The sequence below is a fragment of the Lissotriton vulgaris genome, unplaced genomic scaffold, assembly GCF_964263255.1.
Source record: "Lissotriton vulgaris unplaced genomic scaffold, aLisVul1.2 SCAFFOLD_467, whole genome shotgun sequence".
Lineage (NCBI taxonomy): Eukaryota > Metazoa > Chordata > Amphibia > Caudata > Salamandridae > Lissotriton > Lissotriton vulgaris.
This window is the reverse complement of record NW_028253837.1, coordinates 1,166,418-1,296,142: the sequence shown is the minus strand read 5'-3', so window position 1 is coordinate 1,296,142 and position 129,725 is coordinate 1,166,418. Positions and strand designations below refer to the sequence as shown.

The window sequence follows — 129,725 nt, the reverse complement described above, 5'->3', positions numbered from 1 at the left end:
AGGAAGTGTGTTTCAGTTGTTAGAACGGAGATGTATAACATTCTTCCTTTATATTTTGAGTTCTCTGAAATATTTATCACAGTTTAAGAGAACAGTCGTCATTTTCAATGGCATTTAAAGAGTCGTTTTATTTGGATGATGGATAGTTTTAGCACAGTTAATAGAAAAATAATTAATGATTTGTTGGATTAAGTCTTTGAGATTTACACATTGTATTGTCGGTAAAGGATTAATCTTTATGATGTTCTATTTAAAGGTAAGTTATTCATTTTTATTATTTTGTTTGGATGGAAACAGTATTTAAAAAAAAAAAAATTGATATAATGATATATTTATTTAGTCTTTATATAATAGTGTAAAAAAATAAATTAGACTAAATTAATATAGAGTTATTATATTAGAATATGTGTGTTATCAGATTAAGGATATTGTTTGATATTTATCCATTGATTTACTTATTGCAATTACTTCAATGTTTTGGCTATCATTTTTAGATATTCCAGTCCTCTTGTTGTAGGATATAGTTGGACTTGCTGTTGAAGATATAGATACATTTGAGCAGTTTGTCTAGAGATTTTTGGTTTTAGTTGTATGACAGATTGCTCCATACGTAGTTCCTGAAAGCTTTGCTCTTTTTGTATAGCTGTGACCAGCTTGTGTAATGTGGGTGTTGTACGTCCAGTAGAAGAGAGGAAGGCATTGTGCCAACCTTCAACAGCATTGTTCGTTTTTGCCTCTTGGTTCAGCGTTGGTAGATATACATTCCACCAGGGAATTAAAAATTTAGGCTGGCGTCTGTGGCCTGACCTATGTAGTCTTCCTACCCAGTTGTCCTCAAAGTAATCTAAAAGTGGGGCGAGTCTTTGCTCATTTTGGGTGTAGAAAGGACTTTCAATTAATAGATTGTAATGTTCTGCCACATCAGTTACTGGTACATATGCCAGAGCAATGAGATGTTTGATTTGGTATGCAAAAGTTATATTTGTTGCATACTCAACACTAAGGGCAGATTTTTGTAAATGTCTCCAGAGACATTGATTGAAATGAAAATAACATCCTTGAATGGATGTGTGTGGGTAACTTTTCAAAATAGAATTAATCATAGCTTGTTCGAAGTCTATGATGATTTTCATTGGGAAGTAGTCAGAAGTTTGTTCTTTTATTTTTTGCAAAATTTCTGAGTAAGTTGTGGCTTGTTTGTTCGGTAATAATCAGTATATGAAGGGGATACAGGTATTATGATATTGCCCATGAATTGTGTATAATTGGTAGAAAGGTTTTGGGCATATAGAAAAAGTTCCATCCATCATCCAAGTAGCACTTTCTGTTAATTTTTTCATATTGTTATTAGTTGCAAACATGATTATTCTTTTGTCCTTGCTATGATTATCATAAAAAATAAATGGCTCGTCATTATGAGTGATTACAAGCTCAGGCGGAATTATGACTTCCTCAAAAGTTCTAGGAGTTGGTATATTGGGTCTACTTGCTTTCTTTGTCCTTGCTATTGTTCTTTTAATGGAAGCAATAGATGGTAGCTGACCTCTTGCTTCTCTGGGAACTTTAGGTAGTAATTCTTTCAGAATTACGTTGGTAGGTAGTTCTGATCTGGTACTTAATTCTTTGATATTCTCGAGAGTGGATCTCACTTCGATTTCCGAGATGTTTGGTGGGTGATTATGTTCAGTGGTATTAATAACACTAGTTTCCCTTGTTGTAGCACGGCCATAGCATTTATTGGAGTAATATTTCGTACACTTCCAATTTACTTTAAGGTCTTTTTGTTTCTCCTGAGTATAAATGTAGCCCATATAGCATAACAAAAATTTGCCTTTCTGAGATGTAATAAATCTTGCATCATCAGTCATTCTTGAGTTCTGGTATCTAGAAAAGTTAATATACAAATATTAAGAAATTGTGACATGTATATAAGATTTTAAATAAAGCAAGTACTCTTCTAGTAATTTACTTACCAGCAGTAAAGTTCTATGAATCGAAAGTAGGTGCTTGTTCAGTCCGATGTTGTGGTCCTATTGCCACGGTCTGTTGAAAAAAAATTAAGTATGTTATAGGAAAAGTTACAATTTTTATTTTGGTTACATTTTTGGTAGTTTATAACGTCTCTAAAAATACTTTAGTTTATTTGGATTTTAAAAGAGACATTTCCAAGATAATACTAACAGAAGCATAAAAAGAGTCATTTTTTGTTGGAGTATATTCTATAGAGTTTATAAAGACTTGTTATGTTTTATTTCTGAACTTACCAAGAGAATTAGAGTAGTAGCAGAATGTTTGTTCTTTGATGTGAATTATCTGTTTTCTGTTGCTTTGAGGTCTGTTTAGAGAGAAAGTTTATGAAAATTACCAATGCGTTTATATGTTCCATAAACAATACACACTTGTTATAAAGCATTGTTACTTATTTGCTGAAAAGAACCTGGGATGACACATGTATTATGAGTTAAAGCAAAAGAAACATATTTAAGAACAGGAATAAATAATTTTTTATACAGCATTGTAACGTTTTTTCCCCAAAACATTCTGGCTTCACAATATGTATTAAGAGTTACAGCCTAAGAAACAAAGTAGAGAGTTTGAAATTAGGACACTAATTGTCAAATAACGTTAAGTAAATACTAAAAATATGTAGATACCTTTTTTAAATTTAAAGTGTCCAGTATCTTGAAGTTGAAGTATAACTTGATTTGTTTGTAGAGTCTGTTTAAAGGCAAAGTACATAAAGAAACAACAATTTAGGTTACAAATCTTGGTCTATAAGTAATAGTAAAAAAACATTAGAATTTATTAACAGAGCTATATGATTACTTACTTGTAGTTTCAGGACGATTTTTCTTGCACAGAAGAATATAGATGGTGCTCCCAAAATTGGCAGTATGTGGTCACGAAGAATATTTCCTGCAAGTTGTATGGCTGTTTGGGACTGGTTTATATAGTCTATGTGTAATGAAGTTTGCTATCTGATTGGTCAGATATGTAAAGACGAGTTACTATTGGTTAGTTTGAATTTTTTTTAACTTAAACATTTAAGATATATCTTCTTATATTGTTTATCTAGAGGAACTGAAATGATATATTTATGTAATAAAAAACTCTTGTAATAAATATAGAATATGTACAATGAGTACTAAGTATAAAAAAGTATGTTTACAAAGAGTTTATATCCAAATATCGTTAGTGCGCGAAAACACAATTTTTTACAGTAAATGTTACTTAATAATTTGAAAATAAATTAGTGAAGTCTTTTAAAATGTGTGTATTACTAAGAGAATAGATTTATTGGTGTTATATATTAAAAATTGAGTATTATTTAGCAATCAATATTTTGATATAGACGAAAATAGTGCTATCGAAATTTTAGTATTCGATATTATTGTAGTGTGCTATTTGTAGTATTGAGTGTCGATATTATGGTAGTCGAAAATAATGTTAACGATATTTGTGTAGACGATATTTTTGTGCATCAATATAGTTTGATCGATATTTTAGTCGTTTTCATGTTAAGTATAGGGTGTCGATATTAGTGATATCGATGTTTGAGACTCGATGTTATAGTAGGTCGATTTTTGTGAAATCGAAATTCTGTCAGTGATTCGTAAAAACCGTGCCTGCATTTAGGCTCAAAAGCAGGTCATCCTTGCCACGGATCCAGGGCCAGCCAGAGAGCATAAACCCAATCCGACAGGGGCCCCCATATTCTTTTTCTCTTCTGCCAGGACCTTCTTCCTTTGTGCTCATACAATGCAATTTCTAAATTGAGGATAGACAAAACCAGCCCCCTGCCACTGTTGAAACGTGTGAGGCAGTGGCTCGCTGAAGCGATGCACATTCGAAAACAGCCATGGCCACATATATTAAGGAATCACCCCCTCTAGCTCTTCCTTCCTCCCGTATCCCAAGACACATGGTTTGAGAGGTCAGAACAATATTGGTGTCGAGAATTCTCCCCCCCCCCCCCCCCCCCCATGTATTTAAGCGACTTCCGATCTCAGTACATCCAACTGAGGGCATGAGCAAACTATATGGATCAAATTTGGAGGAACTTTATCATCAACACTGGTGTTTTTTTAATGGGGACCAGTTAAGGATACATTCATTTAGCAGGAGATTACCTGCTTTGTCCAAAATCACAGGATGTTGGCCTGACCCAGAGACTTGAACCGGGTTCCCCAGCGCCCAAGTCGGCAGCTCTGGTCATTACGCCTCATCCTCTCTCCACTTTTCATGGTAGCAGTTTGTTCCGTTTTTGGCGGTGCTAACAGGCGAAATGGGCAGGTGCAAGCTGCCTCTTGGTGAAGGCCCCAGCACTTATTTTTGACCAAATTAACCAATGGTGTGTCCTGCACCTGCACACCCTCTTCCTGGCTGCACCGGAAGTAGTAGGCTGCTCAGACGTCACAAGGTGCATGCGCTGGAGCGTTTTGCAAGCAGGTTTTTATTTTTTTACTTTTATTTATAAAGTTTTATATAGCGCAACAAGTTCCCAAAGGATATCAGAGCGCTTTACAAAAACGGTGGAAGGAAGGACGTAAGAGGAATGACGACATTGAGTAAGAATGTAAAAAACAAACAACAAAAAACAATGAATAATCACATAATTACAAGGCAAATAAGACAGGATGAGTAATACAATAAACAGGTATATAGCAGGCTACGCAGGAAGGCACACTATGCGGTAAGGAAGAACACCATCAAATGTTTTTACAGTGAATGTCGTATCACTGGCTTCGAGCAGGAGAAACCTGGCCCAATTATGGTAAAAATGTATACATTAGGACTCTTTTGGCTTCCAGCTCCGTACAGCCCCCTCGCTGGCAGACTTTCAGAAAGAAACTCAAGACCTGGCTCTTTGACGGAAACCTCGCACCCTAGCGCCCAGATACCCCCAGGGGAGCTGCGCTCTACAAATACTGTTTGATTGATTGATTAATGCAGTGGTCCCTTGAAGGTACTATCCTGTCACTAAAGCAAGAACATTGGTATCTGTCAAGCGGATGCCTCCTGGAGCAGACGCAAGCACAAACTAACGAGGTACCAGGAGTACCCTTCAAACTACATGATGCCACGCTTCAGGAACATGCCAACCTCAAGATATATGTACAAGAAATGAATGCATCCCTTGTTAAATTAAAGAACACAAATGTTATACAGGATATACAACAATTAGGCAATGCCTATAAAACGTTATATTCATCCTGAGACCCCGGATGAAGACATGACATTATACTAAGGGTAGCAAGGAGCCTCTCTCGATCTGTGTGACCTTGGGCTCTGCTCTTGCCCACCAACATGCTTTCCTCTGGTGAGACCTGCTATGTGTTTTTAAAACGTGACAATCTTGTTTATTCTAGTTAACTATTATGGAGCCCATTACCCATTGAATTGCATCATCTGGCAGAGAAACTCAATTATATTAATAAAAGCACAAAAGTCCACAAGGTAAACTGTGAAAAGCTCTGATCAGCTGAACAAGTTACTCCGTAGTTTCTGTTGGAAGTGAACTCAAGGCGAGAATCTCTTGCTGTCCGGGGGAAAGAGGGGTCTAAAGCTGAGGGCCCCAAACCAAGAACACCTCTCTTCTCTTCTTTGCATGAACTTAAGAACATGCAACGCAAACCCCGGACCTGGTGGTGTGCGTGAGCAGAGAGATGCTTTCTCCTTAAGGCTGCATCTGCACGAGGACAGTGCATCTTCCAGTCCGTCTGCTCCCTGGAGCCAGTATGACTTTACTCTAGCTAGGCCAGGACGCCTCTTCACCCTTTACAAAAAAATACGATGATCTTCCGCATTCAGCACTGCCCTCTGTCTCTCCAGGTCTGTCATCACATGCCAGCGCTTGCACTTCAAACGGCGGGCGCGTGCACTGGCCCGTTGCAGCCGCCTTTATTAATTTATTTGGGTACACACTGACTGACAGTAGTGTGAGTGTCCCCAAATAAACTATAAAGGCGGCCGCAACGGGCCACTGCCGCGCGGCCGCCGCCCTCAAAGTAGTGTTGTCTGGGGCGGACCGCCCCCTCCGCCCCCCCCTAGCTACGCTGCTGGTACTACCAGCTATAACTCCACCATGGCTGGCGCCTGCAACATTACCACTTTCTTTGCATCCACACTCCTCCAACTCCGCTTTGGCTCATGAATGCTGAAGGTGTTACAGAAGGCTGTTCATAGGTATCGGGTTAAACGCCCACTATGTCCTCCATGAGAAAGATATTATTCTGATTTATGCGATGATGAAACAAGAGTATAACAATAAAATTAGTTCAGCTAGTCTGAGACTTTAGCTGCATGACCTCACCCAACCCTCTACACTCTCAGTTAAAATGTCAATTCTTAAACTTCACCTTTGCCTTTACCAAGTTCTTGATGGGGAGGTCCTCTGAGAATGGTGAACTACTGTATGTGTTTTATTGCAAACCTGACATCCCCATCCCCACAGAGCCCCTGACCGAGATCATCAAAAATAGAATGGAGATGAAATGGGTACTTTTGCTGATGAAGGGGGCTCATTTTGTAGGGGGAGGAGCTTCATTGGTTGATGTCCTTCCATATGGACTGGGAACACTAGTAGCATAAATGTGCCAGGACTGTTCCCAGTTCATATGGAATGACATCGACCAACAACTCAGTACTCACTTATTGAGAAACAAAACAGCACCCACAGATTAAAAATGAAGCATTCGCCTTCCACTAGAGCTGCAGTCTCTTCCATCTACATCTCTGGACACCCTTTTCAGTTGGGACTGACCTGAGATATAGTAGTCATGTTTTTGAGGATCGTTCCCTTCTCTGAGTATTTTTTGTTGTCCTCATTGTGCAATAAAATTAGGAGTACGAGCTGAAGGGGGGGGGGGGGTCCCGATATCTATCTGAACCATCCCGGATCGGTACATTATTTTCATGGGAATATGTAGTGATCCAACTCCTCTGGAGGGACCCCTTTTTACTACCATTCCTTTTAGTTCAGAGAGATCGCCATCTATGGCCAACAAAGCAAGTCCCTTGCTTGCTGTCTTATTGCTGTATTGCTTCATCATAGGACAAACGGGAGCACCAACGATGTTTCATACCTGTGTAGACTGTTTATGCTCCCAGATATCCTGAAAATGTGTTTGTTCTTTTACTTTGCCTCCCGTCCAATCGAGTTTATTTACCCCTTGAATAAAGGTTCGCCACTTGTACTGAGTTGGTGGATCTGGAAAAGTCAATTTAATACATATCTCACATCTAGCTAATAGAATTAGTACAAACACAAGGGGCCATATTATCAAGAAAGGGCGAAACAGTATTGCCGCTCTAATCTGCAGGAAACTGCCGCTAAAGCGGCGATAATGAGCTTGATAATATGCCCTTGTGAATTCCCATAGAAGCCCAGGTTAACACCAGAACCTGGGCTTCTATGGGAGTTCACAAGGGCATATTATCAAGCCCATTATCGCCGCTTTAGTGGCAGTTTCCTGCCGATAAAAGCAGCGATAATGTATCTTCCTTTCTTGATAATATGGCCCAAGGTTTTTATGCTTGTTACTTAGAATGGGTAAGCCATCATTATGCAATTTAACCCCGAATATGACTAAATCTGTGCTTACCTCTATTACTTAGCCCAGTACCTCAGTGAGGCTCTTACCCACTTTGTTACAAAAACCGTGGAGTTGGGGACTCTGCCGAAATATGTGTATATTGTCCACAAACTCTTCTCCGCACTTAGCGCAGCTTTTAGTTTTTTGTTTATTTAATTTGGAGAGTCTTTTCAGCATCCAGTATGATCCATGTATGGTGAACAAATTATTTTTCTGAGATAGGTGGATTTAATAGTATACCAACACATAAACATAGATTCTGTGCATCCAGTGATGGCAGCTTCTACCCCCAAATCTCCGTTGGCAGAGTAAAAGAGTCTTCCCACACTGCTATTAATGACCAATACCAAATTGAAACTTATTTTTTTAATATCTCATTTCCTTGTATTTTCCATTCCAGTTCTTTGTTTCTTGTTTCTTTCCCATCAAGAGATTTTGTTCAGCTTGTTAATTGGTAATGTTTGAATTTTTGCCAATGAACCTTTAGTAATATTTAAAAGTTGATTCCATTCCAATAACACATTTCCTTCCAATATTAGTCCCCATTTCTTTATGCCTTCTTTTTCCAGTGGGATAGCCAGAATTTCTTTCAGACACTCTGGAGTTCCTGGGGAAGCCCATATTGGCGCAAAGACGCTCTAATATGGAATTTTTAATATTCTTTCTTGATTCCATATTTTAGCTGCTGACCATATACCTTTAGGTTTATCTTTTTGAAGTACTTTGGGTGCCCACATTTGTATGGATAGTGACTACCTTCTACGTATGTCATTGCTTGTGAAAATATTTGGTAGGTATGGTATTCTTTTAAGAATTCTCTCATGTTTTTCAGTTGGAAAGCTCTATAATATTCAAGTAGATAAGAACTCGCTATCCCTCCTTGTTCTTTTTTTCATCAAAGCTTTTTCCCTGCTATTCTCACTCCATTTGAAGCCCATATAAAGCTGCTCAACTCCCCTTGTAATTTAGTGAACCATTCTTTTCTAAACTCTAAGGGGACCGTGTTAAAGATATACATAAACTTTGGGAGAATTTTCATTTTTAATATATTGGAGGGCCCTAGAAACGACAATGGGAGGCCCCTCATACTTTCAGCAAGCCCCTGACTTCTGAAAATACCTTTGCAAAGTTGATCTGGCCTATTTTATTAATACCCTTCACTATGTCCACCCCTAAATAGCATATCCTTTCTTTCACTAAGGGGTTGTGGCTTTTATAGTTCCATTCCATTATTTCTGTTTTGGATTGGTTAACTGATAATTTCCTGAAATGACCTAGGATATTCTCTATTACTGGCATTGATTTTAAAACATTATTTGTGAAGTTCATAAGATCATCGGCATATAGTGCCATCTTTTTTCTCACTCGTTTCTTACGGGGAGTTATCTCTTGATTTGCCTTAAGGATATTGGCTAACGCTTTAATGTAGAAATTGAACAGCAGGGGGGATAGGGGACATCCCTATCTAGTGCCTCTATTAATATTTTTTTTCTGTTAAATTACCATTCACTAGAACCCTAGCTGCTGGATTTTTATACAGCGTTTTTACGGCCCCTAAGAATACTCTTCCCAAATTATATGTTCCATTATAGTATGGAGGAAGGGCCAACTGACCCTATCGAAGGCCTTGGCTGCATTGAAAGTGATTATTAAGAGGGGGGTCTTCTCTGGAGTTGCAACATCGATTGCACTGATTAATTGGATCTGTCGCCCTTTAATAGATCCTTTTTGATCTTGGTGTATCAGCTAGTCAGATACTTGTCCCAACCTCCTAGCTAAAATTTTAGTATAGATTTTGTAATATCTGTTCAACAGCGATATCGGTCTGTAGGACTCACATCTCTTGGGTCTTTCCCTGGTTTCAAAACTATATTAATAGTGGCCTTATCCCAAGAATTCGGCAGTTCTTGTCTTTCTCCAAAAATGCCATTTAATAGTACGTTTAAGGGCAGCACAAAGGTCTCTTTTAATATAATGTATATTTTGTTGGAAATTGCATCAGGGCCCGCAGCTTTGCCTTTCCTTAGATTATCTATTGCATTTGCCACCACCCCCAACGTAATTTAAGCAATAGGCCCCTTTTGTACTTGCCTCAGGGTTGGGAGTGTGATATCTTTTAGGTAGCTATTTAGCTGGTCCGCCGATGGTCTTATCTCTTCTGAGTACAGGGTCTCAAAGAATTTTCTAAATGCCTGCTCAATTTCTGCATCTTCTGAAGTGGGATCTATCTGATCTTCTGCCTGAATACTTGAGATCTTATTTCGAGTCCGTTCTGTTTTGGTTTTCCAGGCAAGCATTTTACCACATCCCTCTCCATACACGAAGTAGGCCATTTTACTAACTTCCCATTTATTCCTGTCTATTCCGATAAGGCCCCCTTCTTTTCTTCCACTTTCTTTGCTATATCGTTAGCATCTTGGGGGGTCATTTCCTCTGCCATTATCCTACCTAGGTTTTGTACTTCATCTTCCAGTTGATCAATTCCTTTCCTCGTATCCTTATGCTTGAAAGCCGCTAGAATTAAAATTTTCCCCTTGATAACAGCTTTATAAGTATCCCATGTCACCTGAGAGGTTTCCTTTCCGTTCAGTGTATAGAATTCTTCTAAATCCATTCTCAATTTTCCCTGATATTTGAGTCTGAATAGTACCATCCAGTGTCCATCTTGTGTTAGAAGGAGATTTATCCATCAAAATCTCTATTTGGACCGCGGAGTGGTCGGACAAGTGGGCTGGGAGATGCTTACTTTCTTGGTGTTTTTTATCAGGCCCTTATCTACCAGAAAAAAGTCTATTTGGAAGGCATGTCCATGTTTCTTATTATGAAAGGTGAATTTGTCTTTCTTATCTCCTTTCAATTTCCAGAATCTACCACCCTAAATCCTTAAAGTAATACTTTAGCCATTCCCTCATTCTGTGTATATTTAACGCCTTTCTTGTTTGTCTTCTATCCTCTCCCTGATTGATAATGTCACAATGTACCCACTCGGGAACCAATAGGAGAAGAAGAGGGTAACCAGCTACCTCCTTAAGTCTCTCCTGTGCTTTTCTTTCAGTCGCCATGGGATACGTTTGGTCCGGATTGTAGTGGTCCCTTTAATCCAAAACCTTCCCACTTCCTGGAGGAGCAGGCGCCCCACGTGACAGGGTCACATGCACCTATGGACTCACAGGGAAACGAGGATGCAGCCTTTTTTAACCAATGCGGAGACTGAGGAAATCATCACGTATTGGGGCCACGGACACTATGAGTCAAAGAGGAGCGGGAGTGGAACTGACGAAAAGAGGGAAGACGCTGATCAAGCCCTGCTTCAATACGGAGAACAGAGAACACCTACGCCTCAACGCAGCCATCAAGGGGGGAACCGTGAACGGGAGCCGGACCCGATCGGGGACCATGAGAACTCCAGCCACGCTCACAGGGGAGTTTGGCTCCGAGAGGTACGTGCTCAAGTGCGTTGTTGGTTCCACAAGGGGTCCCCCGTAACTGTCCATAGCCCAGGAGTGGGAGGAGTACACTGAAACCTTAACTCCCAGGACGAACGTTTGTTTTTTTCTTCTTTTTTTGTGTCACACACAAACTTCTTGTGCTGCATTGGTGACGGTTCGGGTGTTCTTCCCTCACTCCTCCCCCTGATCACAGGAGTGTTACAGAATCCTAGTGTGACAGCTGTTTCTCTCTTCTTTGCTTTCCTTTGGTAACCTGAACTCAACCTGCCGGAAGCAGAGGACGAACCATTGGCAGTATAACCAAATCCTGACGATAAGGAGCCACAAAACAAGACAAACTGTCCTTAACTTTTCTTTTGTTTTGACCCGAGAAGAGATTGAATAAAAGTCTTCCTAGCCCACTTATTGTGTATGTCTCCGGCTGAATAACCAGCGATAATTAAATTAAATCTCCGCCCAGTATAACTAGTGTTGGAAATTCCAACAAATGTGTATACAGGCCTTGTAGGGGGGAGGTATTGTCCACATTAGGGCAATATTATCCTGTCACTGTGTATACTTTATTATGTATTCTAACCTTTGCAGCGGCCCATCTCCCTTTTTTGTCTGTTTTTACTGTCTCTATCCTTACTTTGACTGATTTTTTAAATAACATTGCGACTCCCTTAATACAACATTCTTGTTGAGTACAAATGTATCCATCCACCCATTTTTGTTTCTTTAGTATATCTGCCCATTCTCCTTTCAATAAATGAGTTTCCTGCAATATTATGATGTCACTATTTACCGTTTTCAAATACTCCATAATTTTCTGCCATCTATTTCTAACTCTGAGGCCACAGACATTACATGAGAGCATCTTAATTGACATTGACCTGTTTTAGGTCAAAGCAGAGATTGCTCCGCCAATCTATTGGTCTAATTCTCCACAAAAATGCACAAATCAGACTTTTTTTTCTTTTCTCCCCTTATGCTCCCTCACCCCATGCATGCTTTTTTAAAACTGGTTTTGTGTCTTATCCCCATTTCTTACCCCTCCCAGCCTCCCTGGGAAAAACCTCCCCTTCTTCTCCTCTGGGTGACAGATTTCGCTATTTTGAGCTCACTGCTCTCCAGACTTATAAGTTTTTTACTGTTGATGTTTTTCATCTGTTCTATGAGTGATGCCACTTCCTTAGGGTCTCTTACATTGCGCATCTCATTTCTCCACATGATTCTTCAGTTGGCCGGGAAGCGCATTTGGAATGTTGCCCCCTAGGATCTTAACTCCTGCATATGCTGCCCTAGCTCCTATTGCCTATCCTGAGTAGCCTTGGAAATGTCGGATTGGATTTTGAAAACCCAGTCTTTATTGTAAGAACCAGCTTTTAAAGCCTCATTTAATATTTTTTTCTTTTAATGAATATGTCTTACATTTAACTGAATTCTCCTGGGATTTGTTTCTCTGTTTTCCTTTTCTAAAGAGGTCTCGGTGGACCCTCTGTATATCCTCAGCTAGGTCTGTTGTTTTAATCCCTGGGAGGTGTTCCTGGAGTAGCTGTATCAAGTAAGCCCTTGACATCCTCCCCTTCCAATCCCTCCGGTATATTCAGGATCCTCATGTTATTTCTTCTCGCATGGTTTTCCACAGATTTAATCTTTTCCCTGAGGTCCTTATCATTTGTGGTCAAAGTTTGAATTTCTAATTGATTTGCCCCCACTTCCATTTCTAGAGCTGTTAGGGATGTTTCCACTGTGGCCACCCGCTTCATTAAGATATTCATTTTGGACTCTAGAGAACCACAAGTCTTCTGTATCTTTGTTTGGTTCCTTTGAGATGTGGCAACTTTCGCCCTCATCGCTATCATTAGTTACTCAATCCATTTCTCCATCGGTATTTGCACTCCTTCGGTATCTGGAACTCCCATACTGTCACCCGGATGTACCACTATAGCTTGTGAGCTTTGTGCTTGGGTTATGTGGGGTGATCCATCTGAAACGGTTTCTTCTCCTGGAACTTTTGTTGCTAAGACTTGATATCTATTTATGGTCATTTTTCTTTTGCCCTTTAATTTCTCTTCTCTCAGGATTAAAATATAGAGCTTCCTTTTTGTTCAGTTAACAGTTGATTAGATGTATCCTGCCGGGTCTGTATCTTAAAAAAGGACCTTAGGGAGGGTGTGACTTTTACCCTGGGGCCTGTCATTTGGTTTTGCGGTGTTTGACGGGGCAGCTTGGTGTTTGGTTTGAGTTTGTGGGTTTCCCTTTTTTGTTTTACCATTATGGGATTCAGTGCTGCACTTCTTTTTACTAGCTCCGGCTGGTTGTTGACCGTTAGTTTCCTATTCTTAAAACAATAGCTTATCCCCCATGGTCAAAACAGTCTTTATCTTGTTTATTTACGTTTTTAGGGGGGAACCTATCTCCTCTTGCCTTGCCACTGCTTAGGGGTTGAGCCTCAGTGTCCTGCCTTTCACTTTGGATCCCCACATTGTGCACCCCCGCATTCATGCATGCCGTTAGACCCCAGCTAAATTTTTGTAGCCTCAGCCGCTATCAGCACCTTTTGGGGCTCCAAATCGCTGTGTGCACTTGTTGTTCTCCTATAGAGAACCGCCATGTTCCTGCCGGGAAAGAACACTCGAGCTGCAATTTTCTGGCAGCTCAGACTTGCCACAACTGCCTCTGCCCACACTCCGGCTGGTCAGGTCAACCTGCTATGTTCTCCACGGTCCCGACGTCCTAAGGCTGCCTCCACCCACACCCCAGCGGGATGCTAGATCCACCACAGTCACACCGCTTTGCTCCCTCCACGCCAGGACCCGGGGCGGCTTCCAAGGAAATCTGCATCAGGCAAAGCGGCACATGGTTTGAAATGATAACCTGTTGGTTTCTGGTGACGTATATTTTTTTCTGTGTCTAAATTGAACTATTTTATAAATATTTGCCCCTGGAGAGCACAGAGCTCCCGACCGGGCTTTTCAACCAGCCGCCATTTTTTTCCCCTTCCACCTTCACTTGGTATCTTGTTGAGAAGTGGAAACTCCAGGTTGTATTATGGATTAGTGTTACCTGTGGAGACCACCTCCACCTGCCCATCTTTGAATAAGCTCAAAGACAAGTGAGTGAGTGTTCTGGAATTATAGTGAGTGAGGATGATCTAGCTGGGCGATGGGTGTGGATTATGTGTTGAGGAGGGATGGGACCCTTTAACAGAACGGTGGGTCTCACCTTCCTTGTTTTGAGGAGTGCCCAAAGAAACCTTTGTATTCCTCTGTATTTGCATCCATGTAGCATACTTTTTGCATTGTCCAACGTTTATTGGGTTCATAAGGGATGTTGCTTGTCTTAATTCTTACCACAAGGGACCATCTACCTGTGCTTTCCTGTAACGCACATTTGTTTAGCCTGCCCCCTGTCTAAATAAATTTAAGTGCGCTAATTAACCTGCCCATCTGTGGCCCTCCGGTGCTTGAACTGACCAGGTGCACACTCATCAAAAACATAAATAGTAAATACATATATATTTCTATCATACTTTACAGCAGGGGTCTCCAAACCGGTCCTGGAGGGCCGGATCCATTCCAGATTTTTTGGATATCCCCATTGAGATACATGTAGTAGTTTTAAAAATCTGGCTTGGATCCGGCCCTCCAGGACCAGTTTGGAGACCCCTGCTTTACAGCATGGTAAGGGTTTTCTATAGCATTATATAGTTTTTCCTAAATGAAACATTTAAAATGCAAAAAATGAATCTAGACCACAAGTTCCTAAAGGTTCCTTCATTTCTTCCACAGCTCATCCGTTTTAGCAGATGGTACAAAAGTGCAAACCCTGATCCTCGACATCGCAGCTGTAGAAAGAGAACATTATGGAATTAAGTTTGTCTGTAAACTTCAAAGTCATACTGTTGGGTCTAAGGCATACATTATGTTAAAACCACCAGGTAAGTTTTGCCTTCCCTTTAACATTTTCTCTTTGGAAGGGGCGGAGCTACCAGTGGTGCAACTGTTACAATGCAGCGGGGACCAGCGCTGGGAGGGGGCCCAACTACAGCAGCCGCTTGTGCACTGAGGGCTCCTAAATAACCATGATGGAGTTGCGAAGGAGCATTAAAGAGGACTTTATGTTTTTTTGTTTTGTGTAACATTTGCTGTTTCTTTGAAGACAGATGTCCAATGTGAGTCTAGTCTTCTTACAAAATGCTGCTTATTCTTTTGAAATGAAGACTGGTGTTTACTTTTCTTTCACTTACTGCAGATTGTGAAGATTTTGTAAAGTGAACTATGTGAAAACTTTGCTGGTGTTAAAGGCGAGGCTGTAGGATGCTGTTTGCTTCGACTCACATCAGCATTTAAATACCTATAAATGAACTGTACCTATTTCAAAATAAATAAATAGAAAAGCACACATTAAGATTTATTTTTTCTTAATCAATAGTGTGATGGAAACAAAGACTTTAATGGGATCAAAACATATCAAGACACTTTACTTGTTGATGCACCAATCACAAATATTTTCTGAAATCCAATTCCCACACATCGTTTGTGCGCTATATATCTTTAACAGTAAGATTGTATGTCTGCAAATTTGTGGTAATTTCAATGAAAAATGTGCTGTATCTAAATGATGCAAATCCAAAGAGTATGATGGATGGAGTGTTGAACAATGCAAGCACTCACCCCCAGTCAACTGATCTGGGTTTAATCCATCATCATTCTTTAGCTCACTCCGCCACCCCAGTTCAGAGATGGCCATATGCAAATCAGTCTGAGCCTGTGCCTCATGAGAACAGTCCAGCCCGAACTGCCAAGCCATATCTTCTCTGGACCGGAAACAAGCATCCTGGGACCTGTTTCTGGATAATCAGCAATCATCAGCCAGGCTATCTTGAATCACATGGCAAAGTGAGCAAGGTACCCACGACTGGGCATACCCTGCCAACTTAGGGTGAACAAAGCAAAACCAAAGGGGGTGGCGGAGTGAGCTAAAGAATTATGATGGATTAAATCCAGATCAGTTGACTGGGGTGAGTGCTTGCAATGTTCAACACTCTGTCCATCATCACCTTTGGTTTTGTATGTAAATGATAGCGGCTACCACACCATGTTTTAGTAATATAATTGTGACTGTGTGTTCCAAACTTCAACACCTGCTATATATTACCCCTTGCCAATCTCCTGCTGAATGGGCGTGGCTCATTTGCGGCACTTGTTCTGTGTGTGATGCTTGAATTTTTTAGAATCCCTATGAGTTCAGTGATGTTACGTTGATGGCAACACCACCTGTCTCTAAATGTTTCCAACACTGCTACCTAGTAGGGCCATGGGAGCTTGTTGTTAGCTCCGCCGGAGTCCCTCACCGAATGGCTGTACAGTGCCTATGCTCACTTTTGTAAATGCACTCTGTGCCATTCATCCCTGGCTGCCTGATGCCACCAGAGGTCAAAGAAGAAGTTATGCTTATGATCCTGGGTAGCTTCTGAAGATAAGACAGTCACAGTAATCGCTGTGGTCAGCCTTATGGGTGGAGGGCAGTCAATGGCAGACCATTGCTTACTTAAGACTGAGTGGTGGAACTGGGTAAGTGAATTATTTGATCAGTGTTCGTTTCATTTTATGCTATCAAAAATGCACTGGTAACAGTACACAACTTCTTGGAGTTTCTAATGCACAAGTTTACCTTATTAAAACCAGAAGTAGGAATAGTGATCCTTTTTTTTTTTTTAACATTTTATTTTTGTTGTTGCTATCACATGGTATGCATTGACAATCAATCATTCTGTAGAGCAGCGTCAACATTCAGCTGCCTACGATTAAAAGAGCAACTTTTTATTTTTTCCCCCCCAACATAAAACTTGCTACTTCACGGGTTGCATTAAGTGATCCTGAACTGTAGGCTATTGCAGCATTGGTGTGTGTATATTCGTTCAGCAGCCCTAAAGCCAGTCTCTGATAACACCATTCACTCTTCTATGCCTGTCCCCCAGGTCTCGGGGTCATGCTGTGTATCTGGGTCCTCCTCCTCCCCCTTCATTACTCCAGATCCTCCTCGTCCCCTGAGCTATCCCCATCCTCGTCTTCAGGCAAAGGTTCACAAATGTCCCCCCTGTATGTGTTCCATGGTGTCCAAATTCTGTTCCATTTACGTGGATTATGTCTCTGCTGATATACTGCCCTCTCTGTCACCATGAGCACGTCCATATTCCTGCACCACTGCGCTAGTGTCGGTGCCTCTAGTGCCCCCCAATTTTTCGCGATATCTCGCTTCGCCATCATTACGCCAATGACCACCCACCCCTTTGCATTCATTGTTAAATCTGTTGGGCCCCACACATTCAGGAGACAAATTCTGGGGTCAGGCGTGAACGGGTTCTGGAGGGCTTGACCGATCGTGCGTGTGACACGCCTCCAGTAGTCCTGTATGATTGGGCAAGTCCATATAGTGTGGAACAGTGTACCCTCCTCTCCACATTCCCTCAGGCAATACGGGTGTTGTGCTCTGTGTATTTTGTGTAGTGTAGTGCGGGTGTAGTAGACCCTATGCAGTACTTTGAGTTGGACCAGCCTGAAGCGGGTGGAGATGCCCGCCTCCCTGGGCGACGCCAGGGCTGCGTTCCATTCTGCCTCATCCAGGTCTCCTACCTCATCCTCCCAGTATTCCTTCAGCCTTTCAAGGGGATCCGGTAGGTGGTTCATCAGTTTGCGGTAAGTGAGGGAGGTTGCACTGGACTCCATGTAGTCCGTAAGCAATCGGTCCTCTAACGGGGCTGAATCCGGAAGCGTCACCCCTGGCTCTAATACCGACAAGAGCGCGTGTCTAATCTGTATGTACCTATATGTTTCGGTCACTTCTAGGTTATATTGCTCCCTCAGGGTTGCAAAGGAGAGCACTCCATCCCTAGTCCATAGGTCGCCCACCGTAGAGATCCCAATGGTATCCCATTGATCAAACCCTTTTGAACTGCGCAGGTTGCCGAGGGCTTTGGCGTCCCACAGTGGCGTGAGGTTAGTGATCACTCCCTCCCATGCCAGCCGTCTTTGCGCCTTGTGCCAGATGGCTACTGTGTGTTTGGTAGGTCCCACTAACTTTCTCACTAGTCCTTTGTTGTAGAGTGGTGCCAGAAGGGTTGATGTGCCCAGCTGGTGCCTATCCGGGAATAGTGATCCTTTTGAGACCAGTGGAAACTGGCCAGAATCTCAGAAAACAAACTTTTGCTCCCAGGAGCAATATTGAGAGAGAGGGAATTGAATAACTGTTGTGCACAGTACTGAGTAGAGGTGGGCAAGCCTGCAAAGTAACAGGGAGAGCAGAGTTAACAGTCTGTCTTTGCAGTAAGAGCCCGTCTTGGCTCTAAGAGCCCAGGCACAAGCTGTGCCATAGGAATATTTGGCATGGAAATCGTTCAACACATATGTGAAAATATGATAGAGTCTTCAAAATTTACAAAGGTATATTTCTTTGACATGAACCTAGAAACAATCATGGCCTCACCCCGACACTTTGACCAGAATACCCTTAGTGGCAAGTCTGGTTTTATCTGCACCCTATATCTGGACTATATTCCTATTGTGCAGGGAGCAACATTATAGTCCATTAAGCCAAACACAAGAGATTTCTGTATAGCACACACTCTCACATATTTCAAGGTTTATTAAAAATATTAACAAGCCAGATAAATTAAAATAATTGCCTAGAACTACACAATTTGGTCATATGGCCAAGCCAGGATTGGTCACTGGTTTTCTGGTTTCACCCTGTGTAATTCGGGTTCTAGTTGGTATCCCTTTCTCACTCCTCTTTGACATCAAAGCTCAATGCTTAGCCTTTTGTTCATGGTGCATGAGGTTTGAGTGAGGGTAGCAGGCAAACGCCACAAGAAAGCTCACCTCATTTTGGGCTCAAGGGATCATGTGGACCTAGAGCTGAATCAGAGTTTCACATCTGACTTGAGCCTTCAGTGGCTCACCCACCTCTGTACTTTACGCTGGGTATTCAATGTCTGAAATAAGCTTAGATGTTGCCGCCTTTGTGATACCTGTTTTTTGTGTGAGGATATCCTAGCTGATGTCTATCTTGTGTCTGTGATGCATGTGAGGGTAACTTACACTGCTGCCAAATAATGCACACTGTGTGTATGTGTGTTTACACTCTGGCTTGAACTGCTGTTGCAGATGGTGTCCATGTTCTGGGCATGCGAGGGAAGCTTGCATTGTTTCTAATCAACTCAGTATGTGTTCTGTGGGTGTAAAGGAAGCGTGGACTCCTGCCTGGTGCTTTACCTGTTTTGCGTGTGGAAATCTTGCTACCCATGTGAGTCAATCTTTCACTTATTCACCCCAGTGTTGTTCCCTACACTCCTACAAAATCTAAAATACTGCTTGTTTGTGTGTCTAACTGAGATGTTAAATAGTGCTGCCAAGTGCCACTCTTGCGTCATGTCTTTGAAGAAAGCTTGCATGGGCCCTGCAGTAACACATTTTGACCATGTCTTTCAAAGAAGATTGTGAAGCTCTTAGCCAGTGCTGTACGTCTTATGCATGTGACCCACGGACCCCCTGTGTTGCTGCTCCTTGTGCTCCCTTTCTGTGTGCTTTAGGCCTAACCAAAAAAACAGTTTCAGCTGTCTCAACAGCCTTCGGTTTTCTAAAAAAAAATTATATATGGTCTTGTTTGATAAAATTGAATTTGGGTAAACTCACTTCAGTATTCCATCAGACAGCGTGTTTGTCACATATTCGCTCAGCCTTTCAGGCCAGCATATACGCAACTGGTCAGTGGATTAGTCCTCATCAGACAGGGACTTTTGTGGCAATGTTTGGCTTTGCCTAGTAGACAATCTCTGGTCTTCAGGATGTCAGGTAGTTTGAGAAACAATATTTTGCCTGCTTACTCTGTATTACTCTGCATCCAGAGAAGTCCAACTTCAGGAGATATTTCCTTTAGTTCGACCCCCCTGCAGCTCACCTGCAAATTCTGACTATGCTAATTGAGTAGTGAGAGTACCAGCAGTTGTGCTGCCATTGGTACTGGACTGCAAGTTTCTTATGCAGAGTGCCGTGTATCACTGCTAGAAGCTGCAAAACCATGCCACCAACGTGAAACGGTATTCCTCATACTATGTCATTTCTTTTACTGTTCCAAGACGACAGGCGGGTGATATGCAGTATTTTTACATTTTTTTAATTGATGTACATACGTTCCACAATTAGTTGGCATATTTTCATTTACTTTTTCTTGATTTCTTACTTTATTTATTATAGCATATTTGTGCACTACAAAAAACCTCCTTTTAAGAATGCAAGTGGGAGTTGTTTTTATGCCAGGACAATTCACTGCAAAAGTCCACAAAGATCAGACACACATAGTCTGCAATGCTGATCCAAGTGTAAATTGTGGGAGATTAGATAACCTCAGTGGGCATTCAGGCTTTAGTGTAACTTACTTTTGGAGCATCGAATAACACTAATGGACCAATGCATCAGATACTCAACCTGTGTCTGCTATGCCAACATTTGTCCAAACACTGCTCCTTCCTATTGAGCAGTGTGCCTGTGTGTGAGAAGTGTGCTTGAATGAGTGCAGGATAATTACCATGTTTTGTGAGTGCATTTTGAGGGATGTGCTTGTGTCAATGCAGGATGTATATGGTATTTTGGGAGTGCAGGGTAATTGGTCTACAGGTTGAAGGTTTTGCCTCTGTGAGGTCAGAGTGAAGCATATGCCTGTTTGAGTGCAGTGTGAGGGGATATGCTTATAGAAGGGCAGCAGTGTAAGTGTGAGGTCCCTGCATGTTATGTCTTAGTGTGCATGCACTTTACAAAGGCAAAATCTAATGGTTTTGGTAATGCTTTTTAGGGTTATGGCTTTGACTTGCAGAAATGCAGTGAGTGTGTGTGACAGAATGGTAGTGAATTTTGATATGGCAGATACAGATTCTGTCAAAGGAGGTTGAGGAGTGTCAGATGCATCTGCCAGACTGAATTGTCTCCCTCGTGAGGGAGTCCAGGTAATTTGCTTGCAATAGGGCCCATTGCAACCTAGCTGTGCCATTGCTTGGGCATCTGGTGTGCCAGTTGAACTTCTTTAAAACAAATCCAGAAGTCCATCCCCACAAGTGTGAGATATATATATTACAAAATACACCTTAGAAGTCACCACTGTCTATAGTTAGGTAAGACTTTCCATTTAAAGAGAGGTTTTTTATTTTGCTACAAAATTTGGTGCTGCTTAACAAATCTGCACAAAACGTTAAAGATTCTTCCACCACCCCTCCTTCCTAGAAAGTTTTACACGGACCCATCAAGCGGGGGTCAAGAAACGTGGTTGGGGGGGCTGTCGTGTTACCAAAATATGTGTTTCTAATGTTAAATCCCATTGGAAACTTTGCTTTCCGATACCAAAAACAGAATTGCATCAAATTTGGAAGAAGTTAGAAATTAAAACAGAAAGCGTGCGTTTTAGGTCTCGCCTAGCAGCGCGCATGCACTGCTTGGAAATAGACCTTTAGCCATCAATGCAGCTTTTGCCCTAAAAGTGTGCACGCATTGCATTGCCTTCAATGGCAACACGTGCACGTCTGGAGATTCCTTTGCAGCAGCGAGCTTGACACCATATGTTTGTAATTAACTTACAAACACATAGTGTCCCTGGCCTGCTCCCGCAAGGGAAGGCTGTGTGTGCTCTGGCACTCCTCCACCCCTCCCACTTGTTGTTCTTTGTGTGTATCTAGCCGGCTTGCCCCACAGCTAGTCGTGCCCAGGTACAGAAAGCAGAGTAACGCCAAGCAGCGCTAATTACAGTCACTGCAGCTGGTATCAAAGCCCAGAGTCTCATAATGCAGCTGACATCAGCTGCAGCCGGCGCCAGGAATCGAGCTCCGCAGTCAGGCGCTCTGGCAGCTGCGCCACACCTCTCCCCTAAAAGATATAGGTGCTTTTACGAAACAAGGCACGTGAGATATACAACCAAAGCATAAAACAATGCACTCTCTTGGTTGGTAAATCTTTGTTTTGCTAACCAAAAAAAAAAAATACGACCTGCAAAGTTGCAGACAGTGATATACATAACAAGATACTCCGAAACCGCTGTAACAAAATCCAACTTTTTACATAGGGCCAGTTATCAAGGCCTGGTCTGTTTTGTTACGAAAAGGGAGTGAACATGTTCCCAGATATTCAGTCATGTTGAGGCACCTCCCTCCGAAGTGTTGCCAAGAGGGTCCCCACAGTTTACTATGTTATTTTTTTAGGGCACCCTAAAGACTTATTTTTTTTAAATGTACTCTGGGCAGTGCTTCCTCATCTCCTCTTGGGGGCAGCAGAGGCGCATGCATCTCCCCATCAAAGGCGGACAATTACAGTTCGGATTCGCCCAGGCAACTACAGAAACCCCCTCTGCGTCGCTTCCCTTTCACATAAACCATCTGAAAGTGGACATATTTCATTCTGCCCATTTAAAACTGCTTTCGTTGTTTGAGTAAGGCAATTTTGAAAATCGTTAAGACAACATTTTAAAATTTCTTTACTGTCTTTAACTCCTGATGTTCTCCATTGCAGACATTTTACTGAAATAAATTGCACTTCGTTATTTTTCTTTAGAGAATATTGTGCTGAAAAAAGTGTGTGCACTGTTAATGCCCGGACTCGCCTTCTTGTGGTTAAACTGTGTTTGTGGGCTTTTTGAATGGCCCTTTGTCCCTAGTTCATTGAGGAAATAGTCTACATTTTAAATCTATGCAAATGGGAGGTCTGCCAGGGCAGATGTATACAGTGGAAACATCGCCGTCCGGCCTGCAGCGATTGTGTAGTGTGTGGAAGTCAGGGCTAGTTTGTTTAAATGTGTCATTTCATAATGCAACACAGCAGCCTCTTGGCTACACAATGTATAATTCTCTCCTCCTGTTCTGTGTGCTAATGGTTTTTCACAGTTTAAGCCACAGTTGCAAAGTCTGTGGTATCTTTATTCCATCAAGTAAGTAGAAGAGACTAAACATTTAAAATGCAAATTTCACATTTAAAGTGGGGAGTAAGTGGGCAGGCTGTGGGATTATAGCAAGAGTGGTAGTCATAGCTTAAGATAACTCCTGTAGCACTGATCCCAACATAAAGGGCCGATGCCTGGCACATGGCCATGGCTGCCTGCATCACAAGGTGCTGTGAATTAGCTTGGCCAACATTGGGGCACCTTATTAATATCATACACTCAAGTGGCTCCCAGCCCCTGCATGGCATGGTTAGGGCCATGACAACCTCCTCTTGGCCACTCAGCTGAGGTCCATGCTTTCCCGCTCCAAGAAACGGAAAAAGCTTGAAGTAATTAGGGATTTGGAACTCTCATTAGGCCCATGTTAAACAATTATAGATTAGGAGCTCTTATTAGACGCAGGTTAAACAATCATTGGCATAGCCAATAGGTCTCGCCTCTGGGACCTTATAAGTGTTTAGTTATCCAGCACAATATCCTTGGTCAACAACATTAAGTGTTCCATGGCTAAACACTTATAAGGCCCCAAAGGCGAGATCTATTGGCTATGTCAATGCTTGTTTTATGTGATGTCAATCCGTTCAGCAATTTTTTAGAAATTCCCACTAAAAGAGGTGATCTGTGTGGCTTTGAAGGGATTAGAAATGTAGATATATCTAAACGTTTGGTCCCTCGGACTGGCCCCAACCCTGATAAAAATACTACTACCATTACCAAACTCAGGGACTCTGTCTCCTTGTCCTGAAAATGTTTAGAAAATAAGGTATAAGGGGGAAAGGTAATGGCACCTTAACCCCCAGGCACTTGTGAGCTGAGACCGCAAGAACCAAAATGTAAAAACACAAAAATTAAATGGGATTATTTATGACATCACTGATGACACCTCAATTGCACATTGTTGCATAAAACACACATTTTAAACATGATCATATTGTCACCAGGGAAAACGTACATTTCTTGTGGTTTATAAATCTCTCCAGAACCTTTTGATAGTAATATAGGCCCCTATTGGAAAGTTTTGCCATTAAGTATTCTTTCTCTCTCTATGTATATATTTTTATACATCTGTTTAGGTAAAAGAAGAAGAATTTATCACTCAAAAGGTGTTAAACAAGCAATGCATGCACCTAGAAAATGAATCCACCTTATTTGGAAACCTACTTGTAAGTGTAGTAGAGAGGAATTTATAGGATCTATGCATTTTGCCAAAAACCTGAACCTTTCCTAGTAAAAGATAGCACTGGAAGGGCACCTTCTCATTTGGAGGTGTTATATGAAACAGTTATCACACTATTTGGTGTTATGGAGTGTCAGATGCTAGGTGCACTCCCAGAGTAGCATAGATATACTCGCTTAACCTTCTTGAAGGTTGAGATTTCAAGAAATAGTTTGGTTGTGTTTCAAAGATGGTGCTTCCCCCCCCTGAAATGGCCACTTTTTGAGAAAATATACCATGGGGTCCCAGAGAGTACCTGGGGCCCCAAAGTATCTTTCTGGGCCCTGAACATCTGATGGGTATTGAATTACAGTCTATGTATCTGTCTTGCCTTAGTGGGAGTAATTTGAATGTGATAGGATTGGGGAAGTTTAATTGAACTTTCTTTAGTGAGTGGTCAGTCTAACAGCTGTGCATAGTGTTGCTTTCAGAAGGACTAAGTGTAGTCCTAAGGGCTTCTAGAAAATGTGAGGATGGTTTGGTCTTGTCAGTGAATTGAGCATTTCTGTGTGTGGTATATATGAAGGATGACCAAGTAAGTTTAAAGTTCTGAACTCTGCCACACCATTCATGGACTATTGAAGGACTTCAGTCTTATTCGTCTTTTTCGCAAAATTATTGTGTACTATTACAATATGCAGTAGCCTTGTACAATTCTACCTAGTGTTGTATTATCTCACCAGTCAGTCAGAATTAACATTTGCAGCTTTCTGCATAGCAGTGTTCTAACATAATGAACACTATGGGGCCCATTAGGATGGCGGGTGGATTTTCCCCGCCAGGCTGGCGGTAGCCACCGCCGGCCTGGCGGGGGCAATCCGCCCGCCATCCTCAGCTAAATGCCCCCGCCATATTAGTATGGCGGGGGTGAAAGCGGCGGACGGAAAGACCGTCCGCTGCTTTTCTGCCCCGGTCGCCTTGCGACCGGGGCGGAAAAGGTCTAACATGGTGGCAGTGTCTATTTGACACCGCCAGCCCTATTGGGATGGCCCAGGATAGATGTCGCTGCCACGGAAAGGCATGCGGTCTTCACTTCGGGGGCCCCCTGCGGGTCCCTGGAGTGAAGGAGAGGTGGGGGGTGCACAGGGGGGTACCTGTGGTACCCCCCTGCATTTGCACTAACAAAGTGGGAGGCACCATGCGGTGCCTGCCGCTTTGTTAATGCAAATGCATTTGTTCATTTTTTAGCATTGTGGCGGGCGCATCCTGATGCCCCCCACCGGACCACCCCCTCATAGCGGGCTGTCCCAAAGACCGATAGGATGGTGGGTGGACTAAGTCCGCCCGGCATCCTAATGACCCCCTATATGTTATGCCCCATCTGTCGTACTTCAAAAGAGTGCAATACCATAGTAACCAATATTCCGCTAGACTTATTGTCAATCAATAATGGTATAATAATCAAAGAAGCGATACTTCTGCATCCAGAACGTATCCATAAATAATAGTGTACAGATTGCAAAGCAACGTCGTCCCATCTTTGTAGTATTGCTGAATTATAGTGTACCATCATTTCAATCAGTACTACTCCAACCTCATTGTATGTTTGTATAGAATTGCACTATGACATCAGGAATGCACCTCCACCCTCACAGTGTTCCTGCAGAGTAGCTTGGCATCAAAGGAGCACTGTCCTTTCACCATCACAGTATTGCTGCCTAAATTCATACCATTGCTCAGAGCAGTGTCTTGCCACAGCACAGTGATGCTGCAACATAGTGCACCATTAGATAAAGGAGTATTCTTCCATCCTCAAAGTATTACTGTTTAATGTTGTACCATCACAAGAAGCAATTAACCTACATCCTCACAGATTAACAATAGCATTCTACCCTCACCAAGCAATATGTTTTCATTATTACAAAATGACAAACTATTAGTGTACAATCACACCCCATAACATCACTGGACTTAGGTACTACTCCACAGTATGATACCTTCACAGAACAGGATGCCTGTCCTCTTACAGAATTATTCCACACTAGTTTATAATCAAAATGTAACATCCTCACCCAATGCATTTTTACTTCATAATATTAAATCATCCCCGCAAGCCACTATCCCTCTACCCCTGCAGAATGGCAGTCTAATATTATGGCTTCAATCAATATACCTGCATTCTGGCAATAATAGAGTTCTGGTACACATGAACACCAGGTGTTGTCCCTCAAATCATATTACATTAGAGCAATGCTGCCCCCTCACTGAAGTACTGTGTAATACACCGTAACGCTACCATATCCATTGACTCACTACTAGAGAGTTAAGTGTTTGACCCTTCTGGTTAGGGGCCACACCACTTCTTAGTAAGACACATAAATAAAACACAGCCCTCGCGCTGCTATATCATCACCCACTATAAATCCCACTCGCACATCCGCTTGTCATTGAGCTTATTCAAAGATGAGCAAATCAAGGTGGTCTCCATAGGTAATACTACTCCATACTCCAACCTGGAGTTTCCACTTCTCAATGCAAGGCACCAGATGAAAGTAAAATGCTGCTGACAAGTTGACAGTTTCTTTATACCCTCAGTGTTACCACATCATAGTGTACCATCGCATCAAGCTTTGTGCTAGCATCATCATAGTTTCCCTCAATAATGGTAAATCATTAGATAGTGCATTATCTATTCAATTTAACATATTTGCGGCATGTTTAAATAATAGCGTCACTGAAAACTACATTGTCTGCACCTTACATTATTAACACATATTATTACACCACAACACTAGGCCATATGTATCTTTCCTAACAGTGTTTCTGCATCATAGTGTACTATCGGAAGCAAAGCCTTGCACCCTTAAACTATTAATCCATTGTTGGAGAATCTGCCATTGCGACTCTTTTGGTTAAGTTTCACTAAGCTTTGAAAGTCTGTTTAAGTCTAACCTTAAAGACCGCTTAAGCAGACTCACCAGTCTGTTGTTTTTTAAACAAATTCTTGCATAATATCCATACATAGAGGATCTTTTGGTCAGTGGGTTTCTTTCATTGGTCTGTTGAGTTGATGCAGTGTGAGTGTGTTGCACAAACGCTTTACACATTGCCTCTGGGATAAAGCCTGACTTTCATTTTGCCCACCATGGCATTAATTGTCTGTCACATTTTGATTCTACCCATCACATCTTAAAGCATGTGGCAATGGATCATCCCATGCTATCCATTGGCTGCCTTTACTGTGAGTACCTACCCCCTTGTGCTAGTTGTTCACGTCTCCTTAAAAATGTTTTACTTTCTCTACAGAGCTCTTTCTAAATTATCTTTTTAAAACAGCTATTTATTCTGCTTGCTCTTCAGGTGCCAATCTCGCTGCTGATTTATTTCTGGCCTCCTTTTTAGGTCTGGCCTAAAGGATGCTTTGAAATATCATACTAAAGTACATACATATCTAGAGGCTCTCAATCAACACTTTTTTCACCATTGGTTTGTTCAAATATAACTCAACTTCAGCTTACAAGCAATTCTGTCCTCCTCTGAGGATCTCTGGAGGCTGTATGGTATAACTGCAGCATTCCTGGTTCCAGTTTGGTTGCCAGTAACAACCTCATGGTAACCTGTGTAAAAACAGGACCCGCCTTTAACATCTTGTTGGGTTATTTGGAGGCTCATTTCTCCTTGTCAGCTGATAAAGAAGTTCCTAATACATTCCACAAAAGGTCAAATCTAAGCTGATAGAAAGAAAGATGTGGGAATATAATGCCACTGTGGAATGATCCATAACGTGTTTAATAATGTCTCATGCCAATAGTGGAAGAATGCTGACCAGAGGCTCCTTAAAAATGTATGGAGTATATATTGACTACACTATATTTTCTAAAGTAATGCAGTTACCATTGCACACCAAACCCAATACTTGAGCAAACACCATTACAAGTTAATCCTAAAACCACACATTCACTCTCATTATTTTTTTTTAATTGTACATGCATTCAATATTGCCATATAAAAGACTATGTAAAGGCCTGACTTGTTGGCTTTCCAAATGCTTGTTAAGGTTGCTGTTATAAAGAATGTATGCAACAGTCTTTCATTCCACATGCCTGCAATTTAAGTGCTTAATTGTGTGATCATTTCTTATTTGTCAGCAGCATAAAATGATGGTAAAATGCATGGCAAAAATGAAAGTTTTTTTTAACACTAGTAAAACAGCCACATCCGTATTTTTTAATTTGTTAATTGTAAGCATATAGGTCAGTTTCTTTTTTCTTTTTTGTGACATATGCTTGCAATAAACAAATATTAAAACAAGAAAACAACCTTTGCACCAGCACACTAATGTCAGGCGTATTGGTTTTGCTACTGCTTGTTTTGACAATAACATTGACATTGTTTGATGAATCTGCATAAAATGTGGCTGTTAGAAATGGGATTTCTGGTTGGCTAGGGCATGCGCCTAAGCCAGGCAGAAACTACCACTTTAGTTAGGGCAAGGGAGTTACAAGCAGAAGATAACCCCTGCTCACCCCCTTGATAGCTTGGCCGAGCAGTCAGGCTTTATCCCAGAGTCAATGTGTAAAGCGTTTGTGCAACACACTCACACTGCAGCAACACACTAGGCACACCACAAAAAAAACTCCACACAAGGTTATATAAAAAAATAGCCTTTGTATTATCATAAACACATTAGAATCATAATCACACAATATACACTGTGTCCACTGGCACTAGGCAATATTCACAGGGGATTATATACAGGACAGGGCCAATCGGGCCACTGCCAGAACCATCAGAACAGGTACGTAGATATTAAACACAACCAGTAACTACTGGCACAATAATGACCTCAGCATTATCACCGTCACACTAGACACCCTTCTAAAATATCCTAGCATGACATTAGGCATATCCACATTAGGCCCAAACCTCAATTGCATAAACACATTATGCACTTGGCCTCACCAGCAGAAACACATTATGCATAAACATCCTAAACATAAACACATTATGTCCTAGGCATCACAAGCTTAAATCACATTACGCAATCACATTAGGCATGGACATATTATCCATTGGTCATCACGTTCGGGCCTTGCGCCTTACCAACATAGAACTGACCCCCCCGGGCAACTGGCCTTTCTCTGGGGCTCAAATACCCTCTGTCCCAAAATGTCAGGGCGCTAAACTGCCTCTGGCAGTAAGAGCAAAGTACGCAACTGCTCTCACGGCAAAGTCAGGAAAGAGGAATCCGCAAACAAATCGCTTTGGTTCACTGTGTCAATAATTTCGCACTTTGCCATGTATCTACATTTGGGGCCAGATGTAGGAGCCCAAATACCGGTCAGTAACGGCCGATTTCGGCCGTTACCGACCGGTATTTAGGAATTGGCATGTAGGGGCCCTATTTTACCGATTCGGTAAATTTACCGAATCGGTAAATTTACCGAATCGGTAAAATACCGAATCGGTATTTTTACCGATTCGGTAACTTCCTGATGTAGGTGGGACTCTTCTGAGTCCCAAAGTCCTTACAGATTCGGTATTTTACCACCCAATCTAATTGGGTGGTAAAATACCGAATCCAGGTGTGCATGCACATGTGTGCATGCACACCTATGCCATGTGACAGACAGACATGCCCTTAGGGCATGTCTGTGTGCCACATGGCACACATGCCTGTATTTGGGGTGCTAGAGGGTGTCAAAGTGACACCCCCTGCACCCTTGCTCGAAATGGTATTTACCGAATCGGTAAATACCGATTCGGTAATGCCCATTGATTCCTATGGGCTTCAATGCCCATAGGAATCAATGGGCATTACCGAATCGGTATTTACCGATTTTTACAGAATCGGTAATTCAATTACCGATTTTACCTAAATCTCCCCCTTCTATTTTACCGATTCATAAATACCGAATCGGTAAAATTCGGTATTTATGAATCGGTAAAATAGAATTACCTACATCTGGCCCTTTGTTCTTTTAAGTGCAGTTTGGTGCTTCTCTCATGTTGGAACCATAGGTCTCGACTCTCTGTATATGTATCTGTGGTTAGTAGATACATGCACTCAAAAAATGACAACACGCAAAAGAAATAACAGTTGAACGTTAAGTACTTTTCTTGCTAAACACTTGCAGTATCTGCGTTATTGCTTTTTTAAGGTAATCTTCATATATTTACCTTCTCATTACAAACACTCTGTCTAGCAAGTTAGAAATCATGATTTGAGATGTATTGTTTAAAAAATGTTTCTTTTTTTTAACAGAATAGTTGTTCTAATGACTATGTTGCCTTGTCCTTTACCCACAGCTCCAGACTTACAGGCGCCTTTGATCGCAAGCTTTGTTGCACTTGCCTTTGTCATTCTTATTGCTGTAGCAACATACAAGTTGTTCAAGATCGACATTGTACTTTGTTACCGACATTCCCTTTATCCGATCATAAATAAAAAAGGTATGTTTGAAGGATCATAAACGTTCTAATTGAGTTTAGTTTATTTACAGCCTTCTACTGTTGTTCTGAAAGTTAGTTTTTTATTCTTCTTTCCAGTGCCTTGAACTTTTTCTTTTTTTTTAAGCATCTAATTTAGCACCCTGAAGGATGAAATGTGACTTTCTTCGAGTGTGCTACAGCCTCCATGTACATAGTTACCTGTGTTAAGGAATCATGCATACTGTATTTTTTTAAACCTCGGTGTGGAGAGCATTGAAATGCTAGTACAGAACCCCTGAAATTGGACCCAACACAGATTAAACGAAGTGCCTGGGAATTAAACTGCGACTGAGGGGTTCGATAACAAATGGAGGGCCTGAAGTTTGAGGAAAGTCTGGTAGATACAGAAAACTCCTATAGATACTCCCATTTGCATAATGTTAAGAATGTGCTTTATATAATGTACTATGTTTCAGAGTGGAATGTATTTTATGATAACTTTAATAATCAGGTCGATTTCGTCACCCATGATTTTAAATCCAGACATATGGCCCCAGAGAGGTGCGATTGCTGCTGGTCTGCACCTCAATATGATGATCATATTCCCTTTTTCCTGATGGTCATGTTGGTGGCCTCACGGCAACCCTGTTTCTGAGGCTAAACCTTACCAAAAGCAAATTTGTTATTTATGCCAACAAGTAAATGGAAGCAAAATTGTGCAGACTTGGTTATTGACTATTGAGGTGGAATATTCTCTACTACAGAGTGTAAAATAATTGGTTAGCTTTGAAAAACATACCTGGCTAAATATCTTTCCACCAAATAAGGGGCAGGATGAAGAACATAATCGTCGCAGAAAGTGGTCGCGAATCGGGCATCTACTTTTCGCGGCCTGTATTTGAATTTGCGAATGACCCATGTACTATATATTGCTTTGTGAAATCATCAGGCACATGGCGTTGCAGAACAACCTGCCTAATGAATATTTATTACACAGGTTTGTAACCCCCCTGTTGATTGGTTATAATCACAGGAATGGGGGCCTGCAAGGGACGCAGAGCAACATCCCTGTGTTTGCATTCGCAAACGGAAACCTTTTAAAAACACATTTTTAAGCAGCCTGTGTCCCTAAAGCCAGTGATGCTTTGAAAACCTAATTTTTCCATTTTGGAAAATATTAGATGAAGCAGACAGTGGTCCAGTGTTGGATACCCTCTGCCCCCCACCCCCTCATCTCCCCTCCCCACTACCAAGAAGATCCCCAAGGGGGTTCCCTAATCCATTTGCAAAACAGGTACCACCTCCTCTGAGGTGGTCATAAATGATCATATGGCTGAGATACCCGCCACCCCCTCTCAACACAATCCCCAAGAATGGGAACACGGAAACACTTCTGAACTTTTGGAAGGTGGGAGGGAGTTACCCTCCCGGCCGTATTTATTAAAATATGAAACAAAATTAAAACATTAAAAATAACAGTTTCATATCATGTACAATTTCATTTCCACATTACGATGTTTTGGCTGACCTTAACATATTTCTAATACAAAGGTTCTCCTAGCCGATACTAACATCCTACAAATGCATTTTTAAATTGAAATTGTACATCCTAACGTTAAGGGCCAACGGCAAGGTCGTAACCGGTGTCAGATCCCTAAACCAGAACTCCGGCCTCACTTGTGAGGGGCGGCCGCACAGAGGGCTGCACCTCATGTGCACATACCAATTTCCCTTTTCTTGACGGGGGCCCCAATTAACTCGACGCCATCTTATTGGTCGTCCGAGGACTCGTGTGAGGTGTCTAGAAGGTAGCGTAGACCCCCCTCCCCACCCCACACAACTTACCACATCTGCCGTCGCAGATGTCGTGGCCCCGGGAAATTCCCAGGAGGGGCCCGTAGCCCCTCCTATCCAGGGAGGGGCCTTGACCGCCTTCCCTTTCCTTTCGGCGTCCCCTCCTTAGAAGGGACCGCCTCCCCATTGAGGGGCCAATGGCCACCTCCCCCCGGGCGCTCCCATCCGTAATGGGTGACGCCCCCCCCATAGGGATCTTCCAATTACTGCTCACCGATCATGACCTTACCGCCCGACCAAATAATAAATACGACAAACTAAGCTAGAGAAACTGAAGAAAAGGACAAAATTATTCCAAGTATGAACTGCTAAACATTACTGACCAACTTAGGTGCAAATACTTTATTCGATAAACAGATTAAACGAAATATCCACTTTATTGCATACTGAATCATAACTTTACTTAGAACGACCTGAAAGAAAAGAATTATCACATCATATAACTTTCTTTCAAAAAACAACTTGCTGTCCTCAGGGGCTGGTGGGTGGGTCAAAATTGGCTCTTCGTTCCGTCTCGAGCTCACGTGCAGCGGGGAGGTGCAGCTTCAGAGCACAGGAACAAGAGGATGCTTCCATGGCTCGTCGCTCCTCTTATCCTTCTTCGGGCGGGCGTAAACCCGCCTCCGCCCGCCTCCGGGGGCGTGGCTGGCGGCTTCAGTGTCTAGGACAGCCCACTCTTGGGCGGGAAAAAGCGCGCCCCGGCTACGCCGCTTTGGGCATACCAGCCGAGACTCGCCTCCCGCCCAAGATGGCTTCCCGGGGGGATCGGGGTACTCCACCATACGTTCGGGGGGACCGAGTGGTCGCCCCTTTCCATATGGCTGAGATACCCGCCACCCCCTCTCAACACAATCCCCAAGAATGGGAACACGGAAACACTTCTGAACTTTTGGAAGGCGGGAGGGAGTTACCCTCCCGGCCGTATTTATTAAAATATGAAACAAAATTAAAACATTAAAAATAACAGTTTCATATCATGTACAATTTCATTTCCACATTACGATGTTTTGGCTGACCTTAACATATTTCTAATACAAAGGTTCTCCTAGCCGATACTAACATCCTACAAATGCATTTTTAAATTGAAATTGTACATCCTAACGTTAAGGGCCAACGGCAAGGTCGTAACCGGTGTCAGATCCCTAAACCAGAACTCCGGCCTCACTTGTGAGGGGCGGCCGCACAGAGGGCTGCACCTCATGTGCACATACCAATTTCCCTTTTCTTGACGGGGGCCCCAATTAACTCGACGCCATCTTATTGGTCGTCCGAGGACTCGTGTGAGGTGTCTAGAAGGTAGCGTAGACCCCCCTCCCCACCCCACACAACTTACCACATCTGCCGTCGCAGATGTCGTGGCCCCGGGAAATTCCCAGGAGGGGCCCGTAGCCCCTCCTATCCAGGGAGGGGCCTTGACCGCCTTCCCTTTCCTTTCGGCGTCCCCTCCTTAGAAGGGACCGCCTCCCCATTGAGGGGCCAATGGCCACCTCCCCCCGGGCGCTCCCATCCGTAATGGGTGACGCCCCCCCCATAGGGATCTTCCAATTACTGCTCACCGATCATGACCTTACCGCCCGACCAAATAATAAATACGACAAACTAAGCTAGAGAAACTGAAGAAAAGGACAAAATTATTCCAAGTATGAACTGCTAAACATTACTGACCAACTTAGGTGCAAATACTTTATTCGATAAACAGATTAAACGAAATATCCACTTTATTGCATACTGAATCATAACTTTACTTAGAACGACCTGAAAGAAAAGAATTATCACATCATATAACTTTCTTTCAAAAAACAACTTGCTGTCCTCAGGGGCTGGTGGGTGGGTCAAAATTGGCTCTTCGTTCCGTCTCGAGCTCACGTGCAGCGGGGAGGTGCAGCTTCAGAGCACAGGAACAAGAGGATGCTTCCATGGCTCGTCGCTCCTCTTATCCTTCTTCGGGCGGGCGTAAACCCGCCTCCGCCCGCCTCCGGGGGCGTGGCTGGCGGCTTCAGTGTCTAGGACAGCCCACTCTTGGGCGGGAAAAAGCGCGCCCCGGCTACGCCGCTTTGGGCATACCAGCCGAGACTCGCCTCCCGCCCAAGATGGCTTCCCGGGGGGATCGGGGTACTCCACCATACGTTCGGGGGGACCGAGTGGTCGCCCCTTTCCATATGGCTGAGATACCCGCCACCCCCTCTCAACACAATCCCCAAGAATGGGAACACGGAAACACTTCTGAACTTTTGGAAGGCGGGAGGGAGTTACCCTCCCGGCCGTATTTATTAAAATATGAAACAAAATTAAAACATTAAAAATAACAGTTTCATATCATGTACAATTTCATTTCCACATTACGATGTTTTGGCTGACCTTAACATATTTCTAATACAAAGGTTCTCCTAGCCGATACTAACATCCTACAAATGCATTTTTAAATTGAAATTGTACATCCTAACGTTAAGGGCCAACGGCAAGGTCGTAACCGGTGTCAGATCCCTAAACCAGAACTCCGGCCTCACTTGTGAGGGGCGGCCGCACAGAGGGCTGCACCTCATGTGCACATACCAATTTCCCTTTTCTTGACGGGGGCCCCAATTAACTCGACGCCATCTTATTGGTCGTCCGAGGACTCGTGTGAGGTGTCTAGAAGGTAGCGTAGACCCCCCTCCCCACCCCACACAACTTACCACATCTGCCGTCGCAGATGTCGTGGCCCCGGGAAATTCCCAGGAGGGGCCCGTAGCCCCTCCTATCCAGGGAGGGGCCTTGACCGCCTTCCCTTTCCTTTCGGCGTCCCCTCCTTAGAAGGGACCGCCTCCCCATTGAGGGGCCAATGGCCACCTCCCCCCGGGCGCTCCCATCCGTAATGGGTGACGCCCCCCCCATAGGGATCTTCCAATTACTGCTCACCGATCATGACCTTACCGCCCGACCAAATAATAAATACGACAAACTAAGCTAGAGAAACTGAAGAAAAGGACAAAATTATTCCAAGTATGAACTGCTAAACATTACTGACCAACTTAGGTGCAAATACTTTATTCGATAAACAGATTAAACGAAATATCCACTTTATTGCATACTGAATCATAACTTTACTTAGAACGACCTGAAAGAAAAGAATTATCACATCATATAACTTTCTTTCAAAAAACAACTTGCTGTCCTCAGGGGCTGGTGGGTGGGTCAAAATTGGCTCTTCGTTCCGTCTCGAGCTCACGTGCAGCGGGGAGGTGCAGCTTCAGAGCACAGGAACAAGAGGATGCTTCCATGGCTCGTCGCTCCTCTTATCCTTCTTCGGGCGGGCGTAAACCCGCCTCCGCCCGCCTCCGGGGGCGTGGCTGGCGGCTTCAGTGTCTAGGACAGCCCACTCTTGGGCGGGAAAAAGCGCGCCCCGGCTACGCCGCTTTGGGCATACCAGCCGAGACTCGCCTCCCGCCCAAGATGGCTTCCCGGGGGGATCGGGGTACTCCACCATACGTTCGGGGGGACCGAGTGGTCGCCCCTTTCCATATGGCTGAGATACCCGCCACCCCCTCTCAACACAATCCCCAAGAATGGGAACACGGAAACACTTCTGAACTTTTGGAAGGCGGGAGGGAGTTACCCTCCCGGCCGTATTTATTAAAATATGAAACAAAATTAAAACATTAAAAATAACAGTTTCATATCATGTACAATTTCATTTCCACATTACGATGTTTTGGCTGACCTTAACATATTTCTAATACAAAGGTTCTCCTAGCCGATACTAACATCCTACAAATGCATTTTTAAATTGAAATTGTACATCCTAACGTTAAGGGCCAACGGCAAGGTCGTAACCGGTGTCAGATCCCTAAACCAGAACTCCGGCCTCACTTGTGAGGGGCGGCCGCACAGAGGGCTGCACCTCATGTGCACATACCAATTTCCCTTTTCTTGACGGGGGCCCCAATTAACTCGACGCCATCTTATTGGTCGTCCGAGGACTCGTGTGAGGTGTCTAGAAGGTAGCGTAGACCCCCCTCCCCACCCCACACAACTTACCACATCTGCCGTCGCAGATGTCGTGGCCCCGGGAAATTCCCAGGAGGGGCCCGTAGCCCCTCCTATCCAGGGAGGGGCCTTGACCGCCTTCCCTTTCCTTTCGGCGTCCCCTCCTTAGAAGGGACCGCCTCCCCATTGAGGGGCCAATGGCCACCTCCCCCCGGGCGCTCCCATCCGTAATGGGTGACGCCCCCCCCATAGGGATCTTCCAATTACTGCTCACCGATCATGACCTTACCGCCCGACCAAATAATAAATACGACAAACTAAGCTAGAGAAACTGAAGAAAAGGACAAAATTATTCCAAGTATGAACTGCTAAACATTACTGACCAACTTAGGTGCAAATACTTTATTCGATAAACAGATTAAACGAAATATCCACTTTATTGCATACTGAATCATAACTTTACTTAGAACAACCTGAAAGAAAAGAATTATCACATCATATAACTTTCTTTCAAAAAACAACTTGCTGTCCTCAGGGGCTGGTGGGTGGGTCAAAATTGGCTCTTCGTTCCGTCTCGAGCTCACGTGCAGCGGGGAGGTGCAGCTTCAGAGCACAGGAACAAGAGGATGCTTCCATGGCTCGTCGCTCCTCTTATCCTTCTTCGGGCGGGCGTAAACCCGCCTCCGCCCGCCTCCGGGGGCGTGGCTGGCGGCTTCAGTGTCTAGGACAGCCCACTCTTGGGCGGGAAAAAGCGCGCCCCGGCTACGCCGCTTTGGGCATACCAGCCGAGACTCGCCTCCCGCCCAAGATGGCTTCCCGGGGGGATCGGGGTACTCCACCATACGTTCGGGGGGACCGAGTGGTCGCCCCTTTCCATATGGCTGAGATACCCGCCACCCCCTCTCAACACAATCCCCAAGAATGGGAACACGGAAACACTTCTGAACTTTTGGAAGGCGGGAGGGAGTTACCCTCCCGGCCGTATTTATTAAAATATGAAACAAAATTAAAACATTAAAAATAACAGTTTCATATCATGTACAATTTCATTTCCACATTACGATGTTTTGGCTGACCTTAACATATTTCTAATACAAAGGTTCTCCTAGCCGATACTAACATCCTACAAATGCATTTTTAAATTGAAATTGTACATCCTAACGTTAAGGGCCAACGGCAAGGTCGTAACCGGTGTCAGATCCCTAAACCAGAACTCCGGCCTCACTTGTGAGGGGCGGCCGCACAGAGGGCTGCACCTCATGTGCACATACCAATTTCCCTTTTCTTGACGGGGGCCCCAATTAACTCGACGCCATCTTATTGGTCGTCCGAGGACTCGTGTGAGGTGTCTAGAAGGTAGCGTAGACCCCCCTCCCCACCCCACACAACTTACCACATCTGCCGTCGCAGATGTCGTGGCCCCGGGAAATTCCCAGGAGGGGCCCGTAGCCCCTCCTATCCAGGGAGGGGCCTTGACCGCCTTCCCTTTCCTTTCGGCGTCCCCTCCTTAGAAGGGACCACCTCCCCATTGAGGGGCCAATGGCCACCTCCCCCCGGGCGCTCCCATCCGTAATGGGTGACGCCCCCCCCATAGGGATCTTCCAATTACTGCTCACCGATCATGACCTTACCGCCACAGGCCGGATAGTTGACCGGCTATCCAGACCCCCCACAAAAACTCCTACCTAAAGGTCATGCTGTAAACTCCTTAGCCATGCTACGAGGTCTCCTATGAGTAAAGAATTCCCCACCCGGGACAAATGTACCCCATCCTCTAGATACATACTGTCTCCCCTAATACAACCATGAGGAATCGAATGCAATGAACTTGAACGGAACAGTCTACCCAATTTGTTATTTACCTTCTTCACTGAATGATTTATAGCAGACACAGAATTCGCCCCCCGCCACATCTTTCGTGGAATCATATGGGACCATGCAATCGTGACCCCTGGAACTCTTCTCGCCAACCAACTTACTGTGGATAGTATCGCCTCGAGAAGTAGTCGTCTACCAGTGGTCACCAAGTCATTGCCCCCAAGATGCACTATGACTATAGACGGCGGTGACCTTGTCCGCCCTAACAAACCCTCGAAGAAAGGTTGAAACTGGTCAATACAGAGCCCGCCCCTTCCGTAGAAGGTCACCCTGTACCCGTATTCCCCAGCCATGTGAATCATGTCACCTGCTTTGAATACGTCCGCGGCACGCCTCACATATGAGTGGCCCACGACCCACACCACTTTTTCCTCAGCCGGTGTTCTTTGACCGCTGGTTCCCAGGTGTCGGGTCGACTGCACAGTCCGCCCCGCCTCGTAAGCTTGCGAAACTGTAAACCAAACAAAAACAAGAAGCGTGAGTACATGATTAAAGCTTCACAACATGTGCAACCGCACATACCTTTTGTAACAATTCGAGGACCAACGCCCCAATTGTTTCACTTTTTCCACACTCAGACCCCTGGCTGTAGCCTCTGTAGCAGCCCCTATCCGGAAGGAGTAGGTCCCAAACTCGCCCGGGTTCAAGCCCGCGGCCGAGATTGCCATTGCAAGCACCCGCTGGAACTGAAACCTCGTCAGTGGGGTGGCATCAGTGTGTCTCAGCAAGGTTCCCCCCCATGATGCCGCCCTCTGCGCCAAATATTCCTCAACACACACCACGGGGCACATGGGAGATCCGGGAATCCGCTGGACTACTACACTGTCCCCGATCGCACCCTGATCGGTCTTGGACTTGGCAAACGAGACAATCATCGTGTCCCTCTTAACTAGAACATGCTCTCGGGACAGTCCCCCCCCCCCGTATCCTGCTTGTTTCTTGCCACCAGTTCGCTTACACGCATAGCCCGATGAAATGCTAATGCAAAAGCGGCCCGGAATAACACTGTTTCAGACTGGGATGAACATATCGCAGGGAGTACGGACACTAACAGGGCCAACCTTTCCAAACCTATCGGGTGCCTGTCATCTACTCTGCGACCCTCAAGGCGTTGCCACCCACGCAGCGCTTTCTGTACTATGAAAGATGCTGTAGGGTCCTGGATACCATGAGCCGGCGCCATGAAGGAAATGGCGGGCCGATGCCTCTGGGCCGTGGCTACTGACTTGCCTGCCTGATGTAAAGACAGCAAAAAGTTTACGACAGACTCTTCCTGGCCCCACAGCTCCCCCCTAGCAGAACCCAAAAAGGACAAATAGGAACGGAACGCCCCTTCATATGCCTTCCTTGTCCGGGGTGCTAAACTCTCTCCCACGAGGTTTTGTAGTTCGGGGCACCGAGAGACCAGAGAGCTTCGGGAAATGGTGCCGCCACCGGGTCCGCTGTGGGCAGAAAACCCCAGAAGGCCTGCATACGGAAACGAGAAAGCGCATCAGCAGCCTGATTCTGCACCCCTGGCACGTGTCTCGCCCTAAAGAGCACATTCAATTGCATACAGAGCAAGACAATTTCCTTGAGCAATCTCAGAATCCATTTGCATCGTGCAGCCTGATTATTGATACACTCAACCACGGTCATGTTATCAGACCAGAACACCACAGAGTGATCCCGAAACCCCTCAGGCCATGTTTTCAAGGCCACCAGAATAGGGAACAGTTCAAGAAAAGCAATGTTGCTTGTAAGCCCACACTCGTGCCACCATGACGGCCACGTTTGAGCCGACCAGTGATTACCAAATATGGCGCCAAAACCTATACTCCCCGCCGAATCTGTCCACAGCCCCAACTCCTCGGAGGACACCGCCGGCTTGTTCCAGACAACCTGACCATTGAAATCCGCCAGAAATGCCAACCAAATGCGCATGTCCTGGCGAATCTCAGCCGAGAGCCTCGTGCGGTGGTGCCCCTCTTTAAGACCGACCATGGCTTGTGCAATCGAGCGGGAAAAAGGCCGGGCCATTGGCATTACTCTAAGGGCAAAATTCAACTGACCCACTGTCTGCTGCAATTGATGCAAATTCACCTTCGTCTCCCTCATACATGTCTCAAGCGAGGCCCTGAATTTGCTCACCTTCTCTTTGGGCAACCGGAAGCAACCCTCTTCGCAATCGAGCTCAATTCCAGGAAACTCGAGCGAAGTTGATGGCCCCACAGTCTTACCTGGCGCCAATGGCACACCAAACTGAGGCACACCAAACTGACTCATCCGACCACAAAATTCTTTTAAAGCCTGTGCACATTCCGTTTCCCCAGCTGCCCCCAAGAACAGAAACTCGTCAAGATAATGCATCACATGCTGAAACCCCGTCATTCTTGTGAATGCCCACTGCAAAAAACAACTGAATTTTTCAAAATAGGCACATGATATGGAGCAACCCATTGGCATACATTTATCCATGTAATAACGTCCCTGAAACGTAAAACCAAGGAGACGCTGATCGTCTGGGTGTACCGGGAGCAACCAGAACGCTGACTCGATGTCTGATTTGGCCATCAGCGCTCCGGGCCCCAGGCGATTCAACATGGCGACGGCATCATCGAAAGATGCGTACCGCACCGAACACACCTCCGGGTCTATCGCATCATTCACTGAAAGACCTCTCGGGGCTGACAAGTTATGTATCAATCTAAACTCACCCGGGTCCTTCTTAGGAACCACTCCCAAGGGTGAACAGACAAAATTAGCAACTGGTGGCATGTCGAATGGTCCGGCAACCCGACCCCGGGTCACCTCCCTCCCAATCTTTGCTTCCACCACCGCCGTATTTTGTAGGACCGATAGTTGGTTCCTACATTGTGCTTTACCCTGGAAATTCCCCACTGGGATGCGGAAACCATACGAAAAACCGTCTCTCAACACCCCAGCGGAGACATGATCCGGGTATTCATTGAGCCAAGGAATCATTGCCATGGTATCAACCGGGGTAGGTAAAGGCGCCCCTCGGACTATTTCAGACCTGTTTGGCGCTTCCCTTACCCCCGTTATCACCTTTTTGGCTCTGCACATGGTCTCAGGATGCGAGGATTGCCCACACCCCCCACAGTCGTGCCTAAACTTGCATGACCCCTGGGGCCTCGTACACTTTCCTCTGTTAAAATTCCAGCAGATGCCTTTTTTACCTGTATTGCCACTCGACCTCGAGTGCTGCTCATTACTTGAACCTGCCCGAAAGGGGGCCCCAGATGACTGGCGGGAAAACTCTCCCCCACTTCCTCCCACCAAAGGTGCCTTTAACATGCCTGATTGTTCCATCTTTTGCCAAGAAATGGAGTCGTAACAATCCCACAACAGAGATGTGTCGAACTCCTTGGCCTTCCGAAAAATATTATCATAACAAAACCACTGATTTTCCCCGTAAGACTGAGAATACTCCATAATACGTGTCTGATACACTGGCAACTCGGCTAACATTTCAGGCCTTCGTTCTCCCATAATTGAAGTGAAAATGCCAAATGCTCTGCCCCAATTGCCTATGTTCTCGTCGACCTTAAAAGCGGCCATCTTGGCGCGCCAAACACTCGGGTGCAAAAACTCCTTTTGACCCTTCACATGCTCGATCTCATAATGATCAGTTAGCAAAGAAAACATGTTCACATATTTCTCAGCCCATATCCTCTCCTTGACTTCAATCGGGATATGCTGAGCCACTTTCTCCCTTCTTGAGGGTACAGACCCCTCCCCCGCAATCGGCAGTCTCTGCTTACCTGAACTAGAGGCTGTAACCGTTGTCGCTGCCGAACTCGTGCCTGCCGCGGTTTCGCCCACTGGCGCATGCGGGGGAACAAAAGGACATGGTGCGTTTGCGGCCTCTCTTGACTGCCGCAACTGCCTCATTACAGCCCTGGCGTCGTCCGCCGTGGTGCCCTCGCTATCTTTCCCCAACCACGCTGCCAGCTGTGCAGCCAACTCTGGAGGCATATCCTCCCCGTTCACAGGGGTGACTACAACAGGGATTGGTTGCCCCTCCTTCGGGACCGGGATCGGGGCTTCAGTCGGTGTATCGGGGAGCGCCGGCGGTGCCTCGGGAACCGGGGTCTCTCCCCCAGTTGCCCCCCTCTTGGACCTTCTACCTCTCCCGCTAGGGACTACTCCCGGCAATGCTGGTCCGACGACTCGCTTTGGGCCTCCATTCATTGCCGCCATCTGCTTCTTCATGTCGGCCATGTCTTTCACGAGCATGCGGAGCATCTGATCGGGACCGACCCGCTTTCCGACCTTCTTGCCCGGCATTCTCGAACGATGATCTGAAAGAACAAAGACAAAAATTACAACGCTCAAAATTGGCTCTTCGTTCCGTCTTGAGCTCACGTGCAGCGGGGAGGTGCAGCTTCAGAGCACAGGAACAAGAGGATGCTTCCATGGCTCGTCGCTCCTCTTATCCTTCTTCGGGCGGGCGTAAACCCGCCTCCGCCCGCCTCCGGGGGCGTGGCTGGCGGCTTCAGTGTCTAGGACAGCCCACTCTTGGGCGGGAAAAAGCACGCCCCGGCTACGCCGCTTTGGGCATACCAGCCGAGACTCGCCTCCCGCCCAAGATGGCTTCCCGGGGGGATCGGGGTACTCCACCATACGTTCGGGGGGACCGAGTGGTCGCCCCTTTCCAGTAGTTTGCAACTGAAATTGTGTTTGCAAACAACTGATGAATGGAAAAAACTAAGTGCAGTTTAGAAAGAATGCACCGTTTACACCCCTTCCAAAATGTGATTTTGTATTTGTTGTAAAACACATTTAACAAAGCAGAAACAAAAATGTCGACATGTAAAATGGATCTCTACATAAGAAATAGCCATTTTGCTATCCCAAACCCTGAAATTTTGTGAATTGCAGTGCTTGCCTTGTCCATCCGGGTGTCATTTAAAGACACAAATGAGTAGGCTGATTATATTAAATCGGAAGCTGGTTCGCTCTGAGGCTACAAAACTAAATGAACAAGCATTAGTAAATGCATTAGGTTTCGCCTATGTGATTAATAATAAGCTGTTTTTTGTTGTAAGTTGTAGCTTGCTTAGTAGTTGTACAATATAAGTCACAGAAAGTCTGTTAAAGTGTTATGACGAGTTTATGTACAAAAAAGGAATGTATTGTGCTGTTACTAGTGATATAGTGAGGGTAAGTAATAGCAACATCTTGAAAAATGAAACGAAAGAGGGAAATAATAGAATTAATTGATATCATAGCAATATTATGTGTTTAGAGGAGTTATGACCACTTTTGGGCCTGGTGCCACTGCACCCGCTGCACCATTCAAATCATGACCCTAGTGACTGTAAGGTAACTGTACTCGTGACTGCCTGTTCAGTAGTAAAAAAATTGCAATATTTGTTTAGAGGGGTTTCTAGAGCTTTGGACCCCAGTGTCCCTGCACCTGTCGCACCATTGAAATCATCACCCTAGTGCCTGCAAGGTAACTGCACTTGTGACTGCTTATTTAGTAGTTAAATATAGCAATATTTGGTATTTACTGGGGTGCTTAGAGCTTTTGGCCCCGATGCCACTGCACCCACTGAACCATTCAAACCAAGTCCCTTTTAAGTGCAAGATAACTGCAATTGTGTCTGCCTGTATAGTAGTAAAATATAGCAATATTTGATGTTTAGAGGGGGTTGGGCCCAGTGCTACTGCACCTGCTGCACCATTCAAATCATGACTGTTGTCTGCTAGGTAACTGCACTTGTGGTTGCCTGTTTAGGAATAAATTATAGGAATATTAGGTGTTTGGAGGAGTTCTGACAATTTTCTGTCCAGTGCTACTGCACCTGCTGCACTAATAAAATCATGACCCTGGTGCCTCCTTGATAACTGCACTTGTGACTGCCTGTTCAGTTGTGAAATGTAGCAGTATTAAGTGTTTAGAGAAGTTCTGATAACTTTTGGGCCTGGTACCACTGCTCCTGCTGCACCATTTAAATAATGACCCTGTTGTCTGCAAGGCAAATGCAGTTGTGACTGCCTGTTTAGTTTAAAATGATAGCAATAATCTGAGTTTAGTGGGGTCCCTAGAGCTTTTGCCTTGGTGCACTTCACCTGCTGCACCACTCAAATGAAGTCCCTTTTAACTGCAAGGTAACTGCAATTAAATACAAGAGATTTCACAAGCACAGTGCAAGCGCTGTGTAGGCAAAACCAAAAAGCGACAGAAAGAGTTCTCAGCATCTACTCCTGGGATATGAAATGCTTGAATATATGACGTTACAACGCTTACTTTTACAACGCATACCTTTACAACACATTTTTTACAACGCAACATCCATTACAACGCATTCCATTACAACTCATGCCATTACAACGAATTTTTAAAAACTACCTTTACAACGCTTTCCATTACAACACATACTACCTTTACAACCCATACCATTACAAAGCATACCCTTACATTGCATGTATGGTAAGTATTGGATAGTGTAGGGGTACAAATTACTATTCTAATTCCAGGGGGGTGCAACAGTAGGGTAAGTGTTGGATAGTGTAGGGGTAAAAATTACTATTCTAACTCAAGGGGGTGCAACAGTAGGGTAAGTGTTGGATAGTGTAAGGGTACTATGCATTGTGATGGTATGCGTTGTGATGGTATGCGTTGTAATGGTATGCGTTGTAATGACTGCGTTGTAATGACATGTGTTGTAGTGGGATGCGTTGTAGTGTCATGCGTTGTAATGGTTGCGTTGTAATGGCATGCGTTGTAATGGATGTTGCGTTGTAAAAGTTTAGTTGTAATGGTAGTGTGTTGTAAAAGTTGCGTTGTAAAGGTTGTTTCCCAAATGCTTTGATTCTTGCTCCGCATGACAATCCATCTGTGCAGTCCTTTGGACGGCAATATATAAGAACAACTATATCACAAGACGCAGCTGAAGGTTTGAATATTATGTGAACTGTTCTCTTTAAATGTTTTAGCCTTGGATTGTAATGCTTTGTCCAGATGTGTTATTCCTTATTATTGGATACTAAACCACACTGTCCGTGGATCTTTAGGTCTGGCGTGGCTGTAGCTGTTACCTTTATGTGATTATCAGAAATTGAAGTTTAAGAAGTAGTGCTCAGAGAACAGCTTATGTTCTATCCACATGTTAATCTTCCACTATGCCAACTTTTTATTGGGCCAATGTGATCTGATCCCATAAAAGAGTCCTTGTTTTGACCTTTAGGAAAGCTTATGTTCATTAAGGTGGGCCTGAGTTGGTTTGTGTAAGGAGCCAATGATCAATGCTAAAGCTTATGACCAAAGCAGTAGGACTGACATATTTATTATGGAAAGCTGGTAAAGGCATCAGGCATTTAAGTGTATATTGTTATTGTACTATGTTAAAGCCTGTCAGCTGGTATTATTTTTACATGTAACCCAATAGATTACCATAGTAGGCATGGGTTTGGTATTGGTCACCAACTCTGACTAACCCTAAGGGTGTTAAAAGATTTGCACTATGATAACCCTTATTCAGCCCTCGTAAAAGGGGAAGTATATTGTGTTGCCAACTGTAATTTTGTGCATATTTGTAGTTTTATGAATGTGTCCCTGATTGGTGTCTTGTATGGAAGGTTGGACCTAACACAGTAAGCTTGATTTGGGCATGGTGACAATCAAAAGATACAGGTTGTATACCTTAGTGGTTCATTGGGAAAGGTATATCATGTGCTGTAGGACTGAAGAAAACTCTGTATAGAGCAGTGGGTCAGTCCTCTTCAGCCATTGACTCTATTGCCCAGTCATTGATGCCATTTTGCCTGATTACATGTACAGCTCCTTGAACATGTGTATGCTTCAGTGTTAGGACTGGGAGAGGGTGGGAGGTGCTTTGGCTTTCCATTTTCCCCTTTTATAGCCTTCTTTCATGTATCTCTGTTTTTATTTAGTTTGTTAGCCTTTTTTCTATAGTGTACTCTTACCAGACGTCTGCATCCTTTCAATACAACACATTAGCCATCTTTGACTTGTACAACAGTGGTAAACTTTGCACAGTCCCGCTCCAAGATTGCCATCCAAAGTGATGGTTTCTGAGCTGCCATGTTAGAATAGTATTCTGCTTAGTGTATTATTCTCTTAACTGTTTCTAGGTGGCTGAAACTTGGCTGCTATGCTAGAAAATTAGTACAGTGATACTCAATGCACTATACCATTTAAATTTTGCAATCCATTGCTATAATAAATTATTAACTTATTTATTGGAAGTCTATACCTTCTATGTTAAGGCAGCAAAGTTTTTCCTTTTATTCATTTAATTTAGCTTGTCACGTGGTCGCTAGAGTCATTGTCGACCTCTTTACGTTAGCATGAGCCCGGTAGCCATGATACTGCTTTTGCGCACAACACTACAAGTCTTTACTTTTACAAAGCTCTGTTTATGCCTTTCACATGAGAACTCTTTGCTGTGCTCGTTCTCTGTCTGTTCCTGGAGTTCAGTCTGAACATTGTGAACAAGGTCGATAAACACTGAGGAGCCGATTCACAGAACTAATCTGAGACAACATCCTAAACTTACTACTCATGGTATTCACAGAATGCACTTATGACTACTAACTTTGTATCCACACTCGGGCCGGAATTTCCGCACCTGGAGCAGAAATCAATCAATTGTACCGGAATTTTCGCACTTGGACCGGAATCTCTGCTTCCAGGCCAGAATACCCATAATCTGGTGTTAATTGACAACATCTAATGCATGGTGGGGATGGTAGGCACTTGGACAGGTGATTAGCATTGAGCAAAATGCTCAACCGGCCAGAATGCTTTCATGCAGCGATGCATCACTTCTCATAAATGAGGCCCTAGGTTTTTCAAGCTTGGATTTTAAAAGGTTTTATTTTTCTTCTTTATTACCCAGTGTTGCGCTACCGTTTTACTTCTTTTCCACTCTGTTTTGATAATGGCTATTGCTATTGCTGCTCATAATCGTGCAGCACTAACTGCACATTTGACTCAACATCGATTCCCGGATGAGGGAGTAACCATTATCTTTGTGGTTGAAGCAAACACTGCTTTTCGCTTTGAGGTTTTTTATTTTTGGGTTAAGTTCCCGGCAGTGAATGGGAATGATAATTTCTTTCATGAATATGAACATGCCGCAGTTCCCCGAGATTATAGACCTTATCGGTCACTTGAAGTCCTGTTGTTAGCTTGGGAACACAGCATCTGTTTAATGGCGCCCTACCTCACCTTGTGACAGTGGTCCGTTTATGCCCTTTATCGGTCGATGGGGCCACATGGCCCATTGTGGCGGGTTTTACACCACACCCAAATTATTGTGGTGTTTCACATGCAGAGCTGCTAGAATTGCATGAATCTTTAGTTCATATTCACAGAAGTGTGGTACAATACATATCCCACATGATTCAGGTGGCTCCACTGGGGCACCTCCTCAGCAACCAGGACATGGAGGCATGGTAATCTAATTAGCCTCATCATAATCAATTCAGTGATGGGAAAGCGGTCTACAAATAGGTATGATTTGCTGTTCTGGTTAGCTGAGCGATTTGAGCGACTCGATTCTGTATTTCCCAATACTTCTCCTTTGGATAAACACAGGATCCTTACAATGAGTTTACCAAACGGTCTTATTCCCACTTTAGCTGATTGCACCACCTGAGGGAAGGTGCTTGCGGCGCTGTATTGTCTATGCCTTGGCATCCCCTCCATGACAGTACTTCCGACAGTTCTTAAGAAAGTTCAAGAGGAACACGGGGCAGAGGCTGTCCTGGATTTGGGGACGAGACTATTTGGGGTCTTCCCTATAGTCTCTGATATGATACTAGCCAATATAAAAGGAGAAGCGGTTAGTTTACTAGTGAGTCAGCATCTTGAGGCAGTAACAGACATTGATAAACAATGTAAATTTCCTAAGATTATCGCTACGGTGTATAAAGCATTACGGCATAATAATTTGGGGGCTAAACCTTTTACTCAGCCACAGAATAAATCCCCTCCTGAAAAGGAGGGGCGTCCATTCTTTCCTAAAATGAATTGGAACAACAACAGCAGAAGCAAGGTTTGCGTGCTGCTTCACCGACACCTGTTGCTTCCGACTGTAGGTATGATTTGCGTGACCGCTCTAAGCTTAAGACACCAGAGAGGTTTCAGGTTCCTCGTTCTCCTTGTTCTCCTCGTTCCTTGCAGGAATCATTGGTAGAGGGGAGCATCAATATCTTAGATAAGGTAATCTGCCACGCCATTTTGATGAAAAGGCCAAACTGGAGGGACAATTGCCATTTCGTGCCCCGTTTCAAAATAAAAAAGTTGTCGCTTTAACAGCGCAGTATGCTTCAGACGTTGAGAACCATGCTCCTTAATTGGAGATGGGCTGTGACACTCCTCGACTGCTCGGCAGAAGTTACCATAGTACGGGAGGTCCTCCATCCTTGTCTGGAGGCGAGAGCAACTGACACATTTATTACAGTGGAAACAACTGATACAAGAGTTGCACCCAGATAGACTTTAAGAGATAGTCCTCCAAATTAAAGGTGATACACAACGTACAATTAAGGGTATTTTTTGGGATAACCTTACCTCCTCATACAATATTTTGTTGGTGGAGGCGGATTGGCCTTCTCCATTTGTTTTGGCTTCTTCTCGAGGTGAAGACGTGATCCTTCTGAGTCTTTCGTGTTACGTCTCAGAAGAGACTAAACAGGTTTATGCATCAGAATGTGCTTTAGCCCTAGCGCTGGCTGTGTATCGCAATCAAGTGGACTGGGATAGAGATTCACTGGCACATGAGATTCCTTTGCGATCAATGCCACAGCCTCAGGCACAATATCCGATCAAACGAGAGGCAATAGTGTCCGTTAGTGACATTTTGGCCCAGTTGGAATATCAGGGTGTGATTGAGGCCTGTGTTTCGTCGATGAATAATCCTCTTTTTTCGATACTGAAACCGGACAGTTCATATCGTATTGTTTTTGATTATGGAAATTTGAAAGGACATGTTTGTACGTTTTCCGTACAGAACACTCACAGCTCTGCGTTAATAAATAACATTGTCCGAAAAAAATGTATAGAACAAATTTAGACATTTCCAATGGATTTTACAGTCACAATTTGGCTCCTGAGAGCCGTGACAGGACCGCATTCTCTGCGGTCAGCAATCAGAAAAGATTTACAAGATTACCCACGGGCTATAAGAAAAGCCCTGGTGCATTTGCTGTGTATGCTGTGTCACTTTTAGACAACATAGATCCTGATGCTTTCTCTTACATTGATGACATTTAGTTGATGGATGACGGATTGATACCATGTCTGGTGCGTGTAGATCGCATCATATTGTCCTTTGCAGACATAGGGTACAAATTCAATTTTGCTAAGTCTCACATCACCTACTTGGTGCTTCTGTTTTTGAGTTACAAACTCAATAATGAACCTACATTCCTGTTTATGCTCAGCATATCAAACTGCCTTACGCGTCGATACATCCCTCTTTTTCGTCTTCCAGCTGGCTTCCGTAACATACAGAAATTATTCGGGCTTTGCAGTCTAATCTGCTTGCGACCAACTTCTTGTTAATTTCTTGTTACTTCATGACAACACCACTAACTTGGTCATCCAAATTGTACCTGGTACAGTGGGTTTCACGTCCCTGACTTTCAATGAGGACAATACTGTCCCCATAGCCTATAAATCTAATTTTGTACACATTCGCGGAGATTCGCTTTTCCCCCATTTAAATTGAAGGAGCAATCTTTGGCTCAGGGGAAACACATTCTTATGGTATTGCCTGTGCCTACTCTAGAGGCAGTCACAAAGGCGAGCGCACCGAAATCTAAAGCCTTACACCCGCGTTGGATTCAATGTGCGAGTTCTTTGACATCGGCTGACGTCACCTTTATCTTTGACCCATCCTTACAGACGCAGGAGCTTTTACAGTACGAACAAGTTCATCCTGCGCCACAGTTTTTGCTTCCACTTGACTAGTACAAGTGTATAGTTTGTCCCAACGGATCGGCGGATTGGTTCAAACATGCTTACTCGGCCGCATGTGCTATTGTGGCGGGCTCTATGGTTGACGGTGAATTTAGGTCTTCCGTAGTCCACACACAGTCTCTTGGTGACTGCACGGCTCAGTTGGCTGAGCTGCGGGCTTTAGTATTGGCTCTCGATTTCGCTGATCCAGATGTACCTATACTTATAGTGTGCGATTCTTTTTATTGTGTACAGTCCTTTAATGTCAATCTATTCTTCTGGTCGCAAAATGATTATCAGGACTCTAAAGGAAGCACAATCAAGCATAAAACGCTGTGGGTTTGAGTGGCACCCCTAAAAGTAAGCTTGCAGCTCACACGTTATACATACTCATGCCCATCAGCATGTGGGAGCACATGCTGTTGGTAATTCTTTGGCTGTTGAGGCAGCCAAATATGCAATCGCCGCATGTTCAGTAGCAGCAGTTACAAGTTCCATGACTGAAGTTGATAATTACATCCTGGCAGCTATAGCTGACACAAGGGATGGGACGGCGTTCCCACAAGGTTTCCCTTCTAAGTAATCTTATTTGTCACCGTAACAAGTTCTCTTTGCATCCATTCCGTCCGTTGGCTGATTCTCAACGAGGACAGCAGGCTTCTGTTAATCATTGCCGCACATGGAGGCATGGTATCTGCACATGCTGGAGTTTCCGCAACTGTGTCTCTTTTGCATCAGCATTATTGGTGGCGTGGTCTGTATAGACAGACTCGTAATTATGTACTTTCTTGTGACATTTGTCAACAGATTAGACCATTCACGGTTGCACGTACACCTCACATGCACCTATACATCTCGAATCAACCATTTGGATGTACTTATCTTGATCACTATGGTCCTTTGACATCCGATACTGCAAATAAACATATTCTTGTTGCAGTGGATTTGTGCACTAGTTTTATTTGGGTTTGGCCACCACGTATTGCTGATGCTCCAAATATCATTAGAGATTTGCGTGTCTTTATCGGGACATTTGCATGTGGTTGCTTCCATTCTGACCAGGGTCCGGTGTTTGCCTCTAAGGCTTTGAAGGATGCAATGAGGTTGCTAGGGGTGCTATTGCAAATTTCGTCTCCATATAGGCCTGAGGGAAATTGTATGGTGGAGCGAATGAACCGTGATTTAAAGCAATCTTTAACAGCTAGACTCTTAGGTACTGGCAGGGCTTGGCTGACTCATTTATATGGGGTTCAACATGCACTAAATAATCTATTGAGAAGATCTCTGGGTGGGCAGACCCCACACAAAATTCTCTTTGGCATCAGAATGTTTGTGCCAGACCTTGACGTTGTGGTGGCTGCCACAACATTTGACGTAGATAACCATTGTGCTATCATACATGATCTACAAAAGACTCAAGACACTTTTGCTAAAGCTGAGTTGCACTCGTCCGAAGACACAGCGGTGCTGATCCCTGTTACAGGGTGGCTTCCTAAATTTGGAGATCTGGCCCGGGAGAAGATAGAGAACATAAAAGAATTTGATCCCTCCTACCATGCACCAGTCCCTTTTCTTGGATTAAAGTGCACCCGCACACAGAGGAAAATTGCTACATTTCCATTGAACATGTCAAGTTGCACCATTTGACGATACTAAATAGTATGCCTAAATCCGAACTGCGGAGAGATGTTCCACTTCCTGTGAGGTCCTCGCCAGTGACTGCCGTACACCAGGAGCATGAATTGGAAACCTTGAATGATGTGCTGCCTGTTTTGTCATCAGTTTCAACGTCTACACCTCGAAATCAAGTCACACTGCCTATGGAGCTTACTGTTGACATTCCTACATGTACGCTCCAATCTCCAATAAGCTCCGAGCTAGAGGTGTCAAGTCAAGTCAAGTCAGATAATTTGTATAGCGCACTACATACCCAGAGGGTCTCAAGGCGCTTAGGGGGGAGAGGAGGATTACTTGTCAAATATCCACGTTTTAAGTTGTTTTCTAAATGCTAGGTGGTTCTGGGTAAGGCGAAGGTAGGTGGGGAGTGAGTTCCATGTTTTAGCTGCCAGGTATGAGAAGGATCTGCCTCCCATGGTGGTCTTGTTGATGCGGGGTACAGTGGCGAGGGCTTGGCTGGAAGAACGTAGTTGGCGGGAGGGGGTGTAGAAGGATAATCGTGAGTTGAGGCATTCTGGTCCGATGTCGTAGAGTGATTTGTGTGCGTGGGTTAGCAGTCGGAAAGTGATCCTCTTATTGACGGGTAGCCAGTGGAGGTCTTTCAGGTGGCCAGTGATGTGTTCGTTACGCGGGATGTCTAATATGATCCTGGCTGAGGCGTTTTGGATTCGTTGGAGTTTCTTCTGGAGTTTGGCGGTGGTACCTGCGTAGAGGGTGTTACCGTAGTCCAGTCGGCTCGTGACCAGAGCATGGGTGACTGTTTTTCTGGTTTCGGTGGGGATCAAGCGAAATGTTTTTTTGAGCATGCGGAGAATGTTGAAGCAGGATGAGGATACGGCGTTGACTTGTCTGTTCATTGAGAGTGAAGAATCCAGGATAATGCCTAGGTTCCGTGCGTGGTTTGTCGGGATGGGTGCTTTTCCAAGGGCTTCCGGCCACCAAGAGTCGTCCCATGCAGAGGGGGATGTGCCTAAGATGAGGACTTCTGTTTTATCCGAGTTCAGTTTCAGACGGCTTTGTTTCATCCATTCGGCAACTTCTTTCATTCCTTCGTGTAGGTTGGTTTTGGCGGTGCTGGGGTCATTGGTGAGAGAAAGGATCAGTTGAGTGTCGTCCGCGTAGGAGATGATGTTGAGGTTGTGTTGGCGAGCGATGGCCTCAAGGGGGCTCATGTATACGTTGAAGAGGGTAGGGCTGAGTGAGGATCCTTGTGGCACGCCACAGATGACTTCAGTGGCCTCGGACTTGAATGGTGGAAGGCGGACTCTCTGGGTTCTTCCGGTGAGGAACGAGGTGATCCATTCAAGTGCTTTTCCTTGTATTCCTATGTTTCTAAGGCGTTGTAAAAGGGTGCTGTGGCAGACTGTGTCGAAGGCTGCAGAGAGGTCGAGGAGGATGAGGGCGACTGTGTCTCCATTGTCCAGTAGAGTTCGAATGTCATCTGTTGCTGCGATGAGGGCGGTCTCAGTGCTGTGTTTTGCTCTGAAGCCAGATTGTGAGGAGTCGAGGGATTTGTTGGCTTCTAGGAAAGCGGAGAGTTGGTTGTTGACCGCTTTCTCGATGACTTTGGCTGGGAAAGGAAGGAGCGATATGGGGCGATAATTTTTGAGTTCGGTGGGGTCCGCTGTGGGTTTTTTCAGAAGGGCGGTGAGTTCAGCGTGTTTCCAGCTTTCCGGGAAGGTGGCGGAGTTGAATGAGCGGTTGATGACGTCTCGGAGGTGCGGTGCTATGACGGAGTCTGCTTTGTTGAAGATGTGGTGAGGACATGGGTCTGTGGGGGATCCTGAGTGGATAGAGTTCATCAGGCGGATGGTGTCCTCAGTGGAGATTGGGTTCCAGTCGTTAAGAGTGTTCAAGGGGGGAGGATGTTCATCATATGGTTGGGTGGGTTGGTCTCCGGGTTCATTGTCGAAGCTGTTGTGGATGTCTGCAATTTTGTTGTGGAAGAATAGAGCCAGGGAGTCGCAGAGGGCTTGAGAAGGGGTGATGTCGTTGGAGTTGGCCGAGGGGTTGGTAAATTCCTTGACGATGTTGAAGAGTTCCTTGCTGTTGTGGGCGTTGTTGTCTAGTCGATCCTTGAATGCTGTTTTCTTGGCCTTTCGGATTAGTTGGTGGTGTGTGCGGGTGGCGTTTTTGAAGGCGTCTTTGGTGCTAGTGGTTGGGTCTTTTTTCCAGGCCTTTTCAAGGGAGCGGCAGAGTTTCTTGGACTTCTTAAGATCATCGTTGAACCATGAGGCCTTCTTGCTGCCAGGTTTGCTTTGACGTTTTTTCAGTGGTGCTAGGATGTCGGCGGTGTTGGATAACCATAGGGTGAAGTTGGCGGCGGCTTGGTCTGGGTTAGAAGAGTGGGCTGGGGTGTTTAGAAGGAGCGATGAGGAGATCTGGTCGATGGTGATTTTGTTCCAGTTTCTTTGCAGAGTTGGTTGGAGGTGGTTGGTGGGTTTCGGCTTGTTGTAGGTGAAGTGAACGCAGCTGTGGTCAGTCCAGAGGAGTTCCGTAGTGTGGCTGAAGGAGACATGATTGCTGGAGGTGAAGATGGGGTCGAGTGTGTGACCTGCGATGTGGGTGGGGGAAGTGACCAGTTGTTTAAGTCCGAGGTTGGCGAGGTTGTCCAAGAGGGTGGTGGTGTTGCGGTCGTTGTTCTTTTCAAGGTGAAAGTTGAGGTCTCCCAGAAGGATGTAATCTTTGGATGGGAGCGCGTGAGGAGTGATGAAGTCCGTGATGTCTTCACTGAATTTTGAGCGGGGTCCTGGTGGTCTGTAAAGGAGGGTGCCTCTGAGTGTGGTCTTGGGGTCGATGTGGATCTGGAAGTGAAGGTGTTCAGAGTTGGCGAGATTGACGTCAGAGCTGGTAGAGATGTGGATGGATTTCTTGTGGACGATAGCGATTCCTCCTCCTGAGTGGCCGGTACGGTCCTTGCGTGTGATCTTATAGTCTTCAGGGATGGCAATGGTGATGTCTGGGGCGGAGGAGGCGTTCATCCATGTTTCTGTAAGGAAGGCGACGTCAGGAGAGATGGTGTCTAGTAAGTTCCAGAGGTCAATGGTGTGTCTGTGGACCGAGCGGGTGTTGAGCAAGATGCATTGTAGGTGGTTGGCGTCAGGAATCTGTGGTGTGGTCGTAGCGGAAATGTTGTTGGTGCCGATGAATTTGCAGGAGTAGCAGGAGAAAGGTCCATGGGTGTGTCCAGGAGCGGCTTGGACGCAGTTGGGGGCGCGACCGGGGTTAAGGGCTAGGAGGGTGGCGGCATCGTAGGTGATGCGGGGGGATTGGGCAGCGCGAGGGGCAGGGGGTCTGGCGCTGGGTGCGGTCCAGGCGCGGACAGGCGTAGACGGGCTTACCTTTGGCGCACCTTCGGCGCGGATTGGGCGCGGTCGCTGCGCGTAAACGCTGCGCGCGGGAACTCCTGTCATATATGGAGAGAGGAGGGGGAGGGGCGAGGGCGTCTCAGCTGGGAGGCGGGGCGGGCACACGAGGACCACAATAACAATCAAAATGGAGGCGGAGGGGGGAGCACAGCGTAGCGCTACAGGCAGACGCGCGACCAAGGGCAAAACAGCACAAAATAAATTACACAATGTAATACAAGTAAAGCGGCAGTTAAACAGGCAGCAGGCAATAATGTATGGCAGCTTCCAATGCAGAGCAGCGCTACGATACCAATGCTAGCAGGGGCAGCTGGGAGCGACCACTCACTCTGTCGCCTGCGGAGACGGAATTAACTAATTTCAGAGTATTTGGAATTGTCGTCGCATCAATGAAACAAGCTTCGGTTCCTGTTGGAGCGCTGCTCCTGTAGGTGTCGTCGCCATTAATTTTGGGATGCAGACTTTGAAGAAATTATCGTAAGCAATTATGTGGAAATCGTAACCCGAGTGATCAAAATGGTGGATTTCGTACGTCTGCTTTTGGATGTCCTTAACGACCCATCTATGTCCCAGATTACTTCTCAAATAACAAAAGAAGGGAGGTCTCCTTACTAGTCCAATTTGGGACAAGGCGGATAGAAATAAAGAACTGGTATTCAGCTTTTGAAAGGACCTCTTGTATATCCCCCTCATAACTCAAGAAACCAACCACACAGAAAGGTATACAATTTTAAACATACAATAAAAACAATGAATTCAAAAAACAGTGTTTCTTTTAAAAAGTTTGAACAATTTATTACAAATAATTAGAATAGATGTTTGATAACAGCAGTGCAGTGCCATACATTAAAATATTAAAATGTGCCAATACACATAGAGAACATTTAAAATTACAAAGCTCAAAGTTGTCGACGCAGCGTTTCGGTCTATTACGATATCACCTTCATCAGGACAAGATTCTATTTAAAGAAAACATACAATTAGACACAAGCATTAATCTTTTGGAAACACTTCCTTTTTCATATTCTAAGGCACAAGTCTATCCAATCATATTTTTATGTATTATCACACTGTATTTTCTATATATATATATACAATCCTGTTATTTGTAGTCATAGCGGTTGAGTTACGTGGGGTTATACATTTGGGCTCGAAACAGAGTGACTTGGGTCACTCTAAGGTAGCATATAAAGATAAACTATTGTGCATATCTACGATAGTTTGTTCTCCCTCTCGTTTGAATTGGAGGTTATTTGTTTGTGATGCCTCAAAGGATAAGGGCTCTGTTCTGACAATTATGTCCCAGATTCCTTGCTGAAGCGGACATAAAGTAACGAATGCAGCTATTAATTAGGTGGCCGGTTTTTTCAATTTCGGCTTTTTACTTTACTACGGGGGGCCTGGGTTTTTAGCTGGCTCTCTCATGTGATATTACCTTTAAATTTCAGGGTCTCTGTGGTGAGGAGGGGACCAGAGGGGGGCCACCATATTTTTTTAGGATATATCACTATAAGGAAACACATATGTACATTAGGGTCTTTCAGGTGCTTTGCTATTCGAGCTCTTTAATATCTCTAGGTTGTGAGATCTTACTGACCTTATTGTATTCCGTACCATCGTCGGGTGCTAATCGTTCATAGCTGGAGGACCGCAGTTGTCTGTAACATCAAATTGAAAATCTGATGTTTTAAATGTTTAAAGATGTGAAGACCCCTAAGTGATCTACTGATTCTTCAAGACATGGTACTTACCCTGAAGACAGGGATATGAATCCCTCAGAGCAGCGTGACTGGATTCTTTTTACTTCTACCAGTGCTGTGTTTTCATTTGCGGTCTCTCATTCAATTGACCTGCAATTAATTATAATATACATATCTTCATAATTTTTATGGCCGCCATATCTAATTCTCAAGGCTCAATTTGCATTGTTGGATATTACTGCATTAATTGTATACATTATGTCATGATCCTCTGCTTGATTATATTTATAAATCTTATTCGGAGGGACGTCACTTTTACTTATTGACTCCCTGTATCTGATGTTGGTGCATATTTCACATAATTAAGTGGGTTAATGCCTCGAAAGGAAGGGAGGATGCCCTACCGTTAAAAAGGGGGGACGTGCAGCTGCTGTTATGCCAGCTTCAGTTTCGGTGCTAATACCACCACCCCATCTAGTGTTACACATTCTTTTACGTTTTTTTTTTAACTTTATTGTGCAAAGCAGAAAAGTTACAGGTATGGGCCTACAATCCAGGGGCCGGCCGCTAGTGTTCGTCAAGTAAATAAGCAGTCAATAAAACAGCTGCTGACCCCGCGGGTCCAGCAGAAGTACAGGATACACTTTCGGCAACACAGGATGTATGCAGGATACGCAATTTTTATGTTTTATAAAAAGAACAAAGAAAAACAAAGAACAAACAACTCAAGGCGCGAAGCATGATAAAAGAAGTCGAGCTCATACACTGGGGACCTACCACAACGGATAGGGAATCAGGAGGACGTTAGAGAACCAATAGGGGGGGAAGGCAGTGGGGAAGTCAGGACATTCAAACAAGGAATATGGTAATCAAGGAATCTCAGAGGTCTGGGGGACAGAGAAACGTCTGGGATATCTACGAAGGGGGGTGTGCAGATGTCTCCTCGGTACGCGTTCCATTGGCCCCAAATTTTACTCCACGCCCTAGGCTTGCCCCTGGCCAAATATACCATCTTCTCCCTGAACATGCACCAGTCCATGTTCTCCTTTCACGTCGACACGGTGGGAGGCCGTTGGGAACCCCAGAGCTGTGCGATGTCCCTTTTGGCAATCATGTTCCCAAGAGCAGCCCACCGGGTCTGGGCAACGTTGTAGTCATTCGGCTCCCACACATTCAACAGACATCTTCGAGCCTCAGGCAACAGAGCGACCCCAGTGACGCACTCCATCACAGCGTGCACACGGCGCCAATACGTAGCGACCTCGTGGCACTCCCAGAGGATGTGAAGAAAGGTGGCACTCATTCCACAGCCGCCCCTACACAACCCATCCAACGAAAAACCCATGGCAACCAAACGAGGACCAGTTACATACACTCGGTGAAGAATTTTAAGCTGGACAAGGCGGAGACGGGCCGGAATGGCAACCTCTTTAGGGGAGGATAGAGCAGACTCCAAGTCTTCGTCATCCAATTCCAACCCATCTACAGCCCAGGTCTCCCTGAGGCGCTCGAGGAGATCTGCCCGATTGTTGATCAACTTTTTATAGATCAAGGAAACCGTACTATCGGGCAGATGACCGTCAAGTATACGATCCTCAAGTGGGGAAGATTCAGGGACCACGGTACCGGAAGTGAAGAACGACAGTAAAGCATGACGCACCTGTGCATATCTAAAGAACTCCCGCTCACTCAACTCATATTCACTCCGAAGCTCCGCAAATGTTTTCACCGCACCCTTCACCCAAAGATCACCCACTCTGCTAAGTCCAATCGTGTCCCAGTTCTCAAAACCTTTCGTCGTCCAGAGGCACCCCAATCGTTCCGAAGCAAACAAAGGGGTCACGTGCGTCAGTCGATCATTCCATCCCATAGCCACATTTGCATCCTTCCACACACGCACTGCAATTTTAGTGGGTCCCGTAAGGTTCCTCCCCGCCGTCCGAGAGTAGAGTGCTCTGTTACAGTCGCCACCGGGCAACAAGTATTTATCCATAGCGTACGCTGGATTTGGCCCGGGAGCGTATGTGGCATGGTTAATGGCAGACAACTGGGAGGCCCAATAGTACCTCCTGATGTCCGGGAGCGCGATACCTCCGTCGTACCAGGGGAGGGTCAGTTTCGAGAGAGCAATGAGCGCTCGACCGTCCCAAACGAGTCTCCTCTGGATTTTGACCATGTATCATGGTCAAAATCAGTTGCGCTCAGTAATGCAATTTGGCTGGATGTTGCAAACATTGAAAAAACTGGAAAGTGCCTTGGGAATATTTGAACACAACTGCCCTGTTTTTACCCTTAAATTTGACCGATAAACAGAAGCTTATATCAATAAGGATTCCACATATACCTTGTTACATATTGAGAAGTTAGAACAACTACCATTTTCAATAGTAGAGACTGATTCCGCGGTCTGGTTAATACATGGGGGTATTTCTTTTCCCATTTCCCTCTTTCAATTTAGTGCATGTATGAAACATCCAATCAGAGGATTTGAACCCCTGGGTTGTACTTTTCTACACAAAATGTGGTCTTCACCTTTTACGTTTTGCTGTCTATGTGAGGATAAGGAGGTTTTTCTGACAGGGGAGGACTGTGATTCTACAGTAAGACATGCAGTAGTGTGTACACAAGTCCAGCTTCACAGCACTTGCAACATGTCAGCGCCCAATTTGGCCTGTTTTCTAAAAGGAAACCCAGTTTACTCAATAATTCCCACGCTTACATTGCTTTCTAACAGTTACTAAAAGTTACTTGCTGCAGCAATGTTCTTTTTCCTCCCCCGCATGGGATTGTAGATAGCTCGCTGTGGCCTTCCATTCCCACTTTGAAAACAGACTTCAATAAGCTAAGCAGACTCAAAGCGCTATTGTTTCAACAAGAAGTCTCACTCACTTCTGCTCGAGAGATCTTCGAATTGCAGGTGCCTAGAACATCTAGTGAGATTCAGTCACTGCTGAATGCGAGTCTCCCACTACATTTTGGGGAACGATTTCATTAAATCTTTAATGCGTCTGATACTGAAGGCCTTGCACATTTTTTTAAATTTCCGGCCTTGTTTCATCTTTTCATATGATTTTTGGAGTAATACCGGCCTTTATACACTCTATTTTTTCCAGCGCCTTCGGTGGCCTTTTTCCACTTATCCTCTTGCTGGAGTGTCGAGTACTTGTACTTTTGCTCATATTACTCAATGGATGCCGATCAGGTCGCTCTGCACAGACCAGTCCCATGGTGACTATACCATGAACTAATGCAGCAACTTTTTGGATGCTTGCCGCTGGCGATGCTCAGTGTGAGCTATGGGCTTACCTTTCGCATTTCTTACTTCACTTGCATGCAACCTGTGTTCTACTGCCGACAGTGCCCTTTCTATTGGGCCTTGGATATCTGCCTCAGCACAACATCAGACGCTGACCTGGATTATGCTCTGTTGGTGGGTTCCTTGCTGGCCCAGGACCAGGACTGTTCTGGTGACACCCGTATGATGCGTGTGGCTGCACTTAGAGTGTTGACATTTTGGAATACCTGTGAGGCTGCACAACGCCTCTTGCAGGAGAGTTTCATCAAATATCACGCATCTTGCCCTATTCTGCTGCTGGATGCACTGGATTTCGAGGAACATGAATGTTCATTCGCTCTGCTGAATTGGATGGCATCTCAATTTTTTCTTAATGACAATGATGCCCTTTTAGAGCAGCTTGCATGCCATGGTGCGCACAATCTTTTGCGATTTTTCTGATTGAACTATATATGTGTGTATATATCTATATCTATATCTATATCTATATATATATATGTATATCTATCTATATATATCTATCTATCTATATATATATATATATATATATATATATATATATATATATATATATATATATATATATATATATATATATATATATATATATATATATATATATATATATATATATATATATAAAAAATATATTCACTGAAAAACCATAGGTTTGAGGCCTGATACAGTTAGGAATCAGCATTTAAAAAACCTTTGAAATTCACTGAAAAGACCATAGGTTTTAGGGGTGTTATAGTTACGAATTAGCATTTAAAAAACCTTTGAAATTCACTACAAAAGCTATAGGTATTAGGGGTGTTATAGTTAGGAATTAGCATTTAAAAAACCTTTGAAATTCACTAAAAAAACAATAGGTTTTAGGGGTGTTATAGTTAGCTAGACATTTCACTCATACAGACCTTGCCGTATAGGGCTAAACCTTCCTACCGCCTTAGTGCCCAGGACTGACTAGCTATAGTGTCTCACTTGCTCTACTACTCACAAACTGAGAAACCAATGATTAGACACCCCAAAACAAACACTCCCGAATCTCCCAGGAATCGTGGTTACAAGACACACCTTTTCGCTCACACTCTCGTACTTGTCCACAAAAAGATCTATCTGATAGAGACTTCTAGCAGCAGATTCCTTACTTTTTTAAAAAAAAAGAGTTTTCTATTGCGCGAACTAGACCTGAGGCATCCGGTATCAGAGCGCTTTACATGAGCACAAGTTTTGTTACAGAAGAACACATTCATTTGTTTAGGCTCAGGGAGATTAAGTGATTTGCCCAGAATCACAGGATGTTGAGCGTCGTTGCCAAGACTAGAACCCGGTTCCCCAGCTTTGAGGTCAACCGCTCTAGCCGTAGGGCTACATCATTTCCCTTATCTTAGAAGTTCCCAAGCATCAGGCTAGATCTGGAAACTTTTCCTGAGCAATACCCCTTGCGCACAACGTTGGATGTCTTTATTCGGTTCCACGTGACATCGGTAGCGTCAGATATGATGTTGCGGTGCCTACATAGCCGCCACCCAGGCATGCAGACATCAGTTCTTTTCTTTCGGTGCCATTTAAGCGCCGATCTGGGAAGAGCTACCCCTCTGCTGCCTTTTGGCAGGCTTTTTGATCAACTTTTTGTTGTCATTTTTTAGTACGACTTCGTGTGCGAGGGATGTCTGGTAGGAAGACAGGTTTTAAACCATGCAGGACTTGTTCCTGCATGATGCCGGTTACCGATCTCCACCGCGTATGTCTGTGGTGTCTTGAACGCGACCACGATTCGAAGTCGTGTTCAGACTGTCGGGCGATGGCTCCGAAGACCTTGAGGGAGTGGGTGATGTAGTTGCTGACGGCCCGGCAGTCAACATCGTTATGCGAGACTCCGAGGAGGTCACGGTCCTGTTCGAAGAAGAAGAGGTTGCTGGACCGCTCACAGAGCCCTAAATCCTCTTCCTCCCATTCAAGGTCATCTAGACACTTAGGTAAGAGGCACATAAAGAAGAAGAAGTCCAAGCGGACTTCGACTTCACCTCAACTGGCCTCCGTCATCGAGAGAGGTAAGGAGAGGTTTCAGGGTACGTCAACCTTCTTCAGCCAGGCTAGCTTGAATCCAGTGGCACAGTGAGCAAGGGACCCACGTCTGGGCATACCCATCCCACTTAGGGCAAAAAGTGTTGCAGCAAACAAATGATGGACGGAATGCTGGCAATGCAAATACTCTCCCCCAGTCAAAAGATCTGGGTTAAATCCATCGTTCTTTGAGCAAAATAATGATGGATTTAACCCAGATCCTTGTGACTGGGGGTGAATGTTTGCATTGACCTGCATTCCATCCATCAATTGTTTCTTTTGCATTTATTGCCCTAAGTGGGAAGGGTATGCCCAGACGTGGGACCCGTGCTCACTACACCACTGGATTCAAGGTAGTCTGGCAGATGAAGGATGATGCCCTGAAACCGGTCCCAGAATGCTTGTTTCCGATCCAGGGAGGACCTGGTTTGGCAGTTCGGGCTGGACTGTTCTCAGAAGAACTGATTTGCATATGGCTGGGTCCAAACTGGGGTGCTGTGGTGAGCAAAATAATGATGGATTTAACCCAGATCCTTGTGACTGGGGGTGAATGTTTGCATTGTTCTGCATTCCGTCCATCAATTGTTTCTTTTGCATTTGTCGCCCTAAGTGGGAAGGGTATGCCCAGATGTGGGTCCCGTGCTCACTACACCACTGGATTTAAGCTAGCCTGGCTGATGAAGGGTGATGCCCTGAAACCGGTCCCAGAATGCTTGTTTCCGGTCCAGGAATGACCTGACCTGGCAGTTCGGGCTGCACTATTCTCACAAGGAACAGAGTCAAGACTAATTTGCATATGGCTGTGTCCAAACTGGGGTGTTGTGGTGAGCAAAGGAATGATGGATTTAACTCACATCCTTGTGACTGGGGGTGAATTTTTGCATTGTTCTGCATTCTGTCCATCAATTGTTTCTAGAACAACAGACAAGTGGGTGTTGCAGATCATACAGGAGGGCTACTCTCTTCCTTTCCTTTCTTTTCCTCCCACTATTTTGCCAACTCAGGAACATCTGGCGGAGGATCATTTGAAGTTTCTCCAAGAGGAAGTAACAGCTCTTTTGGCCAAGGGCGCTATAGAAAAGGTCCCAGCTTCAGAAGTAGGTGGTGGCTGTTTTTCCTGCTACTTTCTGATTCCGTAAAAGAACTTTGGGCTACGGTCATTTTAGATCTTCAGACGTCAAACTCTTCCTCAAAAAGGAGAAATTCTAAATGCTCATATTGGCTCAGGTCTTGTCTGTCCTAGACCAAGGTGACTGGATGGTGGCGTTGGACTTGCAGGATGCATATTTTCACATTCCCTTCCTGCCAGACCACAGGCATTACCTGCGGTTCAAGGTAGCCACAGGCACTTTCAGTTTACTGTGCTCCCCTTCGGTCTTAGCAGTGCCCCTCGGGTGTTCACCAAGGTGTTGGTGGTGGTTGCAGCTCATCTGTGCATGTTAGGGGTTTCAGTCTTACCCTACCTAGACCACTGGCTGTTGAAGGCGTCCTCGCCCAAGGCAGACATCTCCCACCTTCAGACTATGGCGGACCTCCTGCATTCGCTGGGGTTCTCTATAAATGTGCCGAAGTCACACCTGATGCCTTCTCAGACGCCCCTGTTCATCAGAGCAGTTCTGGACACAGTGCAGTTTCAGGCCTATCCTCCAGAGCACCAAGTCCAGGATATTCAGGTTATGATTCCAATATTTCAACCTCTACCCTGGATTTCGGTGAGGTTGACTCTGAGGTTGTTGAGCCTCAGGCCTGCTACATCCTGTTGGTAATTCACACCAGGTGCTTATGCAGGCTCTGCAGTGGGACTTGAAGTTCCAATGGGCACAGCATCAGGGAAATCTCACCGACGTGGGTCAGATCTCGGAAGGAACTGCAAAGGATCTGCAGTGGTAGTTAACTAACTGCTATTGGGTCAACGGCAGACCTCTCTCCCTTCCCCAACCACATTTCACAGTTGTGATGGATGCGTCACTTCTGGGATGGGGAAGCCACATGGGCGCGGTGGACATCAGGGATCACTGGTCTCCGGCGGAGACAGGACTCCACATAAACTTGTTGGAGCTCCGAGCAATTCGGTTGGCATTGAAAGCATTTCTTCCCTCTGTCAAGGGGAAGTTAGTGCAGGTGTTCACGAAAAACACCACCGCCATATGGTACTGCAATAAGCAGGGTATGGTGGTGTTGTGGGCCCTTTGACAAGAGGCCCTGCATCTCTGGACATGACTGGAACAGCAGGGCATAACCCTGGTGGTTCAATACCTGGCAGGTTCTCTGAACGCCAGGGCGGACGATCTCAGCCATTAATGCTTTCAGGATCACAAATGGTGTCTCCAGTCGGAAGTAGCGCAAGGTCTCTTTCAGCAGCGGGAGAACCTTGATTAGATTTGTTTGCCTCAGAAGAGAACGTGCAATGTCAGCAGTACTGCGTGCTGGAGTTTCTAAGGCAGCTATCGCCTGGTGGTGATGCGTTTCATCGCGAGTGGATCTTAGGCCGGTGGTAGGCCTTTCCGCCCATACCACTCCTGCCCAGTGTTCTACAGGAGATCAGGAGGGACTGGGCCCATGTCATCCTTGTGGCGCCGGATTGGGCAACGAGAGTATGGTATCCAGAGCTTCTGAGCATGAATGTTGACCCTCCAATCAACCTGCCCCTTCGGGAGGATCTTCTGTCGCAGCAGCAGGGGAGGGTCCTCCACCCAAACCTTTCAACTCGGTGCCCGCATGTGTAGAGATTGAGCGGCAGTAGTTGATGGCTTTTGACCTTCCTCCCGAAGTCTGTAATATTATTCTGGCAGCCAGACAGCCCTCCACTAAGACAGTATATGCCTGCCATTGGCGGAATTTTATATTATACTGTACAGAAAGGTCTATTGACCCTCTTTCTGCTCCACTTTCTACTGTCTTTTTGTTCATTCTAACCCTTGCCCAGCAGTGCTCTGCTTTTGGAACTCTCAAGGGTTACCTTTCTGCTCTGTCTGCTTTTTTTGCAGTTGGCAGACTAGCCTTCTCTCTTTAAATCTCCTATTGTGAATATATTTCTGAAGGGGTTGGTTCATTTATTTCCAACTACACCCTTTGTTATTCCACAATGGGAGCTTAATTTGGTCCTCATTTACCTGATGTGCTCTTCTTTTGAGCCTTTGCACAATTGTCCACTCCAGCTGTCGATCATTAAAACAACCTTCTTAATGGTGATTACATCCGCCTGGAGGGTGAATGAATTGCAGGCATTATCCAGTTCGCCTCCTTATCTTATGCCCTTTCCGGACAAGGTGGTGCTTCGCACCAGAGCATTATTCTTATCTAAGGTTGTGACCCCATTCCATCTGGGTCAGTCCATTACTTTGCCTACTTTCTTTGCTCCCCCACATCCCTCTAAGGAAGAGGAACTTTACCACCGTCTGGACCCAAAAAGAGCGTTGTCGTTCTACCTTTATTGCACAAAAGAGTTCCGGGTGGATGACCAACTCTTTGTGGGAGCAAAGAAGGGAAAGGCAGTGCAGAAAAGAACCATCTCTCACTTGGTTGTTCTCTGCATTAAAATCTGTTATGCCTTGGCGAAGAACCAGCCCCCTGAGTGATTATGGGCCCATACCACCAGGTGAAAGGCTGCGGCTACAGCCTTGGTCCCGGGTGTCCCTGTCCAAGACATCTGTCAGGCAGTGGCGTGGGCATCACTGCACACGTTCACAAAACATTATTGCCTTGTTGGTCAAGTGTGCAGGGAGCGTTCTTTACCCACTCAGTCCTGCAAGACTTTTTAGTCTAGGTCATGAGTCCGCAACCCACCGCCGGGATGGTATGGCTCGGGAATCTGGTTCAACGGTAAGGAATCTGCAGCTAGAAGTCTCTATCAGATGAACAAGTTACTTACCTTCGGTAACGCATTATCTGGTACAGACTCTATCTAGCTGCAGATTCCTTACAGCCCCACCCATGCCTCCCCGCTTTGTGGACTGATGTGGTAGGTCTAGCATAACTCCCCTTTCAGGACCCTAGTTTTACACATGTTTACGTCAGTCACTTCGTGGGTCTGTGCTTCTGGCATGGAAAAAACAGAAAGTACTGAAGTACGCATGCCTGGGTGGTGCCTATGTAGGCACTGAGACGTCATAACTGATGCTACCGACCTCAACAACATCACGCGGAGCCGAAGGGAGTCACCCAACGTCGCGTGCAAGAGCTATTGCTCAGCAAAAGTTTCTGGATCCAGCCTGACGCCTGGGAAATTCAAAGGTAAGGAATCTGCAGCTAGATAGAGTCTCTACCAGATATTATGTTACAGAAGGTATGTAACTTGTTCGACAGAGACACAAAGATAGTTTAAAATATTTATTTTAACTAACGTGCTCTAAAATGCAGTATATGTGCCACAACCAGCATCAAAATGCATAATATCAATACTGTTAGCAATGCAGCAAGGCCATATATCATAAAGGGAGATGTCATTTTACAAAACACAGTGGATAAAGGACTATAAGGCCTAACCACCCTTCCCTTGGTAAGCAGAAGTATTGAAGATCTCTGGGCTTTGTCTGCAGCCCCATACCTCAGGCCATAGATCGTATTTCTACATCACAGGTACGTGTTGCTCTTCTCCCTGAAAAGGTCCCTTTTCAAGTGTGTGTTACCTGGACATGCATCCTCATAATATCAAAGTACGAGCTTCCAGCAAAAACAGCTGCATTGGTATGTTTTGTCTAAGTGCTAGGGCCTGACCAGAACAGAATAACAAGGGTCAGTATTTATCGACCTTGCTCACACTGTTCAGACTAAACTCAAGGAACAGACAGAGAACGAGCACAGTGGAGAGTTCTCATGTGAAAGGCATAAACAGAGCTTTGTTAAAATAAAGACATGTAGTGTCGCGCGCAAAGCAGTATCATGGCTACCGGGTTCATGCTAACTTAAAGTTCTCTACAATGACTCTAGCAACTAATTGACAAGCTTGTGTATAAATATTGAATGTGTGTTTGTGTATTATTGCGCATCAGTGAGTGGGAGAATGTATGATGAGTTATTGAGTGCTTAAACTCACTAGAGACTAAAGACGGACTTTCAGTTGTAAACAAGGTCTACTACCATAGCCAATGCAATATGAAAGATATTGTACAGCATCCCATTTTTCTAAGTCATATTTTTGCTATATTTAAAAAAAAGAATGGTTTGAAAGAGAGAGAGCAACACGTGTAATACAACTATGAAGTGCATTAACGTTAAACGTAGGTCATAAACTTTCTGAAAAGTCTGACTTTTCCAGTAATAAATGAGACTGTGAACAATGACATGAAACTGAAACATAGCTTAAAGTTACAGGGGATTGGAAAGGCCTAGTAGAGGACCTAAAACAAGAATGCTCAATAATAAATGTCCATAAGATAATAAGGACACTAAATTTAACTAGAGCTGCCGGCCCAGACAATTTACCAGCCCTGATACTAAACTCAAACCAGAACTGGTGGACGGAATTCTTTGCGAAAATATTTGCCTTCATTTTAGATCAAGGGATTATGCCTCCAAACTGGAAGGGAGCCATAATAAGATCACTACATAAGAAAGGGGATGTATATGCTGCGAAGAATTATAGACTAATAAACCTATTGGATATAGGTGAAAAAATATTTTCTAAAATAATCCTTGGAAAGCTAAAAGTTTGGGTAGAACATAGGTCTATCGTCCCCGTCGAACAAGGTGGCTTCAAAGAAGGCCACTCGACGATAGATCATTGTTTTGCACTGTGGGCATTGGCTAGGAAATCGATGGAACAAAATGGCAAATTATTTTGCTGTTTCGTCGATTTCCGGGCGGCGTTCGACACAGTGGACCAAAATCGCCTCTGGGAAGTATTAGAAAACTATGGAATGCCACAGGGTATATTAAACATCTTAAAAGATTTACATAGTGGCAATTGGGCCCAGGTCATTAAAGACACAAAGGGCTCATTAACACATAAAATCCCAGTAAGGAACGGTTTGAGTCAAGGGTTCTGGCACCCTTGCTTTTTCCAATTTTCTTGGCAGATCTCTCCGCTGCCCTGGAAGTTGAAAGAAGTGCAAGTCCACGTATGAATTGCAATAAAGTGTCATGCCTTTTATATGCCGATGACCTTGTGATCTTGGATCAAACCGAAATGGGCCTCCAAAGGAAATTAAATGTTTTTAAAGAATATTGTGATAAAAAGGTTTTAACTGTAAATATGGAAAAAACTAAGATCCTATGCTTTGGAAAGAGGGTAAATAATTTTAATTGGTTTTTAGGACAGGAAAAACTAGACATAGTAGGTGAATACAAATATTTAGGCCTCTGGGTTAATAGCTCACTAAAGTGGAATACCCAAGTGGAGGCACAAACGGCTAAGGCTTATTCCTCGGTCTGAAAAAATTCAATAAAGATTACGGCGACATGTCACACAGTCCGCTTTTAAAGGCATTTGAAGTGATGATCCCCCCACAAGTGCTTCATGGTGCAGAGGTGCTTTACTTGAGTGGTAAAAGAGGGTGGAACCGGGAAGAAGGTAACATTTTGAAAATGTTGTTGGCCTTACCAAATAGCCAAAAAGACAAGGTGGGCAATGCACTGCGTTGTAAGGGTGGAAGTTTTTTTTGGAAGATATTTACAATGAATCTTTTGTTTTAAAGGTGCTCCAACTGGTGGCGTAACCGTCCGTCTACGCCAGAATATGAACCTTAAATGTGTGTGAACACGGTCAGTGCGCACATCCCAGTTTTTGGGCACTCCCTCTGGTTCAAGAAAATGGACTCCGTTGAATTTCCGAAATTTATTTAATTTGAGTTAGTCTTTTCATAAGTCTTTCATTAATGGATTACTTTCATCCAGTTTATGTGACTTTACACAAAATCATCGTCGCTCCAATGCATTTCGGGTCGATTACCCTTTCTCGAGGAGCTCTAAAAATAAGAACGATCTGCATTTGTATCACGATTTCATTGTCAAATAATAGTGTACAATATAAACATGTCCCAATGGTGCATTTGAACAAACAAGAGTCTGTGCAAGAAGAAATGGGGGAAACCGGTAAAAGTGGAGTGAAGTGCCAGGATGGCTTAAATGTGCAGGAGAATTAAGGGCGCACCCAGGAAAGTAAACGGGATCAGTGGACGGGTAGCGGGTAACAACAAAAAAGGAAAAGGAGTTGGAAAAATGCTCACGTGTGTAGAGGGCTGTAATGCGATGCTGTACGGATCAAAAAACAAGAAAAATTGCGGTTAGGGAAACACTCCGTATGCGAGTGCGAATGTAACGGAGGCTTGCTGACAGGGGCTATGTTATGCTTACCGAGCGGGATTCTGTGGGGGGACTGTCAAGGTCTCCAGGTGGGTGAACTGCAACGCGAAGTCGCCGGGTTGGTATAAGGGCTCGCTGTTGAAACCGACTCGAGGATAACAAGGAACGGGGTGGGCGGTGATGGAAATCAAAGGAGGACTATCGTGTGGTGAAGGTGGGGGCCATGTTGGAACGGGTCTAAGCGGGCAAAGGTACAGAGAAGTGATGGGTTACCGAAAGCGTCAAGGAATAGATATGTTGAAACATAAAGGGAAATATTGTCACTGATGAAATGGGAAAGTATAACAAAGAACAGGTGACATTCAATGTAAACAATAGGTACATGATCTCAGTAAACTGGCACAAGATAGATGTGTCCTTATATACCCAGCTGGGTATTTATAAGAAGCAACTTAGTTCAATGCGGTCATTAAGACCAAACGGTTTACAAGATTGTAAACGGTAAATCCATGAAGTTTCTCTTTGGAGAAGGAACTTGTTGTTATCTCTTCCTTCCTTTTTTTCAACAGTTTCAAGAACCATAAATTTCAACTGTGCCACGGTATGATTATTTTCCATGAAATGTGTGGCCACGCTGGATTTTGTTTGTTTGGTCCTGATGTTAGATTTGTGTTCGTTCAATCTGACTTTTATTTTTCGCTCTGTTTTTCCAATGTAGATCTTTCCACAAGGACATTTGAGTAGATAAATAAGGTTGGATGAGTCGCACCAAATAGCTCCATGATTCAAGCTATCAGAATGGAGGTGGGATTGACATCATGGGATGTAAAGACTCAAACGTCCTTAATAAGATTTTGGAACCAACAGGAGTCTGGTGGTGAAGAAAAGGTATTGATTTGGTGTAGAGAGGAAATTCAAGCAAGCAGCTTACGCTGGGCGCGAGATATGAAGAAAACTCTCCAGACGGTAGCCACGCGCTTGAAATTGAGCCTCTCTCCACCATTGTGGAATATAGTCTGCAATAAAAAAATGCTTCGAGACAAAGGGCTTGAATTTTCCAGATCACAAGACATGGACTATCTGAGGTTAAAAAAATCAGTGAATTGGGTAAAGAATGAATGGGAAAAGGAGGTCCGGTTCCCATATTTGGATTTACTGCCCAATAGATGGCTAAGACACAAAATCTTAAAGGCTCGGGTGGGCCTAAACCCATGGAAGATTGAAAGAAAAATAAGAATGGCCCTGATCCACTCGGACGGAAACTGTAAATGTGGCCTAGGAGTAAGAAATGATATTTTACATATATTGTTTGATTGTACATGGATTTTAGCAATTCGGAAAACCTTTTTACGTCCAATTTTTTTAAAATATCAGGTGACCTCCCGTGCAGATGCCATTGACCTCCTTACAGAAATGTCTTTTTTGGATATTACTGTTGCATTGGGGAAATTTCTGAAAGCAACAAGAGAATATATAACGGAGGTAGCAGAGGAGGGCGGGAGAGATTAAAAAGTACAGTGTTTCCCAATTTTATGCTATGGTTTTACAAGTGTTGTAAATGTGTAAAATGAATTGTAGTTTTAAAGATCTTTTTTCACTATGTGTAATCCATTGCTCTATGTATTGTTTATAGACTACTGTCTAAATAAACTTTGTTATCAACTTCAACTTCAAAGAATGGTTTGAAAGAGAGGAGAGCAACACGTGTAATACAAATATGAAGTGCATTAACGTTAAACGTAGGTCATAAACTTTCTGAAAAGTCTGACTTTTCCAGTAATAAATGAGACTGTGAACAATGACATGTAACTGAAACATAGCTTAAAGATAGTCTATATATCCTTTTGTTTTTGTTGTTGTTTTAAATAACATTACTCATTCTTTTTTCAGTATCAGATGGGAAGATGTATGATGCCTATGTCATGTTTCCTAAGGGCAGTGAATATGACCAAGTTCACACGGTGGACCTATTTGTACAGAAAGCGCTGCCTGAGGTTCTGGAGAAACAGTGCGGATATAAATTATTTATTTTTGGGCGGGATGACTTGCCAGGAGAAGGTACACCTTACTCTTCATAGTAACAACAATGATTTGCACGTTCAGTTATCACTAATCATTCCCTGCTCTCGTATATCTTTCCCTTGTCTTTGTGGGTGATGTCAATGTATTGTACTGTACCGGTGCCCTTTGCCTAATGCGAGAGCACAGTGTTGAACAAATCCTTGATGTAGTAAACATCCATTTATTCAGTGGTCAGGCTTGTCATTGCAAACTGGCTTATAAGGGATTATTTAGTCAGCTACTTAGTTCCCATATGTCAAATCATGTTAACCCCACAGAGGGAGAACTTTTTGAGTATTCTCAAAGACTGTTTAAGTTCCCCACCACCACCACCCTCTCCCTATCTGTTTGCACAAAGGGAATGAATTTCCCCTGTTTATCATGGGGGCATAGGGGAGTGGATTTCTCAAGAGAAAGACATTTGACTTGTGGAGAAGGTGCAGGAAAATCCGAGAGTTGTACATTTGCATGCATAATTCTTTCTAACTTTATTAATTATAAAATAACAGACTAGTGGACCAGCATAGACTCATTTCAATGCTTCTAAACCTTTACTTGCTTTTGTAAATGGAGCCATACTTTGCAGGTGGAATATAGACACCAAGCTTTGACCATGGACTCACATCCATAAGATATTGTTGCACGCATGTAAATGTTCGTAGTGAATACTCCAGGTAGACACGTTTTTAACATGACTCGTTCCCTATTCCTAATCTTTGAACATATTAGATATTTATTTAGTGTGTTTTGTATAGCGCGCAGCTACCCCAACGGGGTGTCCCGGCGCTTCTGTGAATACGCATGCTGGGTCTAACTCAGATGGAACTAGCAGAAGAGGAAAGTTTTTAAAGCTCTGCGGAAAGGGAGTTCGTCCTGTATCATCCAGATGGAGATAGGGAGCTTGTTCTAATGGGAGGAGGCGCAAACTTGGAAGGTTTTACCACCGGAGCGTACTTTTTTGAATCTGGGGGTGGCGAGGAGGTTTTTTGAGCTGGAACGGAGGAGTCTGGCATTACTGTAGGGGCGGAGGCAAGAGGAGAGGTAGGCAGAGCCCTTTCCCTTTACAGCACGGTGGGCCAGAGTTAGAGCTTTAAATTCTGCCCTTTTTTGAATTGGTAACCAATGTAGTTTCCGCTGATGTGGCGAGATGTGCTCACAGAGGGAAATGCCACAGACCAGCCGTACTGCAGCATTCTGGACTGTCTAGAGACGATGGTAGAGGCCTGTGGACAGCCAGGTTCCTAGTGTTGCTGGGTAGGAAATTGATGATTTTTTTCACCATCCTGATTTTGGAAAAATAGGCAGCGGACACCGTCTGAACTTGTTTATGGAATGAGAGGCTGGAATCCCATCTAACCCCTAGGTGTTTTACTGATTCCTTTGGTAAGGGGGCATACTCAGGTCGAGGGGCCACCAGAGGTTGGAGTCCAGTGGTGAGGGCTGGTGAAAAAAGAGGACCTCGGTTTTTCCGGCGTTAAGCCGGAGGAAGTTGTTGTCCATCCATCGGGCGATGTTGCGGAGGCGGTGGTTTGAGAGGGGTTGTCGTGGGAGAACAGGAGCTGGATGTCATCAGCGAATGAAGTAGCCTTTATTCCTGATTGGGCAATAATCACGGCCAGGGGGGAGAAATAAACATTGAACAGAAGGGGCTTAGTGAGGAGCCTTGGGGGACTCCCCACCTAAGCGGGCGACTGTCCGAGGTGTAGGGGGGGTGAATACTGCCTGTGTCCGATTAGACAGGAAAGAAGCAAGCCAGTACAAGGCCTTGCCTTGAATGCCTTTAGCCTGGAGACGGTCGAGAAGGACGGGGTGGGAGACGGTGTCAAATGCTGCCGACAAGTCGAGCAGCACCAACACCGCTCTTGACCCCTCGTCCATCTTCCACCGTACAGAATCGGCCATCTCAATTAGTGCTGACTCGGTACTGTAAAGCTACTGAAAAAGCTAGCTAGTTGCTGTTGCACTAGCTTTTCGAGCACTTTGGCAGGTGCGAGTAATAGTGAGATAGGCCTGTAGTTGGCTGGTTCATTAGGGTCTGCATTGGGTTTTTTAAGGATGGGAACTAGTCGGGCATGCTTCCAGGAATCTGGAGGGAGTCATTCCATATGCCGTTTAGAACGGGGTTGAGGAGGGACGCCAAGGATTTGTATTGTTTGGCCGGCCAGGGGTCCGTAGGAGAGCCAGATCTGCATTTTAATAATTCTGCCAAAGAGTGGTCTAAGGTAATCTCTTCAAAATTAGTGAAGACAGGGGCAGAGTCGGAGTGGACTGTACCTATTTCATTAGTGCCTGGTCTGGTATTGCACGGAAAGGAATCATATATGGTGGCGATTTTATCCTCAAAATAGTCGGAGAGGTGATCGCAAAGGGTCTGTGACACTGGGGATTGTCGTTTAAGGGCCAACGGGTCAGTGAAAGTTCTGACGGTGTTAAATATTTCTCTTGTCGATCCTTGTTCCCGGTTAATTTTCTCCTCAAGGTGGATTCTTTTATGGTCGGTTATCCTCTTCCTATAGTCTTTAAGGGCAGATTGGTATTTAAGTTTGCTATCAGGGGAGTAGGATTGTCTCCAGCGTCTCTCCAATAGTTTACAGGCCAATTTGCATTTGCGGAGTTCGTCAGAGTACCAGGGTACAGTAGGGGCAGCTCGGAAGGTTTTGTTGGGCCTGATGGGGGCGAGATGGTCAATAGTGGAGGAAATCCAGCTATTAAAGTTGGTCAGTCTAGTGTCCAAGTCTGTGGCTTCCTTAGGGGCAGCCGAGAGGAGATGTGCTTCTAGACTGTCTGAGGAAATCTTGCTCCAATTACGACCAACTATTTTGGCCGGAAGTTTGGGTTGGTTTTGGTGGTGTAGAGAAATGGAGATATTCTTCTGAGAGGAAACTAAAGTGCTTAATTTTGTTTATTTTTTGTTGTTGGAATGATGTGCTTTAGCAAGAAGATTTTATTTAATTTCATTGTTATAATGTCACAAATTATCTCTTGATTTCATCCGGAAATGACGACAGTTGATTTTAAATTTTTATTTCGCCTGTTTTACAACATTTCTTTCTTTGTTTTGGCCTTACCGTTTACAGCTGTGGCAGATGTCATCGACGAAGCAGTAAAAAAGAGCAGAAGGCTGATACTGATTCTAACCAGAGAGACGTCACACAAAGACTTCCTGTATAATGAATTTGAACAGTGCATCGCTCTTCACGACTCGCTACTGAGCAACAAGACTCAAATCATTTTAATAGAATTGGAGAAAATAGACTACTCCGATGTTCCAGAATCTGTGAAGTACATCAAAGGAAATCGTGGGACAATCTCATGGAAAGGAGATTTCACAGGGAAGACCCTTTCCCCAAACACAAGGTTTTGGAAGAGGGTCAGATATCGGATGCCACCAGCACCTGGCTCTTCTTCAGGAGAATCAACTTTTATTCCCACTGTCTAAGGAGGCAGACAAAATTTAATAGTTGGTTGTAGGCCACCAAGATGGAGCATTGTGTGCCTCCGTATTTTAAAATATTTATTTCACGTCAGTTCTTAAAGTGTTTGTGATGGTGGATGTGAGCAAATTATGACACAGGAATGGATCAGATTACGTTCAGCATGCAATTGTTCATACCCTTTTGTAATTGGAGCGAAGGTGTTTATTTTTACCCCGTGGTTTATACCATGATCCGCAAAACTACCCTCACCACATATCGTCAGCATATTTTTGAACCAGAAAAGTATGCTATATTATAGTGAATTTATGGAGCCCACTGTCTCCCTTGGGCGTCTTAACACTACATTAGAATTACATGTTTGTATGCATGTCCTACTGTTTAATTGTGGAAATTCTATGGCATTTGAACTTTGACGTACAAACATGTGCATTATTTCAGAAGTGTTGCATGTAGTTTGGCCTTGTAGCATCAGCCCAAACACAGTTGCATTTACCACGGGCACGTTTTGCAAACCATGTAAAACTGTGCAAACAGGGGCCAAAAGATGCCTTTTTCTTCAAGTACTGTGATGTATATTTGCATGTTGTCCAGTCCGGGTGTGTCATGTCTGAAATCTCATATTGAGTCACTGGGTAACCACAGAGGATAAAACATCCATCAAAAGGCTATTCCATTAGACAAAATGCCTAATAAATCTGTTTGTGTCCTTCCACTATTATTCTCTGAAGAGTTCACTTGCTTTTAGGTCCAAGATTCATAGATCTGAAACTGATTTAATGGCGATTGATGCTGGTGCAAACATTTAAATCAATCAATCAGGGTTGGTAAAGTGCAACTACTCACCTGTGATGGTCTCAAGTTGCTGAGGGGAAGGTGGGGCTGCTCCGTTGAGTGCTGGGTCATCCGAAGAGCCAGTTCTTGAGGTCCTTCCTGAACTAGGACAGTGTGGGAGCCTGCCGGAGGTGGAGGGGGATTAAACACTGAGGTCGGGGCATACAACAATGTACTGTTCGCAAGTGACAATAATACAGCAGTGATGTTTTATCATGAACACCTAGTATACCATTCTGTGATATCTGGCTAAAAGAGCCACTAGGAATTCAATGTAAATAGTTGTGTATAATAAAGCATGTTTTGAACATTTTATATTCGACAAAAGTCCACAACAGAAGATTAAAGAAACTGTATTTACATTTTTGGACAATTACTCATCCATCTTCATATGTTTCCGTCAACTTCACCCCTAATTTGATGTTTCAGACCAAACTGCTAACTTGAATTGCAGTGCTTCTTATTGAGCCTGTCGACTTCCTTGGTTTCTATCACAATCAAGCCTAACTTTATTTGATTACTCTTAAACTTGGGAGACATATTTAGTGTCGCTGATTAGATAATTCACTTTTTACCACATAACGCCTGTTTGCCCTTTCCATTTGGCAATGCCTCCAATTCACACAACTACTACTGTCTGTATGTGATTATATATGATTATTTTTTCACCATCTACATTGTTGTCAATAGCGATTCCAGGATAGCACTTTTTTTTCAAGCAATGACAAAGCCATTAGGTTTGACTTTAATTTGCTGTCCTGATTAAACATTAAAAATAGGGGCATATTATCAACAACTATCGATAATTATCGCTATGTTGGTTTAGCGGCAATATTTTTATCGCCGAGCTGCGGCAATTTTTATCGCTTAGGAACCTTGCTATTATCAAGGTTTATCTCCTAAGCGACAAAAATCTGCCGAAATGCATGAATATCGCTGAAAAGTCTGCGATATTCATGCATTACCGAGCTAATGCTCTTAGCCATGTTATCCACCTACCATTGGATAACATGGCTAAGAACTTCTCAGGGGCAGGTGTTAGCTTTTGGAGATATTCGCGCTTAGCACGAATATCTCCAAAAGTTGGTAATAGGAGATAGCGATGTTAGCGACGGGTTCCAGTCGCTGACATCTTGGCATGCCCACTTTGCATGTTATTAGTGATAAATATCACTGACATGCAAAGCGGGGCCCAAGATGGTCGCTATCTCCTACTAGCTGTCGCTAACTGGTGTTAGCGACAGCTAGGTAATAGGGAAATAATTTTATCTCCGCTTTCTTGGCTTTTAAAGCCAAAAAAGCGGAAATAAACCCCCTTGATAATATGCCCCATAATTTCCACAGTTAAAATAAAGAAAAGATCATTGCTTTGTGTAAACAGTTTAATCCAAGATAAAGATTGTAGTTTATGAGGATTGAGATGTTATATTGTCCCTCATGCATGGCAGCGCAAGCGATTTAGGAGGTGTGATCAGACACCAAACATTCACAGGCATAAGGTGAGAGGAATATTTCTGTGGGCATAGTGAAAGAGCACTACCAGAATATAAAAATTATTAGTGACACTAGGTCTTGCAGGCAAGTGTTCTGCCACGCCAGACCTATAAAAAACAGACTATAGTCATCTATGTGTTTTGAAAGTAATCTTGCTAGGGTGTAGGAAGTCCAGGGATGGTGGTGGTTTTCGATGGGCAGTGCTCATAGCTCCCCCACGGGGTACTGGAGCTCACTTGCAGCAGGTTGCAGCAGGATGGAAAGGGTCACTAGTAGCAGTTAGCTGCAAACTCCCTGTGTCAATGCTGCACCGTATCGCATCACAGAATTGGTATTTTGAAATCTCATTCATGCAGTGGCAGCCTCAGCTGTTCATTACTGGCTCGGCATAGCTTTTTTTCCCAATTTGTGGGTGTGAATGACTGAATGTGGTCCAATGCGTTTGCCATGATGGAGATGGGGCTTTTAGCACTCGCCTCTATCAGCTGCCTTATCCTGAACTGGGGATTTGGGGGCAGGGTAAAAGGCCTTAAAAAGACATTAAGAGTCTTCTCCATGGGTTACAAAAGCCCTGCTGTGCTCGTGCACTTACAGGAAAGAAGTTGTTCCAGGGGAGGTGGCTGAGACCCTAACTTTGTGCTCTAGTTGACATTGTTTTGGGGAGTTGAGAAGCTGCTCAATTAAGTGGTAGAGTAGATGGGGAGTGAAAGGACCCCTCATGCCACTGCAGGTTCAGGCCTGTAGGATTGAGAATGATGTGAGCTGTGGCTGCAGGTGAAGGAAAAAATAATACTAAAGTAACATGTAATTTGACAAATATTTTATTTGCTAAATCTGCTATATTTTGCTACTGAGACTTTACTCCCTCTGCTGCCACATTATCGTTAGACAATTCTTAAAAAGAAATAGAACTATGGCACAAGCAGGACTATATTTTCAGTCAGTTAGTATAACTAAATAGGAGCTCTGTAACCCCCACCAATTTTGTGTTACTAAGCCTAAGAGAGAGAGATGTTTAGGGGTTAAATAGCACAATAAATCTGTATGATGAAAGGGTAACAAAGCTTCTTTTGTTTATGTTTAAAAAGATTTATTCAAATAATAACAAAAAATAGACTAGGCCAGCAATAAAGTGAATAACATATTAAAGTGAATACAAAATGATAAAATGGCTAGCGGGAGGAGAGAAAAGAAAGCTGTTTAAATGTTATAAGGAAGTAAGGGGGGAAAGGGGAGGATGAGGAGGGGGAAGGGGCTACTTTTACAAATTGGTAGAATATAATAATGCATATCTACAAAGGAATGTGAACAATCAGTATAATATAATTAATAAAAAGCAATAAGCCAACAAGGGTTACTGCAAAAGAACAGAGAAAGTGACTGTTTAAGGAGACTTACAATTTTCCGCATTTAAACAAGAATTATTTGCTAATGCTAGTTTATCTAAATAAGTAGTGAGTGACAACCAGAAAAGCTACCTATTAACCATCCGCGTAATTAGAGAAGGCAAAAGCCATATCAGGTCGGTGAAAGTGACAGATACTATTCCACCAGTGTTGGACAGAAAGCTTTGTAAGAGTTTTCCAATTAAGAGTTATGTGCTGGAAAGCTAAAGGTAACATAAGGTCCAAAAGGCCATATTTATGAGTGGGAAGGTCTAAGGAATCCGACAGACTTCCAGAGAAAAGAAGAGGAATAGAATAAGGAATGATCATGTTAAACAAGCGAGAGATATAGGACCATATTTCCGCCCAGAAGAGAGAAACTGAAGAGCAAAGAAAGAGAAAGTGTATGAAATCAGCATTAGTAGAGCCACAAGTCCAGCAATTTGTATCAGTGGAGTGAGTAAACCTAGCTATAGAAATAGGAGCAAAGTTGAGTCTATGGTAATGGAAAAACATAGATTGAGTAAGAGAGGCAGAGCAAGAGATTTGAAGAGAGCGGGACCAGAGTTTGTCCCAAAAAATGATAGTCCATTCACATCACAGGTCAGATTCCCATGTACATTCCAATTTCGTTTTGGTATGATCAGGCTTAGGAGCTAAGGAGAGTTTATAGATGAGAGAAGCTTTGGGTAGAAAGAGAAGAACCTTAAGAAGAGGGTTTTGGTCAGAGAAAGGAGGGAGAGAGGGAAGAGAATAGAAGGTGTCAGGAATAACTGCCACTAGGATAGAGAATTTCTGGAGAAAGGAGCGGGGACAATGATAGTTAGCTTGAAATTGGGAGAATGAGCACGGAGAGAAGCCATCATATAGGTGCTTAACCCAAATTATCCCCTTTGATCTCCAGGATTTCCAAAAGATGGTTCTATTATTAATTGTAATAAGGGAGTTGTGCCAGATTGGGGAGTCTAAAAAGGATTCTCTAGAGACAGATTTTTGTTGGGTCAACGATTTCAGCAGGGAACAAGTGTGTTTAAACAATGGAAGTAGCAGAAAAAGCTAGAGATTCCTTGAAAGAAAAGGGCAATAGTAGAGTCTGCTCCATGTAAAGCCACAGGGGGTTAAAGGAGAAGGTTCGGAGAGTAGCCCTTTCGAGGCCTGACAGAGGCAAAAAAATTTAAGATAAATGCGAAAATCAGGAAAATTCACACCCCCATTTGATTTTGGCTTACGAAGAAGAGATAAGGAAATCCTGGCTTTTTTTGTTTTTCCAAAGAAACTTAGAAAGGCGAGAATCAATCTTTTTGAAATAACAGGCAGGAATATGGACAGGAAGCATGGAAAGAGCATAAATCAATATAGGAGTAATCATCATCCTAATTGAATCTAACTGGCCCCACCATGAAAGAAAGAGAGGATTCCAAGAGGAGAATAGTTTGTCAATTCAGGATAGGACCTCAATCATATTTAATTTGACAGTAGAGGCGATGGAATTGGAGAACCATATACCTAAATATTTGATTTAGAAACTATCACATGCAAAACAGGTGGAAGAGAAGGAATGTGGAAGACAAAATTTTGTTAGAGGAAGAATCTCTGTTTTGTCTGAGTTCATTTTATAGCCCAAAACAAGGCAAAGGGAGGTGAATTCATGTAATAAAGGAGGGATGGAGGTTTTGGGATTGGAAATGAAAAAGAGAATGTCATCCGCATAAGCTGAGAGTTTTAAATGTTGTTCACCATAGGAAAAAACAAATATAGAATCATTATTGCGAATTAAAGATAAGATAGGTTCGAGAGCTAAAACAAAAATAACGGGGGAGAGAGGACAGCCCTGGCAGACACCACGTTGAAGGGGAAAATAAGAAGAAAGACAACCACTGACGAGAACCGAGGCTCTTGGGGCAGAATATAATAAAGAAATAAGTGAAATCAACATGGGCCCAAAACCATGCCATTTCAAGGATGCAAATAAAAAGGACCAATCAACCCTATCAACCCTGCTTTTTCAGCATCAACAGAAATGACCGCCAAGGCTGTGGAAAGAGAAGGGATTTTATTCAAAATGTTAAGTAGGAGACGAGAATTATCCAAAGTGAATCTGCCCTTAATGAAGCCACACTGCTCCTTACCCACGAAATAAGGCATAAAAGGGACTAGTCGCAATCAAGTACTTTGGTGAGCAGTTTGTAATCTACATTAACCAGAGAGATCGGTTGATAATTTTTACAAAACATAGGGTCCAGTCCATCTTTATGTATGATGCAAATCATGGCCTCCTGAACAGTGCCTTCTGGTTTGCCGGACAGAAAAAATGAATGAAAAAGATAAAAAAGTTTACGAAGTAATAAGTTATAGAAGTTTAAATAAAATTCAGCTGAAAAACCATCTGAACCGGGAGTTTTCCCTTTATTCAAAATGTTTAAAGCTGTGGATAATTCACTAAGGGATAACTCTGTTTCAAGATCAGAAAGCTTAAGATGGTCATTAGATGGGGTTGGGAGGTTATTGAGATAAGATTGAATGAGGGAGGTGGAAGGAGGAGATTCCGGGTATGAAGATCTTTGCTTAAGACAAAATCCTAAACTTACTACCATTTTAGTATTCACAGAAGGCACTTACTCATTTTGGTATTCACAGAAGGCACCTACTCATTTCGGTATTCACATAAGTTAGGAGTCCTAACTTTAGGACTCCTAAATGCCTTCTGTGAATACCAAAAGTTTTAAAGTTAGGATTTTTCTCAGTTTAGGAGTAGTAAAGTTAGGACTCCTAACTTTAGGACTCCTAAATGCCTTCTGTGAATACCGAAAGTCTTATAGTTAGGATTTTTCTCAGTTTAGGAGTAGTAAAGTTAGGACTCCTAACTTTAGGACTCCTAAATGCCTCCTGTGAATACAGAAAGTCTTAAAGTTATGTTATGTTATGTTATTTTATGTCTTTTACAGCGCTCGGCTCTCAGTTTAGGAGTAGTAAAGTTAGGACTCCTAACTTTAAGATTTCCTAAATGCCTTCTGTGAATACCGAAAGTCTTAAAATTAGGATTTTCTCAGTTTAGGAGTCCTAAAGTTAAGAGTCCTAACTTTACTACTCCTAAACTGAGAAAATCCTAACTTTAAGACTTTCGGTATTCACAGAAGGCATTTAGGAGTCTTGAAGTTAGGACTCCTAACTTCTGTGAATACCCAAATGAGTAAGTGCCTTCTGTGAATACCAAAATGAGTAAGTGCCTTCTGTGAATACCAAAATGGTAGTAAGTTTAGGATTTTGTCTTAAATTAGTTTTGTGAATGTGTGCTAGAGTAGCCTTTTGTTGTTGAAGGAAACGTTTCTTTTTTTTTTAGACAAAGTCTATAATAAAACCCCTTTCTGTAGTTTTAAAAGAATCCCATAGTATATAGGGGGGGAATTGGGATCACTGTTTAGGTCAAACAATGAATTAGCAAAAGAGATGAAAGAGGAAGGAAAAAGCGGTTCAAGAAGAAGCGAGTTATTAAAACGCCAACGGGAGGAACTGGGCTGAGGAGGGAGCAGATCAAGATCAGCTATAATTGGGGCATGGTCAGAAATAACAATAGGTTCAATAGAGGAAGATAATAGATTTTGAGATACAGATTGAGAGAGAAAAATATAGTCTAAATGGGAGAGAGTGTTTTGAGGAGGAGAGAAGAAAGAGAAGTCAAGAGCATCGGGGTGGGTGAGTCTCAAAGCATTTACTAAGTGTGGTTGGGAAATATAATTAAGAAATTGTTTGTGTGTTTTGTTAAGAATGAAGCGTACCTGAGATTGGCGGTCAAGAAGGGGATCAACAACTTGATTGCATTCACCTCTACTAGTATAAAGAAATCATCTCTAAACTGAATTCATTTCAGTGTAATCTGAGGCAACAAGGAACAGTCAGGTTGGGTAGGTCCATAAACATTGAACACAGTCAAAGAAATTTTAATAATTAACAACTTTGCTAACAACCATCTTCCTTCTGTATCAGTCTCTTGTGACATAACTTTACAATTCAGCTTCTTGTGACATAAAATAATAACACAATTTTTCTTATTCCAAGTAGGGGGAAACTAAAACGGAACCCACCCACCCACTTTTCACTTTTAATGCTTTGGGTTCTGTAAGGTGGGTCTCTTGTAAGATAACTAGATCAGGATTATAGGAGGCAAGATGGGATAGTATTCTCTGTCTGTTAATTGTGTCAATAAAACCTTTCACATTCCAGGAAATAACTTTGAATGTAAAACCATCAAGAATACATTTTATTTATTTTTTATTTATTTGTTTTAAAGGTTTTATATAGCGCTGGCTAGACCCGGAGGTATCAGAGCGCTTTACATGAACATCAGATCATAGTTACAGGTTACATCGTTACAAAGGTTACACAGTTAATAGCGCACAGCAAAATAGTTACTTGTAAGGTCGAGATAAACAAAAAGCACAAATACGTAAGGGGAAAAGCAGGCAAGGGGAAATATTCAGGGGAGCGGGGTAGGCGCTGGGGAAGTAGACAGGTAATGAAGGCGGGAAAGAGAAGGGGAGGTTGAAGGACACAGCATGGAAGGAGGAGGGGAAGGGCGATGGGGACACAAACCGGTAGATGAGTCAAAGCAATGTCCAACGTCCAGTAAGCTGTGATCCCAGGGGAAGTGATATCACTTCTCTATCTCTGTTGCGGGAGGCTCCCTTTACGCAGTGGACTCTCTCAGAGGGGTCTCTGAGACTCCAAGGCCTACATACTGGATCCTTCCCCAAAAAGGGGAGAGGGAGTGCTTTGGCAAGGGGTGCCATACCATACCTCAGCTGTGAGTGGCTCCCTTGGCGCAGTGGACTGTACTGTACACTGGTACACTGGTGGCCATCCAAAGGTCAGGCATCTGGCAGTTAGAGTCAATATCCAGGACAGTGGCTGCCAGAGAAATCAAATCCAGCGTGCACACATGCAACAATAAAATTATAAGGTAAGAGATAAAGACAGGGAAAGGGGAGAGGTGATAAGAAGACACGCAAGAAAAGATACAAAAAGGACGAAGGAAGCCAGTCAAGAAAAGGGAGAAGAAAAATACAAAAAAGAGGAAAGAAAGGAAGGGAAGAGAGAATAAGAACAAGAGGAGACAGTACATGTCAAAGACGACTGTAATACGTACCTTATGGGGAACAAAATGGAAGGATAAGTGTCGGCACAGACAACGGAAACAGCAGACCCAACAAGGGGCAACACACCCCACCAGGACATCAAATAAACATGAGTAGAAGTGGGAACACGGAGAGAAACACAGTGAACTTTCAATGAGCCTGTAAAAGGAAATAAAGAGTTATGCGTATAAAAACAAGAAGAACGATGGAGTAAAAACAATATAAACCATAACAGCGAATTTAATGCAGTATTAAAACAAAAGGAGTACTACGGTCAAGTTCCAGAAGGAGGAGGAGCGGTCTCCATTGAGGCAGTAGAGTGAGATAAATCTTCTGAGTTCAACCGGTTCTTCAAAAGTGGAAATTTTGTTGAGGAAGGTGACCTTAAACAGGCATGGATGGAACAAACCGTATCTTGCTCCTAAGAACGAAGAACCGGACGAAGATCCAGAAATTCATTTTGATGTTTGGCAGTCATTGAAGAAACATCTTAGGAGAAAAACACTTTTGTACCATGCCAGAGTAGCTGCTTTTTGGATTTAGAGGTATTCAGTACCAGCAGAAGGTGAGTGAATTGTATTAATAAAATGATTACTCCACGAGGTTTAGATGGAGCAGCAGAAGAGGACAGACGTGGGCCCAGTCTATGTGCTCATTGTATATTCAGTTTGGTTGCAGGAGGGAGACCCAAAAACTGTGGCAACAAGGAAGTAAAGTACGCAACAGGGTCTTCACCTTCAAATCTCTTAGGAAAACCATAAAAACGTAAATTATCACGACGATTTCTATTTTCCAAGTCTTCAGCCGCCCTTCTCAAATGTAAAACTTTCTTCTCCAAAGAGGAAATTCTAGAAGATGAATCCTGTAATTCATTAAGGTGTTGTTCCCCCACAGTGAGGCGAGACTCCATTCATGACCATTTATTTGCCAAGGTTTGCAGGCAAGAGTTAGTTTCCTCAATGAAAGGTCGCAGGGCGCGGATTTCCTCCAAGACAATGTCCAGGGAAACCAGAGATACAGATTTAGGAGGAGAGGGAGGATCCTGTTTAAGTCTCTTGCCAGTAGTGACAGGTAATTGTATTTTAGATGGCATAGCCGTGAGATTCTTTGCGTTAGTATAACAAACCCTGTACGTCAACACCTCAGGTAAGTATGAGGATTTGTTAGGGGTAGTGCTGTTGATACCACAAGCTGCAGGAGCATTTGACTTCAATCTTTTGGTGTGATGAAGTAAGAATTTGCCCCTGCTCATGAAGTATAGAATAAAAGGCTTAGGAAAAGGCTGGCATCATATATATGAACAGGCAGAATAACCTCATAAAAAAACAGTACTATTCAACAAATAGTGTTAACCTCCAACATTGAAAATAATTCATTCAAAGAAAATGCATGCAAGATACCGAAAACGTCGGGAAAATTTAATTGCAGGGCACCACATGAGATAACTTGAAGAAAAATAACAGGAAGAAAAACAAAATGGCGGCTGTTACGCAGCTGAAAGAGTCACCTGTAAATTACAACAATTCTCCATGAAAATTATGGCAGAAAAAGGTATCATCCTGAAGAACACCCATTTCTAATCAGGAATATGTCGGCATAGTTGGAAGAAAGGCAATGGAACTGCTCCAGAAGAACCGCGAAGTCCGGTGCGATGAGGAGCTCCGTCGTCAGGTGGCCCTCTTGAGTCGTGTTGCGCGCACCTCCGTGTAAAAAAGCTTTTAAACTCAATATTGGCTCAAGAGTGTCGGATACCATCCCCAGGCAGTTAGGAGGAGTGATAAAAGACCGCACTAGTAATCACTGGACTATTATTCCAGACTTGGGTGTCCTTACATCTGGTGTCTCTGGTAGTAAAATTAAAGCCAGTCATTTGAGACGTAGTGCGGTTGGGGACAAAACTACATTAGCACGGCCCACAGATCTTATTACATCAGTTAATACATGTGATACAGATAATACCCATCAAATATTACATAAAAACCGTAATGGACAAATGGGAGGGGCAGTGGCTACAAGAAAAACCACACCATCTGCTTGATACCTAATGTTTAACTAAAAAACATCACTGGATATTATTGTAACAGCTAGGCCACCAGGGACATCTGCTAATAAAGGTATCATGAAGAATATTGACTACTGAGGGTTAGTGGCTAACAAACGGGCTTGTAGCCACCAGCCATTTCAATAATCTCAGATAATCATCAAGAGATTTATCGGAGGGAGGATGAACTGTGTTCATCATCTGGAAATACCTAGAGAAATTATCTCATTGTCATGAGTTGGTTCTGGCACAGTTGGCCCAGTCAATTGCTAGTTGGTGACTGAAGTTAAGCAATCAAAGGAATCCCATTCAGTAATTTCTTCTAAAATTGAAGTTAATTTGGAAATTATGGATGGGAAATTCCAATTGTTAAATGAAAATGTGAAGAGTTGGAGGTATGTGCATCAACTACAGCATATACTTTGAGTAGAGAGCAGATCTCAATATCTCAGCTACAAATAGATCTGAAGTTTAGTAAGGTTAAAATCGAAGACTTGGATAATCAATCATAAAGAGAAAAGCTGAGATTTTAGGTATTCCAGAAACCTTTGGAATGCTATGCGATATGGCAGAGTGTTAGATCTGGGGGTCTCTAGTTGGCAATGGTATTCACCTTTGTGCAAATAGTGACCCTTAATTCTAAGTAAGGATAAGGGGATTACACTCCTTAATAACCCCTGCTCATCCCCTTGGTAGCTTGGCACCAGTAGACAGGCTTATCTCAGTGGCAGTTTGTTAAGCATTTGTGAATATACACAGTAATACAGTGAAAACACTACAGATGGACACAACTCAGGTTTTATAAAAATAAGTATTCTTTATATAGACTTAACACGACCACAAACGACAAAAATCCACAATACTACACTTAAGATTGCTTAAAGATGAGAAAACTTTGTGTAGCAAGGGCACGGGTTCTCGCCCTACAGGGGGGCCTCCTTTAACGATATGCGACCCCCCCTCTTGTCTCCACAGGCTAACCTTCCCCTTGGTTGGACGCCGGCTGAAAGATACAGCTGTGATGAAGAGGAAGAAGAAGGATGGGGTCCCTTTAAGTGGACGACGGACCTGATGGAGGGGGCGGAGCCTGTTGACGTTGAAAAAGGCGATCACAACAGTCCACAGGTGTGTCTATTCACCGGAGGAGCGGACAGAGTGCAGGAGAGCGGAGTGGCGGGAAGCAGCGAGGCGGAGAGGAGCGGAGCGGATCAGGACGGCGGATCAAGAGGATTTATCGAAGCGGACTGGAGAGGCTGCACGAGTTGGATAAGCGAAGAGGACGTGCAGGAAGAACGAGAGCCTGAAGGGGACAAGCAGGAAGCGGACTACACGAGTCAAGAGACATCGTCAACGGGAACAGGGAGAGACGAGACGGGAGCTGTGAAGCCAGGAGGCCAACCCCACGAGCCGCCCAGCCGTGCGCCAGGAGGTGTACGGCTAGCTGAGGTACGTGCCCGGGTCCTGGGGTGGTGGAGGAGGAAGGGTAGATGCATCACGTAAGGATAACTGGTATTCCTAGTGATAACAAAACACGATCCGGCACCGAGCACTTTTCGTCCCTAGTCGAGCACTGTGTGAAACTTGCACTTCTTCCCCACACCCTACCCTATAAAACCCACGACTGCGGTCATAATCGCTGACGGTTCCTCTCTTCTGTTTTCCTTCTTGGTGGCCGGCGAGGGTGTGCAATACGGAGCCTCCGGAGGAGCCCAGCAGTAGGAGGAGGAGCCCCGTCAGGAGGAAGGAGGAGGGAGTTCGCAGGAGGAATCGACAGGACAGGAGCAGGTCCCCCAGAAAGACATTCTTAAGAAAGAAATGTACCGATGACTTACTGTCCAGAATAAATACCACTGCTACTAAAACTCGCTTGCTTCCAATTCCTGGTCCCGCCGTCACAGTGGTGGAGAATGCGGGCAGTCCGTCCATCTGCATAGGGAAGATGGAAGCAGTGGTGCAAGCCCTTGTGCATGGGCAGGAAAGACTGGAGAAAATAGCGGAACAACAACTAAGAGCCGCCGAAGCAGATAGAGAGATTATCAAGGCAGCCGTAGCGGCCCGCACACTGGACCCTCCTGTTACCATCGCCACAGCGGCCGTGGGAGGAACACCACACACCATAGGAGGAGTCTCTCTTCAGAAGTACCAACCTGGGGAGGACCCGGACGCATTCCTCCTAAATTTCGAGAGAGCAGCACGAGCCTGTGGCTGGCCTGTGGTCAAATGGCCATTTTTTTTGGCCCCTTTGTTGGTAGGAGAGGCTCAGGCGGCCTACCAAGTGGCAAACCCAAGAGGGGACACTACATACTCAGACATTAAAAAGATAATACTGGACCATCTTGGCTTGGATAAAGAGGCCTATAGACTGAGGTTCCGCAAAGAGAGAGGCATACCAGGAGAGACCCCTAAGACCCTATTTGTACGGCTTAAGATGGCAGCGGACAAATGGCTTAAACCGACCGAGAGTACAAAAGAGGAAATCATGGACCGGATATATCTTGAGCAGTTCCTGGAGGCTCTACCCTTTGCCACTCAGCGGTGGTTGAAGCAACATCCTAACCTGACCACCGAGCAAGCTGTCGAGATGGCCAATACCTTTTCCAGGGCTCCCCAGAGGCCTCCCTTTATAGGGGAGTCGGACAAACAAAAGCACGTGATTAAACCCGATAGGAGAACCATACGGGTGCCGGAACAGGGGAAGCCCAGAATGTGGAAACCTGAGCCACTACCACACAGCGGACCCCAGTGTTTTGACTGTGGAACCTGGGGGCACATTGCCAGACATTGCCCTCGTAGAAAACAAGAAGAGGAGCCCATGGAGGTCGGCTATCTGCCCCGGACTGTATTATACTCAGCCGAGATGGGACAAGCTTACAGAGTGAGTATAAGTATTAACGACCATCATGTAAAGGCGCTTCTTGACTCTGGATGTAGACAATCTGTGGTCCAGGCCCAACACGTACGACCACATCAGATTGTCCCCCGGGAATCGGTGTACATAAGGTGCGTCCATGGGGATGTAAAGACATATCCAGTAGCCGTGATCCCCTTGGTACCCCAAAATGGCCGCCCCTCTAGAGTCAAGGTGGGTGTCCTGTCGTCCCTCCCCGAGGACTTGATAATTGGAACGGACAACCCTGCCTTCCTTGAGATGTTCAAGCAGAGCCTAAACCCCACTCCTCTGAGCGAACACCCCTCGACAAAACAGGTCCCCTCGCCTGCCTTGGTGTCCTCAGAACCTTGGGTTTTAGATAGGAGTTTTCAATTCGCCCAATCGAATGATGCCACTTTAATGAACGCCTGGGAGAGGGCACACCAAACACAAGACCAACTCCCCATCACGTATCCCCGCCTGTACATAAAGAATGAACTGCTCTATAGACAGGGGAAGGAAGGCGACCCCGAACAATTGCTGGTCCCTTTGGCCTTCAGGGACCAAGTGCTGTTCTATTCACATTCACATTTAGTGGCAGGACATACCGGTGCTGAAAAAACGACCCAGAATTTGTTACAATGCTTCTACTGGCCAGGAATATACAAGGATGCAATGGTATACTGCCAGGAGTGCGATATATGCCAAAAACGTAACATGACTCGTCCACCTGCTGTTCCCCTACAACCCCTTCCAATCATCGGAGTGCCCTTCGAGAGAGTAGGGATGGACATCATTGGCCCTCTCCCGAAGACCAGGAAAGGCTACCAATACGTCCTGGTCCTTGTGGATTATTCCACCCGTTTTCCGGAGGCCTTCCCACTGACTACGACTACCACAAAGAACGTAGCCGACAAGATGTTAGAGTTGTTTTCCCGTGTAGGATTCCCTAAGGAGATCCTAACCGATCAAGGGACCCCCTTTGTTTCCCGACTCATGAAGGAAGTGTGCACCCTACTCAACATACACCAGATAAGAACAGCCGTATACCACCCCCAAACTGATGGCTTAGTTGAACGATATAACCGTACATTGAAAACCACTCTTCGCAAGATGTTAGAAGTCAATGGGGCTGAATGGGATCAGATACTCCCCCTGGCACTGTATGTTATTAGGGGGCAAAAGCAAAGTAGCCTGGGCTTCTCGTCTTTTGAGCTATTATACGGACGGCAACCAAGGTCCCTTTTAGATATGACCAAGGAGGCATGGGAAAAGGAAACCCACGACGACGTGTTGAACACCCTCGAGTATGCACGAAATCTCAAGTCAAAATTGGGCAAGTTACGGGACTTGGCATTCGCCAATCTAGAAAAAAGCCAAATCAGACAAAAGACGGCCTATGACAAAGGAAAGAGATGGAGAAGACTCTCGGTGGGGGATTGGGCCCTGGTTTTATTGCCTTCATCAACGCACAAATTCAAAGCCGATTGAAGTGGACCCTACCAAGTCATTGAAACAATTGGTAAAACCAGCTACAAACTGAAAATACGTGCCAATTCCACTCAAGTGTATCACATAAACATTCTAAAGAAATGGCTAGGTAAAACCCCGGCGGAGGTTCACTTGACAAAACCTGACTGCCCTACACCGTCCAACACCATGCAGAGCCTAGTGATCAACGAGGACTTGACTGAGACCGAGAGGAAAGAGTTAGAAGGGACTCTACAAAAACATACACATGTCTTCTCCGACATACCAGGAAAAACCCGCCTGGCAGAACACTGTATCAATACCATCCCGGGACGGGTAGTAAAGATTAAACCCTATCGGATCCCTGAGGCTCGGAGGAAGGGCATACAGCAGGAAGTGGAGGAGATGTTGAAACTCGGGGTGATAAGGCCTTCCCACAGCGAGTGGTCCAGTCCCATAGTACTGATCCCTAAACCTGATGGATCAAAGAGGTTTTGTATGGATTTTCGTGCCCTAAACGAAATCTCTACTTTCGACGCATACCCCATTCCACGTATTGACGAACTAATTGAAAAATTGGGAGAAGCGAAATACATAAGTACGATAGACCTCACAAAAGGGTATTGGCAGGTGCCATTGAAAGAGGAGGACCGGCATAAGACAGCATTCACTACGGACAATGGGAGATATGAATTCACAGTCCTACCCTTCGGACTCCATGGGGCACCCGCGACCTTTCAAAGATTGATGAACAATGTACTGAAGAACCTTTCATCCTTCACCTCCGCATACCTGGACGATATAGTCGTCTTCAGCCCCGGCTGGAACACTCATCTAACACATCTGCATAGGGTATTCGAAACCCTCACCATGGCCGGGTTAAAAATTAACTCCAAGAAGTCCAGGATAGGGTTTCAAAAGGTCAAATACCTGGGTTATGTACTCGGTCATGGTATGATAGAACCACAAATCGAAAAGGTCAGAGCCATCATGGAGACCCCTTTTCCACAAAACAAAAGAGAGCTAAGAGCGTTTTTGGGCCTCATTGGTTATTACCGGCGCTTTATCCCGGGATTCGCGGACTTAGCGTCCCCTCTCACGGATGCCCTACAGACCAAGGTGAAACAGTGCGATCTGAGAGTTCCCTCCCCGGCCATGTCGAACGCATTTGTTTCCCTGAAAAGAGCGATTACCTCTGCACCGGTTCTCACTTCACCGGACTTCTCGCGGCCCTTTTCTCTGCACACCGATGCCTCTGACTACGGCATAGGTGCAGTACTGTCTCAGGAGAGTCCGGACGGTTGCGACCATCCGATCCTGTTTATCAGCAGGAAGTTGTTTCCCCGTGAACTCAAGTACCCTACTGTTGAGAAGGAGTGCTTGGCCATAAGGTGGGCCGTGGACAAGCTGGCTTATTACCTGGAGGGGCGCCAGTTCAGGTTGTACACTGACCATGCTCCCCTTCTCTGGATGGTTCGCAATAGGTCATCCAACGCGAGGGTCATGAGGTGGTTCCTCGCTCTGCAGCCTTTCGTGTTCACTATGTGCCACAAACGTGGGGTTGACAATACCGGGGCGGACTTTTTGTCCCGCAATCCACTTCCCGAGCGGAAGTGTTCGGGGGGGGAGGTGTGTAGCAAGGGCACGGGTTCTCGCCCTACAGGGGGGCCTCCTTTAACGATATGCGACCCCCCCCTCTTGTCTCCACAGGCTAACCTTCCCCTTGGCTGGATGCCGGCTGAAAGATACAGCTGTGATGAAGAGGAAGAAGAAGGATGGGGTCCCTTTAAGTGGACGACGGACCTGATGGAGGGGGCGGAGCCTGTTGACGTTGAAAAAGGCGATCACAACAGTCCACAGGTGTGTCTATTCACCGGAGGAGCGGACAGAGTGCAGGAGAGCGGAGTGGCGGGAAGCAGCGAGGCGGAGAGGAGCGGAGGACGGAGTTGGTGGAGCGGAGCGGAGCGGATCAGGACGGCGGATCAAGAGGATTTATCGAAGCGGACTGGAGAGGCTGCACGAGTTGGATAAGCGAAGAGGACGTGCAGGAAGAACGAGAGCCTGAAGGGGACAAGCAGGAAGCGGACTACACGAGTCAAGAGACATCGTCAACGGGAACAGGGAGAGACGAGACGGGAGCTGTGAAGCCAGGAGGCCAACCCCACGAGCCGCCCAGCCGTGCGCCAGGAGGTGTACGGCTAGCTGAGGTACGTGCCCGGGTCCTGGGGTGGTGGAGGAGGAAGGGTAGACGCATCACGTAAGGATAACTGGTATTCCTAGTGATAACAAAACACGATCCGGCACCGAGCACTTTTCGTCCCTAGTCGAGCACTGTGTGAAACTTGCACTTCTCCCCCACACCCTACCCTATAAAACCCACGACTGCGGTCATAATCGCTGACGGTTCCTCTCTTCTGTTTTCCTTCTTGGTGGCCGGCGAGGGTGTGCAATACGGAGCCTCCGGAGGAGCCCAGCAGTAGGAGGAGGAGCCCCGTCAGGAGGAAGGAGGAGGGAGTTCGCAGGAGGAATCGACAGGACAGGAGCAGGTCCCCCAGAAAGACATTCTTAAGACATTCTTAAGAAAGAAATGTACCGATGACTTACTGTCCAGAATAAATACCACTGCTACTAAAACTCGCTTGCTTCCAATTCCTGGTCCCGCCGTCACACTTTGCTTAGTTCAAGTTGATGATAAATGCGACAAAGTACCTGGATGCGTAACGCAAAATAAACAAAAGGCTCGCAAAAGGGGAGATGCGTCGGTTCCGTGATCCGGGGGAGATGATGCATCGTGCCTCAATGCTTGGGAATGCGTTGTGATCCTTACCGGTACAGAGGTGATGCATAGATTCCTGGCCTGCGGACCCATTGCGGTGCGCAAGATGGCGCCTTGATGCAATGCGATGATCCAGTTGAGATGCGAGAAGATGGTGCCCTTGATGCGGTGATGCGATGACTATGTATAGACGCCCTGGCAGCCTTGCGACGACTCTGTACTTTACTTTGTAGCCGTGACAAGCCCTGCAACACGCTTCTCCGGTAATGCGATGGTGACTCTCTCGATGGCGTCACGCTTCTCAGGTGATGCGACAGCAGTCAGCTTCGATGAACACACGCTTCCAGGGAGATGCGGCGAAGGCTCGCTTCTCTGGCGATGCGACGATTTCAGCTGCAGCGGCGACACGCTTTCTCTCGATGTGTCGAACTTCCAGCTCCCAGCGACACGCAACTGTCTGGAGTTGAGAATTCCCAAAGAAGGAAATTCATAGGGGAGCTGGAGATGAAGTCTTTTGTCCCTGAGACTTCAGCAGGAGGCAAGCACTGTTCAAGCCCTTGGAGAGTATTCTGTAAATGATGAAAGTCCTTAAAAAGTTCCTTCTCCTTTCCTTGGCAATGAAGCAACCACTGCAGGTCAACCCAGCAAACAGCACACTGGCAGAGGGGCAGTAAAACTCCTGCAGCTTCCTTGGTTCTTCTCCTTGGCAAAAGGTTTCTTGTTCCAGAAGTGATCTAATTTCTTGGGATCAGGGTCTTAATATTTATACCCCAAAATCCTTTGTTCTCTGAAGGCAGAGAGGTCTCTGCCTAGGGCTCTCTGCCTAGTCAAAACCAGTTCCTGAGCACTTTGTTTACATGACTCTCTTCTTCCTTTCACTGTGCAGGGCAGAGACATCAGCCACCCCACAGGAGGTGGAGCCAGCACAGGGGAGGAAAGATATAGTTCTGGAGCACCTTGTTGACATGATTCCTCCTTTACTTTCACAGTGTAGGGCAGAGACATCAGACAAGCCACAGGAGGTGGAGCCAGCATTTTAGAGGGAAGGCCCAGCCCTATTCAGGTCCCAGGTGCAACTCCTCGCTCCCATCTAGATGCAGATCTCTCTATTCACCACTGGCCTGCCCCAGCCTGTCTCCTGGAACCCTTCAGCCCTGTCACTCACAACTCCAAACAAGGAACACACAACCTTGCAGAGGCAGGCCTGGACAGTTAGGCAAGAAAATACCTACTTTCTAAAAGTGGTAGCTTCAAACACAGAATATTAAAAACAACTTTACTAACAGATGTATTTTATCAATCTGAGTTCAGGCATACTGAATTCGAATTTTTACCATGTTCCCTGAGTCAGTTAGGATTATAAAAATGTAATAATCTAACTGCCCATTCTAGCCTATGGGGAACAAGTAGCCTTCAATAGTGAAAAACGAAAGTGGCTGTAATTCACTATTAGGACATGCTACACACACCAGGCCATGTCCTACCTTATACTTACAATGCACCCTGCCCTTGGGCCTACCATAGGGTTGTCTGATATGAAGCAAAGGGAAGGTTTAGGGACTGGCAAGTAGGTGCACTTGCCAAATCGACACAGCAGTCACAGACTGCACACAGGCTTTGCAATGGCAGGCCTGAGACACAATTTACAAGCTGCTTCTGTGCATTTGATTTACAAGCCCTGGGCACACATGGTGCACTGTACTAGGGTCTAACAAGTAAATCAAACAATCCAATCATGGAATCACTAATCAGTATATCAATTTAACATAAGGAGCACTTGCACTGTGGCACTGATCAGCAGTGGCACAGTGCCCAAAGCATATAACCAGGAAATACATATCAAAACAGAGGAGGCAATCTGAAAAAATAGAAGGGAGACTCGAGCCAATGATGCCAGGTCTAACACGTGTCCCCTCCAGCTGAAATGTGGGGAGAACTACCCTTCCCCTTGGGAGTTCTCTTCACTAAGGTGGAAAAATCCGGACAGACCATCAGCGTTGGCGTGTTCTGTACCAGGGTGGTGTTCACCCTAAAGTCCCTACCCTGTAGGGAAATGGACCACCTCAACAGCTCTGGATTCTCACCCCTCATCTGCATCAGCTGTCTGAGGGGCCTGTGGTCAGTCTGAACCAGGAAGTGAGTCCTAAACAAGTATGGTCTCAACTTCTTCAGTGCCCAGACCACAGCAAATGCCTCACGCTCAATTGCACTCCACCTCTGTTTCCGTGGAAGTAACCTCCTACTGATTAAGGTTACAGGTTGCTCTAGGCCCTCTTCATTAATCTGTGATAGAACAGCCCCCACACCATGCTTTGAAGCGTCTGTACAATGAATTCTTTGGAGAGTTGGGCGCCTGAAGCATGGGTGCTGTGCACACGGCAGCCTTCAGGGCGTCAAAAGCCTTCTGACAGGTGTCAGTCCAGTTCACTTTCTTGGGCTGCTTCCTGGAAGTCAGCTCAGTCAAGGGTGCAGCAATGTTGCCATACCCCTTGACAACCCTCCTGTAGTACCACGTGAGTCCTAAAAAGGCTCTTACCTGTGTCTGAATTTTTGGGGGTTCCCATGCCAGGATGGTATCAATCTTGGGTTGTAGGGGCGCCACCTGGCCGCTTCCTACCTGGTGACCCAAGTACTCCACGGAACCCTGCCCGATCTGGCACTTACTCGCCTTGATCATGTGGCCTGCCTTGCGCAGTGCCATCAACACTTCCCAGAGGTGGTGCAGATGTTCTTCTCAACTGGTGCTGAACACTGCAATGTCATCCAGGTAGGCGGCACTGAATCTTCCAGTCCAGCCAGCACCTGGTTGGCCAACCTCTGAAAGGTGGCAGGGGCATTCTCCATCCCAAAGGGCATAACCCAGAATTGGTAGTGCCCATCTGGTGTGGAGAATGCCGACCTCTCCTTAGCCCCATCAGTCAAGGTGATCTGCCAGTACCCAGACGTCAAATCAAACGTGCTGAGGTACCATGCAGCCCCTAACCGATCAATGAGCTCATCAGCTCTGGGGATGAGGTGTGCATCAGTCCTGGTGACTGAATTCAGCCCTCTTTAGTCTACACAGAACCGGAGTTCAGGTGTGGCACCTGGCGAGGCATCCTTTGCGATCAAGACCATCGGCCTGGCCCAAGGATTGTTTGAGGACTCAATTACCCCTAAAGCAAACATTTTGGAGATTTCCTCCTTAATGTAAGACCTGACCTTGTCAGTCACTCTGTAAGCCTTGTGCTTTACAGGAGGACTATCTCCAGCGTCCACATCATGGACACACCACTCTGTGACACCAGAAACCAAGAAAATAGATCAGAGAATTGCCCCAACAGCTGGCGACAATCTTGCTGCTGATCAGGGGTCAGTGTGGCAAAGAGGCTGACACCATCCACTGACCCATCTTGCTCTGTTGAAGACAGGAGGTCAGGAAGAGGCTCTGTCTCCTCCTCCATTACATCATCTGTTACTAGGAGCATGCCCACTTTGGACCTTTCTAAGTGGGGCTTCAGGCGGTTGACATGCAGGACCCTCAAGGGGTTCGGGGGAGACCACAAGTTCACCAGATAAGTGACATCACTCTTGCGCTCCACCACCTCATATGGACCGGTCCACCTGTCCTGGAATGCACAAGGCTCCACAGGGGCCATGACCCAAACTTTCTGTCCAGGCTGAAGCTCAATCAGAGTGGCATTCTGATCGTACCACCGCTTCATTTCCTCCTGGCTGGCTTCCAGATTCGCCTGAGCGAGATCCCTGAAACGGAGAGTCTGGTTCCTGAAGGCCAGCATGTAACTATATACATCCTGGGGAGGTTTCCTGGGAGATTGCTCCCAGCCTTCCTTGACCAAACTCAAAGGTCCTTTTACCGGGTGTCCATACAAAAGCTCAAAGGGGCTGAACCCTAGGGACTTTTGTGGCACCTCACGGTAGACAAACAAAAGGCATGGCAAGAGGACGTCCCACTTATGCCTCATTTGTTCCTCAAGACCCATGATCATGCCTTTAAGGGTCTGGTTGAATCTTTCAACCAGCCCATTACCTTGTGGGTGGTAAGGAGTGGTGAACTTGTAGGTAACACCACACTCCTTCCACAGAGACTTCATATAATTAGAAATTAAATTTGCATCACGGTCAGACACCACCTCTCTGGGGAACCCCACACTGGAGAAGATCCCAATCAGTGCACGTCCCACCACAGGGGCCGTTACAGTCGTCCTGAGCGGAATAGCTTCCGGGTACCGGGTAGCATGGTCCACCAAGACCAGGATAAACCTGTTGCCCATGGCTGTCTTAGGATCCAGTGGCCCCACAATGTCAATTCCCACCCGTTAAAAGGGGGTTATGACTACAGGGAAAGGTTGGAGAGGTGCCTTGTGCCTCCTTCCACTTTTCCCACTTGCCTGGCAAGTTTGACAAGTTCTACAATGAGTATCTGAACTCCTACTCATCTGGGGCCAATAAAAGTGGTAGACAAGCCTTTCAAAGGTCTTGTTCTGCCCCAGATGACCAGCTAAAGGAACATCATGAGCCAAACCCAGTAGGAAGGCTCTGAAGCGCTGGGGTACCACCAGCACACGGGCTGACCCAGGCTCAGCAATCTTAGGCTTGCTATACTGGAGACCATTCTCCCAGTAGATCCAATGTGATCCAGATTGATCACCTGCTGCCTGGTTTGTGGCCTGTTGCCTCATACCCACAAGAGAAGGGCACTTCTGCTGCTCTTCACAAAATTCCTCCCTGGAGGGACACCCTTCTTGCTGCCAATGGGTCAGCTCAGGTAATTTCCCCAGTTCAGAAATTTGCTCCCCTGTAGGTTCCAGGGAATCCCCCTCAAGGTCTGCCTCCTCCTGGACTGTGGGAGCAATGGGGGCTGGTTTCCCATACCCCATACCTCTTCTCTTTAAGGCAGGTCCCTGGGCCATACTTTCAGGCTCCAGGGTCTCTTTAATACCCTTAGCTGCTATAGACCGAGTGGTCACACACGCCCACTCAGGCGGACCCAACATCTCTCAATGCGCCTTCTTCTACACCTTAACCCAAGGGGAGATTTCTAAATCATTGCCTAACAGATAATCAACAGGCATGGCTGGCCTCACAGCTACTTGAAGAGTACCAGAGACCCCCCTCCCACTCAAAGGGAACTTGAGCCACCGTGCAATGGCTCTCAGTGTTGTCAGCGGCAACAACCGGGAAGAATGCATTGGGGACCACCTGGTCTTCAGACACCAAGTGACACTTGACAGCTGTCACACTTGCGCCGGTGTCTTTCAGAGCCTCCACTCTATGGCCATTGATGGTCACCCACTGCCTGTATTTCTTAGTGTTATCAGGCAGCTGAGTTCTAGGGACCATCTCAAAGTCTCCTAATGAGACAAGGGACATTTCTCAGGGACCCCACCCACTTTGGGCACCCATCTCCTCCCTACCCAGGGCTACACTGACCATCTGACGGGGTGGTGCAAGGGGTGGCACATACTGACCCTTTTGGGGACACAGGGGATCATACCATCGGTGTCCCACCTGCTTACACTGAAAGCAGGTAACAGGCCCCCTATGAGCAGGTTTACCTGTTGGGGGTCCTGACTTCTTCCAAGGGGAGGCTGGGAAACCTTACCTTGGTTACCTTGGGAATTACTTTGGGGCCCTTTCTGGAACTCCCTCTGTTTACCCTTGTTCCCCCCACTCTTCTGCTGGGGACCCTGCCCACCTTTGGTGGATACTCCCACAAGACCCTTGTGGACCCTAGTACTGACCCAGCAGTCCGCCTCTTCAGCATGCTTTCTAGGGTTAGTCAACTTGCTATCAATAAGGTGATGGTCTAGCTGTGGAAAACAATTTGCAGACAAGTGCTCCCTAGCAATCAAATCATAGAGCATTTGAAAATTATACCCCATTGCTACCCCTCACCCAACCATCCATAGCTCTGCAAAAGAAAGACACATATTCTACCCAAGTGGTTCGCTCCTGCTTCTTACAATTCCTGAACCTCTGTCTATGGAGTCCTGGAGTTAAACCATACCTTGTCATCAGTGTTTATTTCATGTGGGCATAAGACATCGTATGATCACTGGGCAAGTCTAACAAAGTATCCCTACTTTCAGCTAAAAAGCGGCCCCACAACCCCGCTCCCCAATCCTTCTCAGGGACCCGGTGGGCCAACATTGCTATCTCATAGGCTGCAAACCACTGCCCAATATCTTAACTTTTGTGGAAATCTTTGATGACAACCTTGGGAATATGTACCCTGCCTTCTGAAGGCACAGATGGTGCGCTGCCACCAGAGGGATTGATTTTGAAGCCCTTGGCCTTGATTTCTAACTCCCTCAACATCCTCTCATGTTACATTCTCATTCTCTCTCTTTCCAAAGACAACCTGTTATTGTCTGTTTCTCTCTGACTCTCCATTTTAAGCTGAGCCAACTCCAGCTTGAGTGCCCTATTTCTCTCCCTGTCTTCCAATTCTCTGGGGGACAGGTCTTCGGAAGAGATACTGCTGCCAGGTGGAGAGAGTCCCCCTCCCCTAGCTGAAAACACTGGCCTCTCAATGGGCCCATCTGCATTCCAAACTGGCTCCACCACAAGATATGGGGCATTTCTTGCTTCTACCCACTCCCTCAGCGCCTTTTGGTAGTCATCCTTTTTAGAAATGCCTGGTGTAGCAACTTCAATTTCTTGCACTGGTGCTTAAGCTGTTTCACAGTGTAGGTATCCAAACTCTCTTCCTCATATTCAAGATCCATAGATGCAACAGATGTTGGTTTACTCATGGGAGTTTTCAGGAAAAACGAACAGTCCCAAGGAAAAAGATTCTTAAAAAAAGTATGTGGTCGCGTTTGGACTGCACTCACTAGTAGTGTACACCAATCACTGTATATGAAACACAAATGCAAAGTCCAAATCCTCACCGCTGCCCACCAATGTTAGATCTGGGGGTCTCTAGTTGGCAATGGTATTCACATTTGTCCAAATAGGGACCCTTACTTCTAACTCAGGATAAGGGGATTACACTCCTTAATAACCCCTGCTCACCCCATTGGTAGCTTGGCACGAGCAGGCAGTCTTATCTCAGAGGCTGTGTGTTAAGCATTTGTGAATATACATAGTAATACAGTGAAAACACTACGGATGGACACAACTCAGGTTTTTATAAAAATGAGTATTCTTTACATAGACTTAACACAAGACCACAAACGACAAAAATCCACAATACTACACTTAAGATTGCTTAAAGATGATAAAAAGTTGCTTAGTTCAAGTTGATGATAAATGCGACAAAGTTCTCAACAAAGTACCTGGTTGCGTAACGCAAAGTAAACAAAAGGCTCGCAGAAGGGGAGATGATGCGTTGTGCCTCAATGCTTGCGCAGAGTTGGCGATGCGTCTTGATCCTTACTGGTGCGGAGGTGATGCGTAGATTCTCGGCCTGCGGGCCCGTTGCGATGCGCAAGATGGCGCCTTGATGCGATGCGATGATCCGGTTGCGATGCGAGAAGATGGCGCGCTTGATCATTGATGCGATGCCGATGCATAGTCGCCCTGATAAACAAAAACTGGCATATTTTGAATACTGGTAAATTCGATTGGCCAAAACCAAGATTTGCCAACCGAAGATCTAAAAACTTAAAAGACGCTTTGGTGCACACTCGCCCCTTAAAAAACAGACCAGCAATCATAAGGAGAGATCCAACAATGACACCCATAACAGGACATTACCCTTGTGGGATGTGCGTTGCATGCAAAACCACCTCAGCCTCCAAGACACTGAAACTATCCGAAACACTTGTATGGACACAAAAACAACATACCACCTGCAATTCCTCCCATGTTATTTACATGGTGAGCTGCCCATGCCAAAGCAGTATATAGGAATGCCATGTCGCAAAATAAAAACAAGAATAAGTGAGCACAAAAGCAACATCAGATTGAAAAAGAATACCACCAAATTATGCTCCCATTTCATTGAAAAGAACCACTGTTGCGACGAAATCCACTCGACAGTCATTGAGATGCTATTGGACAAATCACAGAACGCCGAAAAAATACTATATGAAAAGGAACAGAGGTGGGTGAACAGACTGCGCACTCACGAACATGGCCTTAATGATAATATTATCTGGCATCACTTTGCTCATTGACATTTCAACTGCACAGTTATAAATGCATCAACCGGAATTCACATCTTCCTACAAATAATTTCTCAGAGAAACGGCGTGTTAATAAACATGGCACCATCACGAAATTTGGAATCTTGTATTCCTTTCATCAATGTACACTTTACAAGTGACGCCAATTTTCCAATCTAAACAAGCAAGGCTGCTCACAACCAGGCCGCCTGAAACACGTAAATAAACATGGCTCCTTTAAATTCCAGACATCTGCCCAAACCAGGCCCCCATTTCCATTTAAATCTGAGTTACCGGCACATATCCGGCATCCGGGGGCAGAGCCAGCACCAGTCGGCATACAAACCACACGCCGGTAATGGCGCCGGACGAGTCCTTCAGATATCTGGTAAGACGCAGCTCTCGCGCTTATTTAATCCCGGGCTCCCCTTTTGCCCATGAATTCAGACCACTCGCTTTATTATAGCAGAAAAGGCCACTTTATTCAGGATATAAATAATCATAAAATTTCCCAACAGATCATCAATCATGTAACTTTGGCATTTGAACGCAAACCATTTATTTATTTATTTATTTATCTCATTTCATTCAAAATTTGGACTTTATACCGAAACCATCAACTAATCATCAATAACTTCCCCAACATTTTCCTTCCATTTTTCCCCTCCATTGTTGTGTCTAATTCCCCCTATCTAACTAATAACTAGAGGAGCCCGCTCTAGGCTTCTCTTCCCTGGGGATTTTATGCCGCAGCCATCTGTTTGGGAAACGCATCCTGAAGTGGCAACTAAGATTAGAAATCTTAACTCATGAATGTACCAGCCTTCCAATAAGTACATCATGCGTTTTTTTTTTTTTTTATTTTTTTTAAAAAGGGGTGGGTGGGTGGGATTCTGATTTTACTGACAAACGCCCTCTCTATCTACCTACGCCTGCTCTCCTCACTAAAAAACGCCGTCTAATCTGCCCTAAACGCTCTCCCTGCCTCGCGCTCCTGGACCCTACCATCTGTGCAAAAATCCGCAGGGGGAGACGTCTCGCGCCGCTCCCCCTGCGGAGCCATTGCCCATGAATTCAGACCACTCGCTTTATTATAGCAGAAAAGGCCACTTTATTCAGGATATAAATAATCATAAAATTTCCCAACAGATCATCAATCATGTAACTTTGGCATTTGAACGCAAACCATTTATTTATTTATTTATTTATCTCATTTCATTCAAAATTTGGACTTTATACCGAAACCATCAACTAATCATCAATAACTTCCCCAACATTTTCCTTCCATTTTTCCCCTCCATTGTTGTGTCTAATTCCCCCTATCTAACTAATAACTAGAGGAGCCCGCTCTAGGCTTCTCTTCCCTGGGGATTTTATGCCACCCAGGAAAACCAACGAGTTTTCCTGTCCCCACCTAAAATAGCACAAACATCTTGTTCATAACTTGGAATTGCACCAAACGTTGACCTGTAGTTCTTGTGCAAGCATGTCTCTTATTTCCACTAAATAGTAGGCCATGCCTATCTGGGACAGATGGACCCCGTCATCCCGGAAAAGGTGGCTCTCGCTACCCGAGATGCTCTCATGTCGCAAAACCCCAATCTTCATAACCTTACAAAAAACTTTCATGGCTTTATTTAGTTTTCTCCTGGCCTTTTCGACTGCTCCATGGGACCTGGCCTGCCGCCACGATTGTCTGTAAACGAACTCAGTCCAAAACACACGAGTGGTCGGCCAATTTATCCTTAAAACTGTTAAGTCAAGTTGCATTTGCTTGATGAGCGTGAGTCCTGACATTTTAACCAAGTCATTCTCACCCAGATGTATTACCAGTTGATCCGGGCATCCTCGTACGTGGAACATTTGCGATAGAGTAGGAAACAAATCAACCCACTTCATTCCTCCTTTACCCTTCCATACTACCTCGTGCGTCGCGCTAGGGATACCCAATGACCGTCCGTAAATCTGCTTCTCCGCAAACAGGGCTGCCCACTTTATAAACGAATGTCCCACCATCCAGGTCTGTTTCTTAAACTTCGAATTTGCCCCCCGCACTGTACCTGGAATGAAATGAAAATTAGACCCACACAACCTATCAGTTTTATAAAACAACAGCAAAATCATTTTCTAACATAACGTTTGTAGCTGCTAGATTTCCATCTGCCTATGCGTTTTAGCACATCCACACCTAAACCCAACCTGCCAGCCTCTGTAGCCGCCCCTATCCGAAAAGAGTGTGTGGCAAAAAACTGCGGGTTTTCCCCCATACAGGTCAACGCTTTTCTTAACACTGCTAAGAATTGAGAACTTGTAATCTTCCTCCCAGATTCATGTATGAAAATCGGTCCCTTCTGAAACTTGTCCCCAGAAGCAAAATGAACCCACTCTTGCACCGGGCAACAGTCTGCTACCCCACTCTTGTTCAGAAAGACCCACGTCCCTCTGCCTAGCTGATCTGTTTTCGACCTCCTCACCCAAATTCCTAATCTGTGCTCTCTTACCGAAATCTCAGCACTGGATAAACCTGTGTCCTCTCCCACCCCCAAAACTTCCGACACCCTGAAAGCCCCAAAGAACATCCAAATCATAGCTAACCTAAAACGCCCCACCTCCCAAAGATCATAACAAATTAAACCCAACTGATCTAACAACTTCTGCAATAAGTCAAAAGTGATGGGAGCTCGTGGCTGCTGAACAACACTTGACACCCTCTGTACACCTTTCAACATTCTTCTAACTAATTGATCCTCAACCGGGTCAAAACCCCAGAACAACTGACCGTAAAATGATAAACCTGACAGTTTTCCCGCTATGGTTGTATGTGACAAACCTTTATCTATGAGAGTCAAAACAAAATCACAGATACTACCTTTGACCTTCCCCACTGACTCAGATCTGCCCAAACTCTGTGAGTACTGTACAAACTCTTGCCACGCCTGCACATAGCTTCTTCTAGTCGAAGGGGCAATGGACTGTTCGACTATCTGACGTATCCTCACTCCCCTAGGGCCCATATGTTGTGTGGCACTGTCGTTTTGTGGAAATCTGCCCCAGGCGCCAGCTCGCGGAACTTCTGCCACTGAAATCGGGAAAGAGCATCAGCGATGGAGTTATTAACCCCTGGGACGTGTTTAGCCTTAAACATCATGTTGAAACTCAGACTTAAAAGCATAAACATCCTCAGTAGTTGCAACACTCTAACATCCTTAGCCTTTTGGTTATTTATCAAGTTCACCACTGCCATGTTGTCAACATGAAATAACACTGACCTGTTCTGAAATTCTTTGCCCCACACTAGCAATGCTACAATTAGTGGAAAAAGCTCCAAAAAGGCTATGCTCCTGCCTTGACTCTTCCAATGTACTGGCCAACCCTCTGCACACCACCTGCCTTCCCAGAAGATACCGAAACCAATGGATCCCGCTGCATCTGAGTATATTTGAACTTGCCAAATGAAGTTGTCATCCACAAACTGTAAAGGTACACCATTAAAATTGTCCAAGAAGCACAGCCACACTCGCAAATCTTCCTTGATATGTTTCGTCACTCGCACTCTGTGGTGTGGGAGATACGCTCCCGATAAAGCCATGCCTAGACGTCGACAAAACGTCCTCCCTGCCCTCACCACCCGGCAAGCAAAGTTCAGATAACCCAACAAACGCTGTACCTGCCTCACTTCAATCTTAGTGGTATCCATAATCGTGAGGAGAAAAGCCTTAATTTCACAGATTTTACTCCGTGGGAGGCGCGCACACATCTGTTTGGTATCCAACTCTATGCCCAAAAAGGTTATGACTGTATCCGGTCCCTCGGTCTTGTCTGGTGCTAACGGGACCCCCAAAACTTCAGCCCATCTCTGAAAATGCATCAATGCCTGTTTACATTGCCCAGTGTTTGCTTTTCCTATGAACAGAAAGTCATCTAAGTAGTGACAACTGACACTTTCAGGACACGTCTGGGAAAAAATCCATTGTATGAATGTGCTGAACATTTCAAAAATCGCACAAGAGGCCGCACAGCCCATTGGCAATACCTTGTCGACAAAATAATGTCCTTCAAAGAACATTCCTAATAGTTCAAAGTCAGTAGGGTGAATTGGCATTAAACGAAAAGCAGATTGAACATCACATTTGGCCATTTCAGCTCCCTTGCCCATTTTCGTCACAAGCTCCATTGCCTGATCGACTGTTGTGTAGGATACTGATGTGTCGACTTCTGATATAAAATCATTGACAGATCCCCCCTCTGGCCAGGATAAATGCTGTATCATCCTATATTCTCCAGCAGCTTTCTTGGGAATAACTCCAAGAGGGGAGACCATCAGATTCGGCAAAGGGCAATGCCGGAAAGGGCCCGCTATTCTACCAACTTCGATTTCAGTTGCAAGCTTCTTACGGACCACCTCCGGCAGTTCCTTCGCCGAACGTAAATTGTCCGCCCACCTCTGGTGCCTGGGTCCCTGGTATCCCAGTTTAAAACCTTCTTGAAACCCCCAGAACAATCGAGCTGCTGAATCAGTATCAGGATATCTATTCAACCAGGGCACTAAGTTTGTCAATTTTAATTGGAGTAGGCGCCTTTCGGAAAAGTATGGAAAGGGGCACCTCTGCCTCTTGTTGCCCAGCCCCCTTGCTCTGGGAACCGCTGCTGGTCACCGCCTCTGTACCCACCGAAGTTCCCTGCCGGTGCATTACATTGCGTAAGCGGATGCCGTCCCCCACAATGGGAACAGTCGTGTTTGAAACGGCATAATGGCCTGTTGCACATGCCCCTGTTGTAATTCCAGCAGGCTCCTGTACCTGAAGAGAAACCTCTTCCCCCTGTACCCGCTCCAAATTGAGCGGGACGCCATAGAAAGGGCCGGTATGGGACTGGCAAGCCACTCGCTGTATGCGTCGTAGCTGACGGATGAGACGTGGACATCAATTGAAGCCACAACTCTGAATCCACATCACCCCAAGGCTTTTCTACACAGATGCTAATACGAGCTCTAAATTCCTCGTCATAATTCAGCCAAGAGTATCCACCAAAATGTGAATGTGCCTTCCTGACTATGTCCATATATTTGTACAAGGCCACAGATCTTTCAGGATACCTTTCACAGTAGATGCTCGCATAAATCAAGAAAGCTGAGGTCCAGTTCTCAATCGTGCGAGGCACCCTGGGACGTCGCGCCAACTCCCATTCTTCCTCTTTTGACCCCTCTTTGGCCTGTAGATCTCGGTGAAGCAACCTGAATATATCTACAAACTCGTGATTCCAAATTCGCTGTTTAGTTTTTTCTGATAAGTGGGAACCCAAAGGCATCGCCAGACCCATATAGGGAAGCTTCTGCCTAACATTAACAGTTACTCTTTGATCGGACGCCGCCTCCTTTGTATTCCCTCCCACCACGACCGGTAACTCCTGGGGTAAAATTAACGTGCCTGTTGCTGTACTGGACGGCAGCTTACCTGGAACTGCCACGGCACGTGGTACCACAATCTTTCTGCCCTCTCCTCCCCCCACAAACTCCACCACAGGTAGTTCCCTGACATTCACTCTGTCGCTCCTTCCCTCATCCCACACTGCCCACCATTGATGCTTACCGCATGGTAGCTGTCCTGCCCGCCGCTGTAATTCATTCGGAGCCATCCGCTCTTGATAGTCCCGTGGTGTCACATTTTGAACCGAAGAGTCCGCACTTGACCTCTGGAACAACAAAGAAGAATTCGTTGCCCCCCCCCCCCCAATCCTGACCTCTTTCCCCACATTGCCCCCAACACTTTGTTTTGAATTTACACTCTTTTTGCTTTTCTTGAAATTCCCAGCCTGACTCCTGGATGCCTGACTAAACTCACCACTCCCTTGAAAACCAGCACTAGTCCCTGGGCAAGCCCCGTCTCCCACCCCCCCATCAAACTGTGACCAAATCAGACTTGAACTCCGCTCTTGAGGCCTATCTGATCGCACAAAATCCGCTCTGGATTCGCTAGAGTAAACTTGATCAAGCTCCCCAGTATACCTTGACACTATAGGGGCAGCCGCATTAACAAATGGCCCATTCAAAGAATTCACCATTTGCGTTTCAACCATGTCGCGCTGTGCTCTCGAGTTAGCCACCTCTCTGGAAACATGGCGCACATTTTGTTTGTCAGTGAACATTGGGCGCTCCACCCAAAGCAACTGACCATCTCCGCTCTCGCCCTGCGCGCTCTTCCTGTGTGGAATATCATATGGTGAAGGGCGTGCACATGGAAAAACATATTGAGTGTCCCATTGCCCGGCGTCTTGATCCCTAGACACAAGTCCATGTCCTTGGTCCTGCTCGCACTCTACTTCTGAGTCAGTCTCTTCATAATATTCTTCTTCTACCTCAGAATCACTCACATCCTGAGTCCCCTGACCTGAGCCCTCTCGCTGACCTGTCTGATGCCCCACCGCCGAATCCAATGGGGGCTTCCTCGCTCCAGTCTCCACCACTCTTGTCAGCCTGGCACTATTCTGAGGTATAGGGATAGGAATCAACTGAATGAGGGGGGCACTGGTGGGTTGCGTGTCATAAACTATTTCTTCTTCTTCGCTGTCGCTTGAATATGCCACTAAAGAACCCGACCCCCCTCTCATGATGAAGTTCTGACTGGCAGAACTCTGCATATAGTCCTTGCCCGTCGCATCCCGCACGGGAAGACAGCTAAAGGTGTGGGAAGGTAATGCCAACCCCTGTTCACCTATTCTGTCTTGCGTAAGGGCCACCTTCTTAATCGCTTTTTCTTTCCCTTTTCTCTTCAGGGCTACCTGTGTACCCTTCTTAGCCGCTCCTGAAGGTACCCCCGCCACCTGCACATTTACCTCAGCTCCAAAGTCACTTGCTGCCTTCTGCCGTGTGAGGGAAGACGCTCTACGCTCCTCTGTACCCCTTTCCATCTCCACCGGTCTTAAAGCTGCTTCCGCACCTGCGCTCAAGGAACGAGCTCTCACCTTCTTCTTCTTGACAGAAGCCGGTTGACAGGCTTCAATGGCAATTTGAACCCCTTTTGCCGCTTGTCTCCGTGGTGGGCGCTTCGGGGGGAGCATTTGCTCAAGTGCTGCTTGTGTCAGCATGTCCTCCCTACCTTCCTGCTGTATTACCCTTAAGGCAGCTATTAAAGTTTCACTCATATCCATTTCTCCCCTTCCACAAAACCCTCCCTTTCTCTCACTAAATACACTATTTTCTACTGTAATATCGATATAAACACTATCTACGCTCACTATTCTGATTTTACTGACAAACGCCCTCTCTATCTACCTACGCCTGCTCTCCTCACTAAAAAACGCCGTCTAATCTGCCCTAAACGCTCTCCCTGCCTCGCGCTCCTGGACCCTACCATCTGTGCAAAAATCCGCAGGGGGAGACGTCTCGCGCCGCTCCCCCTGCGGAGCCATTTTCATTCACGCCAGCCCTGCGCTAAACGAAGCGTTTCCCCTGATGTAGCCACGAGCTCTGCAAAAGCAGGTAGGACCTCTTTGAATATAACTTTATTTTGGTGAGTAGACCTGCCTGGCTTAATATGGGCGGGAGTATATATATATAAAATACCTCAATACGAGATGTCACTTTGCTAAATGCTTCCGTATAGAGTATATTTGCCCCGCTCATATTCGAGCAAGCTCATATCCTTAAACTAACAGTGAGATTAAAGTTCAGACATAAAGCGTCTCATTGAGGCAGCTAATTGTTAAGCACTTACTCGAGGAACGCTTCTCCTTTTCACTATTAACAACATTTGGTTATAGTCATGCTTTTTTACAAATCATCTCAGGATGTGCCTGCTTGATATTGTGTTTTAAATGCCTATTTCGTAAGAACGAAATATCTCTACTATAACTCTGCCCTGCAACCTTCCACACCTTAATTTGCCATAGAATAATGAATACAATTTTGTTTTCACTTTTAAAATAATTTTTTCCCCACTTTGTACTGAACACCAGACAAAACTGCAGTTGTTCATCTCAAAATCTAATATTTATTTTCAGAACGTGGAGACCAGACTCTACCTTGAATAAACTCTGTATGAAAATAATACTGCACAAATTGTGTAAGTACATATACCTGTTTGTGAGTCCTGACGAAAGCTCCATAGACCCTCTGGGCCAAAGGAGCTGAAACATGTCGACAAATCCACAATAATCCTCATACCTACAGACCCAGTAACCCGGTCTATCTTAAGTATAACAATATTTTAACCTATTGGGAATTTATCCCCTAATAAATCACTGGGATTCCTTTCCAATTTTTTACATTTTTTCTGCCATTTCTACATTTTTTGTTTTGCATGTTTTAAGTGGGGAAACCCTCAATCTCTGGACACTGCACTTGAAACCAGAGGTGCCTCTGGATGAGGCTGGCAGTTAACACACTGAAGAAAACCCTATGATAACTGCCATAACTACAATGCGGGGCGGATGAAACACATATACCGCACTCCGATTAGCATTGAGTTTTTGAGGGTATTCTTCTTCCTTGAACCTAAGGTTGAAAGTGTAACAAGTGTCCCTTTTCACTTTTTTGATAAACTTGAACTTACCCTGGGGAAAGAAACGGACACATCGATTCCTCATCCCTCCCTATTGATAAACCATAGTCGCCCTGGTAACCTTGCGACGACTCAATACTGTGGAGCCGCGAGAGGCCCTGCAGCACGCTTCTCCGGTGATGCGATGGCGAGTCTCTCGATGGCGTCAAGCTTCTCCGGTGATGCAACAGCAGGCAGCTTCGATGAACACAAGCTTCTAGGGAGATGCAGCGAAGGCTCACTTTTCCGGCGATGTGACGATTTCAGCTGTGGCAGCGACACGCTTCCTCTCGATGTGTTGCACTTCCAGCTCCCAGCGACACGCAACTGTCTGGAGTTGAGAATTCCCAGCAAGGAAATTCAGAGGGGAGCTGAGACTTCAGCAGGAGGCCAGCACAGTTCAAGCCCTTGGAGAATATTCTATAAATTACGAAAGTCCTTAAAAAGTTCATTCTCCTTTCCTTGGCAATGAAGCAACCACTGCAGGCCAACCCAGCGAACAGCACAGTGGCAGTGGGGCAGTAAAACACCTGCAGCTTCCTTGGTTCTTCTCCTTGGCAAAAGGTTTCTTGTTCCAGAAGTGATCTAATTTCTTGGGATTAGGGTCCCAATATGTATACCTCAAAATCCTTTGTTCTCTGAAGGCAGAGAGGCCTCTGCCTAGTCCAAACCAGTTCCTGAGCACTTTGTTTACATGACTCTCTTCTTCCTTTCACTGTGCAGGGCAGAAACATCAGCCGCCCCACAGGCGGTGGAGCCAGCACAGGGAAGGGAAGATACAGCTCTGGAGCACTTTGTTGACATGATTCCTCCTCTACTTTCACAGTGCAGGGCAGAGACATCAGACAAGCCCCAGAAGGTGTAGCCAGCATTGTAGAGGTCAGGTCCAGCAATATTCAGGTCCCAGGTGCAACTCCTCCCTCCCATCCAGATGCAGATCTCTCTATTCACCACTGGGCTGCCCCAGCCTATCTCCTGGAATCCTCCAGCCCTGTCACTCGCAAACCCAGATAAGGAATACACAACCTAGTAGAGGCAGGCCTGAACAGTTAGGCAAGAAAATACCTTCTTTCTAAAAGTGGTAGTTTCAAACACAGAATATTAAAAACAACTTTACTAAAATATGTATTTTATCAATCTGAGTACAGGCATAGTAAATTTGAATTTCTACCATGTTCCCTGAGTCAATTAGGATTATAAGAATGTAATAATCTAACTGTCCATTCTAGCCTATGGGGAACAGGTAGCCTTCAATAGTGAAAAAAGAAAATGGCTGTAATTCACTATTAGGACATGCTACACACACCAGGGCATGCCTCCCTTATACTTACAATGCACCCTGCCCTTGGGCCTACCATAGGGGTGTCTGATATGAAGCAACGGGAAGGTTTAGGGACTGGCAAGTGGGTGCACTTGCCAAACCGACACAGCAGTCACAGACTGCACACAGGCCTTGCAATGGCAGGCCTGAGACACACTTTACAAGCTGCTTCTGTGGGTGGCACAACCAGGGCTGCAAGCCCACCAGCAGGATTTGATTTACAAGCCTTGGGCACACATGGTGATCTGTAATAGGGTCTGACAAGTAAATCAAATAATCCAATCATGGAATCACTAATAAGTATATCAATTTAACATAGGGAGCACTTGCACTGTCGCACTGATTAGTAGTAAAACAAAAATCAAGATGGAGCAAAGCTTCACTCCAAATCCAGGGGCAATGCTGGATCACATGTTCAATATGTTTTGCATTTCTATTGCCATAAGGGTTCATCCAAATCAATCAAAATACTCCAAAACCTTTGTTGATTTTATTCCATTTTATTAAGATCTTTCCAAACGTAATTCGTATTTGCGTTTTGTAAAAGCTTCTCATGCCGTGGATATGCAAATCCATCCCTTTTTCCCGGCACGTCGAAAAAACATCAAACATCCTCAATTGCTAGTGATTATGTTACCCAATGCATTTCGGGCTTAAAACAGGCCTTCGTCAGGGGTTCACTATAAAATAAAAGAACGTGGCTGTTAACATTTAACTTCAAATCGCTCTACATCACATGCATAAAACTGTACCTTATATTGAATCAACCCGTGTATGACACTTTCCCTCTGGACCCGGTTCTGTGTTGTAACCGTAATTAATCATGAAAAATCCTCAAACCACCCTCGTTATCCCGTACTTTATACCTTCCTTCACGCTCCATAAGATCACTGAAAACGCAATTACCGATTTTTGCATTTGGGATGATGAATCCCAAATGCAAAAATCTCACTCGCAAAGGGCCAGATTCTCAGAATCTGGCCCTTTGCGAGCCGAGTTCAGCTTCATGAATTAGGCTGTATATAACCAGCAAAAACATCAAAACAGAGGAGGCAATCAGAAAAAATGACAGGGAGACTCACGCCAATGATGCCAGGTCTAACACAGAGGCATTTACTAAATTGATTTATAAGCATATTCTCAAAGAACCCAAGTCAGATCTCTTGATGTAAGGCCACATAGACTCCCCTTTGGTAAACTAAAAAGAAGGTTCTAGGACACAAAGCATTGTGTCATATTGTTAAGATTTTAGGATATAGAAAAATAATTAAGGTAATACAACTAAAATCCTTAAGGTTTCTTGTTTAAGGTTTTCCCGGTCGTCTCCTTTGAAATGTCTAGGCGGTAGTGAGATTTTTTTATTTTTGGAAAGCGGGCACTAGGACTGCCATGGGTCCAGATTGAATGCACCAGGGACTCGTTATTGCAGCACTTGGTTGCAAGTAGCTTTCAAGGGCAAGGTGCACTGATGTGCAGGCATGGTTGTGAGGTGGGAGTGTTGCGGTTGATGGATTGAGTTCACTTGGGAGGTGTAGTGTGGGGTAGTGTAAAAAGAAAGTGTTAGAGGTCAGCTGTGTTGGTTCATTTTGTTTTGGCTCTCTTTTTTTCCCTTTGTTTATTTTTCTCATGTTAGATTAACTGAGCTCATTAAAATGATGTTGTGAACTTTAAAGGTGTAACACAAAGAGGAAATATCATACTATTTTAAACTGGATGAATACCCTTAGACTTAATGTTTTGCTTTCTTCTGAAAAGCAACAACCCTAAGATATTTATCCATAGATGGGTAGCAAGTGCTCTGTTCACATCCACCAGCGGTGCACATAGGGTGGTGGCAATTTTCTTTAACTCCTTCCGTGCTCATGGCGGCTCCTGGCCGCCATGTGTAACAGTAGGCGTGTGCTCATGGCGGCAGGGAGCCATCCGAACATTGCTGCTCCACCCAGGCGGTGTTAATTTCCTGCCTGTGCGAGAGAATTAATCAGTGGGCGGAGTTCAGATGGCTCCCGGCCGTCATGAGCACACGCCCACCGTGATTTATGACGGCTGGGAGCCCTCGGAAGTATGGGAGCACCACACTCAACCCCTCGCACTGCAGCAGAATTTGCCCCGCGGCAAAGGGGTTAACAATATTATAAACTGGGAATCGATCAGTACCCATGACAATCTATTTGGCTGATTGATCTGGGCTTCGGTGCACATAAACATAAAGATAAAACCTGAGTGTTGCAGGAAATCTATAAAATGGCAATGCTTTATGAGGGCCTTATAATATGGGGGGGTAATTTTATACTGGCTCCTGATTTAGATGCCTCTAAGAGGGCTAAAAAAAAAAAGTTTGAGAGGAGTTTTCAAATGTTACTTAGTGCACCTGCTTTTCATATAGAATTAACTCGGCTTCCGGGATAGACTTTTAAAATTATTATCACAGGCACTAGTTAGAAAACGTTCTTCAATTGTGGCAAATATTTTTCAGATCATGCACATAGCTCCCTCAAGAATTAAGAGATTATTGTAGCTCATCAGAGGACTTGAATCTAAGACACATTGAGCAGAAATATTGTGAAGAGAATGAACCCATTCGGAAGCTGCTGTTATGGGCTACGAAATCCAGGGTATTTGAGAAGTTGTTGACCCCAAAACTAATTTAGTGTCATGTGGTCAAAGCTTACACCAAGAGATTTTTTGGGAACATTCTAAGATTTATGAAAGCCTGGTTAAAGTTTAAGTTGACTTAATTGTGCAGTACTTAAAGGGAATACAGATTCCTACGTTCAGTGAAGAACTGAGAGCAAAAGTGGGTAAACCTATCACTTCAGAAGAGGTTAAAGCTGCTGTGGATAGCATAGCAGCTATTGCCAAAATTACAAGGAGCAATGAAATTCTTACAGAGGCTATTAAATATTTTATTCTGACCTGAGCAGGTATTAGCGATGTTTTCCAATCATATACTTCAGTGAGAAATTACTCCTGTATAATTTTTTTTAAGCCCAAGTTGTTGGTGGTATTGTAAAAGTTGGTAAATCACCAAGGATCTGTAGTTCATATCATGCAATAAGCATGTTAAATTTGAATTATAAGCTTTTTACTTAAGTTCCGGCAAACTGCATTGTAGGTTTTGCCCCCACTTTAATGCACTTTGATAGAAATGTTTTTTTTACCAACTAGGTCTATTTTAGCTAATGCATATTATCTTATCCAATCAATTGATTCCCAAAAATAAATAACTGCATCGATAATTATGATTGATGCTGAAAAAGCTTTTGACCTAGTTAATTAGAAGGTACTGTTCTAAATTCTTGAAGCATTTTTTTTCCAGTTGAAATGGGGTTTAAAGCATCTCTATTAAGAATCATCAGCAACAATTCTAATTAATTCTGTAGAAGTAGGTAGAGATGTCCATGTCCCATGTCTTCGACTTTACACGCCTTATTTAAAGAGACCTTGGCCATAGCAATACTTAGCGATATAGATATCCACCCCCATGCCCCCCAGATGTATGTGGATGATCTAATAAAGGGATCTCCAACCTTTTCTGTAAAAGAGCTACTTATGTTCACTTTAAATCATCTTGAGCTACTAATATTATTAGTGTTGTAATAGTTAGGATGTCGGACAAAACGTCTTCTTATTAGACTGGACTGCACACCGGATTGCTACTTTCAGGTAGATGGACAGCTACCAGTAGCTTACGAGCTACCCATTGAAGTTGTCTGAGCTAATATTATACTTAAAAACTGAAAAGATCTATTAGTCAATTTGCTAAAATTTATGGAGAAAATAAAGTCTTTTACACAGGTCAGAGGATATAAAATCAATCTGGAAATCGGAGGTTTTTGCTTTTTATCGCCTCCCCTAATAGCCTCCATGTAGGACTTAGGGAGAGAGATAAACCTAGGTCATCAATATGATATTTAGGAGTTTGTCTCTGATTATTCTGATCTGTTTAATTGAACTATTAGGCCACTTTTCAGAAAGCGAAGAGCCTTTTGAGCAGTTGGAAGCTCTTGCCACTTTTTATTGTGGAAAGAGTAACAGAAGTAAAATTGTCCATTCTACCTTTTTTATCTTTTAACTCAGTAATGTTCTGATTATAATCATGAAATTGTTCTTAGCCAAGTAGATACCTTACGTTGTGATTTTGTTTGGAATAATCGATGTCCTGGCTGAAGCTTAGTTGCCTTCAGTTAAGTAAAGAATATGTTGAGATGGCTGTACAACAAATAAGGGTATACTATCATGCAGTTTTGATGAATATGATATCCAAATTTGGGGACCCCCTAGATTGCACCCATTTTTGTCACCTTCTTTTCATAAATTTTTTTTAGATTACATGTTCCTTCTTTTATTAAGATGTTTAGGCTGCCTAAAATGACCCATTATAAAGCATTGCATGAATTTGCATTTCGAGGAAATTAATTTTTCAAGGAACATGACATACTTGAATATCATGATTATTTGACTCTAGAGGATTGTAAAGGTCATCAGGGTGAGCAGGGAGCAAGCAGAACGCTGACGTGATGTCCCTCTTGACCATTTGCGCCCCTCTACCTACTGCCTCTACTAATGACAGCGCTACGTCCACTGAGGAATAAGTGATTAAAGCCTGATCCTCTGGGATAAATTTGTTAACAGGCGTGCCTTCTGACCATGACAAGTGTTGAATCAGTTTGAACTAACTTTCCTTCTTATTAGGAATTACTCTAGTGGGTGACATAAATAAGATTTCCATGGGCCAGTCGTCGGTCTGTCTTTCACCACATGTTTAAAGGTGCTGGCTAATTTCAAATTGCTCTCCCACCTGCGCACTAGTGAAGTAGTGTGGCTCACTGGTTAGAGGCGGCAGACCCGAGAGCAGAGGACGGCCCGGGACCAGGGTTCGATTCCCGGCGCGGCAGGTTTCTGGACCAGGGTCAGCGGACTCGATAATTCTCTCGCCTCGGTACCCACTCTGATCAGCGTTCACACTCGGCAACTCTGGGCATTAGCTTGCCTCATCTTCACTAACGGCCCCACCAGACCGCCGGGGATGCCTGGTCTCACCCTGGAGATACCCATTAAGGGACCATCTCTCAGGGAAGCCAGGAAGGGTTTCGCAGCGGTCGAAGCGCCTTGGGACCCTCTGGGTAAGTAGTGCGCTATATAAATGCCTATACATTTACATTTACATTTACCCTCTGACCCTGCTACACCAGTCTGAAACCCCATGTGAATCCCTCACCCAACAACCTGGCTTCGTCTTTCTGTTCATACAGAATCAACCACAAAATTAGGTGGCTTGGCTTAATGGTTGTACAAGCTTTTGCCCCAGAACCTTGTGCTCCCCATCTGCCGCTAATCCAGGAAGACTGACTAAACTGCTGAGTACCACTGCATCCCTTTTGCTGCTTCCACTGCCCTGATGAATTACCGGACTGTCCTTATGTCCTATACCAATTGGCAAGAGGATGTTTTCCTTCACATTTTGAACATTCAATATTCCTTGGTACAAGTTCCCTTGGTAAAATTCCAGCAGGCGCCTGTGTGTTCGGCCTGCCCTTTTCCTGCTGCCCCCTCCCCGGGTGTGGCACCTTTGAAAGGGGTGATGTACAAGCAGTAACCCACTGTCTGTAAACGTTGTCTTGCCAAACTTTGATGGTCCCATAGTATGGTGCCATAGATCTGAGTCTACTTCACCCCACTGTGCCTCTGGGTCTAATGCCATATGCACCCTAAATTCCTCATTGTAATGGGCCCCAGCATATAGTCCGTAATTAATCTGCGCCTTTCTGATACTGTCCATATATTTGAAAAATTGTTACAAACCTCTCAGGATATTTTTTGCAGTAGAAACTGGCATAAATTCAAAAATTCTGCTGTCCAATTCTCTATCTTCAAAGGGATCTTGTGGTGCTTGGATAACTCTTACTCCTCCTCCTTGGAGCCCTTCTTACCCCTCTGTTCCCTATGCAGCAATTAACATTTCCATGTATTCGTCATTTTTCTTTGGTCACTAGCATGAGGTGGGCCCTTACCGGCTTAGAAGTCCTCATGTAGGGCTGTTTTAAAATCTTCAACTCCTTGCTCTCCTTCCCGTCTGCCTTCTCCCTAGTTTTCTATCCCCCACCACCTCCTCCCCACTCTTCCCCACAATCTTGACATGTGACTCCTGTGGTTATGGTTCCTCGCCGTTGTCGGAGAGGAGAGGATGCAGACTGGGGTCTGCAAGAAATGAGCACTGTTCCATGGCAAAAAACTATTTTCCACAATATAAACAAAGTAAACACATTTTCAGTTGTTATTTACATTTTTTACTGAGAAAGTCATTGTAGTTCAATTTTGATGACAATTTTTTCATCAAATATAAAAATATACAATAGTTTTCTGCATTACATTATGCTCATTATGTATTTCTGTACATTTATCTGTCTTATAGCAATTCAAGACATATAACGATGTTTGATCAAAAAACCTACTTACAACAAATCATAAATGCCAAAAATTGCTCTTCATATGAATGTTGTTCTGTATCTCTTGGAGTCCTGTGCCCAATGCATTTCAGGAAAGAAATTTCCCTTCATCAGGGGCGGTATCCTATAAACATTAATGCAAATGATTTGAGTAAATATTAAAGTTGACTTTAGTTAAAGATAAAGACACTGTGGGGGGTGCCATGGTGTAGTTAGCTCAGGGACGGGAAACATCCATTACAACGTAACTGGTACAACGCGGTACCGTTACGACGCAGCTTTAACAACGAAAGTCGTTACAACGACTTTCGCTGGAGGGCGCTCTAGGATAGGGGATAGTTTAATTTACTATCCAACACCTTCCCTACTATCCACGGGGACTGGTGTTGGAATAGTAAATTAAACTATTCACTATCAGCGCCCCCCCAACGCAAGTCGTTGTAACGACTTGCGTTGTTAAAACTGCGTCATAAAGGGACGCGTTGTAACGGCACGCATTGTACGTCATACATCCCTCAGGGCCCTTACGTGCAGAGAATCACAAGTAGAAATGAAATACCATCAGAAGTGAAACTGTGTGTATCATACTTCAAGCATAGATGAAGGAATGAAACAGAAAAGATCAGAAGGAGTTACTCCTAAACCGTAATTTTATAAACAAGTATGCGAATATGCGTGTACAAGTTGTGATCATGCGGAGAAACCACATTCCCATGTTATCTGTATGTTCGAGTTAAAACACTGTCATGTACCTGGATTGAACGCTGATAAGAACTAAACTTGCAGTAATTCGGAGTCGAAAGAACGAAGTTCAACAACACTGTGTTACTAGGATGAAATACAAAGGAGTATGTAAGTGTCTACTGCTGCATGACATGCACTACCCTCTCGCTAACTGTACCTAATCAACGTAAGATGTGCCCAAAAGAAAGAAACTCCATGTCAAAAATTCTTAATGACGCATTTCCTTTAAAGATTCTGCAGTATGCTTACCCTCTACTGTTCAGCTATATGTGAAAAACCATTCCTGAGCAATACGTAATTAGTTTCTCCTGTGGCTAGTAATCTCATAACTGTAAACTGCATGCTTCTTAATATAGCCTCACGGAATCCTAACTAGCGGCCAATGAAGAGTAATCTTCATAGTCATCTGCGCGATATCAAAAATAGAAAACGCCCTCATGATAGTGCTCATATATATGCACGTAGTTAGAGCTAGAGTTGCGTACCTGGGAGAAACCTGTCCAGGTTGAGGTCGGAAATTCGATACGCTGTGTTGTACTCCCACCTGACGCTTCTTGTTCCTAATGATAAAACGTACCATTAATGTTTATAGGATACCGCCCCTGAAGAAGGGAAATTTCTTTCCCGAAATATATTGGGCACAGGACTCCAAGAGATGCAGAACAACATTCATATGAAGAGCAATTTTTGGCATTTATGATTTGTTGTAAGTAGGTTTTTTGATCAAACATCGTTATATTTCTTGAATTGGTATAAGACAGATAAATGTACAGAAATACATAATGAGCATGATGTAATGCAGAAAACTATTGTATATTTTTATATTTGATGAAAAAATTGTCATAAAAATTGAACTACAAAGACTTTCTCAGTAAAAAATGTAAATAACAACTGAAAATGTGTTTACTTTGTTTATATTGTGGAAAATAGTTTTTTCCAGGGAACAGTGCTCATTACTTGCAGACCCCAGTCTGCATCCTCTCCTCTAATATTTACTGTGTTAGCCAATACAAGTGTGTAATGTAGCACCCCACACAGATACATTTTCTAATTGAACACATTGTTTAAAACACAGGTAATTCAGCGAGTGCACCTCACCATTCACTCTCAGTCCTCGCCGTTGTCCACATAGCTCCCCCGAGTCGCCCATGCCACCGTACCACTCGCCCTGCCAAAAAAGAAAAGAGGTCCTGTGTGCTAATCAATAGCCCCTACTCACTCATTCTCCCCTCTACTGCCACCACTCTCTAGTAAGCCTCATCCTGACTTTGCTCCTCCCCTTTACTACATTTAAGGCCTGCTGCACAAACAGTTGCAGCCTGCTCATGTGTTACTCTCTGTATGGAGGTTCTCAATGACCCCCTTTTTGCCCCACCCTATGCATTGGTCCCCTGTTGCCCCATGGCTGGGCACCCGCTACTCCCTAACACCGCCTGCACCAGGCCCTCCTGTGCACCTGCTCGAACACACTGCATAAGGCCTCCCCTGTCCAATGACATGAAGGCCCATGACCTCCCCTCTCCCCAGCCCCTATACCACTCCAACCCTCTATGGCCTACAATCTCTCTAATGCTACCCCCTGTGCTGTCTGCCTTATCAATGGCTGCCTCCACCGCTACTCTGAAATAGTCCCTTTCCTCCCTAATCTTCCCTTCCCAAACATGCTTGCCTCTGAGTAGTGCCCTTCCACAGCCGCAGCTGCTCTCTCCAGTGACATGTGCACCCCAGAGAACATAGGAGCCGCCAAGAGTCCTCCCTTATTCCCCTTTCAGACGCAGCGCGTGCATTGACTGTGGCCTCAACCCACTGGCCTCATTCTGGCCCCCAGCCACTAATGGAGAGGAAAAAACTTCTCTCTCCTCTTCACCGCCTGCTGTTGTGACAGCCACACGAGCATTGGAACCAACAGCCCTCTCAAGCGCTTACATGCACTGTACATTCCGTGGGGATGGGCCACCCTTACTCAGGCTCTGCACCCAACCCCCGCGCTCTCTGAACTGCTCTCTGAAGATGGTAGCAGGCCCTCTTCTCTCACCTCCTAGTCCTGCACTGTGGGGTGTCCGATGTAGCAAAAAACTGGCCATCCCTGTTGCCGTGATCCCCAATGAGACCCTACGCCTCGGCCGGCTACCACCAACTGTGTCCCTTGATAACAAATCAAGCTGCCCTGCTTCCTCCGCAACTTTCCTCTCCTCCGACATGTTGCTAGCCCAGCAATAAGGTAACCACCAACTTACACCAGTACGCTACCTATAAACCACCAAAAAGTGCTCTATGTGGCGTTCTAGTGTTTCGCAGGTCTCGGCTGAGACCCGGAAACACCTCCAAACAATGTAGCATCTTCTGGCCAGGCGTGGCCAGAAGGTTTTAAATAAACGGACGGTCGTCACTCGTGGCTTCCGGTCCATACCACCAGACCTAGAGTGTGGCGTCCATTACTTGTGTGTGTGTGTGTGTGTCCCCGTTAGCCCGTGGTCTCCAAGTGTCACGACCACGTCTTGCTCCCTTACACTGGCGATGAGGTGGGGACGCATGTGGTGGAGCCCCGACGGTGGAGCAAGCAGCTCGTACCTTGGTTGGTGTCGGCATCCACGTGGGTCTGCACGTGGCCAGCGCCGCAGTGTCGGCGAAGAAGGTGCCGCCGTTCGAGGACACACCAGTAAGCAGCGTGAGTGGAGCTGCATGAGGGACCGGCTGTTTGGGAGCCCCGCGGTGGACGACGACGCAACAGGCGGTAGGCTGTGCGGCGAAGAAGGCCCGGCTGACGCCTAGAGTGGTGCGCGCATGCGCAGTGAGCGCGAGGGCGATCCCCAGCACCGGAGGCTCGCGGAGAGGCCTCCGCTCGACACAGGAGCTGCGTGAGTCGACGTGAGGTGCAGTGGACCCCCAAGACAGCTGGTGTGGGCAAGACACACGCGACAAAGTCAGCAGTACGAAGGGCAGGTGTAAACAAGCACTGATACAGACAAAAAAAACCAACAATAGGAAACATTGAAAAATGAATTGAAGAGCGAAGGTATAGAGCACTCCATGTAGGAGTGTACATGAATATCAGTCAAACAATAGTAGCACAGAGCAGAGAGGAGAGAGAGCGTGCCAGCAACAGTGAAGGCCACAGGTGCTGAAGTAGGCACAAACTGTCACGAGTATGTCGGTGGTGCAGGACGCTGCAGCCGCAGGCATGCGCCAAATGCGGTGGGCTGAACCATTTCGCCAGTGTCTGCCGGGGTGGTGCAAGAGGGAGTCTCAGAGGTCAAGAGACAGCGGGAAAGAGAACGCCGAACAAAGCAGTTAGGCAACTGACTCTGGATGACACCCGTGAGACCGCAATCCCGCTATCCACAGCGGTTAGATGACTCATCAACGGATGATGAAGAAGAATGCTATTACGTTTCATTCGTGAGTGAACTGAAGAGGAGGCGAAGACCGCAACCAAAATGTCAAATTCAAATCGACGGATCAACAGTAACCAGAGTGATAGATACGGAAGCCACGATTAATGTGATGGGCAGTCAACATTATAAAGCGTTAAAGCCGAGACCACAGCTGGTGACATCGAAGGCGCGCATTCTAACGTACGGCAGCAAAACGCCGCTACCCCTAAAAGGGAAAATGACTGTACAAGTGAAAGCAGAAGGTCAAGAGCTGACGACCACCTTTCACGTGATCGACAGAGAGGCAGACCTGCTGATTGGGAGTCACACAGCTGAAGACCTCAAGTTAATAGCGTTTGCAAATGCGGTGAAGGCGCTACACACAGAGGAAATCCTTCAAATGTTCCCATCACTATTCCATGGGCTAGGAACCATCAAAAGGCCACCAGTCAAACTACACATTGACAAGGTGATACAACCGGTAGCGTTGAGACATAGGAGAATCCCGTTCCATCTCCGGTCGGCGGTGGAACAAGAACTGATGAAGCTAGAGGAGCAGGGTGTCATAGAGAAAGTAACAGGACCGACGCCATGGGTATCTCCGATGGTGATTGTGGAGAAACCCCGATAGCCCGGCAAAATCCGGATATGCATTGATATGCGGATGCCGAACAAGGCAATCAAGAGGGAGAGACATCTCACGCCCACAGTCGATGACATCTTAACGGACCTGAATGGAGCACAGTGGTTCTCCAAGTTAGATCTTAATGCAGGATACCACCAACTCAAGCTAGCAGAAGAGAGTCGTTACATTACGACATTTTCGACACACTTAGGATTGAGAAGGTATAAAAGGCTCAATTTCGGTATCACCTCTGCAGCAGAAATCTTTCAAAATACGATTAAAAAGATCCTGTCCGGATTAAACAGAGTACTAAATGTCAGTGAGGACATACTCATCCACGCGAAGACTAGTGAAGAACACCACAAGAGATTGAAAGCTACGCTCCGGAGGATAGCGGAGTTTGGGGTCACATTGCACAAGGAGAAGTGCCAGTTTTTCAAACAATCTATAGAATTTTTTGGATATGTCTTTGATTTGGAAGGAGTCAAAGTAGACCCCCGGAAGTCATCAGCCATAAAATGTGCTCCAGCTCCGACAACTGCGTCAGAAGTGAGAAGCTTCATGGGCATGGCACAATACTGTGCCCGGTTTATTCCACAGCTAGCAACGATAGCTGAACCCCTGAGAAACCTGACGAAAAAAGAAAACTCTTGGAGATGGTCCCAACTCGAAGCGGAAGCATTTGACAAAGTAAAGGCGGCCTTACTGTAAGCACAACAATGGCGTACTTTGATACTGCAAGGCCGACGGAAATACTCGTAGACGCCAGCCCTGTAGGATTGGGTGTGCTGCTGACTCAAGAATCGGAACCTGGGGTGTGGGTTCCCTTGACCTTTGAAAGTAAGGCCCTCTGTCACGATGCTCTGGTGCTCCAACTCTTCGCGGGGGCAGTAGTGACGAATATCCCAATCACCCCTCCACCGGTGCCCTCGCTTCAAGAGCAAGACCACCAGCAGAAGGGAAAGGGGAATTGGACAGAGAAGAGAATACCTTAACTACGACTGACACCCGTATCTTCGAGAGACTGCTATATTTCCTGCCGTCTACTCTGGAGGTGCCTAATACACAGAAGAGGGAGAGAAAGAGAATATACCACAAACCTTTCTTCACTACGCAGACTGTTCTTAAAGGTAAACAAAACTTGTCCTACCAGTTTTAGCCAAGGTATTTGCCCCTCTTCTATTATGTTGATAAATATCTGGCTGAGCTTCTTGCTGTGAAGAAATACACAAACATTAGTCTCTCTACTACGGAGATACCCTTCTACTCTCTCTCTCTGACTGAACTAATACCTGTGAAGCCTTATGCCAGACTTGGTCTTGGGGGTTCTGTAGAAGGTTGGAATTCTTAACAGCAGTACAAGAAATTGTTCCATCCAGTCTTTTCCGAAGCACGCAAAAAGGAAACAGGGAGGAAGAAAGGATAGGGAAAAAAGAGGGAAAGCGCAAAGGGGAAATGTCCAGGGACAATCCGTAAGGAAGTCAAATTTAGTTCTTGTACACCAAGGCTTAAGTTTATTTAGAGCGTTAACACCTTACTTCTTGAATTCTGCAACTCCTCTTCTCCTGAATAGAAGGTCTTACTCCATATAGTCGAGTCTTCTAGAATTCAGGAATTTCTCTGGAACCTGCTATGACGTTCTCGCTGGTCAACCTCTTGCCCCTTCAGAAGGGAGGGCGGTCTGAACACTGAACCACTGAATTCTGTCAGAAGCACAGTTGCCTCTCTGGACTGTGAGAGCGCACTACGTGAAATTTACTATTCACAATAGTCTCTGAGATACTCTGCTTCTATCTCTAAACTCTCTACTATTCCTTACTTCGAATTCTCCCGTCATGAATTTCTGACGCGGAGCGGCGGCAAGGAACAGCTTCTCGAACGGAATCTTCGTTGAAGTGCGCAGTTTGAAGCGCGCGACTTCCTGATACCCACTAGAGGGCGCACCTCCCAGATTACTCTTAACGGGACATTGCGCGGCCATCTTAGGGAGGTGAACTATTTACAATCTTAAGCAGCTTTCTGTTTAATATCCCCGATTCCCCCCATAATTTCTAAGCTTCCCAGAGGAGCAAGGGTACCAAACATTGGCCTGTGTAAAACGGGGCATAGCAGGGAAATTAACTAGCTGTCTTGATGAAACTACAGGAGCTACTCGGTGAATCCTGACAGTACCCCCTCTCAAGGACTGAGTCATCGGTCCTGGTTTGTGTGGAAATCTGGAATTAAAGCGTTTTAGCAGTTGAGGGGCATGGATATTATTTACAGGTTCCCAGGACCTTTCTTCTGGGCCAAACCCCTTCCAATCCACTAAATATTTCAATTTCCCTTTCTGGTACTTGTAATCTAAAATATCCTTGACCTCATATTCAGTATGTCCTTGAATGTTAAGTGGGTCAGGAGGTTTATTTAGTCGCATGGGTGTTTGGATCTTTTTCAATAAAGACACATGGAAAACTGGATGCACACCTATCTTGGCCGGTAGTTTCAATCGCACAGAAACTGGTCCTAACACCTTGTCTTCCGTATACGGACCCACAAATCTCGGTTGGAACTTCCTGTTACCCTTCAAATGTAGATTCTTAGTGGACAACCACACCTGATCTCCTTCCTGGTACTGTGGGGGCTTTTGTCTATGTGAATCTGCAAATCTATTGTAAGAAGCCTTAGCTTTTTCCAGATTTTGCTCTGCCGATTTATGCAAAGAACTCAGATTTGTAAGGGCTCTCTTGGCTGCTGGAACACCTAACTCTTCCTGTGTGACTAAAAAGTTGGGATGCCGGCCAAAATTTAAATAAAACGGAGAGTACCCAGTAGATGCACTCTTCGCATTATTGCAAGCAAACTCAGCCATCCACAACTTTTCCGACCACTCCCCACCTTAATCTAACAGAAACAGCCTCAGGTACTGTTCTAATTCCTGATTGATCCTTTCTGTCTGCCTGTCTGATTCAGGGTGGTAGCTAGTGGACAATCTACTCTCAATCCCCAATCCTTTTAGAAAGGCCCGCCAGAAGTGAGAAATAAATTGGGGGCCACGATCTGAAACTACAATCTTGGGGACACCATGAATCTTTACAATATTCTCACTGAAAACTCGAGCTAGATCTACTGCGGCTGGAGTACCTGACATAGGGATGAAATGACTCATTTTGGTGAAGGTATCTACGACCACCAAAATTGTATCAAATCCTTTACTTAACGGCAGATCTACTATGAGATCCAGGGAGATAGTATGCCATGGAGAAGTTGGAGTGGGCAGTGGCTGCAACAAACCCTGTGGAGCCTATCTACTAGGTTTACTTCGAGCACAAGACTGAACATCTGAACTGAAAATCTCTTGATCTGATCGGACATCCCAGGCCACCAAAAATAACGCTGCACCAACTCTTGGGTCTTAGCAATTCCTTTGTGACCAGCCAGCGGAGGATCATGGCAGCTCCGTAAAGCCTTTTCCTGAAGACTGATTGTAGGAAGATATAAGGCTTCTTTAAAATAAGGTAGCTGATGCCGACACTGTCTTTCTTCTCCTTGTTGGACCCATTGCTGAATCTCCTCTGTAGTTAAACTCCTACGAACCTCTTCCTGGAAATTATCTAAAGAAAGTGCACACACTATCTTCGCTTCCGGAATGATCGGTTTAACTTCTACAGTATGCTCGGATTCCTCAGTATGCAATCAGGACAGAGCTTCCGCTTTTCCATTCTTAGGACCTGGTCGATAGGTAATCACGAAATCAAAATCCGCAAAATAAAGAGACCAACGCAGCTGTCGTGGTGTCAAGGTTTTGGCGGTTTTTAGAAACTGTAAGTTTTTGTGATCAGAAAAGACTGTGATCGTATGCCGAGCTCCCAGCAAGTAATGTCTCCAATCCTCGAAGGCATCTTTCACTGCTAATAACTCTTTCTCAGTGATGGTATAGTTCACTTCAGCAGAATTCAATTTCCTTGAACGATAAGCCACCGGATGAAGTTGTCCAGTTGCTGAGTGGCGCTGCGAAAGAACTCCCCCAATAGCCTGATCTGAAGCATCAGCTTCCACGTAAAAAGGTTCAGCAGGATCTGCATGCAAAAGAATGGGGGCTGACACGAATTTTTTCTTCAGAATCAAAAAAGCTGTATTAGTCTCAGTAGTCCATTCAAATTTTACTCCTTTCTTCAGAAGACCAGTAATGGGAGTGATAAACTGAGAAAATCCCTGAATAAATCGCCGATAAAAATTGGCAAAGCCCAGAAATCTTTGAATTTCTTTTACATTCTTGGGTGCCGGCCAATCCTCCACTGCCTTTACCTTTCCAGGATCCATAGTAACTCCCTGAGGAGAGATAACAAATCCCAGAAACTCCACCTTGGAAGCATGAAATACACACTTTTCCAATTTTACAAAGAGATGATTAGCTTGCAATCGCTCCAAGACCATCCGTACATGCCGATTGTGTTCCTGAGTGCTTTGAGAATAAATTAAAATATCATCCAAGTAGATGATCGCAATCTTATCTATCAAATCACTCATGATGTTGTTGATGAAATGTTGGAACACCGCAGGAGCATTACAAAGACCGAATGGCATGACACAGTATTCAAAAAGACCAAACTTGGTTCGAAAAGCGGTCTTCCATTCATGCCCGTCCTTCATGCGGACCAAGTGATAAGCTCCCCGCAAATCAAGTTTGGTGAAAATTTGGGCTTCTTTTATTTGGTCTAGCAAGACAGAAATCAACGGTAACGGGTATCTATTTTTAATGGTGATCTGGTTTAGTGCTCGATAATCTATACAAGTTCTCAAACTACCTTCTTGCTTCTTCGGTATAAAGAACAGTGGCGATGATACTGGAGACTGAGATGGCCTAATAAAGCCGTTTGCAAGATATCGATCCAGGTATTCCTTTAGATGCTCATTTTCGGCTTCCGTAAGGGCATAAATTCGGCTGCAAGGGAGAACTGCTCCGGGTTCCAAATCAATAGTGCAATCATAAGCACGGTGTGGTGGCAACAAATCTGCTTCCTGCTCACTGAATACGGTCTCTAAATCTCGATACTCTGGAGGAATTTCTTCAGTAGTTACCGCTCCAATGGATTGACCTCCAAAAGACAACAGCATAGATTGTGTGGGTTCTTTCACCAGGGTCTCAGAACCATAACAGTGAGATAAGCAAAATTCCGAATGCAGACTGACGGTCCGATTCTCCCAATCTATGGTCGGATTATGAAGGGCTAACCAAGGCAATCCAAGAATCAGCTGGAATTGCGGAGCGTTGATTAAATTAAATTGTAACACCTCCCGATGACCATCCACTTGAGTTATTTCCAATTCCTCTGTGTGACTAGTAATGGGACCGGAAGTCAGATTGGTACCATCGACAGCACGTACAGGCTCGGGACGGTCTTTCTCAATTGCTCTAATTCCCATCTGTCTAGCATATCGTATATCACAAAAATTTCCGGTGGCACCAGAATCGAGCATGATAGCCACTCCTAATATTTGATGTTCACGAAATTGCATAGTCACATGGAGAATCACATGAGGTGTCATGGTTTGGAGTGTATTCAAAATTAGATGAGGTTCAGGAGTCGTCTTGTCTTCTTTCACCACCAGAGCAACTCCGCTTACTGATGGTTCACCTCGTTTCCCTTAAACGGAGTCTTGGGCCACTTGATGCACTCCTTGACAAAATGGCCGGAAGCGCCACAATGTAAGCACAACTTCTTTAACCTCCGTTGTTCCTTTTCTTCTTTTCTCAATGGACCACGAACTGATCCTATCTGCATTGGTTCCGATTCTGAGTTTCCTCCAGATCCTTTCTCAATCTTTGCTCTGTCAAAACGAGGGAAATTCATCTTCCAATCTCTCTTCTTTTCACCTTTACGTTCAGAATTGCGAAAATCCAATTCTAACACCAAATCCACCAAAGCTGATAATTCTGTGGGTCTGTTGGGGATTTGAGCCAACGTATCCTTGATTTCGTCCCTTAATCCACGATAGAATAGGGCTGCTCTCTTTTCCTCCGGCCAGCTGGTCTCCAGGATCAATTTGTTGAACTGCGTAAGGTAAGTAATTAGATCTTTAGATCCCTGACGCGGCTACAACAATTCATTATCGGTGGCCTGAGAAATCCTTCTCCGATCAAAAATTCTGAGAAACTCAGCCTAGAATTTGGTAAAGTCACAAAGCAAAGGATCATCCACACTAACCAAAGGCATAGCCCAATTGGCAGCATCCCCACTCAAATATGATCAAATAAACGCTACTCTAGATTGAGCATCTGGGAAAAGGGTGGGGCGGCACATGAAGTGGAGGGAGCACTGGGTCAAAAAATATTGGGCCTTTTGCGGATCCCCGGAAAACCTTTCTGGAGCGGCCAAAGTTATCAAAGGTGATGCAGAATGGATTACCTGAGCAACGGATTAGGATCCGTAGTTACACCACTAGGACCAGGGACTGCGGAACTCTGCACTGGATTTCCCATAGCTAACCCATCTACCTTTTGTGCTAATAGTCTTGTCTCCTGACGGGAGGCCACTAACTCTAATTTTAAACTTTGATTTTCCTCCCGAACTGCTCCCAAATCCCTTTGAATTCCTACTAATATTGCGCCTAACTCCTTCAAATCCATTCCTTCAGCCATACTGCCCAGGCGAAGAAAAATACTTGGGCACTTCAATCTGTCACGATGCTCTGGTGCTCCAACTCTTCGCGGGGGCAGTAGTGACGAATGTCCCAATCACCCCTCCACCGGTGCCCTCGCTTCAAAAGCAAGACCACCAGCAGAAGGGAAAGGGGAATTGGACAGAGAAGAGAATACCTTAACTTCGACTGACACCCGTATCTTCGAGATACTGCTATATTTCCTGCTGTCTACTCTGGAGGTGCCTAATACACAGAAGAGGGAGAGAAAGAGAATATACCACAAACCTTTCTTCACTACGCAGACTGTTCTTAAAGGTAAACAAAACTTGTCCTACCAGTTTTAGCCAAGGTATTTGCCCCTCTTCTATTATGTTGATAAATATCTGGCTGAGCTTCTTGCTGTGAAGCAATACACAAACATTAGTCTCTCTACTACGGAGATACCCTTCTACTCTCTCTCTCTGACTGAACTAATACCTGTGAAGTCTTATGCCAGACTTGGTCTTGGGGGTTCTGTAGAAGGTTGGAATTCTTAACAGCAGTACAAGAAATTGTTCCATCCAGTCTTTTCCGAAGCACGCAAAAAGGAAACAGGGAGGAAGAAAGGATAGGGAAAAAAGAGGGAAAGCGCAAAGGGGGAATGTCCAGGGACAATCCGTAAGGAAGTCAAATTTAGTTCTTGTACACGAAGGCTTAAGTTTACTTAGAGCGTTAACACCTTACTTGTCGAATTCTGCAACTCCTCTTCTCCTGAATAGAAGGTCTTACTCCATATAGTTGAGTCTTCTAGAATTCAGGAATTTCTCTGGAACCTGCTATGACGTTCTCACTGGTCAACCTCTTGCCCCTTCAGA

General features: G+C 44.9%; 2 protein-coding genes across 2 annotated transcripts; one reads left to right on the top strand and one right to left on the bottom strand.

Moving 5' to 3' along the window:
* The first annotated feature begins 10,841 nt into the window (after positions 1-10,841).
* LOC147660731 (interleukin-1 receptor-like 2) lies at positions 10,842-75,796 on the top strand. Its single transcript, XM_086951499.1, has 5 exons — positions 10,842-11,035; positions 14,821-14,969; positions 30,474-30,617; positions 71,478-71,645; positions 74,726-75,796. The coding sequence occupies exons 1-5, from the start codon at positions 10,842-10,844 to the stop codon at positions 75,085-75,087; spliced, it is 1,017 nt and encodes a 338-aa protein (XP_086807625.1). The 3' UTR covers positions 75,088-75,796.
* Positions 75,797-102,298: 26,502 nt separating this feature from the next.
* LOC147660730 (uncharacterized) lies at positions 102,299-108,343 on the bottom strand. The gene is made up of 2 exons (XM_086951500.1): positions 106,786-108,343; positions 102,299-103,257 (listed from the first exon to the last, which is right to left on the bottom strand). The coding sequence occupies exons 1-2, from the start codon at positions 108,341-108,343 to the stop codon at positions 102,635-102,637; spliced, it is 2,181 nt and encodes a 726-aa protein (XP_086807626.1). The 3' UTR covers positions 102,299-102,634.
* Between the last annotated feature and the right edge of the window lie 21,382 nt (positions 108,344-129,725).

Excerpts from the sequence above, each read along its gene's own strand:
- LOC147660731 (XM_086951499.1), top strand. The coding sequence starts at position 10,842 with ATGAGTCAAAGAGGAGCGGGAGTGGAACTGACGAAAAGAGGGAAGACG. Across the intron at positions 11,036-14,820 it reads GGGGAGTTTGGCTCCGAGAG|CTCATCCGTTTTAGCAGATG; the intron begins GTACGTGCTCAA and ends TTTCTTCCACAG. Across the intron at positions 71,646-74,725 it reads GGATGACTTGCCAGGAGAAG|CTGTGGCAGATGTCATCGAC; the intron begins GTACACCTTACT and ends TACCGTTTACAG.
- LOC147660730 (XM_086951500.1), bottom strand. The coding sequence starts at position 108,343 with ATGGATATGAGTGAAACTTTAATAGCTGCCTTAAGGGTAATACAGCAG. Across the intron at positions 103,258-106,785 it reads GGCAGGACAGCTACCATGCG|GTACAGTGCGGGGGGCAAAT; the intron begins GTAAGCATCAAT and ends ATTTCATTCCAG.